Below are 144,179 nucleotides of genomic sequence, written 5' to 3' on the forward strand. Positions count from 1 at the left end.
CTGTGTTTGAAACATACAGGGCAGAATGAAGAAAGATAAGAGACTGACAACCCAGCAAAGATGGTTTAATGCCACTCAGTAGCTTATTTGGCTTGTTTTTCCTTGGAACACAGACATCAGACAGTAAGGAATAGAGCATGCAATGGGAAACACAAACCAAGAGAAATACAGAGCTAGCAAAGCTGTGCTAATGTAGTTTAAATGAGTCATTTCTCACTCTGGTGTACTGAGAGAAGTTCCAGGTTGAAGAGCTTCTAAGCTATCACTATTAGATCTTCTCACTATTCAAAAAGGATCTGAATAAATTTTATTTATAAAATAAAACAAAGGCTTGGGAGCTTGAAGTGGGCTTATCTGAAAAAATATATAAGAAACAATCTAAAAAATGCTTAGTAGTTCTTAAAAAGAAGCCAGTGTGCATGCGTGTGTGGTGTGCACACATGCACACATGTAGAATGTGCCTGGGGCTCACTCGATATGGAGTGGAGAGGAGGTTGGAACTCACACGGCAGAGAGGATCAGTGTGAGGATGGAGGCTGTGTTAGTTTCTACCTCTGTAAAAACAGCAGAGAGGGTTCTGAAGGAGGAAAGTTTTCCTTGCCTCACAGTTTTAGAGGTTCGATTCCATTGTGTTTTGATCTGTGGCAAGGCAGCGTATCTTGGTGGGAGTTTGAGGCACAGGAAAAATGCTAGTGGCAGTCACACAATGAGGGCCGGGCAGGGTCACTACACACCCTTCAAAGGCACACTCCAGCTTGATGATTATAGTCTTTGCTGTCAACTTGAGGAAACTTAGAGTCACCTAGGAGACAAACTCCTGGGTTTGTCTATGAGGGTGTTTCCATAGAGCTCCGTCTGAAGTGAGGGTGACACTATTGTCTGATCTGGTGGTGGACTGAGTTCGAATCAGGAAGCAGATGAGTCATCAGTGTTCATCTCGCTGCTCCATGACTACAGAAGCAATGTGAACACCCGCATCCATTTTTGCTGCTAAGCCTTCACCCTGATGGGCTGTGTTTCTTCAAACTGTGAGCCCAAGTAAATCTTTCCTTTAAGTTCCTCTTTGTCACCCTGGGCTTCAGAAGTGAGCAATGTAATCAATACGCCCAACGGCCTAACCTCCTCCCTCTATGTCTCCTCCAAACATTCCACCACATCCTGATAGTGCCCAAATCTTCAACACATGGACCTCTGGCTGATGTCCCAGACTCAAGCAATAGCTCAGTGCTAGAATGCTACCTAGCATGCTGCAGGCCCTAGGTCCAATCTTTGGTACTACAAACAAGCGTGTCTACAAATTATTTGACAAAGGTCAACAGACTAAAGAAGACAGAAGAGGATAGACTGGGCCCCATGTTCAGGAAGAAGACAGAGGGGCATCTGGGAAACCAGGCCAAGTACAGAGAGTTCTGCTAAGATGTGCTTAAGAGTGAGGCAATGGAGGAGTCAAAGAATCTTCAGAAGGATTGAAGTTGGGGTTACATTTAAGCCAGAACTGTGGCCTCACCCTGGGCAGACACTCAGAGGCCAACTAATTTGTCAGCACACACACACACACACACACACACACACACACACACAAAAACACACACCATAAACACTGCCTCATACCACAACTAACTCCTCCCTGATAATGGAGCTTGCAAATGACATGGGGAAATTTACTGGCTCAATAACCAGCAGTTGACAATGCTTTACAGAGCACTGAGTTGAACTAATTTTACATCTCTTTACTGTGGTGTTTTTAAACTGAAGACACAGGTTTGTCATAGTACAGATTGAGTTCAAAATGCTTCTTATGGGTGAGAAAGAAAAAGAAGGTACAATGAATTTTCATCTGGTTAGTTATGGGATCAGTTGTTTCAAAGAATCTAACCTGGAAGACAGAACAAGGGCTTACGAGATGGTTCAGCTGGTAAAGTGTTTGCCTTGTAAGCATGAGATTCTGGATTGGTTCCCCAGAATCCATCTGAAAATGCCAAGGGTTGTTGGTGTTGGTGTGTGCTTGTCATTCCAGTGCTGGGAGAGGAGAGGTAAGACGGTCTCTGGGACTCCATGTCCAGAGGGAGTCAAGCCTAATTGGTGGGCTTCAGGCCAACTATAGACTGTCTCCAAGGAAATGGACCCTGTTCTCGAGGATGACATTGAAGACTGGTGGAACAGAGATTTCAAAACTGCATTGTGAGCATATAATCTGAACACACAGTTCAAAAAGGTGAAGCTGGAGAGGATTTGGCAGCCATTCAAGTATGAATCCAGAGAGAAGGTTGTTATGGAGTTATTATCCTACAGAGACTCCATGTGAGGAAGGAGGAACAGAGTCTAAATTCAGGGAGAGAAATCAAAGGTTGGAGGAAGCCGGGCAGATGGCCAGTCTCCGCTGCAGAAAGATGAGCAGGGGTAGGCTTGCTCTGAGAAGGCCAGGGCAGACAGAGTTCAAATGGATAAAACCTGGCCCTTCTGTAGCTCACCCCAGGAACACTGAGCATCTGCCAGATGTTCCTTTGAGGTGCAATTTGGCAGCATTCGCTGGCCTAAGACAGGTCGGTACCAGGAATGCTTCGGCTTCCTTCTGCTGCATCATTTAAGCAAGTTAATAAGTATCTTGAGCCTGTACGTTTACAGGGTTCATTTGGAGGTTCTTTGGCTCTGTGTGCTGTTGTGTGGGCCTGTAGTCAAGCAGAGACTCCTCTAGGTTATAGTATCCTGGACTTCACTAGGGGCTGGAAGACCAGCATCTGAATTCTCATCTCCATAGAATCACCACGTGACACACACAGCAAGTTGGGTCTCAAGATGGGCATTCTGAATACTCAATAGTGTAATCTGCAGACCTCTAAGTTGCAGCCTTGGATTCCATAGGTCTGTAGTGTTTAATTGGGCAAACCAAGTCTGAGGGACAGCCCTGATTCAAAGGGAAAGGAAATAATCCCCAACTCCAGTATGAAGAATGAAAAAGAATTTGGGGACCACCTTTAGGCTAGGTGATATTCTATCACGGAACTATATCCCAAGCCCATTGGGGATGTCTTTAATAACAAGGAGAAGTGGATGATGAAGAAGGTGTAAGAAAACAGATTTCCAGAGACTTGCTGCCAAGTGGAAATGGATGCTTAATAAAAGGTGCTCCAGAGGTAATTTAAAGGCTACTGTGAGGAGCTTTGCAATAAATGGGACACAGCCAAGTCTCACTGAACAGTGTTTGCTCTGGATGGTGCCACTGTGACTATCAATGCTGTGCCTGTCGTCAAAATGTCTGAACTTTACACAGAGGCCACTAGCCATGTTTCAGGAAGGGCCAGCAGGAATTCTAGCATCAGGATGGTAAACGGCTGAAAGACAAACTCCAAGGAAATACAAAGGCACTGTAGGGAACTAGGAAACGGCTTTCTTCTGTTTTTCAGTTGCTTTAGAGCAACTCATCTGAGATATAAATAGAGCAGGATAGCCCAACTGAGATGTAAATAGAGGAGGCTAACCCAACTAGATATGAACAGAGGTGGATAGCCCAACTGAGATGTGAATAGAGGAGGCTAGCCCAACTGAGATATGAATAGAGATGGAGAGCCTGTCTGAGATATTAATAGAGGAGGCTAGCCCAACTGAGGTATGAATAGAGGTGGAGAGCCTGTCTGAGATATTAATAGAGGAGGCTAGCCCAGTTGAGATATGAATAGTGGGCAGCCTAAGAACACAGATCCAAAAGAGAAATATTTTGGATCAGTGTTGTTACACAATATTCTTACAGCTGGATCAATTAATCAGTTTTTAAAAATTCTCTCTATTTTACTTTGTTTAAAAATATACTTTTATTAATTCTTTGACTCATATGCTACCTCCACAAGCTCACAGCTCCTCCAGACTGGAAACCAAAGAAAATGAGGAAGATGAAATGTCAGAAAGCGCTTTCAGGTCAGACTTTTCACCAAGAAACAACTGGATGGGGTCAAGGTGAGGAAATCAGTCAAGAGCTAGACCAGGAAGTAGCAAAGTAGAGGAAGCAGACAGCAGTTCAGAGGAGAAACCAAACACCATGGAGGGAAAAGTCCAGCTTCCAAGTGAGGACTGGTGCCTTCAAACAGCAGTCGTGTGGTTAGCAAGGCCGAGCGAAGTTAACCGGGAAGAGCACCTGTCCATCACACCTTCATTCCCCATCACAGCCTCCGCCCCTTTCCCTCAGCGCCTAGATAGCAACATAGGCTAGCAGGAGCCGCTTCCTCACAGCGTGAAGCAAACACGCTTTTGTTATCAACGGGTCAGCTACAGGAAGTAACAGGAAGTGATGAGTAAGAAACGGTAGGGAGGATGTTTTATCTTATTGCGTATTTGTGGGAAAATTCTCATTTTCTCTGAAATTTCCATTGCTTGTACTCTGTGGGTTTTGCATAGTATGGGCAGCCCAAGTCATTTGCTATACTTTCTAGAATGTCTCCACTAGGTGGCAGACAGTGGTCACCACTGCAGGACTCATGTACAGGACTTGTACTAAACCGAAGAGGAGGAACTCGCCAATAAAATAGGGCCTCACGCTGGGGGCTGATGGTCAGTCTGGTCGTTACTGGGACAATAATGCCATCAGGGCTTTACTGCCATGTCATTAAATGACTACCCAAATACTATCATGGGAGCAATTTATAAGAAATTAAGCCTTTTCTCTCCAAAATATTCACATGAAATATTCACATCTTAAAACTATTACAGATCGACTCTGACTATATACACATGCAGTGTATGTGTGTGTATGTGTGCATGTGTGTGTGTTATAAATATATAAGGATATATAAAGGTTCGTATACTAGCATAGATACAGCAACTATATAGAGATATTGTGATAATTAGTTTAACTGTCAACTTGACACAGCCTAGGATCACCTGGGAGGAAGGTCTCAATAAAGGACCGTCTAGATCAGGTTGGCATTCTAGATGGTTTGTGGGGAACTGACTTCATTGTCTAATTGAGTAGGAAGACCCAGCCTAAGAGTGGGTGCCACCACTCTAGGCTTTGAGACCCTGGGCCATAGAAGAGGGAAGCTAGCTGAGCATTAAACATGCATGCATTCACTTCTCTCTGCTCTTGACTATGGATGCAGTTGACTTGCTACTTCAAGATCTTGCCAGTGTGACTTTCCTACCTAGGATAGTAAGCCAAAAATAAACCTTTCTCCCCATAGTTGATTTTTTGTCTGTCTATTTGACCACAGCAACAGAAATGAAGCTAGGGCAGGTATGTGGGAACAAATATTTAGAAACAGTGTTCAGAAACTGGGCACGTAAGTCAGAAAGTGTGGAGGTAGAGTAAATTCTTGAGCCAATCAGCTAACTGATATCCACTGCACTGGAAAGTGTGGGTGTAAATGAATTTAGTACATTTAAAAGTATTAAATGTCTCTGAAGATTTTGTCAAGGAGCCTTCTTCTTCTGAAGAATTTCTAGACACGGCATCAAAAGTCACTGCTAACTATTACAGCCCATAATAGGCTGTCACTCAGGAGCCCAACCATCAAAATGTCTCGCACAAAAAATTTTTTTTGGAATTACTGGTTTTCTCTACAACTTCAACCAAAATAGTGTACTTGTTAAAATTTTATTGATGTGGGGGTGAGGGTGGTGGGAGGCTGCTATGGAGACCAGAGGAAGATAGATGTTGGGTGTCTTGCTTTGTCACTCTGCCTTATTCTCGAAGACAGGGTCTTTCACTGAATCTGTTGCTGTGTTGGTGGCAACCACCAGTAAACCCCAGTGACCCAGGTGTAGGTGCAGCCATACCTGGCTTTTCTCATAGGTACTGAGCTCCAAACTCACTTCTGCAAGCTTTTATAGTGCCTGCTCTCACTCGCTGGACCGCTGGACCGTCTCTCCAGCTCTTCCCTGTCCTGTATCCTGAGACAAGATCTCTCAGCTGACCTGTAACTCACAAAGAGGCCAGATGGCTGGCCAGGGAGCCTCCTATCTCTGTCTGCCTGCGCTGGGGTTGTAAGCACACCCTGCCATCCCTAGTTCTCTCTCTGTCTCTGTCTCTCTGTCTCTGTCTTTCTCGTCTCTAAATTCAGGTCCTCATGATTGTAAGGCACGTACTTTATTGACATAGTCATCTTCCCAGCCCCGTGAGGACCGTTTTGATCTTGGGATGTGTAGAGACACATCCCTATGTAAGATGCTTCTCTCTCTTCAGAAGTACAAAGTGCAGGCTTCAAGGTGTGACACGAAGTGAATGTTCTGATGGTAGGAGGCCGGATGAGAGATGCTCCTGTCCTCAGTTCCAGAACCTGTATGTTCTTTACTTGATGAAAGGGACTTTGTAGGTGTCTAGGTTTAGTCAAAGATCTTGAGAGATGAGATCTGAGTGACCAGGGTTACTCCAATGGTCACAGGGTCAGAGAGAGAGAGAGAGAGAGAGAGAAAGAGAGGGAGGGAGGGAGGGAGGGAGGGAGGGAGGGAGGGAGGGAGGGAGAGAGAGAAAGAGCAGGAAGATAAAGGAGGTGTGAGATGAGAAGGGAAAACAGAGTGTGGAGACAGAGTGTGGAGGGATGTTGGGTGTTGGGGCTGCGGTAGCTGGAGAAGTAGGTGAAGGATTCTGCCCTACAGCTTACAGGGGCAGTGGAAGGCAATACATTTGTGCTGTATAAATAACTAAGTGTGTGCTTTGTTGTATCAATAATAACACAGGGAAATTCTTTGTCTTCTGCCACTAATAAGTGCATCATTGCACATAAAATCGATCACACCTACTTCCCTGCTGTGACTACAAGATCATCTTTGCAAGACCTTCCTTTCTGTCTGTATGCTGGAGGTTAAAAACAGGGTCTGAGGTATGCCAAGTATGTGCTCTCCTACTGAGCTGTGTGCTACTGAGCCTAGCCATGAACGGTTTTTGGACTGTTTTTTTGTTTTGTTTTATGTGTGTGTGTGTGTGTGTGTGTGTGTGTGTGTGCTTGTTGCCCAGTGATATGCCCAGTGGCATTTTCTTTGCTACTCTCGGTGGCTGTGAGAATTTAGTGACTCTGAAAGATTTGGAATCTACTAGAACAGAGATCAAATATGCAATAAAAGTACAGCAGCCTCATGAGGAAACGAAAGTTCTGCAGCTGTTCTTCAGACAATCTTGGATTTATTAAATCCCAGCTCTACTGTTTATAGCTTTGTCCTTTTGGGGAAGTTGCTGCATTTCTCTGAAGCTGTATTTTTTCTGTGCTATGCAGATTATCTTCAGGAGCAAATAAGGTAAGGCATGGAAAACACTTCGCATTATGCTGGCGTGTGGTCCATAAGTTGTCTTTCCCTTTTGTGGTCATGAAATCACATTAGACACGCTCCCGATGGAAAGGAGATATGTGCTGGTATTCCTGTTGAAATGGTGGCAAAACCTTGAAAAACATTTAAATAAGAGAGACTGATGAGGCCTAGTGGCACATACATGTAATTCTACCATAGGGTAGGCTATGGCAGGAAGGTCGTAAGTTTGAGACCAGCCTAGGATACATAGCAATAATTTGTGTCAAAGGATACAATAGAGTTGAGATAGACGATAGATAGATAGATAGATAGATAGAATTACAAGGTTAAATCAGGAATCAATTAGCAGAATAGAGAAAAAACCATGTGTAATAGGACCTCAGAGGCTAGCATTCTCCTTTGATATACCTGTCATGTACAGTTGATAGAAGAAGCTAAGAAATGCTATCGTTATTCTTCATTTCTGACAGTACTGGGGAATCAAACGCAAGACCAAACAAACACTAGGCAAACATTTGACCACTCAGCTAAATCTCTAGCTCTTTACTTGCTGTTTCTGATAAGATCATTAAAAGTAAACAATATATTATGGTACAGAAAAATGTAGAAAGAGGCCACCACACACACACACACACACACAATTTGTATAACCACTTTTCTGCTGCTGTGATAAAATACCACAATGAAAGACAGCTCAAGGAAGACAGAGCTACTTTGGTTTAGAATTCCAGATGGATTAGAATCTGTCATGGCCGCAAGTAGCAGGCACAGAAGCAGGAGCAAGGAATGGAGACATCATATCATTGGCCCCAAGCATGAAACAGGGGACAAACTGGAAGTGGGATAAGGCTATAAAATCTCAAAGCCTGCTTCCAGTGCTCTATTTCTTCCAGCAAGGTCAACTTCCATAAAGTGTTACCAAGTGGGAAAAATATTCAAATACCTGAGCCTATAGGGGACATTTATCATTCAAACCACCGCAACATCCAAACGCATACATGCACATACATACATACGTACTCAGACACACACTATCACACAAACACACAGAGCCCCTGGAAAATATCAGGTGTATCAGGAAGACATCTTTCTTTTCCCTCCAGGCTTCATTTCCTAAGAACATTCTAGAATTTAGAATTTAGAACTAACCCAAATGATAGGTGGGAAGAAAATGAATTCTAAGTTGAGGAAGAAAATAATGCTTTACTTCTTTGAAAAATGAAACATATATATATATATATGTAATAGAATTATTTTCCATCATAAAAAGGAATCAAGTTATGTTATTTTCCAGAAATCATGTTAGGAGAATTAAGTTGTCCTAAAAAAAGATTACATTTTCTCTCATTTGTGGATCTTAGATGTTTATTTTGTTTTATGTATGTGTGCCTGTGTGTGCATCACAGGCCTGTGACCATCAGAAGAGGGCACTGAGTGTCCTGGATCACAGGTGTGCCACCACCACGAAAGTGCAGGGAACAAAGCCTGGGTCTCCTGGACGATTAGTAAGTGCTCTTAACCACTGAACCATCTCTGCATGTCCTGGATTTTATACAGATAAAATCAAGAATGTGCAGGTAGCAGGGAGATAGAATTAAAACTGGTCTACAGGAACAAGGGGACTAACCTAGCACAGGTAAAATGGGAAAGAGTGGTGGGGCGTGGGAGATATGTACTTGAAGTTTATTATATCCTTGTATGAATGTGGCCTTAGGCAATCCTGTGTAATACCAGAAAAAACATAGGAGAAGTATTCAACAGTTTTCACAAACTGGCAAAAGTCAAGGTTGTTCTGATCAGACATCCTGGAGATTCAGGAAGAGAAAGGATGGCATTATTTGCCCAGCAAGTCTGTACTCATGTGTTTGGTACCTGTTGCACATGTTGCATGCCACAGAGGCCCCCTTTCTGCCAGCCAGGCAGCCTGCTGGCTGCCCATCAACATTTCCAGAGAACCCAACAATGCTGCCAAGTCAGGTCCTGGATAGAGCTGGTGTGATATATCGCTCAGCACCACCCACAAAACCCACACTCTATGGGAGCCAGAACACTTCCAGAGACAGGTCTGTGTTGGCAGGGGAAACTCTCTGGAGTTCTCCCAACATCTGCTTGAGACACATCTGGCAGCCCTTCAGGTTGAAAACACTCTCTGGGGATTACCTTCAGGTGTTGCTGGGTTCTCTGACTTCAGGCTTTAGTGTCACAGAAAGTACCAAGTGGGTGACAGGAGGCAAGGGAGAGAGGCCATGTGTCTTGTCCATCTGTGTTCGAAAACCCCTCTGTGCTATGCCAAATGATAATTCCATGTCAAAGCTGAGAGCTCTCCTCTGGAGCACCAGTGTTGCTCTGGACATCTGTATCAGTTACTTTTGTCATTGTTGTGACCAAATACCAGAAAAGAAACAACTGAAGGAAGAAGGGTTTATTTTGGTTATGGTTCAAGGGACATAGTCCATTAGGGTAGGGGAGGGAAGTGAGGTAGCTGGCCACATGGCCTCCACAGTTAGGTAGCACACACAGAGAGACAAACATCAATGTTCAGCTTTCTTTTTTATTCAGCCCAGGATCCCAGGCAGCCCATAAGATGGTGCTACACACAGTCAGGATGCCTCTTTCCACCGTGATTTACCTAGAATATTAATCTAGAAAATGCCTACAGATATACTCAGAGATTTGTCCTATTGGCAATCCCAGATCTTGTAAAGATGAAATACTATCACTATATCATTTCAAAAGAAAATTAGAATGACTCTCTTTTTGATTACAAGATTTTTGATCAATGTGTGTTTCTGTAGAGATGAATGGTTACTCACCTGCAAATGTTTCTGCAGAATTACTAGCCTGGCTTTGAATTCCTTATGAACACAGATCTGAGCAGATATGGTAGCTGGTTCTTTTCAGCTAGTGCCAGACGTGGAACTCCAGCTCTGATTTTTGTTGTTGTTGCTGCTGTTCACTTCTGGAAAACAAGGCAAAATGGAAATCAGCTGAGCCTTCTTTTTTTTTTAAAATTTTTTATTAATGATTTCTGCCTTCTCCCCGCCACCACCTCCCATTTCCCTCCCCCTCCCCCATCAAGTCCCCCTCCCTCATCATCCCTAAGAGTAATCCGGGTTCCCTGCCCTGTGGGAAGTCCAAGGACCACCCACCTCCATCCAGGTCTAGTAAGGTGAGCATCCAAACTGCCTAGGCTCCCACAAAGCCAGTACGTGCAGTAGGATCAAAAACCCATTGCCATTGTTCTTGAGTTCTCAGTAGTCCTCATTGTCCATTATGTTCAGCAAGTTCGGTTTTATCCCATGCTTTTTCAGACCCAGGCCAGCTGGCCTTGGTGAGTTCCTGATAGAACATCCCCATTGTCTCAGTGTGTGGGTGCACCCCTTGCGGTCCTGAGTTCCTTGCTCGTGCTCTGTCTCCTGCTCTTGATTTGTTCATAGCAGCATTGTTTGTAATAGCCAGAACCTGGAAACAACCTAGATGCCCTTCAATGGAAGAATGGATGAAGAAAGTATGGAATATATACATATTAGAGTACTACTCAGCAGTAAAAAACAATGACTTCCTGAATTTTGCAGGCAAATGGACGGAAATAGAAAACACTATCCTGAGTGAGGTGAGCCAGACCCAAAAAGAGGAACATGGGATGTACTCACTCATATTTGGTTTCTAGCCATGAATAGGGGACATTGAGCCTATTATGTGTGATCCTAGAGAAGCTAATTAAGAAGGTGAACCCAAAGAAAAACAATTAGGCGATGAAAGGAGACAGAGACAAAGACCCACATTGGAGCACCGGACTGAAATCTCAAGGTCCAAATCATGAGCAGGAGACAGCTGAGCCTTCTGATGTCTTCAGGAATCTATTAAAATGTACTGCTACAATCCAGACATGGGAGCACACTTCTGTCCATCTGGCATTGGGGGAAGTTAAGGTAGAAAGGTCAAGAGTTCAAGATCAGTCTGTCTCAAAAAGCCAAAACCTGGGATGTTAGCTTAGTGGTTGAGAGCTGGTGGCCATGTTAGAGGAGCAGCAGATGGTAACTGAATTCCAGGTGTCAGCCCACCAGAAAATCCCTGATGGGTGAATCTTGGCTAGGAAAGATCCCAAGCCCACAGACTACAGAATGTCTTTTCCTTCTGCTGTGTCTTCACATGTTTGCTGCTGCCGCCTTGCTCTAGTATCTGGCACGGTGTCAATGGGTGTGGGGAGAAACACTGCCTGTGATGTGGTGTGTTTATCTCATGGAAACATCCCGTTCTACTGGGCATTTTTACCTATGGGCTTTGATGAAGATGATTTCTTCCTAAGCTGTGTTGTCCAATTGTTAATGATAATGTTAGTTTAAATAGAGTTTATTTATTTATTTATTTAATATTTATTTATTTATTTATTATGTATACAATATTCTGTCTGTGTGTATGCCTGCAGGCCAGAAGAGGGCACCAGACCCCATTACAGATGGTTGTGAGCCACCATGTGGTTGCTGGGAATTGAACTCAGGACCTTTGGAAGAGCAGGCAATGCTCTTAACCTCTGAGCCATCTCTCCAGCCCCTTAAATAGAGTTTTGATGATTAAACACAAAGCAAGGCAGTGTCACACAGCTAGAACACAAGAGTTTCTATTGAGAAGCTACGTAGACTGTGACGTAAGTTAATGATTCAGGAAAACAATTGAAAATAATAGCCCAGCTAGCTTAAATTCTTTTAACTTTAACTCTGGGAGATGCATTTACAGATTTTGTGTGCATTATTAGCTGAAACAAAGCCTTATAATAACTGCAGGTTAGATCAGATGTTTTGCTAATAGCTTTGAGGTGAAAAACCCAAGAAGACAATCTGAAGTTTTAGAAAGGTACATAAGTGAGTGAGGAATTCTTTAAGGTCAGGAAACAAGAACAAAGGAGCCCAACTATTACTCAGGGACACGCTTTTCCTACTAGGGTTTGTTGATGATCAAAGGTGATGATTTATTCCTTATACCCATTTCTGCCCACATTCTCCTGATTAAAAACTATTGATGAGTGGGTATGCACTATAAAGATTTAAAATAGAACTGACTGATTCTTTTTCATATATAAAAGTTTAGATTTGTGATTCCTTTAAGATTTCTTTTAAGATTACCTTTCAAGATAAGTGATAAAGTGATTGGTCCTTTCTTTGTAACTGCAAAATGCAGCCTTCTAGTAAAAGACTTGATGGAGAACAATATCTTGCTTGCCTTCATGGTTAATCTATAACAAGTTGCTTGGATATGAATGTATGTAGGTTCGTGGATTAATTTGTTTCTTACCTGTAATATGTAAAATGTTTAATCATGTAAAGGATATGGAAAACATGCTGTTTTTGCTTTTTTATTGATTTTTATTGAGTTCTACATTTTTCTCTGCTTCCCTCCCTGCCTCTCCCTCCCCTTCAAGCCTCTCTTAAGGTCCCCACAACATGCTGTTTTTTACTCGTGTTCATCGTAATCATTACTTGAAAAACAGAATGTGACCACATTTTTTTATTGTCTGGAAGATTTTGCTGGGATATGTAAGCTGTAAGGGAAAGAATAAAGATAGAGTTAAAATGGGTTAGAAGGAAACCATCAAGAATGAGAGGGTTAGAAGGGGAACATCAAGAATGAGAAAATTAGGAGGAGAACATCAAGAGAGTTAGAAGGAGAAGGAAAGCATCAAGAGAGGCAGAAGGAACAGTTCTGGATAGAGATAAGAAAAGAGAATATAGAACACAGAATAAAGAATAGAGAATAAAGAATGAAATCATCAAGACAGTGTGTCTTTTCCCCGAACCCTCTCAGATAAAAACATCTAGTACACAGGACTTTCCCTTGGAGCCTTGTGCTTCAGGAGGCTGGCCCCCAGGCAGTGGTAACAGTTGAGTACACATCTCTAACAAGCACAAAGACCTAGATTCAATCCCTACAATATGGCCTGAGCCCTGCATCTTATAAACCTTTCTCAAGGGAGAGAAACTTGTGAGTACTGCTGAAGTAGGTGGGGGTTATTTTCAAGTAGAATTTCGGTAGAGGCTCCTTGAAGAAATAAGAGTTGGGAGTGAAAGAAAGAAAAAGGTGTAATGGGAGGAAAATGGGCGAAAACAGGGCTCTCCACACCTGGAGTGATGCTGGCAGCCACTAAGCCTCCAGTGATTCTCCACCTTTGCCTCCAAAAGCACCGAGACTACAAGTGGCCACGTGATCAGGCCTGGATTTTATATGGGTTCTGGGTATTTGAACTTGACAGAAAGATCTTTTACCCACTGAGGCATCTCTATAGCTCCTAATTTAGATTTCATTTATTTTTGATTGGTGTATATTGGTTTTTATTTAATGTAGATTTACTATATTTTTATTGGTGTATATTGCACATGGTGATGGGCTTGACAAAGAGTTTGTTTCAAGTATATCACATAGTTTCCCCATTTCCCCTCTCGTACTTTATCTCCTTTGCCCCTTTCCCCCTTCCATTGGCCCCTCTCCTTCTCCTTGTCTCCTTTTTTCTTCCATAGTATTAGAGAACATATCCAGCCCTTACTAAAGTATGTCTCATTTGAGGGGCAGTTAAATCCCCTCATTTTTAGGCATGGATCCAATATCTATTAACTGTCTTGGAAAATTTCACTGGGTCTTATTTTTATTATAGCTATAAACATCCCACAGAGGCCCGGGTGTGATATAGAGCAATAAAATACTACAAATTGCAAACATGCGTGATTCTTTTTAAATGAGATTATCTCCTGATATACCTACCATGGGTTGAAAACATCATCCACATGAGAGTGTATTTAGTATGCCTAATGTTGACCATCACGGTCTACCCTATCACACACCTGCTTAGAACACTTCCACTAGCCTGCAGTTTGCTAAACCATCCAACCCAGCATCTATTTAATAAGGAAGCACTGAGTATCTCTCACACACATAGAGATGGGTATTTTGTTGACACAATGCCATGCTAAATGTAAGCTACAATATCCCCAAATGCTTGCAGTGAACCATATTCAGGCAGGTGTGTCCAGCGTTTTCCACTGCAGCACAGTCATCTTCAAAATTCATGCTCATGAGCTATTCGTGTGCGTTTTTAAAATCACAAAGGTATTTCATAATGTTTTAATTAAGCTTTCGCTTTTATGTTGGGCTATATTCCTAGCCATCCTCAGCTACAGGCTGGACACACCTGCTAGAGTGTTGGTTGTATGTGCACATGGCTGATCTGAAGCTACAGATGGTAGTGGCTGTCCTATATTATGGGATAGAGAGCAACTAATATTGCTGGTCTGGGGGAAAAAGAAAACAAATCCCCAAAGTCCAAGTATGGTCTCTCTTTAGTGTGTATTGCGTTGTATGGACCCTTGTGAGTTGAGGCCCTGTAACAGACAGCTCAGAACTTCTACCAAGGCATGGAGCTAGCTAGTGGGCAAATGTGGACTGCAGCCCAGCCATTTTCCTCCTCAGCACCCTGCCCCACCCGTCTGCCGCCGCGTGCATCCCACCCATCCGGCGCATGCGTCCCACCCATCATCTGCCGCACGTGTCTTACGTCTCATTCCACTCATAGATTGTTTCAGTGGTAGCTGCATTTAGCGCAAAGCTAGAAGTTGTAAAACATGCTTGTCTTCAAAGAACTTCTGATCACCCGTCCAGAGACTGACTAAAATGTAAACCAGGCACTGTGTCAAGTACCCTGATTCAGGGAAGAGGGAGGAACCTCAATCTACAGGAAGCAAAACACAGTTCTTCATGTTGCAGTTGTGAAACTCAGCTAGTGAACATTTGATGAAAGGTGAAATGCAAGGGGAGGAGTTGTGTATGATCCTGTCTAGCATGGCAGGATACCAGGAATGTGAGAGAGGAAGACGATGGAGGCCCGTTCACGCCCTCAAATAAAGGCATCCATTACTCTCCCCTTTCCAATAGCCTGATGTCCATTGCAATGCGAACTCTCCGTTTGCAGTCAGCCCTCCCTGGTGGGAGGGCGGGGGGTGGGGGGATGGTGGAACAGATTGCAGGGGGTCTGGCTTTCTTCCTTAGCGAGAACAGCGGAGGCATACACAACTTGTTTGATGCCAGGTTTCTATGTGGGTTCTGTGTAGAAACCTTGCTGGAGTGGCTGCTTTCTTCCTGTCGACTGTGCACTTCTCAAATCTCTGGGCGATTAGACTAATTAAACGATTAACGTTAACAACAAGGGTCTTCCTTTTCTTATTTCACTGCAGCAGCAAGTTTGCTTGTTTGAACTTCTCTTAATTTCTCTGCTGAGCAAGCAACATGGATCTAAGAGTAAGTGGGTGTTTTAAGAAGGAGTAACAACTTAAACCAGAATACCCACCATTGCCATTTCTTTTTGCAGTCAAGTGTATTCCTGTGTGTTTTCACCTAGCTACAATGTGTTGTGTTGATGCAGTTCTGTGATCTGATCTTCCCCACCCCACCCCTGTGCCGTGATACTGCCAACACTCTCCATTTTTCTATAGATTCCACGATTATCATTGACGGTCCAACGTTCCATAGGACATATACTGCCAGGGGTGGGGGCAGCCACTTCCCTGGTTTTGGCCACAGCCCACTTCTCACCTTATCTGTCCAGATGGAATAGGCAGAAACACAGAATAAGTCTTTGAAGCAACCGCCTTTTGCAAGATGGCCTAAGCACACTATCCCAGCTGCATGAGACAGTACAGGGTGGAAAGACTTCCCTCAGGTTCTAGAAGGCCAGGCATGGGAGGGCCATAGGCAATGATCCTTCCTGTGTCAAGACAAGAACAGAGCAACCATTTATAATCAAAAGACAGAACATTTATTTCCAGGCCAACATCCACACAGGTATAATTCTGCCTCTCTTTTCGGTCCCCCAGTACTAGAATGGGCAAAGCGAAGGGAAGTAGGGAAGGAAGACTTGGGGGTGATGGTGCAGGTAGCTGCAGGCAGAGGGAAAGACCTAAGAGAAGTCTATTCACTGCATGCAGCATGGGAGGCACGACGACATTCAAGCGGGGCAAAAAAAGAGTTTGCCTTGGCTGTGCACACAGCTGGGGCAGCTCTGGAGTTTTTTCCTTCTGGGACCCTGGGGACCCATTAGCTACTCAAGGGCTGGAGGTGGGACTTGGAGGTGGTGCCTGCAGGAAGCGGGCCTGCGGAAAATTGTGGAACCTCGGGGAGGCAAAATTAGGAGGCAGGAATCACAAGGTGAGCAGCGGGCGGAACCCGGGATGGGGGGCTTCGAAGAGCAAGGAGGCGTGGCCAAGGTAGCGGCGTTGCTGGAGACCGACTCAGGCACGCCTGGAGGGCACGAAGGGGGCGGGGACCTTGACGGGCGGGGCTTTGGTGGAGGCGGGGCTGGATGGAGCGCGTGTGTCTGAGGCAGCAGCTCCTTCAGCACCCTGAAAGCTCCCTCCCTGTTCCAGAGCTGTAGCGCGCACAGGCCTCACCATGCTTCTGCTGCTGGGATTGTGCCTGGGGCTGCCCCTCTTCTCGAAGTCCCAGGAAGAGGCTCGGAGCTGGGATGACGCCGCGGTGCAAGTAAGTAGGAGAGCTGTGGCAGTCCGCGGCTCTGTCCCCTCCCTCTGTCTCCCTGGGCCGTGCAACTTCTGGACAGGCGGGAACTGACCCGTGGGATGCAAGGAAGGGAGGCATCATCTGCCTCTCGGTCTACACCATCCCTTTTTCCAGGCTTTTCCAGGGAAGCTTTCCCATCTGTTGGTCACTTTCGCCTCTTCTGAGGGCTCGTTAGCGCTTGCCCCTTACCAGTTTGCCTCAGAGTTGTGCATGGAACTTCAAAGTCCTGCAGAATCAAGTGTTTTTGTTGGCTGCCGCTGTCTACCAGATTCCTATCCGTCCCTGCAAATTTCTTTCTTTTTTTTTTTTTTTGGTTTTTTGAGACAGGGTTTCTCTGTGGTTTTGGAGCCTGTCCTGGAACTAGCTCTTGTAGACCAGGCTGGTCGGGCGGTGGTGGCGCACGCCTTTAATCCCAGCACTCGGGAGGCAGAGACAGGCGGATCTCTGTGAGTTCGAGACCGTCCCTGCAAATTTCTAAGACGGATTCCCACCCAGAAGTTCATTGCAAGTTTTCACCTTAGACGTCTGAGGTGGTTAGCTGCTAGTTCGCATCCAGGGAGAAAAGAGCTGATTAAAAGCCGTGAACTCCCGGAAACCTCAACTCTTTCCATCTAAACGTGGGAGAACTCAATTTCCCCTCCGGTTCTTATCAATTGTGAGCAGTTTACAGGCGGTCCCATGATTAAGTCAGTATCAAGAACTGAAGCAGACCTGGTACTCTCTGCACGCCTCAGCGTTTGTGTTTTAATCAGTTTAAACTCACAGGTGACCACAGCCTTGATAATGAAAAGGTTCAATCCAGTCCTGACCACTGGGAAGGTTCTATAAAATTTATTAAACAAGATTCGCCCTAACATCCCTGTGAGGATCCTGTAGATCTCAGATGAAGTGAATCTTGGTGCCGACACAATCATTTAAAGGATGAACTGTTTAGTTCAAAGTGTGTTTTCACGGGATGAGGAAGACATAAGCAGGCATATTTCTTCCCAGCCTTTGTTTGGAAATTAGACTTGGGAGACAGACTCCACCCCCTTAGCAGTGGTTATGTTCGTGAGGGGTCCACTTTAAGAAGGCGTTTTTCTGTAAGTTAGGAAATGTGGGGTTCCCTTTAGGAGCTGGCAAGATAGCCAGCAAAGCCCCAAGAGCTTTGGTGGTGGCATAAGGAAAAATGTAGGCTTTTCACCCAGAGAGAGGCTGCTCCTTACTCTGCCAGCTGTGTGACCTGGGCAACCTCTAGTTTTGAATGCAACAGTTTTTATCTCCAAGGCAAGCTGTTCTAATGGAGCTAGGGCTGGCCTGGCACTTCCTATTAGCCCAGGCTGGCTTTGAATTCACAGTTTTCCAGCCTGAATCTTCCAAACGCTGGAATTACAGGTGTGTACCATGTCTGGTTGGCAATTTCTGTTGCGCATACTATTAAGGATTTAACTAGCTTGTGTTAAGGACCTGGCATCCAGCAGGCACTCCATAAATGGGAGGTATTTTAGTGGTTAACACTTGGCTGCCTAGATTTGAATCCTAGACTGCCAGCAGGGTTGACACTTGACACAGCGTCTGCTGAGCGGCTCGTACAGCTGAATTGCTAAGGGAAGGAATTCAGGGTAAAGATCTTGGTGCCTGGAGAGGGTGTAAGGGGACAGGAATGTGGGAAGACCTGAAACAAAGGATCATTTTGAGGACTAGAGATGGATTCAAGCCATGCCGTCTCCACAACTGCAAGTGAGCCTAACACTTTCTAAAGTTCCCTTCTTAGAAAAACATGGATTTGGCTCATTTTGGTGATTTCCTGTTGTCTTCGGTTCATGGCAATATTTTGCTTGATTAAATCAGACAAAAATAAAGTAAAATAAAATAAAAAAAAGTCTGCAGTGGAAATTTGGATTTCTACATTCTTTTCACACTGTATTTTAAATTTAGCTCTTGTGTGTGTGTGTGTGTGTGCATGTCCACGCATGTTGCTGAGTGGAAGTGACCTGCATAGGCTGAGAATGTGGCCTAGTGGTAGCATGCTAGCCTGGGACCAATGAGGCCTCTGGGTTCCATTCCAAGAACTGAAAGATTCTGAAGAACTGATGCAGTAAAATCTTAGACTAGAATCTGAGACTGTAGTCATTGTTCTAGTCTTAATAATTGTAACCTTTGAAGCTATGTGTGAACTTAGTCTGTAAAATGTAATGAGGGATCTAGGGGAGACAACTGGGTCAGAGAAAAAGCTTACGTATAAGCATGAAGACCCACCTGAGTTCAATCCCCAAACCCCACATAACAAACAACAAACAAACAAAAGGAGACAGGCGTGGAAGCCAATTTGTAATCCTAGTGCTAGGGAGGTGGAAACAGGCAGATCCCTCGGACTTGTGACCAGATAGCCTAACTTGCTCAGCAAGTTCCAGGCCAGGGTAGTGCCTGAGGAATGACACCCTTTCACGCACATACGATGAGTTTTACACACACACACACACACACGTATGTAAATTTGATAGAAGTTGTAATGCAATTGGACATGCTTATCAACTTTCATACCAGGTCTGCTCATTTACCTGCAACTAGAAAAAGTACTGCTTGCACCTTAGATTCACTTTCCTTCCCCCCTACCACCCCCTACTGAATCTGTAAGTTATATGACCCTTAGTGGAGTGACCTCTAGTGTCTGGGATTCCCAACCTCCTCTGTGTACTTGGGAAATTAATTTGAATAGCGGAAATGTGGCTTCCCTCCCATCCGTGTTGCTCTATGGGAAGGGATGGGGCAGGTGAAGGGAGGACCGTAGTTTGAGTGATGCTGCCTTAAAAGAAGCTTCCAGGGCCGGGGAGATGGCTTAGTGAGTAAAAGTGCTTGTCACCAAGCTTGATGACCTGAGTTAAATCTCCAGGACCCACATGGCAGAAAGAGAGAACTGGTTCCCACAGTGTGTCCTTTACAAGTCTGGCATGCCCCTACCCAGAGTAAATAGATAACTGTAATAAAATATTAAAAGAGGACTATTGCAGGGAATTAGTATCGGAAGGGAAGTGACGTGAAATCTATTTGTTTCTATCTTCTGATTTATTCACTTTATGTCTTCAATTCATATGGTCTTTGGAAATAAGGAGTTATTACAAAGGCAGTTTTAAGTAAAAAATAAGATCAGTTATTGAGTCTATGAATGCTCTCCAAATGCCAGGAGCTTTATTGAAAGCAAAAAGAGGCAATGGAATATTATGGTTAAAAATATTCCAGGTGGAAGCAGGCTATGTGGGGTTCAAATCTGGGCCCCACTGTCTCCTGACTGTATTCTCGGGCAATGACCTTAACCTCTTTAAATTTCATTTTCATCATGTCAGTGTAGGGCTCTTATTAGCTCCTAGCTCACAGACACAGACGGGTCTGTGTTTGGGGAAGGAAGATAATGCTGAAGAACTCCTTTAAGAGAAGGAATATGAAATTATGACTACAAATGAGATGCTAAAGTAGTCTTTCATTTGATAAATGTGTAACAAATCACACATTTTTTTGTCAACAAGACAATCACCCTAAATGTCCAGCTTCAGGGGCTTGTTACAAGCCAAGGCTATAATATGATATAAAACAGTGCTTACCTCATATTCCCAAGGCGGTGTTTGATAGCTATAACATCAACAATAAACATTTTATTTATTAGTTTCACATTTATTTGTGCATCCCTGTGTGTGTGTATCAGAAGAAAACTTGCAGATATCAGTTTTCTTCCAGGGATCAAATTCTGCGGAGCCATTTCATCAGCCTAGTAATAAATATTTTAAACAGTAACAAATATATTCATTCTATGCTGCTGAGGGTTTTGTGAATATGGAGCCAGTCCAGGCAAAGCATTTGCACAGAGTAAGCAGTAAGAGATTGTGTGTGTGTGTGTGTGTCTGTGTGTGTAGTCTAGTTAAACTCACAAATGCCACACCAAGGTCTCAAAGAATCTGATCTACAAAGAACAGCCACCCAGCATAGGCCATCAGGAGGAGCTGGGCTCTCAGGCTTGTATACACAGATCACAGAGCCCAGGAGGGCTGAGTCCCAAAGTTAGGGCTCCTCATGAAACTCCCAGACTGATATTTTGTCCAGTGCTTCTGACTCAGATTCTGATCGGAACATGCTGGTCCAAAATGTCCATCCTGGTTATCCATTTCCAAACTTCCCAAAGAGTAAATGCCTCATAAAGTTGTACACATTTGAACACAGACAGCTATTTCTTTTAGCTTTAGTGAAGCCAGTCTAAGAGCTACAGGCTGCGGGCCTCTCCATAATGCCTCCCTTATGCACGGGGTGTGGTTTCTGGGATGGAACGGCAGGACTGAATGGGGAAAGAGATGCTGTGGGAGGCATTCCAGAAATGTGCTCACTCCCAAATCAGCCATATCTCACGTCTTGAGGGAGGAAAGGAAGGGTGGGGGCTGGCTGAGACTGGACGATGAATTGTATGCGACTTTGTGTTCCTAACTAGTATTTTCTCAAATTGTGGGTGCTCAGACGTAAAGAACTTTTGTTCAACGTGCAGTGTGAACTTAGCAGGGCCAGCAAAGCTGCTGCATGAAAGGCTGGTTCAGCAGAAAGAAGCACAGGATAGCCTGAGAGTTCTAGGGAGCTGGGAAGTAAAGATGGGCGTGTCCTAAACCACTCATTCTTTTGCTTTCCTTTCTCTTTTTTGTCTTTTCTCTTCTGTGTGTGTGCAAGTGTGTGTAGGTGCACAAGCTGCTGTTTGCACATGCGTATGGAGGCCAAAGAAAATTGTGGGTATTGTTCCTCGGTGTGCAATGTCTTACTTTTTTATTTTTTTAAGATTTAATTATTTTTACTTTGTCTATGTGATTGTGTGCTTAAGTGTATATATGTACACCAGGTACCCTTGGAAAACAGAAATGTAAACTCTCTCTCTCTCTTTCTCTCCTTTTCTTCCCCTTTTCACTCCCCAACCCTTCCAGAGTCAGACTCACTGCACTCAACCAGGGGTAAAAGTCACATCAAGTGACTTTCCAATACCCAGCTTCAATTTTGTTCTGGATTCTATGGCAGATCTCTAAGGCAGTGATTGCTCTGCTGATAGGTCTGGCTTTCAGTGTTCTGGAGACACTCAGAAGATGGAGCTGGTGGGTGGATCAGTTTCTTGTCCTTGCCCAACTAGGAAGGTGACTTTAGTGTATGCTCAAGATGCTTGCTGAAGTTGGCCTTAATGACTGACTCATCTCTCACGTGTCTAGGTCATGGGACCTAGACTCAGGGACTTTGGGATAGAACTCAAAAAGGCGAGTAGAGAATATGATCTTCAGGTTGAAGCCCAATTTCTGACCCCAAGTTTTTATTAATCGTGCTTAATTTGATGCCCAACATGGGGTTGTAGTCACATTAGTATGTTTTCAAGGTCAAAGATATAATTTAGATAGATAGGCCATCTTCAAACACTTCAGAGATCTACCCAATATGGCATTTAAGATGTTTTAATATCCTAGGTTCTTCTTTTTATGACAATGAGACATGTATGTCCTGGCAACACCAATCTACTTCAGAGAAGATAATGGGCAAAAGTAAGCCACTGGGACAAAAAAAATGCCCCAGCCTTGACTGCTGACAGTGTGCTGCCCTAATTAGACAAGCAGGACACAAAATATGCTGCACAAAATATGCTGCTTCACTGAAAAGTCTCTCGAATATGCTAGGCGTGTAGGCTGAAGATGGATGCCCCAACGTTACAGAGGAACTTTGGGTGACTGCCCAGGCAGCCAGCTGTTTCTGTCATTACTCACATTTTTTGGAAGTCACTTGCTTAAACTTCCTGCTTACCCAGTTAATATTATTTCCTTCTTGGGTCTCTGAGGGAGTTGAAGATTAGATAGCTATAGTTATTGTTTACCAGATGCAGAAAGCAAGTTATGATAGAAAGTAAATTAGGTATAAGACTTTGGACTCACCAAGATAAGATAGATATGAAATATTTTCTCTGAATTTGTCAAATGCAAATGATATATTTATTGCCTGTATATATTGTATATAATCATTGGACTTATTGTATATAGTTTTCTTATATTAGTTATAGCCTTTTTTATTTTAGACAAAAAGGGGAAATCTAATGGCATTTCAATTGTATTTTTAAAATTTATTTTTTTTTTGTTCAAAAATTTCTGCCTCCTCCCCGCCTCCCATTTCCCTCCCCCTCCTCCCACTCCTCTCCCCCTCCCCCCACTCCTCTCCTCCTCTTCCCACTCCTTTCCCCCTCCCCCCACTCCATTCCCCCTCCCTCTCGAGTCTGAAGAGCAGTCCAGATTCCCTGCCCTGTGGGAAGTCCAAGGTCCTCCCCCCTCCATCAAGGTCCAGGAAGGTGAGCATCCAAACAGGCTATGCTCCCACAAAGCCAGTTCATGCAGTAGGATCGAAACCTAATGCCATTGTCCTTGGCTTCTCATCAGCCTTCATTGTCCGCCATGTTCAGAGAGTCCAGTTTTATCCCATGCTTATTCAGTCCCAGTCCAGCTGGCCTTGGTGAGCTCCCAATAGATCAGCTCCACTGTCACAGTGGGTGGGTGCACCCCTTGCGGTCCTGACTTCCTTGCTCATGTTCTCCCTCCTTCTGCTCCTCCTTTGGACCTTGGGAGCTCAGTCTGGTGCTCCAATGTGGGTCTCTGTCTCTATCTCCATCCATCGTCAGATGAAGGTTCCGTCCAGATGGAACTCCTCAGCCTTCAACTGTATTTTAATAAAGAAGACTGCCTGAAGATCTGAGAGTAAAGCAGTCCCACTGGTCAGCCTAACAGACCAGGTTATGGTAACACAGACTAATCGCAGCTCTAGAGAGGAATATAAGACAGGGTGAGACAGTTCTCAGACACACTCTCAGTCTGAGGTTCTTGGAGGCAGGATCACCATTTTCAGACTGAGGTTGAGATAAGAGCCAGTGGCTGGCTGTTTTGCTTTTCAGATCTTCAGATTGAACCCCAGTTTCTGACCCTGAGTTTTTATTAATCGTGCCTCATATAGCTAGTTCTAGCCATACTCTGATACCCCAAAGCCTGCCACTACTCAAGGATGTGGTGAACTTGATTTGTTTCAGTTTTCTTTGCAACTTATACCATGTAATTGTACTGTTTGTTATTATGTGTTCATGAGTTCCTTCCTTCCTTCCTTCCTTCCTTCCTTCCTTCCTTCCTTCCTTCCTTCCTTCCTTCCTGCCTGCCTGCCTGCCTTCCTTCCTGCCTTCCTGCCTTCCTCCCTCCCTCCCTCCCTTCCTTCCTTTTCCCTTCCCTCCACTTTCACTTGCACACTATATAATATGTCTTTGATGGCAGAGTTCCTAAGAGCTTTTAAAAACCTACATTTGGCCGTTCATCCATCTATCTATCTATCTATCTATCTATCTATCTATCTATCTATCATCTATCTATCTATCTATCTATCTATCTATCTATCTATCTATCGTGTAAGTGCGTGATTGCAAGAGAACAACAGTGGGAATCTGCTCTTCCTTCCACTGTGTCAGTACCAGGGAGAAAGCTCATGTCTTCAGACTCACCGGCAGGTAACTAACTTTACCCAATGAGCCATCTCATTGGCCGTGACTTAACATTCCTTAATAAAAACTGTAGTTTGGACATTTTGTGTTCTGATGTTGAGGAGAAATACTCTACTTGCTAGATCTGACTAATCACACTTGAGCCATCTCTTAAGTCTCTGGTTTGGAGTTAAAAGGAAGTCATTGGAAGTTCCTAGGCTATGATTTATGGTCATTGCCTTAGCTTTGGGAGCCCCTTACTTTTCTCTCCACATTTCTCACTCCCAGTTTCTTTGAAAATAATGGAGGAAAAAATCCTCAAACGACAAAAAGAATCAAAATCCCCAACCGCAAACAATGATGGTGACATTAATGTCATTTCCACTTCCTGTCCTGACTGGCACCAGTAGTCAGCCTGTACCAGTAAGAGTCAGTACTGGGTCAGTTTGAATTTAAACTTGGACTGAAGTGTTGCCATGACGATCCCCTGAGATGCTAGATAGGCATCTCAGAAATGAAAAAGCAGCTTCTCTAGTTTTCCTTCAAGTTGTTTGTTTTGTTGGAAAACCTATTTTGCAAAGGAGACTTCAAAGAACGTCCTTTAGATCAAGCAAAGAACTTAATACCTGAGAGAGGCTGGGCTGTCTTCTGGCAACAGCTGTCTTAAGTGCTCCCCAGCCTATTCTTCAATTCGAGGGAGGGAAAGGCCCAGGGTGAACCCGGAACTGCTAAAGAACTTGCCCTGGGCTCTTACCGGGACTGTGCTTTTGTCTTTTGTTCATCTCCCTTCTCTTTAGAAACCAGAGCAGATTTCTCCTAAAGGAGACCTTGTCCCCACATGGAGGTGGCTGGCACTTTCCCTAGTCCCAGCTTCTCTCTCATGTTTTATTGAACAGGAGGTTGTACAGTGGTCACGTGATCAGGGCTAAAAGAGAGGATGGGGATAAAGCAGCTTCCATTATACTTTTGGTTAAAAATTTTAAATGTTTATTTGTGTGTGTGTGTGTGTGTGTGTGTGTGTGTGTATGTGCATGCCATGGTGCATGTATGTAGAAGACAGCTTGTGGGAGTTGGTTCTCTGTGATTGTGTGGGTCCTAGAGCTCAAACTCAGGTCCTGGGCTCAGCAGCAAGTGCCTTTACGCCACTCAGCAATCTTGAGAGATCTGCTTTTAGTTTTTAGAATAAAAATATATTTATTGTTTTTCTAATATGGAAGTAGTATTTGCTAATTTGTTAAAAACCAAAGAAACAAAGAAAAATGTTAATATAAAGAATTCAGCCACCCTAAAGGAAGGCAGAGAGGCAGGCAGATCTCGGGGTTTGAGGCCAGTCTTGTCTACAGAGTTCCAGGACAGCCAGTGCTACACAGAGAAACCCTGCCTCAAAACATCAAAAACCAAAAGCCAACCAAAACAACAACAACAAAACTCCAGACACCCCAAACTTTGATGAGTATGGCAGTCAAAATATAGCAGGTTATGATTGATAACGACCTCATATATGAATGTCTTAAGTAACACATATTTCATTCTTGCTTATACAACTCATCCATTGTGAGATGCCAGTGGAACAGGTATGCACATGTGGTCTCTTGTGAACTTGGGAGAATGACCTCCACCCCAACGTGAATAATTACTGTACCAGAGGGAGCAGGCAGTGATGAAAGATTAAATATCTGTGATTTATACTTGTCCCAGAAGTGGTAAATGTTACTTACATCTGTAACATATTGGTCAGAGCTTATTCTATGGGCCCTTCTGTCCAGAGCAGGTGATCTTTCTGGCAGAGAACAGCTGGAAACATGTAATGAGCAATATTGAGGCCAAGTAATATGTCTGCTGGTCAATAAATATAGATCTACTTTGTTATTTTCAGTATTTGTTTATCGTTGTGTATGGGGTTGTTTGTGTGCATGTTTGTGTGTGTGTGGTGGGTATGTGTGTATGTTTGTGTGTTTAGGGGTATGAGTGCTTGTTTGTGGTGGTATATGTGTGTAGGTTTGTGTAGGTGGGCCGTATATGTACATGTTTATATGTGGGTGTATGTGCTCTTGTGTGCATGTGGAGGTCAGAGGTCCACCTAAGGTGGCATTCATCTGTCTTGGATCTTGGGACAGGGTCTCTCACTGAAATCTGGAATTCTTAAGGCTGAGCTGGCTAGCTAGTGAGTTCTGTGATCCTCCTATTTCTGTCTCCCCACGGCCAGTGAACCCCTGGATCCTCCTATCTGTCTTCCACAGCCAGCAAATTGCAGATTGCTGAGTCTGGGTTTCCCAGCACCACAATCACAAGGAAACCACCACACCTGGGTTCTTCTGAGGTTCTGGGAGTAAGCTCAGGTCCTTGTGCTTATGTGGTTCTGGGAGTAAGCTCAGGTCCTTGTTCTTCTGTGGTTCTGGGAGTAAGCTCATGCCCTTGTGCTTATGTGGCCCATGTTTGCCAACAGCCATCTCTCTGGTCCCCAGGTTATCGTGGTGTATTCAACCAAACTACATTTTGGTGGCTCCTTTAGACCAGTGGCTCTCAACCTTCCTAATGCTACGATCCTTTAATACATGCTGTGTATTAGAAACCTCATGGTGTGGTGATGAGCCATAAAATTATTTCCATTGCCATGTTATAACCAGAATTTTCCTTCTGTTATGAATTGTAATATAAATATTTTTCCAATGGTCTTGGGCAACGCCTGTGAAAGGTTCATTTGAACCCCCAAAGGTTCATGACCCTCATATTGAGAACCTGTGCTTTAAGCTGTCTCCAACTCTGAACATCTATTTTAAAATTATACATTCTGTTTTTCTAACTACTCTATTCTCTTATTTACTTTTCTGCAAGTCAAGTGTACCTGAAGAACATACAAACAGGTGGGAATATAAAAGTATACTATGTATGCTCTCTTTAAAAAAGTTTTCAATATTTGTTTATCATTGTGTGTGGGGTCTCATGTGTGCAAGTTTGTGTGTGTGTGTGGTGTGTGTATGTTTTGTGTATAGGGGTATGAGTGCATGTTTGTGTGTGTGTGGTGTGTGTGTATAGGGGTATGAGTACATGTTCATGGTGTGATATGTGTGTAGGTTTGTGTGAGCAGACAGTTTTACACTTTCTTAAATTTAAAATTTACTGCATAAATGTATCTCTGCATCCTCAGGAAAGATTGTCTGTATATGAAAATTAAATTTTCATTCAAGTTATGAATCATTCATACTAGCCAAAGGGAAACAATAATGCTAATGTCCATCAGGTGATGAACAGATAAACAAAATGTGGTATACCTACACAATTATTCAGCAATAAAGGGGAATAAAGTAGCGTTTGCTACAGTATAGATGACTTGAAACCATTATTCAAAATACAAAATTCAAAAAAATATACATGGTATATAATTCCACTTATATAAACTGATCAGAATGGGGAATACCATATAAAATAGTTTAGTGTTTGCCAAGGCATGGGGATGAGTGATTGTGAGGTGTTGACCAGGGTGTGCAAAGTGTGTGAGAGTATCGCTGTATGTGTCTGTCTGTGTATGTGTCTCTGTGTCTGTGTATACATGCATCTCTCTGTGTATGTGTCTCTGTGTGTCTGTGTATGTATGTATCTCTCTTTCTGTGTAGGTGTCTTTGTGTGTGTGACTGTGTGTATGTGTCTCTGAGTCTCTCTCTCTGTATGTGTGTATGTTTGTGTGTATAGTTCACATAAGATTTCCTTCCACATCACCCTCTGTCTTATTTTCTGAGGCAGAGTCTCTCACTGAAGCTGGTCTTGCTGTTTCTACTGACTGGCTAGCCCCCAAGCTCCAGGAATCCTCTTGTGCCCTCCACCCCACTCTGCACCAGTCCTGGGACTCCATGTGTGTGCTGCTGCACCTGGCTTCCTATGTGGTACTTGGAATTAAACTCAAGGCCTCATGCTTGAGCAACCACTTTACCCCCCAAAGCATCTACCCTGGCTCCAGAGTTTCTTTTTAGGAAGTTAATAAGAACTGCTCTGACTGTGGTGATGGCTGCCCATTCCTTATAGAGAAAGACACTTTTACTTGTGCACAAAATGAGTGAATTTTGTGGTATAAAAACTATACCACAAAAAGCTATTTTAAAATGTGTAAAACTGAGGACTGAGCCAGCAACCTGGGCCAGAGCAGACCTGAGACAGCGAACTCCACAAGAACAGGTACAGTGAAGCAATTGCTGAGCAAGTGGGCCAGAGACAGAGACTGCTGTGGGTCTGGGTGTGAATCTGGGACCTTTGAGGGAGTAGACCTGAGCCGGTACCTCTGCAGGTCTGGGTGTGAGTCTAGGACCTCTGTGGGAGTAGGCATGAGGCAGGTCCTCTGCTGTCTGGGTACACCTTAGTCTGGGACCTCTGAGGGAGAAGATCAGAGCCAGAGAACTTTGCAGGACCAACCCCAAGCCAGGGACCTCTGAAGGAGCAGATTCAGACCAGGGACATTTACAGAAACAGGTCTGAGCCTGCAACCTAGACCAGAGCAGTCCTGAGACAGCAAACCCCCCAGGAGTGGAGCAAACCCCCAGGGAAGACTGGGTGGCCTCCAGGAACACTGAGTGACCAATGGGTTAACTAGAACTGTGGCAATGACTGTACCATGAAGATCCATCTGAGCCTTGGATCCACTGGCACCTAGAAGATTAATCACCAGAGTTACAGACAGCCCCAACCACACCAATTAGAGAAAAAGATGAGTAGACAAGTTATGAAAACATACACCACCACAAAGAACAACACAGAACCAGTAAAATCTAGAGACCCTACAACAACAAGACTTGAGCAACCAAACAACAAGCATAAGGAAACAACCTAAAAAATAACTTCAGGAGAATGTTTGAGACTCTTAAAGAGGAAATAAGAAATTACCGCAAAGAAATGGAGAAAAAGGCAAACAAAAAATTGGAAGACATCAGGAAATCCCTTAAAGAAAACCAAGAAGAAGCATCAAACATATGAAAGAAATTATTCAAGACTTGAAAACTGAAGAAATAGAGACAGTAAAGAAAACACAAACCGAGGAAATTATAGAAATAGAAATCATGAGAAAATGATCAGGAACCACAAATTCAAACATAAACAGCAGAATACAAAGAATGGAAGAGAGAATCTCAAGCACTGAAGATACAATAGAGGAAATAGACTCATCACTCAAAGAAAACATTAAATCTAACAAAAGCTTGACACAAAATATCCAGGAAATATGGGACACCATAAGAAGACCAAACCTAAGAATAATAGGTGTAGAAGAAGGAGAAGTTCAACTCAAAAGCACAGAAAATATATTTAACAAAATCATAAAAGAAAACTTTCCCAACCTAAAGAAAGATATACCTATGTAGATACAAGAAGCTTACAGAACACCAAATAGACTGGATAAAAAAAAAGTCCTCTCATCACAAAATAATCAAAACACTAAACATACAGAATAATAAAAGAATATTAAGAGCTGCGAAGGAAAAAGGCCAAGTAACATATAAAGGCAGACCTATCATAATTACACCTGACTTCTCACTGGAGACAATAAAAGCCAGAAGGTTATGGTCAAGCATTATGCAGACATTAAGAGACCACGGATGTCAGCCCAGACTACTATACCCAGCAAAACTTTCAATCACCATAGAAGAAACAAGATATTCCATGACAGAACCAGATTTAACAAATACCTAGCCACATGATTCACCCATGATCAAGTCGGCTTCATTCCAGAGATGCAGGGATTGTTCAACATATGAAAATCTGTCAATGTAATCCATATGAACAAACTGAAAAATAAAAATCATATAATCATCTCATTAGATGCTGAAAAAGCTTTTGACAAAATACAACAACCCTTCATGATAAAGGTCTTGGAGAGAGCAGGGATACAAGGAACATACCTAAATATAATAAACACAATATACAGCAAGACAACAGCCAACGTCAAACTAAATGGAGAGAAACTCACAGTGATCTCACTGAAACTAGGAACAAGACAAGATTGTCCACTCTCTCTATATCTATTCAATTTAGTTCTTGAGGTTCTAGCTCAATAAAACACCAAAAGGAGATCAAGAGGATACAAATTGGAAAAGAAGAAGTCAAACTCTCAGTAATTGCTGATGATATAATAGTTTACATAAGCAACCCCAAAAATTCTACCAAGGTACTTCTACAACTCATAAACACTTTCAGCAATGTAGCAGGATACAAGGTTAACTCAAAAGAATCAGTAGCCTTCCTTTACACAGACGATAAATGGGCTGAGAAAGAAAACAGAGAAACATCACCTTTCACAATAGTCACAAATAACATAAAATATTTTGGAGTAATTCTAACAAAACTGGTGGAAGACCTGTATGGCAAGAACTTTAAATCTTTGAAGAAAGAAATTGAAGAAGATAGCAGAAAATGGAAAAATCTCCTATGCTCTTGGATAGGTAGAATTAACATGGTAAAAATACCAAAAACAATCTACAGATTCAATGCAATGCCCATCAAAATCCCAGCAAAATTCTTCACAGACCTCTAAAGAACAAAACTCAACTTCATATAGAAAAATCAAAAAACCAAGGATAGCAAAAACAATCCTAGAATTTCTGCAGGCATCACAATCTCTGACTTCAAACTCTACTACAGAGTTACGGTACTGAAAACAGCCTGGTATTGGCATAAAAATAGACAAGAGGACCAATGGAACCGAATCGAAGTCCGGATATTAATCAACAGACTTTCGAAAACCTGATTTTTGACAAAGAAGCAAAAAATATTAAATGGAAAAAAGAAAGCATATTTAACAAATGGTGCTGGCATAACTGGATATCAACATGTAGAAGAATGAAAATACATCTGTATCTATCAGCATGTACAAAACTCAAGTCCAAATGGATCAAAGACCTCAACATAAAGCCAGCCTCATAGAAGAAAAAGTGGGAAGGACCCTTGAACGCATTGGCACAGGAGACCACTTCCTAAATATAACTCCAGTAGCACAGACACTGAGGGAAACAATAAATGGGACCTCCTGAAACTGAAAAGCTTCTGTAAAGCAAAGGACATGGTCAACAAGACAAAATGACAGCCTACAGAATGGGAAAAGATCTTTACCAAACCCACATCAGGCAGAGGGCTGATCTCCCATATATACAAAGAACTCAAGAAATTGATCATCAAAAGAGCACATAATCCAATTTTAAAAAGGGGAGTACAGTCCTAAACAGAGAACTCTCAACAGAGGAATCCAAAATGGCTGAAAGACACTTAAGGAAATGTTCAACATCCTTAGTCATCAGAGAAATGCAAATCAAAACAACTCTGAGATTCCATCTTATGCCTGTAAGAATGGCCAAAATCAAAAACACTGATGATAACTTATACTGGAGAGGTTGTGGGATAAAAGGAACACTCCTGCATTGCTGGTAGAAGTGCAAATTGGTACAGCCCCTTTGGATATCAATGTGGTGATTTCTCAGAAAATTAGAAAACAACCTTCCTCAAGACCCAGCAATACCACTTTTGGGTAAATATCCAAAGGATGCTCAAGCATGTCACAAGGACATGTGTTCAACTATGTTCATAGCAGCATTGTTCATCATATCCAGAAACTGCAAACAACCTAAATGCCCCTTGACTTGAAGAATGGTTAAAGAAAATGTAGTACATTTACACAACGGAGTACTAAACAGCAGAAAAAATAATGGCATCTTGAAATTTGCAGGCAAATGGATAGAGTTAGAAAGCATCATATTGAGTGAGATAACCCAGACCCAGAAAGACAATTATCACATGTACTCACTCATAAGTGGTTTTTAAACATAACCCAGCCTACAAATCACAATCCCAAGAACCTAGACAACAATGAGAACTTTAAGAGAGACATACATGGATCTAGTCTACATGGGAAGTAGAAATAGACAAGATCTCCTGAGTAAATTGGGAGCATGGTGACCTTGGGAGAGTTAAAGGGGAGGGGAGAGAAAGGAAGGGGAACAGAGAAAAATGTAGAGCTCAATAAAAATCAATAAAAAATGTTCTCTTGAAAAAAAAGTGTAAACCAAATAAACCCTTTACTCCTCAAAAATAAATAAATAAATAAATGTAAAGCTGGGGGCTGGAGAGATAGCTCAAAGGTCAAGTGTGCTTCCTGCTGTCACTGAGTTCTGCTCTCTGGCTCCAGGGGAGCCCAAGGCTCCTGGCGTGGGTACAGCACCTCACACAGATAGATGCAGGCACACAGTTAAACACAAAATGGATTTGTAAATGTGCAAAGCCTGGGCATCCTTTTCAAATGTCTGTTCTATATTTTCCAAAGGAAAATTTGTTACTCCTAGGACTAACTGTTAAGTTTCTGCTGTTTAAACAGAGGTTTGCTATGTATAAAACTCAAAGATCTGCTAGAATTTTTAAATAACCCAGAGGGACTGAGTAATTATTACTGTGATTTTAATATTTAATTATTTACTTATCTAAGATTTATTTATTTTCATGTTTATGGGTGTTTTGCCTGTTTGTATGTGTGTATACCACTTGTATACCTGGTGCCTGTGGATGCCAGAGAGGGTATTTGATCTGTAGGAACTGTAGTGATAGATTATTGAGAGTCACCATGTGGGTGCTGGGAATTGAACTTGGTTCCTTTGAATAACCCTTTACTGTTAAAACATCTCTCCAGCCCCTGTGATTTTTTTTTTTTTTAGGAAATTTTTATTATTTTTCTGCACTCATCTCTTACCTATGAGAAAATAGAAATCTTTAAGGCAATTCAGGGTACCTTCAGTGTTGTGCTGGGTTTCCTAGAGTTTTGCATTAAGTAGGAACTTACTAGAAGAAGGCCAAATGTCTGTATTACAATGATGTAATGGACACAATAGCAAGGAATTTAATGGCAATCCTAAGACTGAATGAAGCAGGATGCAAGGGTTCTATGGGTGTCTCTGCTCTCGTCACTGTTATAGATGTCGGCATACCCAGGTGATGAGGTAGTTTGACTTCATGGGTTCTGAGTCAAGTAGAGTAAGAAAGATAGATTCGAATTCCAGCCTAGAAAACACTTCCTAATCAAAACAAACAAACAAGCAAACAAACAAACACCTCAGAACGGCTTTTCATGCCAGATACCCTTAGTGGGGAATTTGAATGGGTTTTAACGCCTTCACAGGAATCAGTTATGAATATTTCCCAGTCCTATTTAACATTTCTTCTGTCTTTCCAGGTCTCACTCAGGGTCCCCAGGCAACTCAGGCTGCTGCAAAGGCTGGTATGTATATGGAGTTCCATTCCTCCCCCTTCTGCTTCCTTTGAACCAGGACCTAGATGAGTGCTTCCCAAAGCTCCTGGAGCTCCTGAGAGAAGAAGTCTAGCATAAAACATTATAGCTATTCCCTTATAAATTTTCTCAAAGGGGATGTGTCTTTCTTAAAGGAGGAACTAGAGAGGCAGCTTGGTGGGTAAGTGCTTACTGTGCAGGCATGGGGACCTGAGTTCAAATCCCCAGCACCCATGTAAAGAGCCTAATGTGGCTGCATGCAGCCTTGTTACAGCAGTGCTGTGCGATATGGAGACAGGAGGATCCCTAGGGCTTGCTGACTGTCTGTCTACCTCCAGTTCAGTGAGAGACCCTGCCTCAATGGAATAGAATAGAATTCCCAAGAGCTTCCTCTGGCCTTTGCCTGGGTGCTCATGAGTGCATGGCCGCCCCACAACACACACACAAAGACAACTCATGGAGCTTCAAGTACCTGTATTAAGTAATCGAAAATCTAAACATAGTTTGCATATTTATCCTTTTAATAATATCTTTATTAAGGAAACAAGACCTTGGTATGGAAGTGAACAGCATTTGTAGATTGAAGCTTAGCGTGATGAGAGCCGGATGGGCTCTCTATACGTGATGGAGCCTGTGAACACATTCCCAGACTATGAACAAATTTTGACATCTGAAAATAGGGTGTTGGTCATCTGGAGTAGCGAGTCTCTGAAATGCTCTTATTGCATCTCTGCCCTTCTTCTTACTATTAGTTTTAATCCCCCCAGTTGTGAACTCATCAGGGATCCTCACACAACTGGCATCGTCTGTTTTCAGAATTGGATGATTCCCTCAGAAACACACCACTGGTTTACTGATATTGTTTTTGATGTAGTTGCCATGGAAATATTTTAGGTTCCTATGTTTGTCCTTTCTTTCATAGCCTCTAAATTTTGTTACTGATTAAAAAGGTTTTTGTTTTTTTGTTTTTTTTTTTTTGATTTGTTTTGAGAAGTGGATCTCGTGTATACCAGGCTGGCCTCAACCTCTCTCTGCAGCCAAGACTTTCCTTTGAATCCTGATCCTCCTGCTTCTGCTTCCCAAACGCATGGAGGATTGCTGGCGTGTGCTACTGTGTCTAGCAGTTACAAAGATTTTCATGACCCCACTACCTGCACCGTTCGTAGGATCTCTTCCGTTTTCTTAGAAACCTCTTAAAGTTTCCAAGTTTTATTTTCTCATGCATTCCACATTTTGAACATGAGCTCTCTCCATGATGGGTCTTTTTAGGAGTAACGCATATCATGTCTTCAACAAGTCTATCTCCTAGAGGGTAAAAATCTATATATAGCCTATGTAGTTATTTATGTGAGAATGCATGATCTCGCTTCTGATTCTGCCTGGAGTCTCTCACCACCTCTCACCAACTGTGGTTCTCAGTATGTTCCAAATTATAATTAATTATAGAAAACAGACAGCTCAGAATGTTCCAGGTTTTAATTAATGAACAGAAACTAAGCAGCCACAGCTGGGATTTTCCCACCATTGTCAGGACCACAGAGATATGCTTGGTTATGTTTAGAGCTAATTAGATTTATCTTTTTATAGCAGTTCTTGGACACTTATGTATGCGTGCACATGTGCACACGCACACACACACACACACACACACACACTGCATCTGAACATCAGGGGAATCTTTGTATCTGAGCTTCTGCCATGGTTAAAAGACACTGACCAGCTTTCTTAAAGCAACTTACGGCTGTCATTTGCCCTCTGACATCTTGGTAGCCCTTAGGTAGGAGTTATTCTAAAGGTTGGGCCAGGAATTATTTTATTTCAATGTGGCATGACATACAGTGTGATTGAAGCAAAGGAAGAACTTCACACTCACCCGTCCCTGTTAACAGGACTTGTGCTTTGCTTATAAACCCCCACACAGAAGCACCAGGGCAAGTCAGGAAGCAGTGGGTGGGGTGGATGGTGGAGCGCAGCCCGGAGCATCTACTAGGATTTGCATGGGAAGGAGTGGGTGAACTGGCGGATGTGCCCAGTGAGTTTAGGACTGGATACTCGGAGTCATTTTGGCAGGCTCTGGGCTGTAACAGCTGTCCCTCATTGCCCAGTACCAGGTTCTGGGTGATTTGGGGCAAAGAGAAATTTAGTTTTCTGTGCGAGCGGTTGACAGAGGAAGTGGTCAGGAGTGTGGATAATAAAAACCTAGATAATATGGTTTTTGTATTAAAGATGTACTAGCAGGGCAACCACTGCTTTCTCTGGGGTGAGGGAAGGAGTCTCTCTAGGAACACAGCCTCAGATGCTAGGACATCAGGTTCTGTCAGCTGCAGGAAAATGGATATGAGTGGAGACAACCATATTAAGTGAACTAAGTCCGTCTCTGAAAGACAGGTAGTGTATGGTCTCTCACTGTGGATACTAGACCTTACAGATACATAAAATCATTTAGGAATTGACGACATGAAGGTAGAGGGGAAACTGGCTGGAGGAATGAAGGGGCTGATGGGAGGCCGGTAAAGAGGAGCATCACGGGGCCCAGAGGGGAGTATACTCAAAGTGCATTTTACCTGCGTGGAAGTGGCCTCATGTAACACTATATAAATTATAGTCAGGACAGCTGGTGGCTTGGTGCTGACCCTTCATCTCTGGTGGATGCTGCACATCCTGGTGTCTGTCTCCCTGTCCCCAAGTCTAACCATCACAGAGAGTCATTCTCAGAAGATCACAGAATGGCTCTTTCCCTCTGGATGGAGATAATTGCACTTAATGTTCCTTCTTATCTCTAAATGTAAGGAGGACATGCTGTGGAGACTGGATGAATGTGAACAGGTGAATCGGGGGCTGGTGTCACGCTCTGTCTGCAAATGGGGAGGGAGTGGTTTCCCCCAGGTGGTGAATGCATCCGAGGAAACTTCAGCAGGGGCAATGCACACTACACTACAGCTTTCCTAGAAGAGAAGCCTCAAGGTTGAGCAAAGGTCAATGGACCTCACATCCAGCCACCTGCTCCATTCCAATCTCTTCCATACAACAAAGGAGTCCGAGGTTAGCTGCTTTCTGGAGCTGCTCCCAGTGTATTTCTCCTAGTGACTTTAAATGCTGGTTAGGTCAGTGGGCTGCAGAGATAGCTCATTGCTTAGGAACACTGGCTACTTTCCCAGTGGACCTGGGTTCTGCTCCCAACACATACATGGCTGCTCACAGCCCTCTGTAATTCCAGTTCCAGAGGATCCAATGTCTTCTTCTGGCCTCTGTGAACACTAGACATGCTTATGGTTCACATTTCACATACATACATATGATTGCTCACCTGCAAATGTTTCTGCAGAATTACTAGCCTGGCTTTGAATTCCTTCTGAACACAGATCTGAGCAGACATGGTAGCTGGCTCTTTTCAGCTAGTGCCAAACAGTGAAACTCCAGCTCTGATTTTTGTTGTTGCTGCTGCTGTTCACCTCTGGAAAACAAGGCAAAATGGACATCAACTGAGCCTTCTGATGTCTTCAGGAATCTATTAAAATGTACTGCTACAAACCAGGCATGGGAGCACACTTCTGTACACCTGGCATTGGGGAAAACTAGGGTAGAGAGGTCAAGAGTTCAAGACTAGTCTGTCTCATAAAGCCAAAGTCTGGGATGTTAGCTTAGTGGTTGAGAGCCTATGTCACAGGAGCAGCAGATGGTAGTTAAGTCCAGGTGTCAGCTCACCAGAAGGAAAATCCCCGACTGGTAAATCTCAGATAAGAAAGATCTCAAGACCACAGACTCCAGAATGCCTTTTCCTTCTGCTGTGTCTTCACATGTTTGCTGCTACCATCTTTCGCTAGTACCTGGCACGGTGTGAATGGGTGTGGGGAGAAACACACTGTCTGTGATGTGGTGTGTTTATCTCATGGAAACATCCTGTTCTACTGGGCATTTTTAACCCATGGGCTATGATGAAGATGATTTCTCCCTAATCTGGACTGTCTAATTGTTAATAATAATGTTAGTTTAAATAGAATTTTAATGATTAAAAATAAGACAAGGAAATGTCACACGGCCAGAACACATCAGTTTCTATTGAGGGGCCACATGGACTGTGACTTAGGTTAATTATTAAGGAAAATAATTGAGTTCCAAGACAGACAAAATAAAAGTAACTAAATAAGTCTTTTAGAAAAAGTAAAGAAAAGAATGGTTAGTTAAGAACCAAGCACCAAAGTGTTAATAGTCTTCTAGGAAGAGGGGAGCTGGGCTGTGTCCCAAACATTCCATAGCGACATTTCCAGATGGCAACTTGGGTAATTCATGACATCCTCTGGGTGGCTTGATGTTAAGTGACTCCCGTGAGTCATACCCAAACCTCTGGTCCCTCGGGCAGCTAATTAAGACACGCCCTGCCTCAAACTACTTTTCCATCTGGGTTGGTTTTGCAGGAAAAAAATACTGAAGAAATTACATTATGTCACAGGACGATGTCTTTTGCTTTGTATTTTCCAGTTGACGTCTCCAAACAAAATAATTATTTATATATAAATGTGGTGACCATGTTGAGTTTCTAAGAACTATATTGGGAAAATCTGAGACAACTCTTTTACAGTCTCCCATTTATGACAGATTTCCATACACTTCTGCCCTTCAAAGTTCTGTGTTTGCTTTCTGCTGTCAGGTTCTGACTAACTCGCCTGCTTGTCGCCTGTGTCCCCCTGTGCCCTTTCCTAATTAGCTTGGTGTAGTCACCACTACCGGAACGGTCATGGTTTATTTCATGCCTTTTGTGCCTTTCCTTTTCTCCCTTATTGGTGGTTGAACGCAGGACTTCATGCCTGCTAGGTAAACAGTCCTATCACTACCCTCTATTCTCAGTCTAGAGCATCGTTTTTATTCATTCCATCATTTTGGAATTTATTTATTTATTTATTTATTTATTTATTTATTTATTTATTTTTTAAAAAGCTTCTTTCACACTTTGCTGACATCACTGAATTATCTTTCTCCTGTAGTTTTATTCCCTTTTCTGTTTGTTTGTGCGGCCTGAGTACTGAACCCAGGGCCCCGTACACGCGAGCAGCTCTCCCATTGAGCTGAATTCACCACCTTTCTTCTGCTCCGGGAGGTCTGATAGTCATGGTCCCTACGACATCCCATTTTTGTCAGTGTGCATCTCTCTACCTGCCCTTCTCAGATTCCATGTGTGTCCCTCCTGTATCTTTGTGCATCGTTCTGTATTTCCCCCTTTCTTCCAAATATTGTTGCAAATGTCTTGAGAGAAGTTGCCAACTGGAATATTTCTTCTCAACCCTCATGAAATATAGTCTGAAGGAGTGTTTAGGAAACACTAGCTTATTACATTTCATCTTTAGTGGGTAGATGCTTCTTTTTAATTGTTCAAGAGTCAGAAAATTCGCCGGGTGGTGGTGGTGCACGCCTTTAATCCCAACACTTGGGAGATGGTGACAGGTGGATCTCTGTGAGTTCGAGGCCAACCTGGTCAACAGAGCAAGTTCCAGAACAGGCTCCAAAGCAACAGAGATACCTGTCTCAAAAAAACCAAAAACCAAACCAAACAACAACAACAACAACAACAACAACAAAATCTAACCCTTAAACCCCCAAAACAAACAAAAAACAAAAGCAAGAATCAGAAAATTAATTTCAATTCTACAAATATTTTTACAGATGTTTTCCTTTTAGTGTGTCTGTATACATGTATATGTGTTTGTGGGTGCATGTGTATGTTGGGGACAGGGTGCCCATGCAATTTTCTGCATAGATGTGTGGAAGCCAGAGGTTGTTGCTTCTCAGGAGCTGCCCATCTTGTGTTTGGAGAAAGTCTCTCACTAGACTGGAGCTCACTGACTTCGCTACATGGGCTGCCAGCCAGCCTGGGGCTCCCCTTTTCTCTGCCTCCTCAGCATTGAGACTGCCAGCAGTCACCGCCACGCCAGGTTTTCTTTACATGGGTTCTAGGGACGGGAGTCAGGTTCTCATGTTGACGTGGCCAGCACTTTACTGACTGAGGCATTTCTCCAGCCCCGAGGTGGTTCTGTGCTGAAATCTGGGCAATGGAGAGGAGAAGAAAGGAAGGGAGAGAGGAACGAGGGAGAGAGGAAAGGAAGAAAAGGGAGAGGGACAGAGAAGTCATCATTGTGTGGTTTCCATTTACCATGTATTATGTATTTATCACACAGTAGGAGCAGGGCTAAGAGGCAGTAGCTGGGGTTGCTAAGAGTTGCACACGCACACGATTCTGACAGGTTCTAGACCAGAGCTGCTGCAGTAAGGAGGCAAAGTTGTGGGGTAGCTGCAGGGACTCCCGAGAAAGCAGTAACTGGGCAGATGCTGTAAAACTGAAATCGATGTAACTCTTTTCCAGCCCCTTTCCTTGGGCTCATAAACTATGGCTCATATTTCTTTTTTTTTTTTTTTGTTTTCGTTTTAGATTTTTTTGTGTGTTTTGTTTGTTTTTCGAGACAGGGTTTCTCTGTGTTACTTTGGAGCCTGTCCTGGAACTAGCACTTGTAGACCAAGCTTGCCTCGAACTCACAGAGATCTGCCTGTCTCTGCCTCCCAAGTGCTGGGATTAAAAGCGTGTGCCACCGCTGCCCAACTTGTTTGTTCTTCGAATGGCTCATATTCTTAAAGTAAAGCTATAGGAAATAAGCTGTACCCATAATCTTAATTTTCGGTCTAAATTACTGAAAATAAACTTAATATTGTACTGGGCATCTTCTGATTTTTCACTTTTATTGTGTTTCACTTATTTATTTGGTATATTGGGGGCACATAGGTGCCATGGCACACATACAGAGATCAGAGGACAGCTTGTAGGGGTCAGTTCTCTTTTTTCAACATTTTCGTCCCAGAGATTGAACTTGGACCACCAGGCTTGGTGACAGACTCTTATCCACTAAGCCATCTCTCTAGTCCTGATTTCCATGTTTCATTTACTTGTGCTTAAAAATCTACTTTCGTGTGTGTGTGTGTGTGTGTGACATGTGTGTGTGTGAGACACGTGTGTGTGGCTGCTCTTGGTGCCAGAAGAGGATGTGTCAGACCCCTAGCAGCTGGAGTTACGGGAGATGGTAAGCTGCCCTGTGATGGGTTCTGAGAACCAAACAAGTTTTGGAAAAGCTTGAGTGCTCTTAAGTGTTACGCCATATTTCTAGCCCCAATTTCATTTTTTAGTAATTAAGTCTTTTTCTTTGAGAATTTCATGCAGCATATTTTGGATCATATTTCTACTCCCTCCCCCAACTCCTCCCAGATCTCTACCACCCAAGTAAGTTTGTGACATTCTCTTCCTCCTCTTCTTCTTTTTCTTCCCCTCCTTCCCCTCCTCTTTCTCCTCCTTCTTCTAAATCCATCAAGTCGAATTTATGCTGCCCATACACTCTTATACATTGGCCTTCTACCACGGAAGACCTACCAATCGCTACACCAGTGAAGAAAGCTGACTCTCCCTGTCCTGGCAGCCGTCTGATGTCAATAACTTCTGAACATTGAAAATGCAAAATTGTTTATCTCAAAAGCAAGAATCAGACAACCACAATATTACACTACTAAAGGAAGAAAATTTTTAATTATTTAAAAATAGTACTGGGACCAGAAATTTCTACCAAAAGGAGATAAATTTTATTTAAAGAGCTATAAACCTGTTTAACTAAGTTGTAAACTTAATAATCCCTTGTCCTAGAGAAAGTACCAAGACTTTCAGGCAAAGGAGTTAGATGGAAAGTGGCCAGGAATTTTTGGATAGCGTGCAACTGCACCAAGAGCAAGGAACAGATTCAGTCAATGTCCTGTCTTCAGAGTTTGCAGTTTACTGCAGACTGGGGACTCTCACAACTAACCTCCGAGTCAGCAGCCAAGAGCTGGTTATAGATATTTCATTTGGGAGTTCTGTGTTTTCTTGGCTATCTAACAAATGTCACCGTGAAGTCTGTGAGCAGGAGAGATGTCTCTGGAATCCTTTACGGAGGGGGCCAGGATTGGGAACAGGGCTTCTAAAGGTCATCTTCTTGTGCTAATGACCTGGTAAAGTCATAGGGTAAATGACTTTAGCCTTCAATGGCAGAAAAGGACCCATCTGGAGAGCATCTTTCTTTTTATACCTGTCTTTATCATTTGTACCTTTAACTTCTTCTAGAAAGGTTTCAAGGGGATTATAGCGTGTGGAGGAGGGTATGATGGTAGAGTATGTATGTATACATGTAGGTGTAACAAGTGTACATGTGTGTCCATGTGCATGTGGAGGACAGATGTCAGTGTTAGCTGTCTTTTATGATTCTCAATTGTTCTATACCTTATTTTTGAGGCAGTATCTTCCAGTGAACATGGATCTCTTCAATCTGGATAGACTGGCGGGCCAGTGAGCTCGGGGTCCTCCTAAATTCACTTCCACAGAGCTGGGATTATAAATGTGTACCACCATTCTGTCTTTTTAAGTGGGTGTTAGGGAACCTGAACTTGGATCTTCAGACTTGTGTGGCTAACACTTTACTGACTGGACCATCTACATAGTCCCTCAAGTGCAGTTTTGATCTGTAAAAGCTTAGTTTACAGAACATGCCACCCTAAACCTCTCTAGAACAGTGGTTCTCAATCTTCCTAATGCTACACCCTTTTATTATGGTTGCTCATGTTGTGGTGAACTCAACCATAAAATTATTTTCATTGCTACTTCATAACTGTAATTATGCTACTGTTATGAATCATAATGTAAATAGCTGTGTTTTCTGATGGTCTCAAGCAATCCCTGTGAAAGCGTCACTTGACCCCCACAGGGATCAGGATCCGTGGGTTGAAGACCACTGCTATTGGTGTAAAATAGCACAGAGTTTGAAATAAGCAAGAAAATGTGACTGAGCTCAAGGTCAAGCTACACTGAACAGCAAGCTCACATACTAGGTGAGCTTAGGTGCTTCTGTCTTCTACCGTTGTGTAAAAACATTCGTGCAAAATTCAGTGGCTTAATGCAGTAGCCATCTAGACTGATGTTGGAGCAGGAATTTAGACAGAAATAACCTTACACTTTAGACAGAATAGATGAGCTGACGTAGAGAGTTCAAAACAGTTTACTCCATGCTGAGCTTGGCAATGATGGTTGAATGGTAGGCAAGTCTGAGAACTCTGATGTCTGTGTCTGGCCTCTGTAGCAGGATAATACTTGGTAACTTCAAACCTCTGAAGGAATGTTCCAGGACAGTTGTATAAAAGCTTCGGGATTTGCCATGACCTGGTCCTGGAGTTCTCACACACAATTTCCAGAGCGTTCTGTAGATGATGCACACCACTGGGGTCCAGATGTGATAGGAGAGGTAACTTCAGCTTGCAATGGGAGGAGAAACAAAGGCATTCCTGGTCTGCAGTAAAAGTGTAGTTCCATACAACATTGTGTATTGTTTGTGCCGAAGGAGGTCTTCTGTCTTTACTGATGAAGTGCAGAAGGTGGGACCCCTTATTGACTTTCCTGTCTAGTGGTAGAATACGTACGTACTGTTTTGGATTGCTACGCCGGTTGAATTTACTATTTGCTCTAGTGAATTTATGAACATGTGGTTTTGTTGGCAGAGGACTATCAGTCCTGCAGTGAAGCCGACGGTGCCATTCAGGAGGCACCATGCTTCCGTCCATCCACATTCCAGCACGTGTCTTCTCCCGTTATTTCAGTGGTTTATATAACCAGCCAGTGGACAATAAAACAAACCGCTTATTGTCCCTATAACACTTATTTTCCTATCTGTCTTTCCTATTATAGTACCAACATTTATATCATCTGCCTTGAAGAAAATCCATAAATAGCCAAGGAGACCATCATGGCTCAGGGGCTGCTCCAGCCTGCACTTCAGGATTGGTAGCAACTCCATTTCCCTTTTATTTTTTGTTGTGGTAACATAGGTTTACTGATGCCATCTTGGCCCCTTTTCAGACTATAGTTCAGTATCATTAGGTGTATCAACTAGCATTGCATCCATCTCCAGAAGGCTCGGCTAAATTGAAATGCTATACCACTAATAAATCCCAGTTCCTTTCTTTGACCACGTTAGCTACTTCCTGTAGGTGGCTTATATGGCTTCATATAGTACTTGTCTTTCTGTGTGTAGTATGTTCACTTAACATGCTGGGTTCAAGCGTTGCTCTTATGGAGGGTGTGACAGGTAGTCTTTCTTTTTCAAGGAGCATAGATTCCATTGTATCATATATCCCATATTGTTTATCAGTTCATCTGTTGATGGACCTTGGAATGCTTCTACTTTGTTACACAATATTTCTGCTGTGTTAGGACAATGCTCCTTTAAATATGGGGGGGAATAGACGGCAGCTGTTTTATTTTTTAAATCTAGAGACATATAGGACGGAAATGCGTGAAATACAATTGGAATACAATGACAATCTGAGACTGATAAGGCCTGCAGTGGACTAGAATGCAGATGTGAACTAGAAGCTGGATTGAGAGGGACAGCCTCCGTCACTGCTGGTAGACCACAGTGCTATACACAAGTGCCAGGCAGAGATCCTTCACATTTTGTTAGCTGTGGATTTTTGTGTGAAAATTTCTCAACTGTTAAATATCTTCTGAACTTGACCGTTTTAAAATATTATGAGTCAAATAATTGGAGACTTCCTCCTAAAACACATTGATCTGTAAAGGTATTTGGCTAACACCTTTAGCCAGGTTAAACTGTTTTGATGTTGGACGCTGGGCTAGCAAACTGTATGAGAACAGACAGTAAATATTTAGATTCTCTTTTACAGCAATGCAAGCCCTTCTCTACTCTGTAATATTAGCTCCGGAGCATCCCTAGATCTTACGTAAATGAATGGGTTTGTGGCTGTATTCCAATAAGCATTCATTTATAGGAGTGAGTGGTCTACCTACCACAGATTGCCCATCCCTGTAAATGAACCACAGGGCGGAGGGATCTGAAGGGAATTTGAAATACAAAGAATTAAACACACAGGCTTGATGGATGGTATGGAGCGGGCTGGTTAAGATGCAATGCACTCAGAGAATGTGACGCTCTGCAGCTCTCAAGAACAGGTAGATGGTTTTGTTCAGTAGCATTTTCCAACGATGCTGGCACTTTGACTCAGCATTTCTCCCACTGAGGTGGCACACGTGCTCTTTGCCATGGAAACTGAGGATGCTTTTGTCAACAGAATAAGCTAATAATAATACTATGTGTTTTTTGTTTCTAGAGTTCTAGCCTGTAGCCTCTCATGTGCTAGGCAAGGTTTTCTCACTGAGCCATATCGTATTCTTTGCACTTTTAAATTTTAAGATGGTATCTCACTTAATTGTCCCAGATGGCTTGGGACTCAAGGAAGCCCAGGCAGGCCTTGAAATTGCCACTCCCTTGCCTCAGCATTGCAAGTAACTGGACCAGGCCCAACTAGCTAATCAATTTTGGAAGCTAGAGCACACAGCAGAGGGTACCTTCCATCTCACTGTTGGGGAAACTATCACGCAGATAGTCTCTAGTTACCACAGGCTCAGATGAGGCTGTGATTAACCTAGACTTGAGCATGTCAAAGGCCGTCCTGGGTAGTCACTGGGTCAGCACAAAACAACAAGACAGCAGCCAGCTCTGAATTAGTTCTAGTTCCGTTCTCTGTTTGACAGTGAAGGAGCCAGACCCCTCTCAAGTTTGTCTGAACTGTTGGCCTACAAAACGCACGTGAAGAGACAGAGTTGTTAAGCTATCAAGCTCTAGACAGGTTTGTTCTTTGCACAAGATAATTAGAATTTATAGATAAATATGAGCAAATTACTACATCAATAGAAAAAAAATACAACAATTAAGCATATGAGTACTGCACCCATTTGTGGAAGGGTAACCCCCAAACCGTTAAATATCACATCTGGAGAGCAGAGCTGTGAACCCAGGGTGAGAGGGAGAGCCTTGCATTTGGTGTAATCTGAAGTTTTATTCATGTACACCAGACTCGATACAAATTGATACTTGATAAAAAAAATACATTTTTGGTATTTACATGTATGGATGCGTGCGTGTCTGTGTACATGCACATGCCTGGTGCCTGAAGTAGGAAGAAGAGGGTGTTGGATTCCCTGGGACTGGAGTTACAAATGGTTGTGAGCTGCATGTGGGTGCTGAGAACCAAACCTGGGCTTTCTGGAAGAGCAGGCAGTGCCCTTAATGGCTGAAATATGTTTCCAGTCCTGAGACTTGATCATTCAAAAAATTGCTTTTTTTAAAATTATGTGTATGTGTCTATGCAGGTGAGTGCTTGTGGAAGCCAGAGTGTCAGTTTCCCCTGGGGCTTGCATTACCAATGACTGATGCCTGAGATGGGTGCTGAGAGCTGAGCCTTGTGTCCTCCGGAGACTGCTAAGCACTCTTAGCCAAGGAGTCCCCTACTTGAAAGCGTTTTTGAGATACAGTTTCGATTTTAAGTAAAGCCATTTTTTAAAAAATCAGCTCCCTGTACTTGTTCTTTGGTTTCCACGGAATTTCTCTTTTCCTCCTAGCGCATTTGTGGGAGTCAGCGCAGAACTGTGTGCAGTAGCATCTTTTCACGAAGAGCACAGCTGTGAATAGTTTCTTACATGCCTTCAGATTTGGAGAGAAAAAGAATATAGTTAATCATGTTTAATTTAGTAAGAAAACCCGTTCCCAGCCGTAACAGATCAAAGGGAACGCTTCCTCTAGGTTCACGCTTCACGTTAGGGTTTTTGCTTTGAAAGATGATGGGATACAGATTTTTAACTTTCATACCCCTGGCAGGATGTCACGCTGCTGAGACCACCATTCTCGCCATCTCTCTCTGGCCTAATTCTTGTTTTTATAAAATGTACTAAAGATTTTTAATAACATCATTTGTCAGAAGCATTTTGTTAAACTGCATCTGGAATCTCTCTCGGAACCAAATCACCTCTGCGCAGAAAGACCAGATGGTCATAAAAGAGTGTTGTGCAATGCAATTGTTTCTGAATTGGGGTGTGATTTTTTGAACTTCAATTTTTAGCATCTTTTACTTTTAGCTCACTCTGCAGACCAGGCTGGCCTGGAACTCAGAGATCCGCCTGCCTCTGCCTCCCAAATTCTGGGATTAAAGGTGTTTGGGTTAAGGTTTCACCCCAGCCCCTGGCATCCATATATCCAAAGAGTCTGGAATGTTTGGGTGGAAGTTCCATCCCAAGCCCCCTCCCCTGTGAGTTGCCTCAGTTCAGACTCTACCTCCAAGAAAGCCCATCAAATGATGACCCCCTCCCCAGAGATGCTCAAGACCACTCCCACAGGGTATTTAAATTGTACCCCAGAGAACAAGCACATGGTTTTCTGGTCTTCCTTCCCCATCTCCTCTTTGGGGGGCTGGAAGGCCACCCGGGAGCATTGGCATCCATTAAACCCGGGCTTTGTAAAATTCAGTTTGATTTGGTCTGATTTGGATTACTGTATCAGTGGAGAGGTTTATCGGGATACAGAAACTTTTCAAAAGGCATTCACTCTTTTTCCCCACTATGGGATACATTCTTTTTATTGGCAAAATTGACTCTGAACAAGTTGAAATGAATATCATATAAATATTAATTTTCCTCAAACAATAAATATAATGAAATTCCAATAGGATTCTGCAAAAGTCTTACTGAATTTGATGAATTGTTTTATGCTGCAACTACAAAAATTCAAATTTTATTTGTTTTCAAGTGAGTATAATCACATTGTTCAGTTAGCAAAGAGCATGGAGTCCCTTTCGCCACTCAGTTATCTCCCACTAGGTCGTCATTTTTCTCTACACACATTCAGGGGCATGAGGACACACTTTTTATACAAGAGACAATCTAATATACACATGCGTCTGTACACTGCTTTGCCTTGTCAATGTAACATTCTGATGTACAAGCACAGCCCCTTTCTGTCTCTCTATCCCCTCCTCCCTTGCCCCCTCCCCATCTCTTTCGACCTTTAGCTTTAACATGTGGTCCTCCTAATCCCAGCTCCCAGCTTCCAGGAGCTTAGGTTGTAAGAAGGCACCCACAGAATCACTATTTAAAAATAACTCCTCCTTGGACCAAACCACAGAATTTCTTTTCTTCTTTAAGTAAAAATTATTTCAAATATGCTTCATCCCCCCTCGACACACTTAATGATTACTTAATAAAACTTCATACCAATCTTGTCTTTTACCTGGTTCAGAGAGACAGTAACCCTCTTATCCCCCCAGTAGTTGTCAGCTCCCCTCCCCACCAAGAGCTATAAGTCTGGAAGTCTTTTTATTCCTGTTATCAACTGACAAAAAGATGAGACTTGCTGACACCCTTGTGTGGGGCACACCTAAGTTTCCTGTTCCTGCTCACATGTTTGACTCGGATCATTGTTGCGTGCCCTCCTGAGGGTGTACGTTCCCTTTGTATTTACAACGTGTGACACATGCCCACTTCTCAAATACATTTTTTTCATGTTCTGTTGATTTGTAATAGAAGCCCATGAAAGAGATTCTAAGAAACAGGGCTCTACTCCCCTTCTCTATCAGAGGACCAATATGCTTGACATGAACTTGTCACAGCCTGATGTGTGTTTGGGAAATGCCTCTAGGTTTGTAAAGGAACTAAGTGGAGAGGTTTGAATGTCCAGATTCTGGTGGACATAAGCAAGTCCCGTCTCTGTGTCTGGGAGGTGATCACCAATGGGATCACTGCTGCATGTGATTGGCTGTCTCAGTCTATGGAGTGAGAATGAGATGCTTCTGACATCTGTTCCAAGACCAAACAGGGTGACTGACTTGTCTACTTGAATATTCGTAATAAAATGTCACACATTGGATGGTCTTGACAGATAAGAACAGTTAGACGAGATGGTGAGGATGGAGGATTTATGTCCTTGTAAGAAGAGTTATTAGAACTCTCTGTTTCTCTATCATTGCTCTCTCTCTCTCTCTTGCTCTCTCTCATTATACTGTTTTCTCTCTCTCTCTCTCTCTCTCTCTCTCTCTCTCTTTACATGCACATGTGCGTGCATGCACGCACGCTCACACGCGCACACACACAAATGCCATACATGCATACACACATCTGCACCTGGCTCTTTGCAAACTGGGATGGGAGCCCCAACACTGAGCCCTGACAAAACTCTGGTCTTGGACTTTCTGTTGTCATAGCCACCCAAATCCAGCTGAATATCATCACAAGGGGCAGTTAAGACTTCAACTGCCAGACTGAAAGGGGAGGGGCATACAATCAATCCATAATCCTGTCAGTTGCTCAGCCAGTTCCTGGAGTAAGGGTGAGGGAACCAAGGTTAGTAGTGCATTTCCTCATAAAGGTTTCCTTTCTTGGGAGACTTCTACTGCCAGCTGTCACCAGATGTAGTTACAAAAACCAAAAAAAGCAAGGAACAGTTTTATTGAGTTCTTAAATTTGCACTGCAGCTACTGCCCTTACAAGAAGTTTGCTCAGCCGATGAAGGGGCTTGCCTCCAAGCCTGCTGATATGAACTCAAACCCTGGGACCCACATGGTGGAAGGAGAGAACCAACTCTTAGAAGTTACCTCTGACCTCCACATGTATGACGTCAAGCATGCCAGCACATGTATACACATGAAAAAATGTTTTTTTGAAAGAAGCTTTTGTGGTAAATGCAGCTATCACAAACTTAGGTTTTCTTTTTTCTAGGTTCTAAATCTAGATAGTCTCTCGAGTTTGGTACTAATTTCTATAATAACTCATTTATAATTATGTAGCTGTAATCCAGGTGGGGAAGCCCATGGCTACAGTTTTCTCTGAGTGAATATGGAAATAAGCGTGAAAATCTGAGCACGCTGGTGGGCACACTCTGAAGCTGTGGTCAGCTAAGTGGTCCTGTATTGTAATCAAAAAGTTTGCAGCACATATTATGGATGCTACATTTAAAATTTCAACGATTTATTGAGCTATTTAAGCAACATGACTTTTTTTTGTTACACTGGAAATTGTGTCCTCTTATCAAATTTTTTTGTTTGGTTGCTTTTTGTTTTTGTTTTCAAAACAAGGTTTCTCTGACTCTCCTGAAACTTGTTCTTGTAGACCAGGCTGGCCTCAAACTCAGAGATGCGCCCACCTCTGCTTCCCAAGTACTGGGATTAAAGGTTTGTGCCACCACCGCTTGGCTAAAGTTAGTTTTGAACAGTTGGTTCTACATCATGAATCAATTTTTCAACAAGAGCTGGTTTTACAAGGGAAATGAATTAAAATGGAGAATTAAGGACAAGATACAGAAAGGGCAGAGGACTCATATTCCAAAGGTTCTCAAGTTGGAGATTATTTCTCATGTGGGAAAAGACTCACGCCTACTAACATCAAGTGTTCGAATCCATTTTCATGCATCCCTGAGAAGAGTGTGCATTTTAACTCCCCCAGAAAGCCAAGCCCTTGATGACGGAGTTCTCGGTGAAGTCGACCATCATTTCTCGCTATGCCTTCACCACAGTTTCCTGCAGAATGCTCAACAGGGCTTCTGAGGACCAGGATGTGGAGTTCCAGATGCAGATTCCAGAAACAGCGTTCATCACCAACTTCACCATGTAAGTGATGTAGACAGTTTTCCGCAGAAGGTCAAGGGGAACCTGAGAGAGTACGGGGTCCATAGCCCATCAAATTCTGAGGATTCATGTTCTGCAGGTGATCTAAGAATCAAAGGGATGCCTGAATGCTTTTCCTTCCGCTCTCTCTCCCCTTCCTTCCTTCTCACCCTTCCTCTCTATTCCTCCTCCTTCTCTGTTTTCTTTTATTTCATTCTTCATCCTCTACTTTCCTCATTCCTCTCTTTCTTTCCTTCTCTCCATCCTTCATGTCCACTCTAGGACAGGCACTCTGTGAGGGTATTGGCATAAGGAGGGAGAAATTGCTCTGCGCTAAAAATTCCAGTGAAGGAGAAATAACCAGTAATTAAACAAATGAATTAGTAAATGTGATCATTTTAGATGGCAGTGAACTCTTCAGTATAAAGATTGAGAGGGACTTTCATTTGTGTTTTCTGAGACACAAATGTGTAGCCCAGACTAGATTTGAACTCATTGCTCACTCCCCAGCCTCCTGAGGGCTGGTATTATAATTATTACCATCATGTCTGTCAAGAAGGGCTCCATTGGCATGGGAACTCGGGGAAGTAGATTAGAGGGGGCTATGATTAAATTGAGACCTGAACAATGAGATAGTATAAAACCTTAGAGCTATTAGATAAATATATTTCCTCTTATTCTGATCCAAGAAATAGAGTTATAACTATGGTAGATATTTTGTGTTTAATTTTTGATCTGGGAAAGTTAGAACCTGCTGGGCTCCTATGGGAGTTTGAGATCTCAGGGTTCTCCCTTATAGAATTATGAAGGTACCCTGGGTTGGGGTGCTGCCCTTTGGTCTTGATGAAAATTGCTCTTGAGTGGAATGAATGCTTCAAGGCTGGTGCTGCGTCTGAAACACATTCTATCTGCATACCCAGGAGGCACATACAAACATTTTCTGGGGTTGTCATGGCTCTGAGATATGTCCTGGAGTTTGTCTTGGAGCTGTTAACACACAGCTGTGTCTTGTGTTTTAGGCTTATCGGAGACAAAGTGTATCAGAGTGAAATTGTAGAGAAAGCAAAGAAAAGCCGTGATAGGATAGAAGAAAAAAGAAACAAAACCACAGACAATAATGAGTAAGTACCAGTTAATTAAGCAACTAGAATCCAATCAAACAAAGAGTTCCTTCCTTTACCTTCTTGTCTAGCTGTTCTCTTTCTCCAAATGCTTTTAATTTTAATCAAAATAATCAGTATACCTAATTAAAATGCAGCAACAAACACAATAATAAGGGAGGTTTACTGTGCCTGTGCCTCACCCTTGCTTTCTAGAATTTCTAAAAATTGTGTACAGTTGTCTTCTTGGTTACCTCCCTAACTCTATGATTTTTATTGATTTCTTCATTAAAACAAAATATTATCTACAAACTCTGCTATGAAGTTACAATACCATTTTTAAGGCTAAAATTTTATAATGTCATTTTCTTTCTCCATCTGTAGACTATGTTAGGCTATCTCCAACATCTTAAATGGTAATATCCTTTTCCACCCTTTTCCACTGTCCCTTCTCAATTGTTGTACCCATAGTTTGTTATATATAATTTATTTTTGCAATGTCAGAATTATTAACATATACATTCTGGTCTGAAATGATAATTGCATTCTTTGAAACCAACAAACTATCTATGCTCTTAAGTGTGTGCATGTGCACACTTTTATAGGTGACTGGTTTTTATGGGTGACTGGTGTGTGTGTGTGTGTGTGTGTGTGTGGTGTGTGTGTGTGGTGTGTGTGTGGTGTGTGTGGTGTGTGTGTGTGGTGTGTGTGTGGTGTGTGTGTGTGGTGTGTGTGTGTGGTGTGTGTGTGTGGTGTGTGTGTGTGTGTGGTGTGTATGTATGTGTGTGTGGTGTGTGTGTGGTGTGTGTGTGGTGTGTGTGTGTGTGTGTGGTGTGTGGTGTGTGTGTGGTGTGTGTGTGTGGTGTGTGTGTGTGTGTGGTGTGTATGCACTCACATATAACTGAGTGTGTGATAGTTGGATGAAGACTTCAGATATCCTAGTCTTTTGAGAAGGGATTTCTCACTGAAGTTTGCTGTTTTGGCTAGACCAGCTTGCCAGTGATCACTCAAGGAGACCTCTGTCTCCCCAACCCCATACCTGGATTACAGGTGAACACAGCCTTACCTGGCTTTTCTGTCCATGCTAAGGATCTGAATTCAGGTCCTCGTGTTTGTTCAGCAAGCACTTTACCCACTGAGCCGTTGTTTCAGTCCCTTGTAATGATGACTGATATCGACAGGTACTGTCTAGTACACAAAGACTTTGTCCCCCTCCCCCACTAGACCATTTGGAAGCTTCCCTTTTCCTTCACAGAAAAGCCATTTTAGTATCTAGACAAAAGGTTGCATATTTGTAAACCTGATTTTGTTCACTCATAAAGGGACATTGTTTGCTCAAAACGTTCTCAAAAGTCACAGGACTTGGTAGTCAGAAATGCCATCAGTGAGAACGGAGGAGCCACATTCTGTGTGAAAGACCCGAGTCTTGGCTTCACTCTGATTCTGAAAAGCAAAGCCAGCACAGACATAAAGATACGGATAGACGGCTCCACCTTTATCCTAACAGTACAGTTCCCAAGGACACAGAACGGTGAAGTATTCCAGTCAAGGTGACATTGATGACTTCACACATCCCTGCTTGCTTTGAGCCTGTTCAAACAATTACTGCCTGAACTTTGACCTACTCTCTCCCCTTCCCCCTTCCCACAATCCTATGCTCCGTCTCTTTGTTTGGTGGGAGGCTGCCCAATGCATCTGGATGCCATCTCCCTTGGCACAGCAAGTTATTGGAAGCTGGCTTTGCTGAGCTGCAGCTGCGTCCCGAGTTGTCTCTATCAGAATTGCTCAGGATGATGGCCCTGTTTAATTTAGTTGAACCATAAGTCCTGGAACTTCTAATTGCTTTTCTTTTTTTCCTTAGGAGATAGGATTTAATTTTGTCATGATTAGTATCTACAAAGACACGTAGTTTGTTTGAAATAATAACAAAATGAATAGTTATAACCGGGTTTCTGGATGCAATGGCATCCAGTCAGTCCACACCCTGGATGCCTGGCCAACATCAATTACAAGACAAATGAAAGATGAGGGCAAATTCTGGTTCCATAAACTGCTAAAACATGGCCAAATCCTGTCTCTGCAACATACTGCTTTTGCTTTGTGGATTTGCTGTAAAACATCTACTCTGGGATCTCCCTTTTGTTGTGTGATGGTTTTATTATTTCTTTAATTCTATATCATCCTCCTCTTTTATGGTTTTCATCTTTGTTGAAAGTTGTTGTCTGAAGTAACTTTCTCAGCATAGTGCATGACGGACAAACTTTCGGAGACCTGGCTCAATGTTTTGGCTGTGAGAGGAACTTAAGATGAAAGTAACTTCCTTCTGAACTTCGGGTTACTCTTCCAGTGTCTTGTGTAATCAAATCTGGTTTTACTAGTGATGGATTGAAGGTGATCTAATATCATTCCTTCACCACCTCCCTCCATCACATGTTCTGCCATTTTACTTTAACAGGATCTGCCATCATTTCTTTTCCATTTTATCTGCCTAGTGTGGGGTGAAACTTCTGTCTCAGTGTTTGTATCTCTTTCCACTTCCAGGGGGGGGGTACAGTGAGCCTTTCTTATGGGAACCGGAATGGTCTCTCCTGGCTGGTCCCTTTTTAAAAAATTCTTTTTCTGATATATTTCTTCCAAATTCAGAGCTTGTAGTTTTGCTAAGACTTCTCCAGACAGTTTGAGTCTCTTCTTTCTGCAGCTTCTTCCAGAATGTTCTGAGCTGTAGAATTCTTGTTTAAAGGTTTCTTCGCCCAACACACACATTTTCTTAGAATGTTCTTGAGTGTCTTAACCACAGTTGGTATTCTACCACCTTAATGCAGACAACCTGAACCCCAAGTCCTGAAAACATCTGCCATGGCTAGTACTGTCATAACTTCCATGGTCATTTATTTTATTTACTGACAAACACAATCACCAAGGTGCAAAACTGTGGTGTATTATGAACTTTACAATTATGTAAGATGTCTACATTTCTTGGTCACAGCTGTAACAGTGAGAACCCCGTTCACATCTTGTCCAAGCTCACTGTTCCAACAATTCACTCACTGGGTCTGTCTCAGGGAGAGTTAAGGGAGGTGGCCACATTTGAATTCTCCTCTACTCAGTATTCCTTGGCCCTTGGTAGGAGGCAAACAACTCTGATGGAAGCAGCTGAGGAGAGGAAGAATTTATTTGGCTCCTGGTTTCAGAGAGTCATATCCATCACAACAGGGAAGGCGCATGGTGGGAGCCACTGTCTGGGAAGTAGGAGTTTGTGGTGGGGCACCCCATGTGGCATCATCAGGACCAGAGAAAGCTAACCAGAAACTGAGCTGCGCTATTATCTTTCAGCGATCTTTCCTTATAACTTACTTCCTCTAGCTAAACTCAGAGGTTCCACAACTCCCCAAAACAGTGCCATTGATTGGTGACCAAGTGCCCAACACAAGACCCTATGGGGGATGGGCACTCTAGATCAAACCATGACAGTGGCCTTTTTCTAGTAAAGATCTAGACTTCTTCCAAAATTAAATTGATTTTCTTCTTTTTAAAATTTTTTTTAATGATACTTGGATTAAATTTAGGCCTTCCTGCTCGCTGGGCAAACACTGTACCCCTGAAGAACACCATAACTCTCGTTTCTCTTTTCTTAGGGCTTTCCTATGGCTCGGCCTAAGAGTCTCTTTGGCAAGTATGCCAGGTATCTTGAGGAGGGAAACAGACTTCCCATCCCCTGAGCTTATTTGTGGTCCATTTTTACTTCCTAACAGGGAGAAAGGGGCTGACATGTTCAGAGCTTCCTTAGTGATTCCCAGCAAGGACAAAGCTGCTTTCCTCCTCAGTTATGAGGAACTTCTGCAGAGGAGGCTTGGGAAATACGAGCATTCCATCAGCGTGCGCCCCCAGCAGCTGGTGGGGAGGCTGACTGTGGAGGTGAATGTTCTGGAGAGGTCGGGCATCTCGGCCTTGGAGGTGCTGCCTCTTCACAACAGCAGGAAGAAGGGCAGTGGGACAGCAGAAGGTAAGTTGTGCCTGACTGTGCTCAGGTCTTAGGGGACGTTCACTGGAACTGGGATTTCCTTAACTCTGTAAAAGAAATGGTGCCCCTTCCCCCAAAGGTTGCATGTTTATGGGAATTGGAAGGAAGTCAACAAAGACAAGGGTTTGTATAACTCTTTTTTGGTTTGTTTTTGTTTGTTTGTTTTTCGGGACAGGTTTTCTCTGTGTAGCTTTGGAGCGTGTCCTGGAGCTCACTCTGTAGACCAGGCTGGTCTCGAACTCACAGGGATTCACCTGCTTCTGACTCCCTAGTGCTGGGATTAACAGTGCATAATTATTTTTTAAAGACCCATCTTCCTTCAAGAGATGAATAAATGTTTAAGTATTTTGACATTGTAACCCCCTCTGAGGATCTGATTTTAGGTAAAATTTTTTAATATATTGAGGTTGTTACACCCAGAAAGCTAATAGTATTAAACAGACAAATTATCTTATCAGTCTAAATATTTAATGATACAGGAGCAATTAGGAATGAGCAAGGATCAAAAGTGACTCATCATGTAATGGGGAAAAGACAAAACATATCAGCATGCATGGCACTATCAAATATGTAGGACAGAGCACGCATGATGACGTTAAGTATGTCAGACAGAGATTAGAGAGTTCCATAGAACGATCATTTCATATTAAGGGAAAAGGGTTGTGGCTATGTTCTATAACAATTCATCTTTTTTTATGGTGAGTGGGCTGGAGGCTAAGGTTTTGAAAATGTTAGTCAAGAGCCCTACCATTGACCTATTCTCCTAGCCCCATCAATCTTCTTTGAAATATTTATCAATGCTATATTATATTCTTTCAAGGAAAAACATGTTTGGAGACAGCGGCACTCATCTGTAATCCCACCTGCTTGGGAGGCTGAAGGAGGAGATTTGAAAGTTCAGCCTGAACTATGGAATAAGATCAAGGCTAGACTGGACAGCACAGTAAAGCTTTCAAAGTGAAAAGTCAGAGGGCAGCTAGGCTAGAGCTCAGAGAACAAGACTTTACTAGGTTGAGTGAAGAACAAGACTCAGTACTCAGTACTGAAAATAATAGGTTCCAATCTATACGGGATATTAAGCAATCATTTTAACATAGAAGCTCAAATTTCAGGCTTTTCTTAAATTCTGATTTCTTTTAAAATATAGCATTCAACTTACTGAAGTAATTATGAAAGATTTAAGGTGATATATATACATGTATATTTTAAAAACTGAAGCCTATTATTACTGTAGAAGCTTTCATATGTATTATATATTTATACATATTACATATTTGTCTTTTATTGAAAATAATTTTTCCCACATAATATATTCTGATTATGGATTTCTCCCCGGTATGCCTCCCAGCTCTATCCCACCTTTTTATCCCATCCAGATTCACTCCCTTTCTGTTTCTCATTGGGAAGCAAACAGGCTTCTATGGGACAATAATAAAATATAATATAAGACCAAACAAAAACTGACACATTAGAACTGTATGAAACAAACATGCAGAGAGAAGAGTCCATAAAAAGGCACAAGAAACAGAGACTCACTCATTGTACCATTCAGAAATCATCATTAATTCCAAATAATAATTCGTATTAAGCACTTACTCATGTCTGTCTCTATGCTTGACACACAAGTACGGCTGAATGTCAAATCCAATCCAGTAATAAGATAACCGTATTCAAACATCACTCCAGGGTGGAGTACAAAGTTTCAGGTATCTGTGACCTTGGGAACAGGGGAACAGCCAATGAGACGTGAACAAGTGAAAGGGCAGACTCTGCGTTAAAAGCCTGTGGCTGCTAGCCGAGTCCAGAGCAGGCACATCTTAAAACAAAAGCTACACTTGACCCTTGCGAGCCACATCCAACTGTGAAAGCCAAACTGTTGTCAAGGAGTCTGACATTCAGAAAAGGCAGGAAGTCTGAGCCTTCATCCTCATGCCCTGTGGGGAGTGGTTACACGGCTCATGGATTTTGGTTCAGTTATTGGTATAAACTGGAAGGAAATCAGGAAATCAGGAAATCACTGCAGCTGTGTGAAACGGAGCTCCTGCAGCTGCAGCAGGGGCAGAGGCTGTCTCGGTGATTTGAAGCACACCGTACAGAAGCCTCTTGGCCCAGAGTAAGAGCTTAATAATTGCTGTGTTATTATTATCATTATTATGTTCCTTATAGTTACTTTTCCCTCTAGACATCTTAAAACATATTAAGTATCTGTCTCCCATCAACCATTGTCTCTTTGCAGGATCTAATCTAATGCCTGTTAAACAGTGCTTATCACTAATACGGCATCTTCAAAAGCAAATACTTTAAAATAATGGAGAATGCTCTCGAAACTACTGCCTCACTAATAGTAACTTTAGAGGGAATTTTTTCTAGCTTTAGCTGTTTGAAGAATTATTATTCAGTGGAAGACGCTTCCCAGTGGTGGTAGTGTTTCGTAGCAGTGAAATGCCTGTGTAGTGCGCCTTCCATGAACACACAGGGTTAGTGACTATATCCTCAGGATGAACTGAAGGCAACTGAAATGTATGCTTGCCTGATTTTCAGAGCCCCCATGACTCTTCAGAGATGAATATGTGCTGCGTGCCTCTGTTCATGTGGATTTTGGGCAGGGTATGAATTATGACTGTCAGTTGCTTATTGTTTATAGTTGGAGCTTCTTAGCATCTCCAAAAATTGTTTCTTGACCATTGATCTCTTCAGGCCTGTTTATTTTTAAGATTTCCCCCCACCTCTTTGTATCAAAGCAGATCTCCATCTTCCGGAACCTGGAGATGTTCACTGGGGTGTCCTTTAGCCCCACGCTGAGGGCAGACTTGCTCACTAACGTTCCTGTTGATCTTTCGAGCTCAGCTGTTGTTGTTCTGAGAATGGTGACCCCAGCAGCAAGGAACACAGGATGTTGTGGTTTTGTCTGGACACCCTTGTGTGTTTCCAAAATAAATCTAGGGTAGAGATCACACTAGAGTCAGGCTTGCCCCAGAACGTGAGCTGGAACAGAGAGAGCCTGACTCAAGGCTGGGTGTTCATTTCTCAGATAGTTCTGTGATTAAGAAATCAGATGTTTGCAATTTGTCTAAATGAGTCTCTGACCTATGGCTCCATTTCATCTTTTTAAAAAAATGATTTATTTATTTTTAGATTAGAAGACAAAGCCGTGTGTCTCATCATGGCATCTTCATGCACATGTCATTAGACTTCCTTCTTTTTTGTTCCTTCCTCCCCTCTCCTCACACCCCTCTCTCCTGCTGCCTGGCTCCCTTCCATCCGTCAAGCTAGTCTCCCTCTCTCCTTCCTCCCCACAAATATTCCATTACTCTCTGTATTTTCTGGCTATGTCAGGATGTCTTTCTTCTTCCTCAGGGTTCCTTCTCCAGTTCCATATCTTATATGCATAAACACACATGCAAACATGTATGATTTTAAATCTAGATTTTGCATGTAAGAAATGTCACATAGATTAATCTTGCTGAGTCGGGCTTATTTCGTTGAATAGATGAGTTTTGCTTGTATTGCTCTTGAAGGATGCATTTGGCCTAAGCATTATTTTGTTAGGTAGCACACAGAGAGTGTTGCCCATGGTGTAGTCTCATTCTGTTTTTATAACAACCTTGCTAGTCCATATCTTTTCATGCTTGTTTTCTTTATAAAGATGCAAGCCTTATGGATGCTGTCTGAAAAACTTTTTTTTCTGGGGGGTGTCAGCACACACATCTACTAACTCTAGATAGGGGACCCACGGCAATCCAAAGTATGGATACCACCAAGGTACAACTTGGTGAGTCAATGAGTTTTATTGGGGTTATGGTCTTAGAGTTTCTATTGCTGTGTGTAGACACCTTAACCACAGCAACTCTTATAAAGGAAAATATTTGAGATGGTGACTTACAGTTTCAGAGATTTAGTACATTATCATCTTAGGGGGACATGGTGCTGGAGAAGGAGTTGCTACATGTTGATATGCAGGTAACAGGAAGTAGACTGTCTCATTGGGTGCAGCTTGAGCATTTACAAGACCTCAAAGCCTGCCCCCCACAATGACACATTTCTTCCACAAGACCACACCTATTCAAACAACATGCATAATTGTGTATGCTCTACTTTTGTGCAGCTGGCTATGGTGTGTATGCGTGTGTGTGTGTGTGTGTGTGTGTGTAAGCATGAGTCATGAACTACACTGCACTTTTAAAATGATCGCAGACCACAGCATCCCTAAGTGGCAGGAGTCCCTCAGCTTTGTCACAGCATTTACAGAGCCACTGTCAAATAGGCACATGGTCTGTCACGTGCCTCACTATTAATTATGCAGCACATGCCAGCATTTGAAATGAAGCCTTTCCGGGGACATGGCTAGCTGGGATGAATGCTCTTTAGGTGTGCACTGAGGCATGTACTTCAAATGTGTGTGGGTTCAGGGGTCTCTATTCCATCCTTTCTGTGTGGCGGTTCATAGTTGTTTTCAGCTCGACTGCTTATTTCAGAGGTCACTATTCCATTCTCTCTGTGTGTCGGTTCATCGCTGTTTTCAGCTCGACTTGCTTTAGGATCACTTTGGAAGCAATCTCTGTCTTTATCTATGAGAATGTTCCCAGGAAAAGTTCAACAGAGTGGGGAAGATCCACTCTGAACGTGGCAGTACTATCCTGTGGGCTGGGGTCCTAGACTGAATGAAAAGGAGAAAGTCTGAGCGTGAGCATTCATCTCCCTCTGCTTCCTGAATCTGGATGATTACTTTTTTATTGTTGTGAAGAGACACCATGACCAAGGCAACTTATAAAAGAAAGTATTTATTGGGGCTTATGGTTCCAGAGGGCTTGGCAAGAGCATGACCGCAGACAGGCCGGTGGAGTGCTAGAGCAGGAACTAAGAGCTTACATCCCAATCCACAAATTAGAGGCAGGAAAGAGAAGCTACCTTGTAATGGCTTTTGAAACCTTAAAGGCACCCCTAATGGCACAGCTCTCAGATGAGGCTAACCTCCAAATCCTTTCCAAATAGTCCAAGTATTGAAATACAGAAGCCTGTGGGGGCCATTCTGCATCCACCACAGTGACCAACCACTTCATTCTCCTGACTCCCCAGCCGTGATTCACTGTACTCTCAAACTGTGAGATAAAGTAAAACCTTCTTCTCGTGAGTTGCTTTAGTGAAGTATTTTGTTACAGAAATAAGAGAAATAACTAACACAGCATGCTAACACGTTCATCTCATAAGCAGCCTTCTCCTTGGCTCATAGCACTTAACGTACTGTTCTTAGCAGGGTTCCTCCCCAGCCAGTTAACCTTTTTCTGTTTTGTTTGTTTCCTTGAGATAGATCTCACTTAGGAGCCAAAGTTGGTCTCAAACTCATGATCCTCCTTCATCAACCTCCTTAGTGTTGAGTTTATAGGCATGCACTGCTATGTCCATCTTATTTATTTTAATTGTGGTTTAATTTCATACTATAAAAATTACTTACCTTAAGGATGAAATTCATTGCATTTTAGTGTTTGCATAGTTGCACAACCATCATCACAAACTAATTTTAGAATACTTGTAGCACTCCCTAAGATATCAATATCTATATGCAGTCACCCGGTCACCACCCTAGCCCCAGGCACCCACTCATCTCTCTGTCTAGATATCAGGCAGATATCTTCATAACTATACTGTCATCCTCATGCTTAGCAAAGGCTTGGACTCATGACTTTGGGCTTCCCAACCGAATTTAGGGGCATCAACTAGGTCAGGATTTTGATCAAAAGAAGCAGCTTTTAAATGAAGCAGCATTGTTTTGGGATGTCATGAAACCCTCACAATAATCTTGACTTTAGATCTTTAAAAAAAAATAAACACGTCTGTTCACAATTTTGTGAATGCATACTCTAACTCTCATCCCTTCCTTCTCTCTTTCTCGCATCCTGCTCAATCCCTTGTTTCCCCAACCTGCTGTTAGATCTTTTTAAAAAGTATCTGTTGTTCACCTTCTTACCAGTAAGGTTTTTACTATTGGAATCAGGTCAGCTCAAAATTGCTTACATAACCTGCAGAAGGTGCCTCTTGTCATCCCAGCTTTGACTCAGCATCACAGGCACTAGAGACAGAGAAGCTAAAGGTCTGAGCTGAGCCTGTGTTCAGTTGTCTCAACCCCTCCGCCTCAAAACTTCCTATACTCCTTTGACTTCAATCATCCTGGAAACGGAGTAGCTTAACTAGAAAGAAGAGAATTGCTAAATCACAACTCCACTCCCCTCTGCACTGGAAGGAGAAGCTGTGGACACATCTATCGAGAGTCAGAGACTCGCTGTGGTGCAAGGTCTATGCTCTTTGACTTGAGACCAATACAGTGCCATATGTTCAGGAAGGCTGAATCAAACCTATTCCTCAACTTTTATGAATGTTCTCCTTTACAACTGACTTTATCTTTGGTTGTCAGGGCTCTTGAGAGTATATTTTCAGTCCTCTGCGGTAGTGCCTGGCATGGAATGGATGCCTATGAAGTTTTTGTTCAATGAATTAAGAAAGAAAGGACTTTGTAATAAAGAGCTGTTAAGTTTCCAACAGTTTACTGCTTTAGTTTTGCCAGGTCTTGGGCCTATCTCTCCTTTTGCTATCATGGAGGGTTAGAGGGCAGACACATTAATTACCCATTTTCATTGTAGAAGAAATTGGTTCAAAAAATTCTAAATTAAATTTCTCTTTGCTAGGGCTGCTGGGTGAAATCTTGACGCCTACTTACACTTTATTTGTGGGGAAGCCACAGATGCCATGCAACACTCTGGACATACTGAAAGCTATTGACGATTTGTCCAAAACTCAAGTAGAAGCGGACATCCTGTATTTTTATTTTCTAAATCCGGCAAGTGTCCGAAACTAAAGGATAGTATTGTGACTCACCACAAAACCCCCAGTTCTATGTTATTCCTCGGATCCGGCTGCTTTTCAACAGCTGAAGGGCATAGCCCGATTTGGCTTTGGTGAGATCTCTGAACTTTTGCCAGGAAAGCAACTAATTGTTATGTGAAGCGTTTCAGTGTTGTTTAGCTCAGGGGTGACTCAGGTGTGAATCATTTGGCTCCAGAGTGAGCTTTGTTTTCCTTCTTCATCCTGGCATGGAAGCCCATGTCACCTTCCTTGTTCTGACTGGATTTCGGTTGGGGCCATCTGTGGATAGCATGCTAAGAGATGAATGTGTCACCAAAGCCTGGCGTTTCCTCTTTAGGTAAGGAGTGGGAACAGCGTGTTCTTCCTGTAGGACTTCACTTTGGTTTTTTGATTTTTTTTGATTCTTCTAGTGTGTTAGGTGGATGCCATTGTGTGAAGGAAGCCATCAGTCACAGCTGTGGCTAAAGTCAGGCTGGCCTCGGCTGTGTCTGCCCACAGAGTTCCATAATCAGTGTCTTCAGTTGTCTCATGGAAACCACTTATGGATATGGCAATCTCCTTCATATTAAATGGTCAACATGTATGAGCTTTCTTCATACTCAATTATGGAAACTGAGAGTCAGTAATATATTATTTAAGGGAGAAAGAAACTTAAAGAAGTAGCGAAGAATGCAAACTTGTTAAGAAATTTGGACAAACACCACTTAACTATAAAAAAGACCTCTTGAGTTCTAAAATGTAAATTTTCATTATTCTTCTCTGCTGTGCTATATGATGCTATTGTGCTTATATAATGCTTTCTCCAAAAAGAAAAAAAAAAACCACACCAAGTATGTAAGTTACTTTTATCTAATTGCTGAGGCTAATCAAGAAGCAGTGTAGGATGAAGGGCTTGTTCCAGCTTCCCGTTCAAGGGGCTCGGTTCATTGTGTGGGGAAGCCATGGAGATGGGAGGGTGAGGAGGATGGTCACATTGTATTTGCAGTCAGAACCAGAGAGCAGATCTTGGCTCTCTTCATCCTTTGTATTCAGTCTGAGCCTCCAGTTTGTTGGATGGTGCTTCCCACGTACAGGATGGGTCTTCTCACATCGCTTAGCTCACTGTAGATGAGTCTCACGGACAGGCCCAGAAGTGTGTCTCCTAGGGAACTCGAGATCCTGGGAGGCTGACAATCGATAGTAACCATCACATCAAACACGTGAGAAGAATCCTTTCCAATAAGAAAACTTTATTTAATGAGAGATTTGTAAAAAGTAACCAGTTTCTTCTCATTGCCTCTGCTTTATTTTTATTACAATACTCAGCTGATCTGCATGACTTTTGTCTTTACTGGAACCATCAAATTGTAGCTGCCCAATAAGTCACAGTATTTTTGACTGCCAGAAATTTAACTGAGTAGCTCAGCTGATGAATTTTTATAAACACACCTAGGCCATCTAGCCTCTTTTCAGGGGAAATGAGCAGGCAGTGTTTGTTTGGAAATCCTTTTGTAGAAGGCCCAGATATTGGCAGCTTTGGGGTTGACAGTAGCCAAGCCCAGAGCCCACAGGAAACAGAATCCAGGAAATCCCTCTGCTCATCAGCTCTTGGGGCTGTAGCTTCCAGCCAGTGTCCTTGAACACGGTTCTTTGGCCCCTGTGTATTTTCACCTTTAGACACTTTATGTAGTAACTGGCTTCCTTCCCCCAGCGTTTGTGGTTGTCTAAAAGAATATCTGTTGTGACTAGCATCCGTGGTTTAGCATAAAGCCAAGACTGGAAGTTTGTGTCCTCTGAACCTCTGAACCTCTCTCTAGATATGAAACAATATATAATAGATTATATATACCAACCAAATGCGTGTTTTGTTTTTAAAGGGTAGAATCAAACAGAGAAAATGAAATAGCATTTATAAACTTGAATTTCTTTAGCAGAAGTTATGAATCTTCATTTCAGAAAAGCATATGCATGCATTCATATGAGAATTCTGCACACCCTCTCAGGGGGCTCTCTAAGAAGCAGCTACCTTCATTGCACTTTATAAAATTATTCTTTATGTAGACACTCTTAAATTCCAGATCAATAATGTTCATAAGGACTTACCAGGCCTTTCCAAGTTATTGTTTTCATCAAACTGTCATGGGTAAACAAACTGTGATTCCAAATGATGACTAGCTGTTATAGAAAGATAATAGGAGCCGGGCGGTGGTGGCGCACGCCTTTAATCCCAGCACTCGGGAGGCAGAGGCAGGCGGATCTCTGTGAGTTCGAGACCAGCCTGGTCTACAAGAGCTAGTTCCAGGACAGGCTCCAAAACCACAGAGAAACCCTGCCTCGAAAAAACCAAAAAAAAAAAAAAAGGTTTTTTTTTCTTCCTTTTATTTGTATAGGAAATGACTCCAAAAGAGAAGGTCTGTGATGGTTAAGCTTCATCACCCTCTTGACTGAATTTAGAGTCACCAAGAGACTCGCCCCTGGGCATGTCTGTGAGGGGCTTCCAGAGTCGTTCCCCTGAGGACCAAAGGCTAAGCCTGCAGGGGGCGGGCAGCAGCACCATCCAATGGGCTGGGGTTGTTGAATTAAAAGGAGAAAAGCAGAAAGCCAGTGATACAATGTGACCAGCTGCTTGGCCTCCTCTGCTGTGATTCCTCTACGGTGATGGACTGTACCCTAGCACTGAGTCAAAGTGAAGCCTCTCTGCCCTAAGTTGCTGTACCAGGCATTTTTTTTCACACTATACTAGAAAACTAATGAGTACACAGGTGATTATGTATTGAACAACTATTATGTACCGGGAACCATGATCAACATGGTCCTAGCAATGATGCACCCTGGTGGGGCTCCAGTTTGCCAGATGTAAAACTGAACCATTGAGCCAGTCACGTAGGGTCTGTGAAACACAAGCGCTGACTTTCTTTGCTATTACATGGCTTCCACAGACAATAGTGTTTCTTGCATTTGAAGTCCAAGCTGTACACAGGAGGACAGCCTCATGGGAAGGCTGGTGGCCTGAGAGGAGTTCCGGGTACAGGGAGAAGCTAGTACATTTTCTTGATGGCAGTTGACAAGATACAGTGCCCTTAACTGTGGCAGCTGCCACACTTCACTCCTTCCTCTTTAACCAAGTGGGCAGAAAACAAAGAGGAGGAAAACAAGCAAGGCCTCTTATTAGACAGGTGTGACAGCGGTTTCCTTCTTCCAGTCAGCTTGTGAAGCCTTCCTTTCCGGGATTCATTGTCTTTAGAACACGGGGAAGGGCCCTGCGAACTCAGCTCACTGTGCTTATGAAGTACTTTGTGACAGTCAGCAGTGTGAGCCCTAGTTCAGAGCAAGGAAATGTCAATAGTATTAAATAGGATTATTTTGCTTTGGGGTTTAGATGAGTAGCTGGAAGTCTATATTAATAGAATTATCAGATTTCCCTTTCTCTAATGAACAGAGGATTTTGTTTTCCCCTTTCTTTTGTGTTTGCGTGTGTAGGTGTGCACACCTGCGTTTGTGCACATGTTTGTGCAGGTGAAGGTCAGAGGTCAACTCCTCTGTTGCTATACACCTTTTTTTTTTCTTTTAAAGATAGAATTGCTCAGCAAACCTGGAACTCACTGATCGACTAGATTGGTTGGTCAGCGACCCCAGGATCCCCATCTCCACACCTCAGCACTGGAATTACAGACACTCATTATCATGCCCGTCTTTCTACACGGGTGTTGAAGATGGGCACGCGGGCCTTCATGCTGTGTCACCTTCCTTGTCCAGAGCACTGTCATATTCTAGAGATATGGGCAAGTGGCTCAGGCCAGACTGTGAAAGAGCGTGCCCTGCAGTCCTGACAACCTGAGTTTGATCCCTGGAGTCAAAGAGGGAAGGAGAGAGCTAGCTCTTGAAAGTTGTCCTCTGACCTCTGCACGTGTGTCCTGGCACCCCTGTGCACCCCTGTACAATAATAGTTTTTAAAAGGTACTGCTTGTTTGGATGCTCACCTTACTAGACCTGGATGGAGGTGGGTGGTCCTTGGACTTCTCACAGGGCAGGGAACCCTGATTGCTCTTTGGGCTGATGAGGGAGGGAACTTGATTGGGGGAGGGGGAGGGAAATGGGAGGCGGTGGTGGGGAGGAGGCAGAAATCTTTAAAAAAGAAATAAAAAAATAAGGTACTGCTTTCGAGTTGCTCCCTATAGTGGTAGAAACTATGCTGGTAGAAAACCTTAGCTGTATGGCACTGAGTGGGCGGGGGCCAGCCTCAGGAATTTGCCTTCTTGGTGAAGAACCAAACAGAGCATTCACCCACTCTTTAGGCCTGTGAAATAAAGCATTTATATGAAACTCATGAATTTTCATCATGAATGAACCCCAGAGGTCAACAGGCAACAAAAATAATACACATCCTTTCTCGTGGTCTGTATCAAAGAACCTAGTCAAATAAATCAGAAGAAAGAAGTGATAGTCTTTAAATTCCCAGGACTTTCATTTTGTTATGAACGGGAACTTGTCAAAAGACATTTTTATGAGAGAGATTTGGAGCAAGATAAAGTGGGTGCATGCTGGTAATTTAAAGATAATACATTGGATTATTGCAGAATATTAGAATTACTTACATACTACAAAGGCCTTGGCTATGATCTGCATATATGGTATGAGGTCTGGGTGAAAGAATATCCCTTATTTTCCATTGTCAGAAACCAGAGTCACATACAGGACTTGTTAAATTTCTCTCGAGAGTTTCTGTGAAGGGCCTGAGAACTGATATTTCTAGAAGGTTCTGAGGCGTTGCTAATGCTACTCTTCTGAGGCTGAGGCCTGCTTGATGCACTGTAGGTGACTCTTCAGCCTTTGCTTGGACCCTAGTAAAGTGAGGGGTGACCACTGATGGTCTTCGATGTAACTGATAAGACAATGAGGGGTGACAGCTGATGGTCTCTGATGTAACTGATAAGGCATGGCAAGTACTTTCCAGTAACTCTTAGCCCCATCTCAATTCTGCTGGTTGTAACATCTGTGGATCCCTCCCCCTAGTTCCCATATAAGAGGCTCCACAAGCACATTTACTTTAAGGAAAAGAACAGAAGGGTTCACTTGGCAAACTATGCTGGTTATGTTCCTTGCCACAGAGTGTCTGTTCAATTCATTCTGATCTCCAACTCCCATGTTTAAATTAAAACAAGAGAATAAAGGACATAAAACTTATGCATAAGTATTGATGAGTTATATACACACATACATACACTTTCACACATTCACACTAAGTACACCCATATTGCTATGTTGTACATCAAACAGGATACTTCCCATTGAAAGTTCTTTTGTATTCTTTCTAACTTAGCACCTGTCCTCCCAAAGGAGCACTCACCCTACTTCACTTGTCTCTGGATAAGTTGTATTTGACTTTGAACTCTATGTAAGTGAAGAATAGAGAATATATTCTCCACCCTCTGATGCTCTCCCTCAACAAGACTGTCAGCATCACTTGTAGATTCTTTCATTGTGACAGTCATGTGTCATCCTAAGTGTGACATGTCCATGATGCCATATTGAATTCCTCCTACTTTGCAGATGCTTAAGTTTGGTAATAACATTGCTCGGTGTGATGCTTAGCACAAACTAGGGTGGTGATATGTACATCACATCACTGGATCTTCTCAAGAGCATGACATCGGTACTCCTATTAACGTATTTTACAGTTGGCTTGGTAACCTATGCAAGGACTCACACCCAGTGCAAAGGAAATCAGTATCCTAACACAAGTTCTTCTGTAATGCTAATATTGTTGATCTGACAGGAGCCAGAATCACCCAAGAGACAAACCAATCCTACGTGCCTGTGAAGGACTATCTAGATTAGCTTTATTAGGGTAGAAAAGATGACCCTCACTATGGGTGGCACTGTTTTATGGGGTAGGGTCCTGGACTGGATTAAAAAGGAGCAAGTGGAATGAACAGGTATTCATCTCTCGGCTTTCTGATCTTGGTTGCAATGTGACCAGTTTCCACTCCATTATCTATCTGCTCAAACGATGGGCCCAAACAAACCCTTTCTGCCTTGAGAAATTGACAGACGTTCTTAGAAGATACCAGAACTTCAAGCGTCCAATAGATTGAAGTCTAACATCCTGTGTCTATGCAAAAAGGTAATTCTCTTCATGAAAAGGCTTTAGAATTTCAGCTGTTTGTTGTGTTTATATCTTACTTACAGGCAACTCGGGTCCTCCCCCTTCTACAGTCATCAACCAAAATGAAACTTTTGCCAAAGTTATTTTTAAGCCGACTGTGGTCCAACAAGCTAAGATTGCCCAGAATGGAATTTTGGGAGATTTCATCATTCGATATGATGTCAAGAGAGAGCAGAGCGTTGGTGACATCCAGGTAATGGCTTCCATGATGCCACTGTGTGTGGAGCATGATCCTATCTGTTCAGTTCAGAACTATGGATTCCAATACTTACCTGAAGGTGAAAGATCTTTCTGCTTCTCAGTAAAACGGTTTAAACCCCAAATATGTCTTCAAAGAGACCAGAGGTGCTCCCTTGCTGGCTGCCAAGGGTACCTATTTCGTGCTTCAGTAACCTGGACAGCAAATGAAATCTATAATATAATTTTCCCTGTGGTGTTTTAGATGAGGTTAGAAATTTAGCACCTCTTCAGCTTTAATTAAAAGAGACTGTTCCGGAGCTTATTTCCCTTCAGGTTGTATTGCTGCAGAGACAAGGTGAGAATATTAAACTATGTAGATGTGCGCAGAGAATGCAGACAACCTTGACACCTCCCTGTGTAGGACGCTTAGTAAAACAGATAATGAAAGAAGCAGGCTTCTCAAGAAGCAAGGTCAGAAGAAGATGCATAATTAAAGTCAGTGGTTTGTCATGGTCTGTGTATATATACCCGTGTATACATTTATATTATTTTCAAGGTAATGCAGATTCAGCCCAGGGTCCACATATCCTGGGCAAGCGCTCTGTCACTGAGTTTCACCCCAGTCCATGATGAATAAATTTAAAAGAGTTGATTCTACTTTATTATATTAGTTAACACTAGTTCTCTTGGAGGAATCAAGACTGTAGGTAATTTTGTTCTTGGTGTAGAAGCCTAGACTCTCTACCTCATGTAATATTTGGGTTTCATGACATCTTTGTGTTCTAGAAGTTCTAACGACTGTTCTCATAATCTCCTTCCTTATTCTGAATTCCTCCACCAGGTTCTGAATGGTTACTTTGTGCACTACTTTGCTCCCAAAGACCTCCCTCCTCTACCCAAGAATGTGGTCTTCGTGCTTGACATCAGTGCCTCCATGGTGGGAGCTAAACTCCAGCAGGTGAGTGAGTGCTGCCCATTGCTTTCTCAAGCTTCTGACTGGGACGGTGATCTGCCTTGAGAATGACATTCAGTTGATGCCAAATGTCTGTTTACCATCCAGCTGTTCTTACTTACAGACATCCTTAAACTGCTTCCTGTGAGTCGTTGATAGATTCTATGGAAGAAAGCAGAAGGACAGGCTAGAGGGAACGAGAGAGGACAATGTGAGTGATATAGAAACACAGTGAGAGGGCAGCCACTCAACAGTATTGTCAGCTGACCATGGTGCTGTACACTGGAATGCAAATACTTAGGAGACTGAGGCAGAAGGAACACAAAGTTGAGACTAGCCTGGGGTACACAGCAAGGACAGTCTGGGCTACACAGCGACACCTGGCTCAAAACTAGGCAAAATGAAACAACAAAACAGAACAGTACCGTAGCAACAAAAATGTGTCCAGTGGGGATTCCTTTGCAAACAGTGGAGCAGAACCCCTAGCAGTCCCTTTGGCATACCCACAGGACAAAGAATCCAGATCTCAATAATTCAGAAGTGGTTCTGACAAAATCTGCAGCCCGTTCCCACAACTCCAGGTTCAGAGGGGTCACCAGAGGGCATTTGCATTGTTAGCTGACTTCAATTGTTGCTGTTGAAAGACACTAAAATTTTAACTTTTGTTCTCTTCGGAGGCATTATTTATTGGTGTCTGATTTTGTGATTTTCTCTTTCATATTTGTTTCTGTAATTTTAGAATGATGGTTTCTTATTTATTCTTCCTGAGAGGTTTTCTCTTCATACTTTATGAAACTGTGGATTCATGGATGTGATGTTAGCTTTTATTGACAACTGGTCTCTATCTAGACTTGCCTGGGAAGGGAGCCATGGTCAGCGGTCAGCGCTGATCTAGAAGGATGAAGTTGCCCTGTAGGCATCTCTCATGGGGTCTTTATTATGCTAACCGAGGTGAGAAGACTCCCGACTATGGGCAGCATCATTTCCTAGGGGAGTCTGAACCATCTCAGAGTGAAGAAAGGAATTTGAACACTTAATGTGCATTCATTCCTAGAAAGACTATATTGAATAATAATAATATTAATAATAATAATGGTAAACCTGTTCCAGATACACTAAAGGGCTAAGTAAAGATAATAAATGAACCACATTCAAAGCTATAAAAAAGAGTCATTATTAACTAGTTTTATGGCAAAGAACAAGATTTTAAAGATTAAAAATAGAAGATAAAAATGACTACAAAAACAGTTATTTCAGGTAAAAGAAAATTGTAAACTTCTGTTGTAAATTAAAAACAAAAACAATAAATGACTGGAAAGCTGTACGCAGGAAAAAGGCAAGTGTTTATCATTCATAGACAATGCACTATTCAGATCAATAAGAAATAAACCTTCATAAGGAAGTGAAGAAATGATGTGAGGTGATCCCTGAAAAAAATCATGAAGAATCTGGAAAAGGGAGGCAACCATATTAGCAATTAAAGAAAAGCTATTGACGGGGTCTTGGGTGCTTGAAGCTTAGTGTTCATTAAGTCCTGCTTCAACTTCCATCACGGCATAAATAGGATGGGTGCCACACTCCTGTGATCCCAGCATTCAGGAGGTGGAGGCAGGAGGATCGAAAGTTCAAGGCTACATAGCAGTTTCAAGTCAGTCAGGGATACATAGGAGCTTATTTAAAAACAAAAGAAAACAACATAAAAAGAAATACTATTTTTATCTCCACAGTTTTAAACTATAAATATTATTTATAAGGACACTTTGAATAATGTACATTTTAGTGTACCACACAAGTACCATTTTTACATTATTTCTTAATAAAGTATTAAGAAGTACCAAAGTGGGAAAATGCTCAGCCAGTCTACCGCCACCATCCCATTCACTCTAAGACCATCTGTCCCCAAGGCTGAAGCTGTTCAGAGGGCTCATTTTTGAGCGCCCGAGCTACTTCACAGCCTGAGTCCAAGACCGGTTGTTTTTTGAACCCGTGATTTTTCACAGCTGACGGGGTGGTGGTCAAGGATATACCTATCTATAAGCATGGTTGTTGTCGACATGTGGTCCCAGTACTTTAGACTGAGTGAGGCTGGAGGATTGTGAGTTCAAGGCCAGCCAGTGTTATGTAGCACAGCCCTATCTAAAATAATAAAAGAGGAGAAAGAAATCTTGCCAAAAAACTTCCAGAAAAGTAAACATAAATCCTGCTCAAGCCACATAGAGAAATCAGCCAAACAAACAAAAGGACGAATCAAGGCTCTTCCGAATTTTCCTTTATTTATAAAATAAGCAGGGGCCTCTCATGTGGATGTCTATATACCTGTGTGCGTCTGCACTTACGGTGTCCTCCTTAATCGCTCCACACCTGATTCTTTTTGAGGCAGTGTCTCTCATTGAGCATGGAGTTCTCTGAATGCCTAGACTGACTGCCAGGATCCTCTTGTCTCTGCCTCCCCCGGGGTGTGATTACACACATGTGCTGCCGTGTGCAGATTTTATGTTGGAGCTGAGGATGAACTTTAGGTTCTTATGCATGCATGGTAAGCACTTTACAGACTCAAACATCTCTCCAGACATTTGAAGACCTCTTTTTTTTTTTTTAAACAGCATTTTTTTTTAAATTTATTTATTATGTATATTGTGCTCTGGGCACCAGATCTCATTATAGATGGATGTGAGCCATCATGTGGTTGCTGGAACTTGAACTCAGGACCTCTGGAACAGTAGTCAGTTCTCTTAACCTCTGAGCTATTTCTCTAGTCCTTGAAGATCTCTTAAAAACATAATAGGGCACATATTCAACATGATATTCATTACATGAATTATGTTTTATGGAAGTAGTCTACCATCCCACTTTATTGATGGAAAGCCGAGGGTTTGTACAGATACATAGCCTGTCCTGTAAGTGGATTAAGGTTCAGGCTTTGGTTCCAGGTCTGCCCTGAAGCCCATAAACCAAACCATGAAACTATCACACCATTATGCGAGCAATAGCGTGCAGCTAAGAGAGGTGTGGATGGATGCAAGGTCAGTGCTATTTCTTAGTTTAAGACTTCATTGAGAAGGCGGCACTCTGGAAGCGTGAGCTTCCTCCTTATGCAAGAACAATCCAATGACTGATGTGAGACCATGGCCATGCTCCTTTCTTCTGTCATTTCTGGACATTGAAACCCTATTCCTTGCTAGTCACTGTCAGTTTGGCACGCTTCTTTCTCCTGGCTTCTCAGCAGCAGCATGGCCTCTTTCCAGGAGAACCACCCTGGAACAGCCAAACACATGTCTGAGCAATTTGCAAAGCCCCTCGCTGCCTTGAGTGGTTTTGCAAGTCCTATTTTAGCAATGCATAATTTCTCCAAAGCCACAACACTGGGTGAAAAGCTCAGCTGGCTTGTGGGAGAGTCTCATAGACGATGTTGTATAACTGATGAAAAAGACAATTGCCCCAAGCACAGGCCTTTCGCATTCGGTCAATAGGCTTGGCAACATGAGACATTTGACACGGGTCCACTTGGGTCCTGTTAGGATTATTCTCCATGCTTTTGGCTTCTCAAAACTTTGACAGACTTGAACAGTTTTGCTGTTCTTATGATGGGGTTAAGAGTATAGTTGGTATTAAATAATTTCTCAAGGGCTGCAGGGATGGTTCAGTGATTCAAGGCAGTGGCCATGCAGGCCTGCCTGATGACCTGAGTTTGTCTCGCAAGGGTTGTCTTCTGACTTCTACACAGGAACAATGACAAATGAAGGTGCGTATGCACATACATACACATACAAAAATTAATTTGAAAAATAACTACTCAAACAATTGGCTTTTAAAGAACTGTAAAGATTGAGTTGGGGTAGGGGAGGCTTGGTAAGCCAAGTGCCTACCATGCAAGGATGAGGACCTGGGTTTTGATTCCCAGCATCTATGTAAAAGAAGCTGGATATGGTGGCACTTAATTATACTATCAGTACTAGGGATGCAGAGACAGGAAAGTCTCTGTTGGATTTTGGCAAGGCAGTTTAGCAGGGTTGGTGAGCTCCAGGCTCAGTAAAAGGCTATCAAGAAAAAAAATATATAATAAGGTGGAGAATGACTGAGGGAGATGCGTGCTGCTGACCCCTGGCCTCCACACTTATGAATAAACACATGAATACTTATGCATGCATACACACCCTCCCCACACAAACAGTGAAAACAGTGAAGTTTATTTGACCTGAAAAAAAAAACATACCCCGTAGGAGGTTGATCTGTACCTGGGAGCCCCTAAATCTGTATGCGTCCAGAGTTTTCTGGTTCTTTTCCTAGTGCAGTGGAAATGTGCATCTGGATGCTAAGGCTTCCCCAGTGTAAGGGCAGAGAGAGGGCCTCCCACTGGCCGCAGCACACACATGACTTTTTGTCTCTCATGTATATGTGTTGAGAGATGACTGACATTGGGTCAGACAGACTTCTGCTATTCAGTTCAAAAGCTCAATGAGGTGGGAGCTGGGTGAAGGAACGTGCTGTCTTTTCTAATGAACTGAGTTCGATTCCCTGAGACCTACATGGAGGGAGAAAACTGACTCATGAGAGCTGTCCTCTGACCCCCTAAACCCCCTCCCTCCCATAATTAAATACATGTAAGCATGTTTTCAAAAATTACATTTTTCCTTGACCAAAGCGCACACTTTTCCTTCTAATTTGTACAATTATTATTATTACTATTGTTATTGTTGTTGTTATTATTGGTGCATATGTGTGTGTATGAGGGAGAGAGAGAGAGAGAGAGAGAGAGAGAGAGAGAGAGAGAGAGAGAGAGAGAGAGAAAGCACACAAGTGCAGGTGCCAGGGGCATGAGTGGAAATCCGAGCACAGCCTTGAATGTTGGCCCCTCTCTTCTACTTTCTTTGAGAAACGGCCTTATTGTCCCCCACCCCATGTACCAGACTACCTTGAGCTTCTGGTGACTCTCTGTCTATGCCTCACACCTCACCATAGGAACACTGGTGTGATGGTTGCTCACTACTTCATCTGGCTTTGTATAGGTTCTGGGTATCTGAGCTCAGGTCTCCACACTCCTGTGACAGGAACCTTACCCACTGAGCCATCTCTCTAACCTTCCCATCTGTATGACTGGATTCGTTGCTCTTCATCACGAGGCCTGGCTCTGGGATCTCGGTAACAAATACGGTGATGAACGGATCATTTCACAGATGTTGGGATCCCCTTGTGACTCTGAACCACTCTGAGACAGTCCTGGGTTCCCAGGTAGCTTGGATAGTTGTCTTCGTTCTCTCATTAATTTGGTAGACAGTATCAGAGGATAAGGAACATGTATAGCATCCATGCCTTGAAGTTAGGGAAAGTATGGATTAGCAGGGGGAGGGCTTGTTCTAGTGTCCTGTATAACAGCTTATGCTCCATTCATGGACACGCGCTATGCTTCACTGTATCAGTTTCTCCTATAGTGTTCGAAATCGAGCTCCCAGGAACTAGTTGTATTATTTTCGATGTTACCTTCCAGGTGAACAGTCTGTGAGCTCTCTGGACTTGGGGGCATCTTGGTTTTCATCATCATAGAATGAATTCCCAGAGTTTATGACCCAAGCATTAGATTTACTTTGTGTGGTTTTTAAAATTGTTTTTATTGAACTATATATTTCTCTCCACTCCCCTCCCTTCATCTCCTCTCCCCTTTTACCCTCTCCCATGATCACCACGCTCCCAATTTACTCAGGAGATCTTGTCTTTTTCTATCTCCCATGTAGATTAGATCCATGTATGTCTCTCTTAGGGTCCTCTTTGTTGTCTAAGTTCTCCGGGATTGTGAACTGTAGGCTGGTTTTTCTTTGCATTATGTCTAAAAGCCACTGGTGAGTGAGAACATATTATATTTGTCTTTCTGTGTCTATATGATGTTTTATAGATCTATCCATTTGCTCACAAATTTTAAAATGTCATTATTTTCTTCTGCTGTGTAAGTACTCCATTGTGTAAATGCACCACATTTTCCTTATCCATTATTCTGTTGAGGGGCATTTAGGTTGTTTCCAGGTTCTGACTATGACAAATAATGCTGCTGTGAACATAGTTGAGCACATGTCCATGTGGTATGATTGAGCATCCTTTGGGTATATGCCCAAAAGTGGTATTGCTGGGTCTTGAGGTAGATTGTTTCAACTTCATATGGAAAAGCAAAAAACTCAGGATAGCCAAAAGAATTCTGTACAATAAAGGAATTTCTAGAGGTTTCACAATCCCTGACTTCAAGACTTTAAACTTTACTACAAAACTACAGTTCTGGGCTGGAGAGATGGCTCAGTGGTTAAGAGCATTGCCTGTTCTTCCAAAGGTCCTGAGTTCAATTCCTAGCAACCACATGGTGGCCCACAACCATCTGTAAAGAGGTCTGGCGCCCTCTTCTGGCCTTCAGTCATACAGACAGAATATTGTATACATAATAAATAAATAAATATTTTTTTAAAAAAACTACAGTTCTGAAAACAGCTTGATATTGGCATAAAAACAGGCAGGAGAACCATGGAACTGAAGTGAAGACCTGGATATTAATCCACACGCCTATGAACACCTGATTTTTGGCAAGGAAGCAAAAAATATAAAATGGAAAAAAGAAAGCATATTCAACAAATGGTGCTGGCATAACTGGATATCAACAGTAGAAGAATGAAAATACATCCATATATATCGGTATCGCCATGTGCAAAACTCAGGTCCAAATGGACCAAAGACCTCAACATAAAGCCAGCCACACTGAACCTCATAGACAAAAAGTGGGAAGTATACTTGAACACATTGGCACAGGAGACCACTTCCTAAATATAACCCCAGTATCACAGACACTGAGAGAAACAATTAATAAATGGGACCTCCTGAAACTGAGAAGCTTCTGTATAGGACATGGTCAACAAGACAAAACAGCAGCCTACAGAATGGGAGAATCTTTACCAACCTCACATCGGGCAGAGGACTGATTTCTAAAATATACAAAGAACTCAAGAAATTGATTATCAAAAGAACATATAATTCAATTTTAAAAAATGGAGTACATACCTAAACAGAGAACTCTCAACAGAGGAATCTAAAATGGCTGAAAGCCACTTAAGGAAATGTTCAACATCTATAGTTATCAGAGAAATGCAAATCAAAACAATTCTGATATTCCATCTTACACCTGTAAGAATGGCCAAAATCAAACACACTGATAACAACTTATGCTGGAGAGGTTGTGGGGTAAAGGGAACACTCCTCCATTGCTGGTGGGGGTGCAAGCTGGTACAACCCCTTTGGATGTCAGTGTGATGATTTCTCAGAAAATTAGGAAACAACCTTCCTCAAGACCCAGCAATACTTTGTGTGTTTTTAAAGGTACAATGTGTATAACTGAGTGATAAGTACTTATTAACCGAGCACACTTTTCATGTATATGCATGTGTATATGTGCATATGTGTATTTGGGCTTATGGAGGCCAGAAGCTGATGGTGGATGTCTTCCTCAACCATTCTCTATCATACTTTCTGAGATAGAATTTCTCTCTGAGTCTGGTACTTGCTATAAGACGGGACTGGCTAGACAGCAAGCTCTGGAGGCCCTCCCTCTTTGCAGGCATAGACAGTTGTGTGTTTATGTGAGTATTAGGGTCTGTAACACAAGTTCTCATGCTTATATGCCGAGCCCATACTGACTGAGTGATCTCCCCAGCATCACTTTTTATACATCTCATGTAGGTGGGGTCCCCCTCCCCATCGGGACCAACGATCAGCTCTGTCCCACCAGCCATTCCCAAATAACCACAAAAACTTAGTATTAACCATAAATGCTTGGTCAATAGATTAGACTTGCTTTTATGTAGCTCTTATAACTTAAATGAACCCATTTATATTAATCTGTGTGCTGCCCCAAGGCTCATTTACCTCATCTATGGACTTTCCATGCCGCTTCTTCTGCATCTGACTGGCAGCTCCTGAGACTCCGTCCTTCTTCTCCCCAGAGTTCTCCTAGTCTGGCTTTCCAGCCCAGTCTCCTCCTGCTCAGCTCCAGGTCATTCAGCTCTTTATTAACCAATAAGAGTAATACATATTTACCGTGTACAAAGATTGTTCCACAGTGACTTCACCATCTACTATTTCAGCAAGCCAAAGAAGAAATTGATTTTGTCACCTTGTTTACATCTTTGATATGGTGATGGGCAGGAACATGATGTCACTAGGCTGCAATACACAAAGTTAAAAGAAGAGAGCCAGGATTCAAATCTACCCCAAGCCCACTCTTAAGCCCCCGCAGGTAACATTAGTCATGGAACACCTCTCAAACTCTGAACCCCCATCTGTTCTTGTTGGCACATAGTAATGGAGAATGCTGCACGGTGCAGGTGGATGCACACAGAAATCACTTTCTCAGGGTTCCAGCCAGCAGCTGGGTGCTACGAAGAACTAATGATGCGATTCTGCTTTGATGCACAGAATAAATGAGCAACTTATTTTTATTTAACATGAAATACACCTGGGTAAAAACAGGGTGCATATTTCTTTCTCCTCTGTGATTTGTTTGGCTAGGTTGTAGCTGAGCATGAAGACCATGCAGATGCTAAGAGAGAGCATGACTATGGAGTCCAGAAATGTCCAGAACTCTAGCACACAGGTCTTCACGAACCTGTGAGCCTGCCACATTCTGAAAGGGAGGATTCTGAAAGCTACCAGGGTATAAATGAAGTAGCTTTTAGGTGATGGGGATCAAGGGAGGGAGTGTGCAACAACCTAACATCTGGGGATCAAGGGAGGGAGTGTGCTGTAACCTAACATCTGGGGATCAAGGGAGGGACTGTGCAGTAACCTAACATCTGGGGATCAAGGGAGGGACTGTGCAGTAACCTAACATCTGGGGATCAAGGGAGGGACTGTGCAGTAACCTAACATCTGGGAGGTGTGAGAAGGGCATTAGCAGTGGAATTCAAAGGGCCTCCCCAGACTTGTGGTTTGCTCAGGAAGATGAAGCTTCCAGAATGTGTGACTCAGAAAGAAGGCACGTTGCAAGTGTATCAAATGAGAGTTTGCCTTAAAACCTGCGAGGGGGCTGGAGAGATGGCTAAGAGGTTAGGGACTTCCAGAGATCCTGAGTTCAGTTCCCAGCAACCACATGGTGGCTCACAGTCATCTATTGCCATGAGAAGTGGTTTCCTCTTCTAGTGTGCAGGCATATATTTATTTATTTGTACAATAAATTAATATATAAATCTTTTAAAAAAATTTAAAAATTAAAAAAAACCTGGGAAGGATTAGAAGACAAAGACTGTGGCATCATACAAAAGAAGATTAGTATGAAGTACCAGGTATCCTAAGTGCCTGTTTAGATCTTAGATGTCATTGGAAGTATCTACATTGGAAACAGTCCTGTGGCCGTAGGCAATAACAAAGGAGCCTAGCCTCCTTGGTTTTGGTTTCTGGGGATTTGTGAACTTTCTAGAAAGGAGTAATAATACCTTCAGGCAGGTTATTACATTGTAACTACTTTTGAAAGTGAATTATCTTTATTTCATATGTATGAGTGGTTGCCTGAATATACGTGTATGTGCATGACATGGATGTCGGGTGCCTGAAGACACCAGAAGAGGAAGTCAAGTTTCCTGGGACTGAGTTTCATGTGGTTGTGAGCTGGTGTGAGTGCTGGGAACAAGCCCGAGGTCTGCAAGAGCAGCCAGAACCCTGGATCTCTGAGCCCTGCCTGCAGCCCCAGAAATCTTTGTAACTACTTACCACCACTGTTTATGCTTGCTTGGTTATTTTGGGTGGTACTGAGGATTGAACCCCAGACTTCACACATGCTAGGCAATCACTCTACCACTGAGCTGTGATTCCAGCCTAGCAAGTCTGCTACTGCCCTGCAATCATAGACAGCATGCGGAGATGGTAGTGTTATATTCTAGTAACACTTTATTTCCCAGCACAAGCTGAGATCCGGGTTCTGCTGTGGGCTGCAGTTCGCTGACCTCTCACCTAGAGCAATGACTGTACGGGATTAGTCATTTCAGTTCGATGCTCTGATTTAGCTGCCCTTGCCACTAGGGGATGGATATTTCAGGAATATATTTCAAAATAGAGATCTGGGACATAGGACAAGGTACAGAGGACAGTGAGGAAAACATGTGAGTGAGTGTGTGTGTGTGTGTGTGTGTGTGTGTGAGAGAGAGAGAGAGAGAGAGAGAGAGAGAAGATATGAAGTAATTAATATATGAAGAGAGGGCAAAATACTTTCCTTGGGTCATTTGTAAGCCCTGAGATCTGTAGTTCCAAGAAAAACTTGTTCCCCCACATTGATAATATAGATTTTTTTTTTACCTTAATTATTTAGTGGGTGTGTGTTTGTCTGCAAGTGTGGACAACACTGCAGCGGAGGTCAGAGAGCTGGAGAAGGTTCTCTCCCTCTCCTACCATAGGGGGTTCCTGAATTAGAACTCCAGTCACGCGGCTTGGCAGCAAGCGCCTTTACCCACCAACCGATCTTGCAATAGTGCAACTAACTTTAAACAACTGGGAGCTCCCCACTTAAAACTTTGGTTTCGAGGCAATTGAAAATTTCCCTAAATGAGCGCTAGATTACAAACGCGGAGCGTCTCTGAGCACAGACCCTCGGACTGCGGTACAAAGAGAGCTTGTGGAGAGGCGCCCAAAACCACTCAGGTTGCAGTTTGTCAGTGTCTGAAATCATGGCACCAGCTGGTAATGGAAAGCCTGGACCTAGAGCTCGGCTTCCTGAAAAGTCTGCCCCCTGCTCTCTAGCTGGGATCAGCAGGGTTTTATACAAAAGGGCTACAGAGGGGCTGAAAGGAAACCACTTCAGGTAACAGAAAGATAAACACTGCGAGTTGGAGAGAATTAAAGGAGATAACCAGGCTGGAAGTGCTTATCTGGGTGTCAGAAGTCTTCGCCAATCCAGGGACTTCACAGCCTTGGCTGGGTGATTAGAATTGCAGCTGGGTAAATTCCTCAGGGCTGCCAGAGTGCGGCCACCCCCTTTTCTTGTTCAGGACACCCAATTCTCCCCTAAGTTTCATCTTGGCTTTGACTCCAGATTCAGATTCTTCGAGAATGAAACAAACATGTGATTGTGTTCTGTGAGACATGGGGAAATTCGCAGATAAGAAGGAGCCTTTTCTCATAAGAAGCCAAAAGAAACCAAGAATCACACAAAACCGACATGGCAAGTGTAGCACAAATAACAACCCAGAGACAGATATAAGGGTGCAAGCTGAAGGTCAGAAAAACAAAGCAGCCAGCCACTGGCTCTTACCTCTACCTCAGACTGAAGTGAGCCATCCTACCTCCACCAAACCACAGACTCCACACTCCATTGAGTTCCTGTCTCTTCCCCTTTATATTCCTCTCGCCACCCGCATAGTGCTGGGTGGGTCCTGTCTCCACCTCCCTAGTGCTGGGATTAAAGGTGTGTGACTCCCAAATCCTGGGATTAAAGGTATGAACCACCACCACCACCTGGATCTGTTTCTGGATCAACCTTGTGTAGCCCAGGGTAGCCTTGAACTCACAGAGATCTGTCTGCCTGTTTCCCTGAGTCCTGGCAGTAAAAGTGTGTGACACCACTGCCTGGCCCGCAGTGGCTTAGTTTTGCATTCTGATCTTCAGTCAAGCTTTATTTATTAAAATACAAATAAAATATCACTACAGCCAAGTGGTCCGCAGAATAGAGATGGAAGCTCTGGTTATTGCGCCATAAGGTGGGCACCAGTTCTTAAGGATAAAACTGGTGTGTATGTGTGCTGGGAGGTGGAGAGGAGGCTTAGGGGATGGCATAGGTGAGTCTAGAAGGCTCTTGGAAGTTAGTTGAGTGAGTGAGGTAAGGATGGGGGAGGAAGATCTGTGCTGACAAACAGGTAGCATGCACGAGAATATGGGAGGGAGATGCCAGTGTTAATCATCAACATCCCAGAATCTAAACTTATCTGAGAGATGGGCCTCTGGGCATGTCTGTGGGAGATCATCTTGATTACATGTTAATCAATGTGGGAAGACCCATCTTAATTGTGGGTGGGGCTGTTCCTTACACAGGGGACCCTGCATGAAACAGAGAAAGCGAGCCATGCACTATGCCTAGATTCATTACTTTCTGTTGTCTGTGGCTGCTTTGGTGAACTCTGAGACATAATGCACATTTTCTACCTGAAGTTGCTTTTGCCAGCGTGCTTCATCATAGCAGCGGGAAAAGCAACTGATCCACAGAGATCCAGAAAGAATATCCAACTGTAAGCCACTTTAAGGCAGGACATTAGCATTTTGCTGGAGAAGAGAAATGCCGAACATTTGTACATTATTCAAATTCATTCTGCCAAGTAGACAGTGAAAGAATTCTAGGGATGAGAAAGAGCTGAGCAGCAACAACAACAACAAAACAGCAACAACAAAAGAACGACGGGAGAGTAAGAAGGGGCTGTCGTTGGGTGCAGTTTTCTTGGCAGCACGGGGATGACTTTGAAAAGAGGCAGAAAACAAGAATGAGCATGCTATAGTCAGAAGGCTTGGGTGATAGTTTTGGCATAGGTCATATGAAAGCTTTCTTGACATGAACATTTGTAAAGAAAGTGAAATCAGAACAAGACCTCAAGTGTATAGCTGGGCTGTTAGACAAGCAAACAACGCCATAGAGTCTAACACTGAAGAGGTGGCTTATGCCTCTAATTCCAGCACATTGGAGGCTGAGGCAGGAGGAGGGCCATGAGTTAGAGGCAAGCCTGAGTTACATAGCAAGTTGGAGGCTAGTTTCCGAGTGAGATCCTGTTTCAAAATGAGAGAGAGGGAAGGCAAAGGGAGAAAAGCAGGAAGGAAGGATCACTGAAAAGCAGTTGGTGAGTGTCTACATTAAGTGATAGCCCTCTCTAGGGTATTAGTCTCAGGAGTTCAAGGTTTAAGCATCACCATGGAAACAGCAGATGAGACCTTGCACCCTCTGAGATGGAGAGTTTAGCCTGATGAGACCTTGCACAGACCCGATTCCTTTGAAGGATCACACCCCTCCATATAACATGAAAAACTTCTAGTCACTTTGCCTGTCTAGTCTGTGGACCTGCTTGGATGGGGGAGGGAGCTTTACTCATAACCATGAGTTTTGAGTAAAATAGACCTGTAGCTGGTGATAAAACTCTATAGTCATATGGTCAAGGAACTCTCTGATAACATATATAAAGGCTTCTGAGCCATGATAAACCAGAAGTTCTTAGTAGAAGCTTATGGGAAACATATGTTCATGCTGCAGGTTCCTGTCTAGTGAAATCCTCTCAGAAGGTATTAAACCCCAGATGTCCCTCCTCGCTCCCCTAAAACTGGCTACAGCAGAACAGGAGAGTGAAAGGGGCTGCCGCAGACTTTGGAACCATGTTTAAAGTATGGAAGCCGGTAGCAGGGCAATGCTTTGGGTTTAGGAATATCCTGGATTATGTCTCCAGCAGACTAAGATAAAGGTGATATGATTATCCAGAAAGGAGAACAAGAGAAATCAAGCCAGGAGTGTGGACGTGGGAAATCTCCAAGCAGAAGTAGTAGCTGAAGAATGAATGAGATCCCTTTAGGGAGGGAGAGAGTTTAGGCCTTATGGAGGGGGTCTAGAGAGAGGAGAAAAGGTAGGAGAAGGAAATGGATGTTGTCTGTATAATGAATAATTCTAGAATGGATGAAGAGATATTTTGGCAATGAAATTTAGTATGACGACAAAAGCCTTTCTTCTCATGGCACTGCTGTCCAGTGGTGGCGATCCAATTGTTGAACTCCCTTCTCCATTGTGGCACTGGTCATGTACATTCATGTTGCCACTCCCCAGTAGTACCAGAGCCTGCTTCTGTATCTCTCAATTTGTAGCATGGAACCTGGTTAGTGTCTGATGCACACAGTGTTGTGTAGATACACCAGAGAGAAGTCTGGGGCTTCTATAGTCATGTGTCTTGAGGCTAATGAACCAGGAATGGGTCTGGGGAGATGGCTTAGCTGGTAGAGTACTTATCATGCCAGCACAGGGACCTGAACTTGGCTCCCAGTACCCATGAGAAAAGCTGAGTGTGACTCTACAGGTCTGTTGCTCAGTGCCGGGGAGGCAGAGCCAGGCGGGTCCACTGGTCAGCCAGCCTAGATGAACTATTGAGCTTCGGAGTCAATGTGTGACCCTGTCTCAAAAAAATAAGGCTCCTGCATGCATGAACACACTCGCATGCATGGCTGCACATACATGTGCACACACTCACACAGGCATATGTATGTAACACACAAGCCACAAAGATCCAAGACAAAATCATGCCTCCCCTGGATGAACATTTAGCATTTGGCTTTCAAAACACCACTACTGAACTGGCCCTTAGGCTGAACTGGGATTAAAGGAGAGATGAGTTATATAATCCCTGAGCTAGACACTGTGTTTTTGATCATCTGAAATCTCCTTCTTGCTTGAGCGTGGTTATAATGTAAGTAAGTATGAGGAGCAGATACACAAAAATTGAGCCCATCCCAATTCCCTCAGGCTACAGCAAATGCTTTACTCACACATGTAGGACTTGACCACCAAATAGAAGCCAGCTGATCACCAGGCACCTCTCCTTGTCTGCAAAACCATGAGAACAAGGCAGGTACCTAGAAGGCAAGCCCAGGGGCATTAGTTTCCTTTGGATCACAGTGACAGAGTTCTCCGGCTGAGCAATGTGAAGGAGGAAGGGTTGATCTGGGCTCACAGTTTCATAGCAGAGAAGACATGGTGGGGATCAAGATGTGGGGAGCACATGGCCAAAGCTTGCTCACATAGCAGCAGATCAGGAAGCCAAAAATCAGGCCAGATGAGGCTGTAGCCTTCAGGGGTCTGCCCCTGTTACCTGTGCTCACCTTCCTGGCCCTAGCTCTTAAAGTCTCCTTCAAATAATGCTGCACACTGGAAGCGAAGTTACGATGCTTGGCTTGGTGCTGCTGTGCTCTGACTGGGATGGAGGCCGCAGCTCGAAAGACTGAGGAGTCTGGAGTGTTTGTAAGAATGCTAGGGTAGCTTAGAGATGGTGTTAGACTGAGGAAAATCCCCAGAGAACAGAACAAGGTTCAGTGGGCTATGTGATAATGAAGTTTAAGAGTCCAGATTAAGGGGCTGGAGAGATGGCTCAGAGGTTAAGAGCATTGCCTGTTCCTCCAAAGGTCCTGAGTTCAATTCCCAGCAACCACATGGTGGCTCACAACCATCTGTAATGGGGTATGGTGCCCTCTTCTGGCCTGCAGGTATACACACAGACAGACTATTATACACATAATAAACAAATAAATATTAAAAAAAAAAAGAGTCCAGATTAAGTCAAAGACTACGAGATATTCAACCATTTTCTTCTTGTCCACCGCTCAGATTTCTGTGTGTGGTGTGTTTTGGTATGCTTTATGAAACTCATGCCAGCAGGTAGCCTGTGCTCTTGGTTTCCTCTTGTCATGGTCAGTCTTCATTGTCCACTTGACTGGGATCAGAGGCACCTAGGAAACACACCTCTGAGCTTGTCTGTGCGAAGATTTTCAGAGAAGCTTATCTCTAACTAAAAGACCCATTCTGAATGTTTGTTTGTTTATTCTTTTATTTATTCTTTCGTTATTTTAATTTCATGAGTGTGGGTGAGTTGCCTGCATGTATGTTTACATATCATGTGCATACCCCATGTCCAAGAAGACAGAAGACCGTTCTGAGTGTGGGTCCCACTCTGAATAAAAAGAGAAGGCAAGCTGAGCACCAGCGTCCATCTCTGTTTCCTGGCTGTGGGTACAACGAGACCAGCCGCCTCCTGTTCCCGTGGCCACAGCTGCAGCTTCTCTGCTTTCTCTACCACTTCTTTCCTGCCACAGTGGACGAGACCCTCCAACTGTGAGCTAAAAGAAATCTTGAATGGAGTCGCCATGATTCTCCCACTCCAAACAGACGCAGGCTAAGATCTCCCTGGTAAGCCACCTCGTGGGGCTACACAGAATATTAGAAATGGGTTAGATCAATGTGTAAGAACTAGCCAATAAGAGGTTAAAACTAATGGGCCAAGCAGTGTTTAAAAGAATACAGTTTCCGTGTAATTATTTCGGGTGTAAAGCTAACCATGCAGGTGGCTGGGCGCTGGGAACGCAGCCCACCGCAGATTCATACGCCAGAGTGGCGCTCAAGGTGATTAACTAATGCCACGTAAAACCTGAGAGGGCTTAAAAAAGAGAGAGAGAGAATTTAAGACAGCTTTTTGCTGTTTCTGGGTTGCGTGCCGCAAAGAAATTGTCCTGACTCAGCAGCAGGAAAAAAACTGTTTTAAAATGTGGGCGGTGGTGGCGCACGCCTTTAATCCCAGCACTTGGGAGGCAGAGGCAGGCGGATCTCTGTGAGTTCGAGACCAGCCTGGTCTACAAGAGCTAGTTCCAGGACAGGCTCCAAAACCACAGAGAAACCCTGTCTCGAAAAACCAAAATAAATAAATAAATAAATAAAATAAAATAAAAAAATAAAATGCCGGCTTTCTGGACTGTGCCGCCATCGCGATCTCTGTCTGGCTCCTGCGGGAGACAGAGCTTTTGAATGGAGCATTTGGAGTAAAGTGCTACGGCTTGCTTGATGGCAATGTGGACTGCTGTGTGCCTGGAACTGTGACTGGCTCAGGGACACCAAATGGCTCTGAGGCAGGAGAGGCTCAGCTCCACCAAGCTGAACTGTGCTGGTCTCAGGCAGGAACTACCGTAATTACCATAGCAACAGCGCAGTTAAGGTTTAGACAGGCAGTAAACAGGCAGTACCCTATTACCCCTACATGGTGCAACTTAAGTTTTAAAAAATTCACAGAGAGTTTGGATTATGTACATTGTGTTTTCTTTAAAATTTTTGACTGTGAAGGAGCTAAGTACAGAGAGACATTTCATTATATGGGCTGCCAAGTGGAACCAGAATGGATATCATAAGGGTATTATGATTTCACAATTTGGGTCTAAGGATATGATGCTTTGGAGAGGGTCTTCTTTTGTTTTCACAGAAGATGAGACCCTGGGAATTGCTTTTATCCCAATATGGTATTATAGACCACACCCTACTGAAAGGTTGCTGTGAACACCCTCAAAAAATTGCTTCAGTCAACTGCCCACTGAGATGAACCTGGCACACAGGTTATACCATAAAAGACCTAAATAACAGCGCCCCCATTCAGCAGGAAGCAGTTTGGAGACAAAAAACTGCACCCATGTTCCCAAATATGGTTTATAAATGTTCTTTTACACTTAAAGGGGGATATGATATAGATATGAATAATTTACATTGGTGTGGATTTTAAGGTCAATTTTGTTGTATGTATATGTATTTCTGATCTTGATTAAGGTATTGCGATTGTGTAGTTCGTTTAAAATGTAATGTATAATTAGAAAATATAGGTTGCTAATGGATAATCATCAATAATAGTCAAGCTTGTAGTCATGTTAGTTAGATTTTCAAGATGTACATAGATATATTTTAGATAGGCATTCTTCATATCTTTCAAAGACTACAAAATATGACATTTAAAATATTTTAATAACTTAGGGCTTTTCATGACAATGAGACACATCTGCTCCTGACAGCACCAATATACTTCAAGAGGAAGATGGGCATCAAAGAGGCTCCTTATGGAGTTTGATAGCCATTTGGGCAAGAAACTGCTCTTGCCTGCACTGTTGCATAAACTGGACACAGAGAACCCACAGAGAGAGGACTGCTGAACTTGCCTAAAGATGAGATGATCTTTTGGGGTTCCTGATTCATAAAAGAGTCTGCGAGACATTCTGCAGGACACAGCAAAAAGTGACTGAACTGTCTTTGGAATTTCCTGCTTCATGGAAATGTCTGCTGGATACTATGGGCCTGTAGGCTGAAGATGGATGCCCCAACTGTACAAAAGAACTTTGGGTGACTGTCCAGGCAGTGAGATGTCTCTGTCATTTCTAGAGTTTGAAGTTTCTTATTTCTTGTTTACTTAGGTAATATTATATCCTTCTGGAGTCTTTGATGGAGTTGAAGAATGGATAGATAGTTATAGTTTTCCTTAGTTATGATAAGAGATAAAATAGATAGAAATATTGTAACTGTAATTCTTGCTCTATAACTGTTTTGCTAAATGTAATTGTACTATGTTAAAATGAAAGGCTTCTTTTTTGTTTAAACAGAAAAAGGGGAAATGATGGAGGAGGGTCATCTTTCTATCTGTTGCTTTCATTGGTTAATTAATAAAGAAACTGCTTGGCCTCTGGTAAGGTAGAATTTAGATAGGTGGAGTAAACAAAACAGAATGCTGGGAGAAAGAAGCCGAGTCAGTGAGTCGCCATGATTCTCCCACTCCAGACAGACGCAGGTTAAGATCTTTCCTGGTAAGCCAGCTCGTGGTGCTACACAAAATATTAGAAATGGGTTAGATCAATATGTAAGAGCTGGCCAATAAGAGGCTGGAACTAATGGGCCAAGCAGTGTTTAAAAGAAAAAAAAAAAAGAAATCTTGAATGTTCTTCCATCAGGTATTTTGACACAGCAACAAGAAAATAACCAATACGCTTCCCTTAGGCAGCTGAGTCAGGGGGCTCACATCTGTAAGGATTGTTTTGCCCCCCTCTATACATGTGAGAAAACCCTTGCCTCCCCTAGAACAAATATGGAAGATGGAAAACAATTAACTCTCTATTAACGATTAAAATGGCCTTATGATCTCTTCCCTCCAATAACAAAAGTCGTACTTGTCCAACTTTTGTGGCGGCCTTAAGAGCAGAGAGAGATGGATGGAGACTCAGAGATTGCATCACTCTCCCTGCCTGACAGACGAGAGCTCCACTTCCTCTATTTCCTGAATATACAGTCTAAATCTTTGGTAAACTGTGTTTATTTCTTACATAATAGTCCAACAATTTCATATTGAATGTGGCTTTTTCTCAGCCTTTGTGTTCCCCTCTTTTACGGTTCCAGCATTCCACATCCTGGGACTCTAGAGTGAGAACCCAAGTGTGGACACAAGCCAGAGAAACAGGAACCATGAGAACGCAAGACCTAAGGGGAAGTTGAGTGGGGCATAGGCCAGTCGAATGGCTCAGATGCAGCTGCAGAGTTAGACATCAAACATCTGCAGAATGAAAGAGGCAGGGGTCCACAGCCCAAGCCTGCAGCTAGGCAGTATAGCCTTCAGGGGTTAGGACAGACACTAGGGACCAGGTATTTTATAATTTCAGTCAGTAAGCTTGTCAGATCGATACCAGGGAGGTTTGTACATCATGGAAACCATGTGTGTGTTTCTTTGTGTGTATGTGTGTGTATAGATATATGTAGGTAATATGAAGTGTCTTTTTTAGTCACTCTCTACCTTATATTTTTGAGACAGTATCTCTCACTAAGCCTTGCGCTCACCAGTTCTGCCTCACGGATCCTCCTGTCTCTGTCTGCCCTGCAATGGGGATACAGGCATATGATGCCTCGCCCAGATTATTTTCATCGATATTGTGAAATCTAAAGTCGTATGCCCATGCTTTCACAACAAATACCTTACAGGCCAAGCCATCTGCTCATCCCTAAGCAAATTTCTCTTGATAGCACTCTTCTGAAGAAAGACGCCATACCCAGGGATGGCTACCCACAGCCTTGAGTGAATTACTTTTGCAAGCTTGAGAGAAGAAACAGAAGGTGGAAAGCTTCATAATTCAGACAGTTCAGTTCCCAGTGGCTATGCTGATCCTAAGCCTCTGCTGAGGTGGTGTCAAAGCAGCCAGGTGCATTTGGAGGAGGAGAAAGTAAAAGAGACTAGGAATAGGCCTGACCTTTAAATGTATGCCCACACTCACCTGTGGCCAATTTCTCTGTCTAGGGCCCACCTCATAAAGCTCCCATAATCTCCCCAAATAGTGTCACTAGCTGGAGACCAACCATCTAATAAAGAAGCTTGTGGAGGATATCTAATATTCAAACTGTAACAAGTCTATAGATAAAGATGGGCTGTATTTTTGATAGGGCAAACAAGACCATGTGGTCAGGCTGGAATCTGGCTAGGGCGAGAGCTATGAAATTGACCATGAGAATAAGTTATCATAAGCATTGACCTTCCACAAAAGGGAACAAGAGAAAGAAACCTATTTTGAGTGCTAGGGAATACACACACACACACTCACACACACACACACACACACACTCTCAGTTGGTAGAGTGCTTGCCAATGTGACAAAGCCCTAGCTTTGATACCCAGCGCTGCATAAAACCAAGTATGGTGGTGTACCTCTCTAATGCCAGCACTCTGGAGGTAGAAACAACAAGATCAAGAGTTCAAGGTCATCCTCCTCAGCTACATAGGTTTGAGGACAGCCCTGGATCCATGAGACCTTATCCCCAAAGCAGGACTGTTAGGATGTTTGAATATTTGACATATCCAATATGAAAACCATGGATATTCTCAGCATGTTGTGAAGATGTAAAGAAATATTACTGGCAAAGTGCTTTCTAAAAATATGTACCATGACATCATTAGGTTAATGTTTGACACATTTGTTGAAGCAAAGTCAAAGCACTAGAAGCTTGTCTTAATGAGAGCCAGAAGGGTGTGATGAGACAATCTGTCCCTCACATTAAGATGATGTCATTCAAACACAAAGACTAAAAAGATCAAGTTGCGCTTATTTTGCAGAAATTATTCTAGGATCTAAATATTTTCAGTCTTTAACAAATGTTAAGGCAGAAATTTTTTTTAATATGGAAATTCTTTTTTTATTTATTTTTTATTTTTTATTTACTTATTTATGTATTAAAGATTTCTGCCTCTTCCCTGCCACCGCCTCCCATTTCCCTCCCCCTCCTCCTATCAAGTCCCCCTCCCTCGTCAGCCCTAAAAGCAATCAGGGTTCCCTGCCCTGTGGGAAGTCCCAGGACCACCCACCTCCATCCAGGTCTAGTAAGGTGAGCATCCAAACTGCCTAGGCTCCCACAAAGCCAGTATGTGCAGTAGGATCAAAAACCCATTGCCATTGTTCTTGAGTTCTCAGTAGTCCTCATTGTCTGCTATTTTCAGCGAGTCCGGTTTTATCCCATGCTTTTTCAGACCCAGGCCAGCTGGCCTTGGTGAGTTCCTGATAGAACATCCCCATTGTCTCAGTGTGTGGGTGCACCCCTCGCGGTCCTGAGTTCCTTGCTCGTGCTCTCTCTCCTTCTGCTCCTGATTTGGACCTTGAGATTTCAGTCCGGTGCTCCAATGTGGGTCTCTGTCTCTGTCTCCTTTCATCGCCTGATGAAGGTTAATATTCAGGAAGATGCCTATATGTTTTTCTTTGGGTTCACCTTCTTATTTAGCTTCTCTAGGATCATGAATTATAGGCTCAATGTCCTTTATTTATGGCTAGAAACCAAATATGAGTGAGTACATCCCCTGTTCCTCTTTTTGGGTCTGGCTTACCTCACTCAGGATAGTGTTTTCTATTTCCATCCATTTGCATGCAAAATTCAAGAAGTCATTGTTTTTTACTGCTGAGTAGTACTCTAATATGTATATATTCCATACTTTCTTCATCCATTCTTCCATTGAAGGGCATCTAGGTTGTTTCCAGGTTCTGGCTATTACAAACAATGCTTCTATGAACATAGTTGAGCATATACTTTTGTTGTATGATAAGGCATCTCTTGGGTATATTCCCAAGAGTGGTATTGCTGGGTCCAGGGGTAGGTTGATCCCAAATTTCCTGAGAAACCACCACACTGTTTTCCAAAGTGGTTGCACAAGTTTGCATTCCCACCAGCAATGGATGAGTGTACCCCTTTCTCCACAACCTCTCCAGCAAAAGCTATCATTGGTGTTTTTTATTTTAGTCATTCTGACGGGTGTAAGATGGTATCTTAAAGTTGTCTTGATTTGCATTTTCCTGATCACTAAGGAAGTTCAGCATGACCTTAAATGTCTTTTGGCCATTCGAACTTCTTCTGTTGAGAATTCTCTGTTCAGCTCAGTGCCCCATTTTTTAATTGGGTTGGTTAGCCCTTTACGGTCTAGTTTCTTGAGTTCTTTATATATTTTGGAGATCAGACCTTTGTCAGTTGCGGGGTTGGTGAAGATCTTCTCCCAGTCAGTGGGTTGCCTTTTTGTCTTAGTGGCAGTGTCCTTTGCTTTACAGAAGCTTCTCAGTCTCAGGAGGTCCCATTTATTTAATGATGCCCTTAATGTCTGTGCTGCTGGGGTTGTACGTAGGAAGTGGTCTCCTGTGCCCATGTGTTGTAGAGTACTTCCCACTTTCTCTTCTATCAGGTTCAGTGTGTTCGGACTGATATTGACGTCTTTAATCCATTTGGACTTGAGTTTTGAGCATGGTGATAGATATGGATCTATTTTCATTCTTCTACAGATTGACATCCAGTTTTGCCAGCACCATTTGTTGAAGATGCTCTCTTTTTTCCATTGTATACTTTTAGCTCATTAAGGCAGAATTTTATGTCTAACTGTCATTCTAGCTGAGGCTCGGTCCTGAACCGATTTTGACATTCAGACCTGGGCAGAGGAGATGGCTCAGTGCTTAAGAGAGAGACTGCTTTCTGGGTCGTAAATAAAATGTTCTCCACTTCAGGAGATGCTCACAGTGGAGGGAGGCTGAAAAGGAAATCAGTACAGTGATGGCATCACATCCCCGTAATCCCCACACTCAGTGAGTAGAGGCAGAAGAACCACACTGTTCTCAAACGCTTGGAGACTGAGGCTTTTAGTCCACGCTATCCATTTCAAATGTGTTTAAAATGCATCTGGATCTGCAGTCCAGTGCATCTTGAGGGCATCCATTTCCTACACTGCTTCTCAGACATGGAGGTGTATGTTTTTTTTGATTACCATTCCTTTCTATGGTTCTAATCAGACTTCCACAAAGTCTTTGACCTCTTTGTGGGATTACTTTAAACTACGCACTTTAATTTTTTTTTCTCTTGAGTTGGTTCAAAAAGGGCCATAGGGAACCAATTAAATATAAAGTGTCAGCTCCTTGGTAAACATTTTAGAATGAGGTGTGTGGGGGTGACTAACTGGGGGGGGGGACAACACGGTCATTGTATGAAAACACATTGTGCCTAATAACTCATTCCCTTGAACTTGGGTTCATCTATGATGTCACGGGTTTTCCTTGCCCTTGCCCAGCAAACTAGGACTTGTGGTACAAAAGGCTTCTGTGTCAATTCCTATGTGCTTTGACACAGATGCAGAGTTATCTGAGGAGAGCTGTGTCAGTGGGTACCCTGATGGAAGTATTGGGGAGGAGTGGGCAGCAGCTGGCCTTGGCATGGGTTCCACTGACCTCTCCTTGAGGGTCTTATTGGACACTGATGTCATTCACTACACAATAGTGATCATAGGGAATTGCTTCCGCCTTTGAGGACTGTGCCAAGGGTCTGCAGCTGCATGGATGCAGTTTTGCTGGAAAGAGTAAGATGAAGAGAAATGCAAGTTCTAACGCTTGTGTCTAAGTGTAGCTTAATGCAAGACCTACGGTGTGCAAGACAGAGCTGCCTCTAAATGCTGCCTTCCCCGAATGAACAGGAAAGAATGAACGGGGGTGGGGTGGGTGCTGATGTATAGGAGCCCAGCGATTGTCCATGGGCACCATTGAGAAGACTAAGGGATGTTCTTCATCTCCATCCATTGAAACAAGAAGGACCCCTGCCACCCACAGGAACGGGGGGAAGATTTGAAGCCGAGAGTGTGCTTTGGTTTATCTAGATCCTGGCTAGTGCCTGCATGAGTTTCATGGAGTGTGAAAGATTTACGTCATGGTCAGCCTACGGCAGACCTGGAACGGACTTCTACGGCGTTGTTTTTAAAGAAAATGCTCCATTCTTCTTTTAATCCAAGGAAAGTTCACACAGGACGAGGAGTTTGTCAGAATAAAATACTGTTAAATAGAGAATACTCTTTAACCATTGAGATCTTAAATAGTGATGGGATTTCTGGGGTATTCCCTCTGAGATTCCCCCAGACAACTCTAGTGGGACTGGAAATGGAGTGACTATGGGCCGCTGGCCCTCCTTCCCTGGGTTCACATGAGGGTAAGTCATAGCTGAGGCCTTACAAGGTCATGAGGAATGAGTAGTAACTGAGCCAAGAGGAAGGTAGGGAGCCCGAATGACTACAGAGAACATTCGGCACGATGGGGAAAATACCCACGAAGGAGACAGGCTGATTGCTCCCAAGGTTTTTAGGATACTGCTTAAGAGTCCCTAGAGATACCAGCAGCTAAACAAACAGCTATTTTTGACAAGGGCCCATGAGTCACAGCCTAGCCAGCTCCACGTCCCTCAGAGCTGTGGATTTGAGCTCCCAGAGACACAGCCTAAATAACGAGAATACCTGATTATTGACATTCTCCGCCAGGGCCTCTCAGACCTTCCAGGGGTCTAGATGCTTGGATAGGGAAGGACACCCGATGTCTTATGTTCATGCCTGGTGAGCGAGGTGTCAATCAAAATGAAATCAGTGATCAAACAAACAAAAGAAAGCAATGAGAACAAAAGCTGGATGATCCGTTTTCTGTACGAGGCCACCATGTGCGTGCTGGGGCTCCCCATTCACAGGGGCAGAGTATAGACATCTAACTACGTATTCTTATTGAAGCTTGTGCCTCAACCACCATGAGCCTACTGCTCACATCTCAGTGACTTGTGATATCGCTCAGTGATCTCTGATCGTGGTCCCTGAATTAGTTTCTTTTCCTGTTGCTGTCTGGATCAAACACTCTGACAAAACCAGCCAGAGACAGAACGGTTTCTTCTGGCTTATTCATAGCTCATGAGTTGCCCAAGGGTCCTGCCTGGAGAACTGATTGGCAGGTTGTCCTGAATTTAGAGAGAAACACATTCCAAAAGGGAATCTGGAAATCTGGGAGGTGAGGATTGGTGGTTATACCCTGGATATGGATAAATCTGCTGGGGCCGGGAAGCTAAGAGTGAGGGATGAGCGCCTAGTTGGAGATTTGGCTTAAAAAGTCATTCTGTGGCTCTTCCATTGAAGGGACAAGAGGACGTGCTGGGGGAAGACCATGGAATCACCAGTGTAGGAGGGACCTCCAGAAACAAGAGCACCCTGATGGCAGAGCATCTCACAGATGCCTCCAAGGCAGTGCTGGCCGGTTGGAGTTTGGATTCTGTGTATTGACTAGGACACTCAGCCATATTTTTTGGGGATGGGATTCAGGACTGAGAAGGGGAATGTAAACCCTCTGCATGGAGAAAATGCCTTGAACTAGGAGAAGCCAGAACAGAGAAGAGGCAGAACAGGGGCTGTCCTAGCTTTATGAGGGACAATTAGTGTTTCTTTGCTTCCCTTTTTTTTCTGAAAGATCTGGGAGTGGGAGGCAGCCCTGGGAAGGATGAGGAGATGGATGGTGGGAGGCAGCCCTGGGAAGGATGAAGGGATGGATGGTGGGAGGCAGCCCTGGGAAGGATGAGGAGATGGATGGTGGGAGGCAGCCCTGGGAAGGATGAGGAGATGGATGGTGGGAGGCAGCCCTGGGAAGGATGAGGAGATGGATGGTGGGAGGCAGCCCTGGGAAGGATGAGGAGATGGATGGTGGGAGGCAGCCCTGGGAAGGATGAAGGGATGGGCTATGAGAGGCAGTCCTGGGAAGGATGAGGACATAGACTGTGGGAGGCAGCCCTGGGAAGGATAACGAGATGGACCGAAGGAACTGTGCCATTGTTCTCATTCCTGGGTAGATACGAAATTCCTGCGGTGCTTTCTGCAGGGATGCTATAGAGGATGAGTTCATTAGTTGCTGCCAAAAACTGAACTGAAAGAAACAGCCTGGCAGGAGAACTGGAAGGGCTCCCGAAACAAGCTGCACGCTGGAAAGGTTCTCACTCAGGATACTTGGCTTCCAGCGGTTTGGGAGCTGCAGATGCCACTGTCTTGGATACCAGTGTGGGCCCTGGCATGAGACTTCCTGCATTTTAATCCGCCATCCTGTGGGATGTGATTCTTAATCCCTCCACACCTCAGCTGCATCGTTTGTAAAGTGGGAATACTGATAGTGGCCTTGCCACAGGTGACCGTGGGGGTTGAGCTGGCCGATCATCTTGCCCTCAGCATGCTAGCTAGTGGGTATTGATACTAGCTGCTAGTATCGCCACCATCACTGTCTTCTCCCTACTTCTAGTGATATCTTTAGACTCGGCTGTTTTTCCCATCTTTCCGAATGAAGAAATGGTGTGAAGGTAAGGAGCACTAATTCAGCAGGGATCTCCAGGGAGCTGAGCAGACATACGCTTGGGTAGAAGCTCTCCACTCATAAGCTCTGTGGGAGAGGGTGTAATGGAGAGTTTTAACGCAGACACACCCAGCATCGTTTTCTAAAGTGGACTTTGGGGATTCCTTTGGGGTACCTACAAGAGTTAGACTGTGAGATCTTAGAGTAGGCACTTCTGGGAATGGAAAGATGACAGGGGAGTGAGGAAGAGGAAAACACACAGAAGGGACAGTTTGAAAGTGGTGGGGTTTCCCAGGGGTTGAAAGAACAGTTCTGTCTGGATCCAGGCTATGCAGGAAGTCCCACAAAACCCAGGGAAAGGCCGGCAGGATGCTAGAGCAAACATGCATTCCGTACCATGCATTATTCTGTAAACATCCCCCTACACACACACACACACACACACACACACACACACACACACACACATCCTAGAAGCCACTCTTTCTCTGGATTCTCCTTGCATTTCCTGGAGGAACCAAATAATAGCAAACCTGATATAACATTGACCATCTTCCCGGCTCCCTTCCAAGCACCTTTCATCGTGTCCCTGATTTAACCTTCATGATGGATGGGGCAGGCACTGTTATCCTGACTCTGCTGACAGTTTAGGAGCTGATAGTTTAGGAACAGCAATGTATGGCATGGAATGTCCCGCACAGGGCTGAACCGAGGGTAAATAATGTGCCCAGAGCCATTGCTATGGTGACTGTGTAATGCGGGTCCTTAACTGGTATGAAACCCAGCCTCTTTAATGTCTAATGACAGTGCTCACGAGTCCTGGATTTTTCTCCTCTCTTCCCCTCCCCTCTCTTCCCCTCTCCCCTTCTTTTCTCCCCATCCTCTTATCCTTCCTCTTCTTCCTGCTCTCTCTCAGCTCTTAGAGACAAAGCCTCTCCATGTAGCTCAAACTGGCCTTAGTCTCAGTTCTGACACAAGCCCTAAATGCTGGGGTTGCAAGTGCACCACTGTGTCCAGCTTCAAATTTGTTTCTTTATAGAACATCCCCATGTCACTCTATTTTAAAGATTTTATAATATTTTAAAATCCCGTGATAGTGGCTCAAGAAATGACTCAGAGGATAAAGGCTCTTGCCACCAAACCCAATGACCTGAGTTTGATCCCTGCCATCTATATGGTGGGTAGAGGGACCTGACTCTCGAAAATTGTACTTTGATCTCTACACATGATACTGCACAAGCACACACAGCTTATCTGCCCACAAAAATAAATAAATGTAATAAAAAGTTTGAAAAATAATATTGTCTTAGTCAAAGTTCTATTGCCATGAAGAGACGCCATGACCATGGCAACTCAAATAAAAGAAAATATTTAACTGGGCCTGGGTTACAGTTCAGAGGTTTAGATTGTTGACATCATGGAAATTAGCATGATGTCATGGTGCTGGAAAGTAGCTAAGAGTTCTACACCATGATACATAGACAGCAAGAAGAGAGAGAGAGAGAGAGAGAGAGAGAGAGAGAGAGAGAGAGAGAGAGAGAGCACTCACTCCACTGAGCCTAGCTTTAACTTCTGAAACCTCAAAGCCCACCCCCTAGTGACATACTTTCTCCAATAAGGCCACACGTACTACAACAAGGCCACATCACAAATATTTTCGAATAATACCACTCCCTGTGAGCCTATGGCAACCATTTTCATTCAAATTGCTACAAATATATTTATTATTATCTTTAATTTATAATTTGTTACTTATTATATAATTCATTCATCACTACACCTGCATCTGCCACTTCCTGAATATTACTGGGCAATAGGGTAATGAGTGAATCCCACCTGCAGAAGCCTTAACATCTGTTCCAGGAAAAAGACATAAAACAAGCCATCATTACTCTGAAATGTGCTTTATAACAGCAGTATGGCAAATTGAGAACCAGTTTAGAGGAAGGAACGACAGGTCTCTTTGGAGCAGTGAGGACAGTTTTCATAGTGAGAATTTGGCCCACCTTTCTGGGTACTGAACAATGGTGAGTGGCTTCTTAGGTGAAATATAGGGAAAAAATAATGTGCAAGAACATTCTAGCTCAGGAGAATGGTGGTCAGGACCTGTGCATGGCTCAGAAGGTAAAGATGTTTGTTATTAAACTTAATAACTTGAGTTCAACCCTCAGGACTCGTATGGTGTGCTGTGGGACAATAGTCTGTACCCTGTCACTTGTATTTTAAATAAACGCTGATTGGCCAGTAGCCAGGCAGGAAGTATAGGTGGGGTGACCAGGCAAGAAGTAGAGATGGAGCAACAAGAATTCTGGGAAGAAGGAAGTTTTAGTCTGCAGTCATCACCCAGACAGAGAGGAAGCCAGATACAGAGCAAGCAAGATGTGACTGCCTCACCGAAAAAGGTACCAAGCCACATGGCTAACACAGACAAAAATTATGAGCTAATATAAGTTATAAGAGTTAATAAGAAGCCTGAGATACTAGGCCAATCAGTTTATAATTAATGTAGACCTCTGTGTGATTTCTTTGGGACTTAACGACTGCAGGAACTGGACAGGACAGAAACCTCAGTCAACAATGGTGCAAAGAGATAACTTCCACAAAGTGTCTTCTGACACCCACTCGTGTGATATGTCAAGTGTGCATTCACACACACACACATATATACATACACACACAGACACACAGACACACACTCACTCATATACAAAATCAAACCTCAGTTTGAAAGGTTTAGAAAAGAATGTGAAGATGCATTGATCTGACACACCATGCCTGGTAGCAGCATGAGATCTAGGATTGAGTAAAACATTCATTCATGTCTTCTGTTCAGTTGTCACACATGTATGCCATGTTCCAGCCAGTGACAAATGTCCTTTGCATAGCAGACTTTAAATACGAATCCCAAGACTGCTCCTGGTTGTCAGTTTCTTAGTCAGTGAACATGTGGACTAATGAGCCCAGATGTGACCAAGTTGAGTTTTGTCTTTTCCTAGACCAGGGAAGCTCTCGTCACAATTCTCAATGACCTCCGACCCCAGGACCATTTCAATATCATTGGGTTTTCCAACCGGATTAAAGCGTGGAAGGACCACCTGCTGCCAGTGACTCCCGAAAACATCAGGAGTGGCAAACTCTATATCTACCACCTGTCACCCACTGGAGGTAAGAGCCATTTCTCCCTCCTGTCTCCCACTCCCACTGGAGGTAAGATCCATTTCTCCCTCCTGTCTCCCACTGGAGGTAAGAGCCTTTTCTCCCAGCCTTTCCACCCAGCCTTGACAGGATCAGAGGTTCGCTTTCTGCAAAGAAACAAGGCTTTGAGAGTTGAAGCTGATACTAACAAAGAAAGCAGTGATAACAATATTCTCAGGTGCCTATATTTCTTCAAGTTTGTAAATTCTCAACCCCTAGACCTTCAGTCAGGTTATAATTGGAAAAATCCATCCCCAATTTGGATCCTGAACAAGGAAGCTGGTCTTGGTAAATTGTTCTTAGTTGGAGAATATTTTTAGGTTTATTTCTAATCTACTTGCATGTGCCTGTTTCTATAAATTGATGACACCTATGTGGGAGTGTCCTGCAAACCAGAAGAGGGCATCAGATCCCCTGGAGCTGACATTACAGATTGTGAGCCACTTGATGTGAGTTCTGGGAACTGAACTTGAATCTTCTGGAAGAACAGGAAGTGATCTTAACTGCTGAGTCATCTCTCCCTAGGATGGAGAATTGAAGCCAAGCGCACGACCCAGTGTTTTCTATGTACTCGAGCAGTGGCAGATGGAACTGCCCTGTAAAACAAGCTATGCTCTTGCCCAAGCTGCAGCATGGTGAGAGAACCTTAGATGCCCTGGGCCGTGCTGTGGATCTAGAGTGGAAGGAAGAGAGGGCTGGTCTCCAGGTCACTGCATACACATCTTGAGTGTGGTGCCTGCTGTGTGTGTAGAAGGTTAGGACAGGGGCATGGAGACAGCGAACTTTCGAAGACTCCAGAACCAGGCACTCTGGTGCGCACTGTGCTGTATGTGATTCCTTTCTTTAAAAGAAAAACATCTTAAATTTATTATTATTGGGGGCAGAGCATGTGTAACATGGCGGTCACACAGCAGTCAGAGGATGTCTTTGATGTTGACTCTCTCCTTCAGCTTGTATGTGGGTTCTGGGACCTGAACTCATCTTGTCAGCCTTGCTCAGCAGATGCCATTACTTGATGAGCCTTCTCACCAGCCCCCATCTAACCCTTTCTCAAAGGCAGATGCACTATCTTGTGGAGTTCTCACATCTGTTAATTCTACTTTCTGTATGTGGAAACAGTATGCAAAACACTCAGGCCAGCCTTCCTCCATCTGAAGATTTCCATTTCCTTGTAGTCATTTTCCATCCCGTTATTGGAACTGTTTTATCATTGGACAGGGGAAATTAAATATTAGATTTAATATCATAGTTATTATCTATGGCAGAAATTGACAAGACTGTGAAGTCCTTCCTCTTTGTAGCCCCTAAGTCCTAACATGCTTCTTAGCACACGATGCATGCTCAGTGATTATCTGCTAATGGTGTGTTTCACCGAGAGGCAATAAACATCTTTAGAAATAAGCTAATATGTATTATATTCATTTAGAACCCAAACCTAAGAATCCATATTTGTTTTCTCTCTTCTTTCTTTCTTTCTTTCTTTCTTTCTTTCTTTCTTTCTTTCTTTCTTTCTTTCTCTCTCTCTCTCTCTCTCTCTCTCTCTCTCTCTCTCTCTCTCTTTCTCTCTCTTTCTTTCTTTTCTTTGTTTCTTTTTGTTTCTTTTTCTTTCTTCCTTTTTCTTTCTTTCTTTCTCTTTCTTTCTTCTTTCTTTCTTTCTTTCTTTCTTTCTTTCTTTCTTTCTTTCTATTTCTTTCTTCTTTCTTTCTTTCTTTCTTTCTTTCTTTCTTTCTTTCTTTCTTATTTCTTTATTCCTCCCTCCCCTTTCTCTCTTATATGTATTTGTGTATAACTATGAATTTATGCGCACCTCATGTGTGCAGGTGCCCATGTGGTCCAGAGGAGGGCAATGTTCCCTGGATCAGTTGTGAGCTTCCTGATTCTGGGTCCTCCGCAAAAGCAGTAAGAGCTCTTAACCACTAAGCTATCTCTCATTTATTTTTTTTCTTGACACTTGCCCAGTCCTTTGCTGGAGCACATCAGAGGACTCTGCATTCTCTATGAAATGTACTTTCAAGGTTGGAGCACAGCTCCTGAAGCTTGATTTTCTGTCTTTGAATTCAGCTCCACCGTCTGTTAGCCATTTGCCTCCTTCCTCTTCATAAAATGAGAGGGTGGAAAGCACCTGGCTCTCAGAGTGAAATAGTTTATTTCACGTGTGTTGAAGGACCCTAGCAGATAAGGGGTCTGTTCTCCTTAAGTGTCAGGTGTGGTCTTGATTTTCATCTGACTTGATTTTTATCTGACTGGTCCCTGGGCATCCAGTGAGCTCTCAGAGGAATGGTTGGGCAACTCTGCTTGTTGAGAGGACCCAACGCTGGTGAGTGGACAGAGATGCCATGCCTCAGAACAGCCTTGATTCTGAGCCCTGATAGGCCTTTGCTGCATGCATGTGACAGTACATTCAGAGGTAGAAGGTGACTGCAAAGTCATGAGCTGTCCTGTGTGGTGTTCTCCAGGTACAGACATCAATGGGGCCCTGCAGAAGGCCATCAAACTGCTCAACAATTATGTAGCCCAGAATGACATTGAAGATCGGAGTGTGTCCCTCATCGTCTTCCTCACGGATGGGAAACCCACCTTCGGGGAGACCAATACCCTGAAGATTCTGAGCAACACCAAAGAAGCCACTGGAGGTCAGATCTGCATCTTCACCATCGGCATCGGCAATGACGTGGACTTCAAACTGTTAGAGAAACTGTCGCTGGAGAACTGTGGTCTTACACGACGCGTTCATGAGGAGGAGAAGGCAGGAGAACAACTCATTGGGTCTGTTGTCTGTCTTCTCATAACCAGAGGCCGGGGCGGGGCCTGAGGATAGATGCAGTAAGAATCCAGAGCTGAGGATAACGCTGTAATCAGAGGCTGAGAAGATCTTTGTCTGGGCCTTATCCTCACATTTGCTGGAAATGAAGCCAGCTCGCTGCATTGAAGAATTATTGCAGTGTGTTTTAGTCCTATTTAAAAAAAAAAATTATTTACTTTGTGGCACTAGTAATTGGACCTAGGGTCTTGTGTATGCTAAGTAAAAGATTCACCCACTGGTGAGCTAACCTTTCTGTTATTTTAGTTTGAGACATAGGTTTTGATAAATTCCTCATATGGCCTTGAACTTGTGACCCTCCTATCTCAGCCCCTACAGGTTTACCTGGGTGTACCACCCTGCCTGCCTCAGAACGTTCTTTGAAACCAATCTGATTTGAGTTTAATTTGTGACTTTAGGTAGGCTTTTAAGACTGCCATTGCCTCAGTTTCTTCTTCTGCAACATGACGGTTATAACTGATGGTTGTTTAATGGGAAAAGTTAAGTTTTGGCACAGTGACTATTGCACATTAATGGTCATGTGGGGTTATAATTGATAGCATGATAGTTTAAATAAATGGTGAAATGATGTTATAATTTGAAGTAAAATAATCAATTAAAACTGATGAAAACTCAAAAAATTTTTTTTTGTGGAAAAAATAGTGGTAGAAAAATCTAGAACTTAGATTTCTGATGACAGATAACATGTTATTGATCATGGCATATGATTTTTTTTTGTTGGTTGAATTAAGTGCTGTCTCCAGGTTCAGCACAACGTAACTCAAGCTTCAGTGTGCAAATATGGGGTCTATTTCAAAGGAAGAGCCTGCTTTATCTAGATTTTGTTAGCCACAATCAAAGAAATTTATGAATCATAAGCCTGACTGACAGTCTCTGAGCTATGCAATCAACACAGGCGGTTGCTAAGGGACTGGCCACCATTTTTCTCCTAGGATTTCAATGAAAGAGTTAAGTGAGCACATAGATCTACTTCCTACATCATAAAAAATTACTCAAAACCAGATTCAAAGAGAGAAAACTTACTGCACCATAGAACAAAAATCAGGAGGTCACAAGGAAAAGCAATTCCATTGAAACCATTAGCTACACGGCCGTTCTGCTGGAAATGCCTTCTATACCTTGCATTTCTTGAGAACTTAAAACAAACCCAATTTATATATCTATCCATCCCCATCATTTCCTATGATCCTCACAGATTTCTACAAGATAAGTAGATAAGGTAGACGTTACGATGCCGTACAGACACCTCTGGCTGTAAAGGCTTACTAAGTGGTTTATTTAACGCTCCTTTGATAGCTGATGCAGGTTAGCCTCTACTCCAGATAGTCATTCTGGGGCCCAGGACTTCATCGCTCTGTGCCTCACTTCCTTAGGAGTTAGCCTTATCTGCAATGTTGTAATTAAGTCTATGTCCTTTCTGATTTTTAGTCCCAGCAAGAATAAAAGCCACAAAAGTGAGCACAAGCTATCTTCCTGGATGCCAGTGTCTTGGAAGATGTACATACAATTCCTAGCTCTTGTTCATGGGCGAAAGTGTGACCTCATGGCCATGACCGTCCACAACAAAATCTGCCTACTTAGAAAACTACCATTTGAAAAGGAGAGGATAGACTTAGGGAGACAGCTAGTAGTTGTGAAAGGGATACTGTTAACGTCCCAAGACAGGGTGGGGGAGAGAGACCCCACAGCCTTCACTGTCTAGGTCGTTGAAAAGCGAGTGCCCATCGTGTCATTTCAGGCCCACAGGAAATGCTAATGGAAACATGCTGTGTCCCTCAAAAGTTCTTAGAGTCAAGACAAGAGTGCCAAAGACTAACCTGCTGCTTCAAGCACCTTCGTAACATGCGTTCGAATTCAAGAAACAAATTACGCGTAAACCTTGGAGAAACTTAGGTGTGTAGAAAGGAAATATAGCAAATGTTTTGAGGAATTTTGAAGTTGTACCCCATGAAGACTATTTCAAGAAACCAAAGGTTGATGTAGGCAGTGGGAGATTTTGATTAATTCCAAGAAGGCTGCTGTCCCAGGAAGCTTTGTGAAGGAGCGAAGGCTCACTCATTAGAGAGGCTCCAGTGACTGCTACGCCATCTGCTATCAGAATCCTGCGCTAAGTGTAGTGCAGCGGACGATCCTGCGTGTCGTCAGACCCACACCCTCTGTAAGCCTGATTTCCTCCTGGACTGACCGCCTGTAGCCCAGCCAGCTCCTGATTCTCTCTGTCCTTCCTCTGCAGGTTCTATGATGAGATTCGGACCCCGCTTCTCTCTGACATTCGCATCGATTATCCCCCGGATGTAGTGGAGCATGCCACCAGAACCCTGTTTCCCAACTACTTTAATGGCTCCGAGATCATCATTGCTGGGAAGATGGTAGACAGGAAGTTTGATCAGTTCCACGTGGAGGTCACTGCAAGCAACAGTAAGAAATTTGTCATCCTGAAAAAAGACATCCCCGTGGAGTCTCAAAAGCTGGGGAATGACGTCACAGTGACCCCTGGGCCTACCAGTGACGGTGGGAAGGACCCCAACCACATCGAGCGCCTTTGGAGCTACCTCACTGTGAAGGAACTGCTGAGCTCCTGGGTGCAGAGCAGCAGCGAGCAAGAGAAGGAGCAGCTGAGGCAGAAGGCCCAGGCTTTAGCCTTGAATTACCACTTCCTGACCCCCTTCACCTCCATGAAGCTGAAGAAGCCAGGCCTCCACACAGGGGGGCTGGAGGAGAGCCGTGGCATGTCTGCAGTCACAGGCCCTGAGACGGTGGTGCAGAGCCTGCGAGGAGCCGACGTGCAGCCAGGTAGCAAAGCCTCAGGAGTGGCCTGTGTGTGAGCACAAAGCAAATTCCTTGTAAGGCCAAGGAAACCTCAGCAGAAGACTGTTTTGTGTTCGCATCTTGCACTTCTATAAACAATGCCGTATATGAAGTGTACAGTCACCAGACGCCCTCTCAAATAGCTAAACTCGTCATAAAAGCGTAGCTCATAAGAGCCGTGAAAAGAATGGCAGGAGGCTGAGAAATGTTGCCCACTGACTTCAGCGCCTCAGGCTCAGACAGAAGGACAGCGAGTTCGAGCTCAGCCTGGGCTATGTAGTCAGATTCTGTCTCAACAAAATAGAAACAAATACTATATATGTGTTAAAAAAAAAAAAAGTGTGGACACTTGCCATTTGATGTCAGTTGACAGAGTCCTTAGTGGCAGGAGGAAGTTTAAACAAAGCCAAGGGTTGCAACGTTACTACCACCAGAGTGTGGAAAGCAACCTGGCTTTTCATGTATAACGCTTTTTATTGTTCCTGTCAAATGTTCATCTCTTAGAGAGGAGACAGAAGTTAACCAGGCCCTCCCAGAATCCCACAAATGTTGGCTAATTTATTTCTCACGTTAAGCTCTGACAAACATTCAATGGCAGAGAGAACATGAAGTTAGGATCCCTGGGCCCTCCCGCGCAGCTGTGAAATCCGGAACACTTGTGGACCTCCCCACGAGTACAGTTGCTTGCCTAGAAGTGGGGATAATAATAAGTTCCATGAAGGTCCATTGGCAGGACTGACTATTCAGCCCGAGTCCTTTGGCATAGAATGAGTGTTCTAGTACTTTTAGCAGTCTCTCTCCCCTGGGGTGTGTAGTTCTCGAAATGAACTGAGGGTTTTATGTCTGCATGTGCAAGCTTTTTCCTGTCTCAGATGCTTCTGCTGGCAAAGTTAGTGATTCTTCATTCGGATATACTTAGTTGAAATGTTATTTTGTTTATTTATTTTATCGCATTCATTTATTGCATGTGTGTGCTCCTGTGGGATGGTGGTTCACGGAACACAAGGAGAGGTCAGAGGACAGCATGAGGGAGTTGGGCTTTTTCCCCTCTATTCTGTACGTCTCAGGGATTGAACTTAGGTTGTCAGGCTCGGTGTCAACACGAGTGCCTTTACCTGATGAGTCATCTTGCGGGCCCTAGATTATGTGCAGAGAGTCTTTTTAATTCTTTTATTTTTGTCTCATTGTTTGATATAGGGTCTCGCTATATAGCCCAGGCTAGCTTGGAATTTGTGATCTTTGCCTTTTTTGATTCTTACAGTTATTACAAACGTATCTGAAACCTGTTACGGGCTTCTCATCTCCAGCTGCTGTTCTCTGTGCCTCTCCACACATCTCTAGCACATAACAACTATTCTTTTCTGTGTTTTTTTCAGGACCTGCTCTCAAGAAATCATATAGCCCAAGAATTAAAATCACTAAAACATCAGGTAAGATGAGTAAGGAATTTTTGGAATTCTCTGAAGCCAGTAAAAACAGGAGCTCACAGAATGTGTTCCCATAACCCGTTTCATTCAGCAGCATGAGACACATGAACTAGAACCATCACAAGTCATTTTATGAACACCACAGAGATGACCCAAGAGAGGAGGTGGAGAGCGGAGGCTTCTTTTGCTCATTGTCGGCTTTAAAGGACCCTGGGTTTTAGAGAGCTGAACTACGCATCCAACCACTTCTGTCCCAAATATAAAAATGGTGTTAGAAAAATAAAGATATCTGGCTGTATAGGCAGAGTTTTTCTTTTTAAAATTTTTGCCGTTTTTGAATCCTTGGGTTTGAAGGGAAGCAGAGACTGAAGACATAGTAAAATTTCTTTTTTGGCAGCATCTTCCAAGAGTATAATACAGTAAGAATCTGGATGGAAGAATGTCCGGGCTTTATTCTCCCAATGGCCAGATGTCTGTGTTCACAAAGCCAGGGACACTGCAGTAATTAGTCGTGGGGCTAGAAGCACAAAGAGTCCCACGGAGAGAATGCACTTTCTAAAGCGCAGATGGGCTGTGGAATGCAGGTCAACCTTTTTCTGGGATGCTGCCTGTGGCGATGATTGCTGGACTCCTCCACATACTGGGGGAACAAGTAACAACGTCCCTTGTACTGGATCAGGGTGGAAATGATGTTTTCAGCATGGTAGACACTGCCAGACAAAGTTCAGGCGAGCTATGTCCCACACACCTGTGCCAAAGGCGGCAAGAAACGGTGTCTCCTTTAGATATTTTGTCTCTATCATCACGGCAAAGACCTTGTGTTCTCCAACACCCCCCCCATATGTTTGTATGTGTGTGGGGGTGCACATGTGTGTGGCTTTCAGAGAAAGTCTCAGGTACCTTCCACCTTTCATATGAGACAGGATCTCCCCTGATTCAGGACTTCAGGTAGAGAGAGTAGCTGATGCCCAGCTTACAGGGATCCACCTCTCTCACCGTCACCCAGACTGAAAAGCACAGGCTACCACACCTGGCTTTTTACATGCTCTCTAGGGATTGGACTCAGGCCCCGCTACTTGGGAGGCAACGGCCTGTACTAACTGAGCTCCAGCCTCACCTTGTATTTCTTTACGTTCCATTCACGTGGGGCTTGAAGCTCGTCACAGTGAGAGATATGGGATTCTCTCTGTTTTTCCTGAGAGACAGTCTTGAAGGAAAGGGGGATTCAGCAGTGACACGCAAGACAGGAATTTCCGTGCAGCTTGAAAAGACTGAACTCCTCCAGACACACAGTTCCAAGCCACACCTCCCTGCTTCGTGTCCACGTATTCACACCGAGCAGAGAGGTATTCCCAATCACATGGTCTTATGTATAAACCAGAGAGAAACTGAATTTCATACGAAATAAGAGAAGATTATGGGTGTTGACTCCTAGGAGGGTCTGCTGAGGAAGAGGTAACACTGCGTATTTCTAGCAGAGATGGAAACTGGAGGGCTGAGGCTTACACCATCAGTGTGACCCAAAAGAGAGAATTTTGCCATCATCACTGACTGTACTGCTTGGCCTTCTAGTGATTTTCACTCTGCCTGGCACTGCCTTGGGCTCCACTGTGAGTGCCAAGTGTTACCAGCAGCCTACACGATATGGTTAATGAGATTGTGTAGTGGGAGTGTCCAACCTGTTGACATTGTGACATGATGTGCAGTCTACAGAATTTACAGAATCACAGTCTAGAACTAACAAGTGGGTTACCAAAAGGGAAGAAAAATCCATAATGAGGTTGAGGAGATGGCTTAGTGGGGAGAGCACTTACTGCACAAGTCTAAGGAGCCGAGTTTGAATCCTAGCAGCTGTGTCAAAATCCAGATGTGGCCACAGTATACCTGCGATGTCCAGTGCCATAGGCACAGAAACAGGAGAATTTGGGTATACTCAAAAACTCCATAATAATTTCAGTAAGTTTAAACTTTGTGTTGGCCTGATTCATACCTATCCTCAGGGTGAGGACTGGATATTCCAGACTTCCTTGGTGAAGGATTATTCCCCATGGCACTCTTGGCATAGATGAGAAAGAATCTCTACTCTTTCATTCTTTTAAGATGTATTTATTCTTATTTTATGAGTTTGAGCGTTCTGCCTGCATGTCTGTCTGTGTACTACTAGCATGCCGGGCCCACGGAGACCAGGGGAGGGTGTCTGGTTCCCTGGAACAGGAGTTGTCGGTGGCTGTGAACCTCCATGTGGGTGCTGGGAACTGGCCTGAATCAATCTTCCGCATGCCAGCCACTGCTCTGAGCCACCGAGCCGTCTCTTCAGCTCTGATGCGTCATTCCTCACGGAGGCAGTTAAGGGACAAGGGAAATGATAGGCATATACCCGTGGGAAGTCAAACTCGGCAGTAGTCGGAAATGTGTAAAACATCTCCCTTCTTGTTTCTTGTCATCGTTCATCTCAAGGCTTAGCTGTCTCAGATATGATGGAAACACTGTTACATCCGAATTCAAGAGACCAGGAGTCAGTGTACCCTTACCATGTACAAGCTGCATAACTTTGGGGCATTGTTACACTTCTGCATATTTTCCTTCTTTAGAACTGAGAACACTATTCTTTCAGCCTTCTGATTATGATTAAAGAAACAATCCATCTGATAACATAAAGTAATATTTACCCAATACACATTTTTTTTCTTGTCTTTTTCTCTTGCTCCCGGTAGTGGATGGTGATCCCCATTTTGTTGTGGATTTCCCCTTAAGCAAACTCACTGTCTGCTTTAACATTGACGGAGAGCCTGGGGACATCCTGCGGTTGGTCTCTGATCACCTGGACTCTGGTAAGTACTACCTTCTCTGTGGTACCTAGGTAAAGCCTGGGGATGGGGCATTTCGTTCTCTGTGCTGAAGGTGAATGGCCAATTATAGAAGAAAGACATCCTGGATGCTCAGCATGTACCGATTGATAAGGGCACTGTACGAAGTTTCTGGACACAGAAGCAATCCCTTACTTTATACCCCAGTGTGGCCTTGGGCCTGCACCTTAGCAGCTGTAGTGGCCATCATGTGAAATGGAGGTTGTAATGTTCTGTCTCATGGACTATTACATACATGATTGAATCATGGGTAGGAACACTCAAGTGCTATAGTAATTTATCACATCTTACTGTTGTTATATCTGTCCACTCAGAAGCTGTGGTGGTAGGCAGGTCATAGTCCCTGGAGACTTCTGTTGAAAACCCAAACAGTAAATACACAGCTCATGAATTTATGTGAACAGGGATTTGGCTACCTTAGGTCTCTTGAGAGACGAAGTATAAGAAATGAGCATAGGAAGTGCTTTTTGAGCACACTGCAGGTGACTCATTGCTTGGGGACAGCCATGTGGCCAGCAATACAGCACAGCAAGTGAGGACTGGCTTTGGCACGCTCCTTCCATTATTGCTAGGTACTCAGCAGTAAGTGTCCTGGCAAGGCAGGTTATGACCCACAGGTGGCATTTGTGATGGAATTACATGAAGTTTGCTTCCCCGATCTCCTTTATCAGATGGTTTTCTTGCAGGCTGTCCTCACTTTATTTCAGTGTCTGGGCTGAAACACCCTGAACAAAGTAACCTGGGGAGAAAGGGCTTGTTTTATCTCATAATCCCGGGTTATACTTCATTACTGTGAGGAACGAAAAGAGGCAGGAACTTAAAGAAGCTTGCCATAGCACATCCATAGTCAAGAACAGAAAGCAATGTCTCCACTCTTAAACAGTTCAGGACCCTCTGCCTAGGGGATAGTGCTGCCCACAGTAGACCCTTCATCAATCAACTGAAGACAACATCCTGCAGACACGCCCCCCCCCCTTCCCCCGGGACAACCCAATGTAGACAATCTGTCCTGGAGAGTCTCTTCCTAGGAGATTCCAGGTTGTGTCTGCTTGCCAAGGCTCTCTATCACATAGCTCTTTCTAGCCTCAAAGTTAAATCTCTTTTTTCTAGAAAGGCAGCTGGCATTGAGTCAGTGATCTAACCATATCCCTCCATGGAGACACTCCTTCTAAAGAGCTTAATAAGATTTGACTGTGTAACATCCTTTGTGTTTTGAATGCTTTGTCTTCAAATGATGGCAGTGTTTGGGGAAGCTATAGAACTCAGGAGATAGGGCTTATTTAGAGGAAGAAAGTCACTGTTACTATTGTGTCCCTGGGAAGGGACACATATGTTTTACGTGGCTCCTTGCTGTTATGCTATCTGCTTCCTGGTCCCAACCCTCATTGAGATTCTCTGCCACATTGTGCCTTTTGTACCATAAAGAACTGAAATCCCTCTGAAGCTGTGAACCAAAATAAACCACTCTTATTCCTTAGAAACCATTCTTATTTCACTCAGACGTTTGTCATAGCAGCAAAAGGAGAATTAATTATGTACCAGCCTTTTATTAGTGAAAGTTACTTTTCCTGAAATCAAAGCATACAACATGCATCAAACTCATTTCCAAATACCCCAATTGCAACTGCATCTGTTCACTGTGCAGTGCCACCGCACTGAACGCTGGGATCCAGCTCCTAGCTCTCACGGAGGCTGGAAAGGCACAGCTGTGCTTGTGATGTAGTAAACAGAAAGGAAGTTGCACTCAAGGGCAGTTAATGGCATTCACACAAGCCTCTTTCTGTGATGCCACCTCCCAATTCTCTTAGGTTTTATACTTCTCCCACATTTTATAAGACAAGAAACTTCAGATTCAAATTTTAGCTGACTTTTCCAAGGGCAAACTCATATTAGGTACAAGAAAGTGGCCTTCTGAATTAAAAAAGGCATCTGAACTTTGAATCCTGCTCAGCGACATCAAAGGATCTAAATTATGATTATTGACAGCTTGTAGACACAGTGTCCATCAGAATGACACCAGCAGACACTGGAATGTCACAAGAATGCAAGTGCATGAAGATATTCATCACTTTCTATGACAGTTTGACCCAAACCTACATCTCCCTTCCTATATTCCTATATTTAAGCATGGAAGGAAACGCATTCATGGCTTTTCTCATTCACTCACTCAGTCACCAACCACTTAGTGGCCGACAGGTATAGTCCAGACAATAGTCTTGGTGACAGATAGAAAAATAAGAAAGGTAGAAGGACATTCATTAGATACTGTCAATGCTTCTGTATCGATAACAAAATGTGTGACATTAAACTTAAGGGAGAAGGATTTATTCTGGGTCCCGGTTTCAGAGTTCATAACTTGGTTCCATCAATTCTGGGTCCACGGTGAGGCAAAAAATCATGGTAGTAGAGGAATGAGACAGAGGGGCTCACATCATGGTTGACAGGAAGTAGAGAGTCAGAGAAACAATAGGGTGTCAAAAGATACTCCCAACGATTCATCTCCCAAGTACCCTCTTCCCTCCAAGTAACCCTTACCTTCTAATTTCCCTGACCTCTTAAAATAGAAGCATGATTTGAGAGATTGGCCTTTGGCATGTGCCTCTGGAGAGGCAGTTCAAATGCAAACCATAACAGATGTCTTTAGCCAGGACATGGGCATGGCTTTTCTAACCACTGTGCTCTTCTTCGCCTTTGAGGTGTGACTGTGAATGGAGAGCTTATTGGGGCCCCAGCGCCTCCAAATGGTCACAAGAAACAGCGCACATACTTCCGGACCATCACCATCCTCATCAACCAGCCAGAGAGATCTTACCTTGAGATCACACCGAACAGGGTCATCCTGGATGGCGGAGAGAGGCTGGTCCTCCCCTGCAACCAGAGTGTGGTGGTAGGGAGTCGGGGACTGGAGGTGTCAGTGTCTGCCAACGCCAATGTCACTGTCACCATCCAGGGTACCATTGCCTTCGTCATCCTCATTCACCTCTACAAAAAGCCAGCACCCTTCCAGCGAAACCACCTGGGCTTCTATATTGCCAATAGCAAAGGACTTTCCAGCAATTGCCATGGCCTATTAGGTAGGTGACTGCATGTCTCAGTCTGTAATCGGAGGATGGAACTGGGTTTCCTGGAAGGGCATTCATGTGGCCAATATAATGATCTTGACAGAAGATTACAGTGGGAGTGTGGTCCTGTGTTAAGTTATCCTTCAGCATCTTATGAAGATGCTGGATCCAGGATCTCTCAAGAGAAAAAACTCTAAGGATGCTCGAAAGTCTCTTGTATAAAACATGCAGCATTTGCATCAAACCTACTAACATTCCTCTCTCCGTTTTAAATAACTTCCAGATTACTTACCATACCCAATGCACTGTGAGTCCGATGCAAGTAGTTGCTGGACTGTATTGTTTATGGGTAAATGACAAGAAGGAAGTCCACACGTTCACTACCAATGTATGTTCCCCCATGTATATTAAATCTGCATTGACAAAGATGCCAGAACTCCACATGCAGAAAGCCCGACTTCATATAGCATGGGAAAATTAGGTTACTCTTTTGTTATGCATGTGTTCATGTATGTGTGGGCTATGTGTGCATATGGGGGTCAGAGGACAAATCTGGGTATCGTTTCTCAGATGCCTTCTACTTTTTGTTTGAGGCAGGGCCTCTCACCAGCCTAGAACTTCCGTATAGCTATAGACTAGTTGGCTCGTGGTATTCCAGGGAGTCTCTTGTCTCCGCCCCACACCCAGCCATCTTTGGAATTTACAAACAGATGCCACCATGCCTGCCTTTATGATGCTCTCCAGAGACCAAACTAAGGTCCTGAAGCTTGTGGAGCCAGGACGTTGCTGACTGAGCCATCTCCCCAGCCCTGAAATGTGTATTTCTTATTTCATGGGCGGGTCTTATACACCAGTTCTCACTGGACTTCCGAGAACTCAAAGAGATGGGAGCAGTCATCCAAAGAGCTGGTTTCTTGCCATTCTGCAAGAAGAAGCAGATCCAGGGCACGAGAGGCGGATGCCTTTCCCAGGAGTCATCTGTGTTGTTGTGAGCAGCGGGCAGGGCATGCTGGCTGGCCTTCCTCAACGTGCAATCTCACGTGGGCCCTCTGCCCAAAACTAAAGACTGAGTCATTTTCAGAGCTTGGTTTAGAAGGCAGGATTTCCTGGCACTTGAGCTCGGTGTGTTTCATTGTGTTTGGCTGCCAAGCATAAGCACTGTCTCACAGATGCAGATCCATATTCCCTTGGCCAGAGCAATGCCCTCGCTTGACCTGGAAAATTCTGAGGCTGAGTGTCAGGGCCAAACTGAGTTGACTGCTTCCACTACTCTACCCCAGTACATAGCAGCGAGGGATGGTGTGAGGGGGATCTGTTACCAAGGAAAGGAGAGGAAAGACACGGCCCCGCGTCCTACTTAGCAGCTACCACGCTGTCCTCCCAATTTAGCCGAGATTGCGCTAACTCCATTTGTTGGCTCAGCCTTAGCAGCAGGGCAGTTTCCAGAAGGGGCAGATTGTGATGAGGAGAATCTCATTCTCTCCTCCCCACATAGTCTGGTACACAGGCTTTGTTACAGCCTGGGTAATAAATGAGTGCTGGGGAGGGGGGAGGGGGCGGCTAGCCTAGGACAGTGGTCCATGAAAAACCCTCCTGCCCCAGAGACCAACGCTAGGTAGCAGCTGCTGTCTGTATTCAACTTACATCCGTCTTTTCCCCTCTCTCAGGTCAGTTCCTGAACCAGGATGCCAAACTTATAGAAGCTCCTGCAGTGCCTGGCAAGAATCTCAGTAATCAACCATTTCCGGCAGAAGGGGTGCCTGAGGCTATCCTAAATGTGAAGGGGCGCCGAGTGCCAGTGGTCTGGAAACAAAGGAAGATTTACAATGGGCAAGAGCAGGTAGACTGCTGGTTTGACAGAAACAACGCTGCCAAGCTGATTGACGGGGTGTATAAGGACTACTTGGCGTCTCATCCATTTGACACGGAGAATACACTGGGCCTGAGAAAGTCCCGGAGAGCTGAGACTGGCAGTCTTCTTGAAGAGAGAGTCTAACAGGGAAGTGACTTTGGGTCTACTCTGGATGCAGCTTGCCTAGTTACCTGCACCTGCCTTAGCCCTTGCTATGAGCTGCACTCTGTAGCCTGCCCCCTGGTGGAGTGGAGGTCCAATGTCTGCTAGAGCAATGAGTCGGGACAGGAAGCCGGAGTGAAAATGCTACATTCTACCTCCCCTTCCTACCTTCCTCACCCCACCTCTAACAGACAACAATGATAGCACCAAGAGGAGAGGAGGTCTAATTAAGTAAAATTGTGTAGCACCTGGATTGACTACATTTTAGTCTACTGTAAAGTAAGACTTTCTGAGGGTTGCCGTGGAATTTCGTTTTTTTGAAACAGTGTCTGAGTTTGGACATTCTGCTTTTTGCCCTATATTCATGCTTAGGAATCTCTTCAGTTCCCTTTTTCAGATGGTGCTCTCAACTTCTCTCAAGGTCATTTACATTGAGGCCAGGCCACCAGTCTTGCAAATCAGTAATCCACATATTGGTTCTCTCTTTTCTTAGCAAAAGACTGTTTTTTTTCTGTTGTGAAATCTTACCTTTAAAAACTAGTCTCTATTGTAAAAATTTGGTTAAAAATAGGAAAATCAATATCTCAGATCCTAATCTCTTCCTGACTGGCTTTCCAGGTCTCTTGACCTGGCTGGTAGGTGCTTTCCATTTATTCTAATAAGCTAATTGCTTTTAATAAATAGGAAAACTCCCTGTGGGTGATTTTTACTGACCTGTCTTGATGCTGGGAAGCCCGCTAGTTGAAAGATAAATCTTTTGCTCAGAGCACTTCAGCTTTTTCTGTAAGTCCAACACCTTGTGGTTTTGCCTTTGGATATCCAGGAATTAGTAAATTTTATGAGAACAACGCTGGCAGCAGAGAGAGACCCAGCCTAGGGTGAGCACGTCAGCCTACCTGTGGGAAGAATCGACTTTACATTCTCGGAAAGAAAGTGGATCCATGCCGGCAAGCATGGCTGTTGCTCCATGAACTAGCAACAGCGCTGGATACCTGCACAAGACAGGGCCCCTCAATATTCCATCCACGATGGGCGGGGTCATGAGGCCCCACTCCTGCAGAAAGAGCTATGGGCAGTTAGTAATTGCTTGAGAAAGGGGTGTCGTGTTTCTCAGTTGTAATATCTGCTGGTAAGGTACCTTTGCTCAAGAAAATAACCACCAGTTTACAATAAGCAACTACCCTAATTGAATACAGTGACTCACATCCACGTAAGAGAAGGGAAAATAGGAGGGGATTCATGGGAACGAAGGAAGCCGGAAGAGAAGATCACAGGAAGTGGCTGAGTGGGATCAGAGTTCATTAGGGATATGGCTGAAATGGTGAATGAATACACTAAATAAAAGAAAATCTAAGAACAATTCCCAGTCTCAGGTGGGCACAAGCTAGGAGGTCAGTGTGAGCTTTAGTTGTCGGACTTAGATGGCTCTCAGTCCCCTAAGGAAAAGGTTGCAGTCGGGAGGCTTCAAAAGATGAGCAAGTGTAGCTTTATCACGACTCTCCTCCAACAAGCCTGCCCATTGCATCCAAGAGCAAGGAAGATGCAGGAGCACCCGGAGCCGCCATCCTTCCACGCCGTGCCGTTCTTTGCTGTGCTTGGGCTTCTCAGGGCTCATGTGTGAGGGGCCGGCATGGAAGAGGGTGAGCAAGCAGTGGTGGAAACGAACAATGGAGGAAGGCAAAGAACGTGCCTGGGGGAAATGGAGTTTTGATGTGGACCGGAATGAAGGGCTCTGTGCTGTCCCCCACAGAAGGTTTCTCCCATCAGGCACTGCGCCAAAGCGACCTCTGAAGTGAAACAGGAAGGCTGCTTGGCACTCGTAGGGAAATTCGCATCAAGAAAATTGTTCTCCTTCCTGTGGGAAGCATTTGGGGAGCACAATGGCATCCACATGTTCCTGTCTGACCCCACAGCAGCCGCAAGAGCCAGCTAGGGCTGCGTGAGTCTCTTTCTCTCTGGTCCATGAACCACCAGACCACAGCGGGTCAGCTGTGCTATTTATCTAACTCGCAGCGTTCCCAGGCTCATCTGTCCATTTTCAAGCCAGGAGAGCAAAGATGAGCAACCCGTGTGGCTGCCAGATGTTTCCATCTTTTCAGGCTTAGAGTAAGAGAGGATCTCAGGGACCAATGCTGGTCCCATTGCATGTTCCAGGGACTTTCTTATTACATAAATCCCAGCTGGAGAGACAGCTCTGGAGCCAGGGGTAGGCGGTAAGGGTAGGAATGGGAGGGGCAGCCCAGGGATGGGAGGGCCAGCCCACCAGCCCAGTGGGCTGCACTCAGAGCGATGATAGGGTGTGTCGTTCTCCATGTTGGCTTCACCGCTGACAGAAGGATATCATTAGGCAAGAGCAGTTTCTAGGCCTTTTGTCTAAGAGTAGAAGCGCACGGAAGATGCCAGGGAGACGCCCACCACTCACTGCCCATCACTCCCTCTCCTTTCTAGCAAAGAAATCAAATTAAAAGGTGATGGATTTCACATAGAAGTTACTTTTTTTAACTTTAGATAGATATTTCACAACAGTTTTCTCTCTCTCTCTCTCTCTCTCTCTCTCTCTCTCTCTCTCTCTCATTTACTACTCAATAATCTAAATTATCTGATAAAGCTAGGAACCACACAACAAGAGAGCTTTCATTTGACTAGGCGGGAGTGCGTGCTGTGGATAGAAAACTCAAGTGACAGCAAAGGAGAGGACGGTGCTTCCAAAGGGGACCCGAGGCAGCTGAGCTACTTCCTTCAAGCTATATAAGACATAAAACAGAGGTGGAGCTGAACCATGGAATTCACATGCTAGATTTGATATTTTTTTCATTTCGTCAACCATTTATTTTCCTTGAGTGTTTTGTAAAAGCTCGAGTGGAAGGTTACTAAACAAGCAATTGACTGGGCTGGAGGAAAATCTTCAAGTTAAATGAGATAAATCAAGCGGTTACTGCAGTGGCTAGCGCTAATGAACTGAATTGTTGGTTAAAGTCAGGCTCTGGCTTCCAGCCACCACCCCCTCCTTTTTTTAAATGAAGAAAGGCATAGAAATGGGTCATGTTGAAGAGTCGTCTCATTAAAATTTCATATGAAATGATCTGAATGCCCCTATCCACCCATCCCATGGAAGCTGAGGATGTTTGGCAGGATGAAGCATCGTGACATCCCTTGTGAGAGCCCAGAAGTCACTGTGATGATGCAGGAAGCTGGGAATGGGGACAAAAGCTCATGGTTCTTATTAGGAGTCAGAGTCAACATTTACCTAGCTCTCAAGAGGCAGAGTCAGGTAGAACTATGAGTTTGAGGCCAGCCAGGTCTACATAGTGAGTTATAGGACAGCCACAGAGAGGGCTATGTTGAGAACCTGTCTCAAAAAAATCACTGCATACGTGAGCGTGTGTGTGTGTGTGTGAGCGTGCGCGCACGCGCATGTGTGTTATAAGCTGAACTGTGTGTCCTCACAAATAGATCAGAGCAGGGTTCTTTGGAGGAATGAATGCTGTGGATTGAAAGCATCTTTCCAAAGTTCACATGCTTAAGTGTACATCCGCACTGTGATGGCCCCTGCAGGTGGAATATTTCAGCAGGAATCAGATCCCGGGAATAAAGGCCTTGTGAAGTGGCTTAGAGTGTTGGTGAGCAGAGGAGCAGAGACATACCACAGGAGGGCCTGGTGGGAGAGAGAGAGATGGGAATGACATAAATACAGTACTTATATATGAAATTCACACACAAAAAAATCATTGTTAAAAATAAGCAAGGGACTGATTTGGTCAAGTGTTCACCTTGCAAGCAGAAGAAACTAAGTTCAGTCACCAGAACTCAAAAGATGTCAGGCATGGGGATGTACATCCTTGATCTCATACTGGGGAGGCTGAGGTACGTGGATCCCTCTGGCTTGCTGGTCAGTCAGTCTAGTGGATTTGGAGAATTCCATGCCAGTGAGAGATCTGTTCTAAAAGAGAAAAAAAAAAAGGCATCTGCAGAATGGAAACCAAGGTTATCTCCTGCTCTCCACCTGTGCATGCACACTAGGACACATATGTGCACCTACACATATGAACACACAGACAAAAGACATGAAAGGCATGAAGCTGCTTCTCTTTGTTATGCAAAAATATAACACAAAGGTGTCCGTGGGGGAAGCCAGGAACCACAGCAGACACCAGATCAGTGCCTTGATTCGTGTCTTCTCAGTCTCCAGACCTGTAAGCAACAAATACTTTTGTTTAAAACAACCAATTTATAGTATTCTTCATATAGTAACCCAGGCTTGCTGAAACAATAAAGCATCAAAAGTACAAGTTTTCACCTCTATTTGGGCTACCCAGAATGTAAAAGCAATGCTGCTGTTAAGATCAGAAAGACTCCTGGAAGCATAAGGACACGATCCAGCTAAAATAAACAGCAATTACAATAACACAGCTAACCAAATACTTAGAGATGCAATGTTAAATATTTATTTTAGCCTGTTTTAAATAAGTAGGGTACAGATTGTCCACATCTCAAGGGGCTTTGTTTCTTAAGAGCTTGTAAGAAAATGATGTCTAAAAGCAAACAGCGTAGTATGTTTATTTTTTAAGGGAAAACACAACCAGGGCTACTGAGAATAAAACTTGATAATTCTAACCGCACTGCTTGTCTGTAGAAAGTTCTGAACTACAGTCCTGAACATAAGATTCTTGTGTCAGTGATGGACCATATATGTGACAGTGGTCATGTAAGATTATAAGAGAGTTAAAAATTCTATTGCCCAGTATTGCTACTGTATTTTAATATCTATATGTATTCATATGCACAGATATTTATCATTGCATTTTAGTTGTTTAAAGGATTCATATTCATAGTCGCAGCTATACATGTTTGTATTCCAGAAGCAATAAGATATGCCATGTAGCATTGGTGAATAATAAACAATTCCATCTAGGTGTGGATGTGTACATTATATGATGTTAACACAAGAAGAGTCACCTTCCAACGCATTTCTCAGAATGCAACTCGTCACTAAGTGGCCTGCAATTGTATAAGCAACGCATCAATCGAGACATTGGAAGAGCAATGTAGAGGTCAGAAAGTTTCCAGAAGCTATCCCTGTGATCTTTTATTTTTATTCATGTACATATGTGTCCCTGTGTGTATGCACAATTGTATGTTTGCCGATGCCAGCAGAGACCAGAGGAGAGTATTGGATCCTGTGGAGCTGGGGTTCAGAAAGTTGTGAGCAGATCAGTGTGGGTGTTGGAGGATTGATCCTGGGTCTTGTGGAAGAGCAGCAAGTTCCCTTAACGGCTAAATCTCTTCTCCAGTCCTCCCTGTGTTCATGTAAATCTGCCAAATACACGAGAGGGACCAATTCCTCGGACACGCTGGACTTTCATCCCTTTCTTATTGGGCCAGACAATCACGCACACTTTTCCCATCATCTTGCTTGGTGCTTCTTCCAAGCGAGTAATTTCTCTCCATGGACACTGTTGTGGTTTGAATATGAAAGTCCCTGTCATGTGCTAGCTCATGTGTTTGAACACTTGGTCTCCAGATGATGTTGCTGTTTGGGATGGTTCTAGAATCTTTAGGAGCTGGAGGTTGCTGTTTCTCTGTGCTTCCTGGGTTTGACTGGATGTGATCATCCAACTTCTGTTCTTGCTGCCATGCTTCGCTTGCCTGCTGTCTTTGTCATGTCTTCCCCGCCAGCATGGATTCAATCCCCCAGGAACTGCAAACCAAAATAAACAGTTCTCCTCCCAACATATTCCATCCAGGATATGTCCAGCTTTTGGTTCTGACACTGTTGCCTCCAGGTCTGAGTAGTCCAGCCCAATTTGGTTTAGATTTCATCAAAGCATATTAAATTCTGAATAAAGCAACACTAGGTTGGGATGAAAATCAACACCAAACACTAGAGTGACATCACCCATCGACTCTGTCAAAGAGAAAACCAGTGACTGATATCAAGTTGACTTCTCTGGACTTCAGCTATAAAATGAAGGACCTGGGTTAGATAAGCTCTGAGATCTTCTGATCCTTATCTTACAAGAAGACATTATTGGTGTGCATGTGTGTGCACGTGTGTGTGCATGCACAGTGTGTGTGTAAGTGTGTACCATGATGTCCTCATTTGTTTTTTCTGTACTGCTGTGATAAACAGCATGACCTAAGACAAATTGAGAAAAAAAGGCTTTATCTCATCTTGCAGCTGACACTAAATATTGCAAGAAAGACAGGGCAGAAACTCAAACAGGAACCAGGCAGCAGGAACTGAAGTTGAGGCCACAGACAAATGTCCCTTACTGGTTTTCTTGCAGTAGCTCGCTCACCTTGATTTTGAATACAGCCGAGGACCACCTGCCCGGTGGGTTCCACCCACACTGGACTGGGCCCTCCTACAGCATTATTAGTCAAAAAAATCCCTCCCCCAGAATTGCTTACAGGCAAATCTAATGGAGGCAATCTTTAAATTGGGGTTTCTCTCTTCCCAGGTGACTCTCCTTTGTGTCAAGCCACCAAACAATTGAACAACAAACAAAAAATGAACAAAAAAACCTAACCCAAACCACAGTGTGCACAGGGAGGTCGGAGAAATGCTTCCCCGCTTCCTCGAGTCAATTCTCTCCTCCACTTTGTTTCTGAGGCAGAATCTCTGTTTCTGAGGCAGGATCTCTGTTTCTGGCTGCATACTCCAGGCTAGTGGACTGTAGAACTTGAGGCAGATTCTCCTGTTTCCACTTGCTGTCTCCCAGTAGGAGTGCTGGGATTACAGATGTGGGCCACTGTATTTGGCTTTCTTACATGTGTTCTGGGGACCAAACACATCCTAGTCATCTCCCTGGCCCTGCTCGTTGTCTTTTGCTTTAGGTTTCCTCCCCCTGACTCTTTCTCCTTTCTGTATGGAGGGTTTAACTCAGGGGGCTGCATGAGCTAGGCAAGTACTTTATATGACTGATGGCATCATCTGCCTTCAAATGAAGCAAGTGGCTTCCCGAGCTGCTCGGTGGTAAGTAGTTCAGTCTTGTTCAGTGGCCCTGATACATTCGAGGTTCATTACGCCAGGCTCAGGGAAACACTAGAGAACCACGGTCCCTCCTGAGCATAATTTTCAGCTCGGAGAACAGGACATACACAGAGAGCAAAAGCTGAAACACAATATGAGCAATAACAGATGACAACTTTGCTGAGGGCTGAGCACAGAGAAGGGACAGCTAGGAGAACAGGACCAGAGAAATGGCCCAAGGGATAGAGAATTAAGTCGCAAGGGAGAGTGGCATATACTGACACGCTAGATTAAGATAGGCTCTCCAGGATGCTAGACAATCAAGGGCATCGCCTACACGAACCAATCTCCTTACTCCATTCAGCTTGAAGTGTAGCTATTTGGCAGTTTCCCTGAAGCCACCCTGTGTCTGATGAATCACAGTCCGTGTCCACATCACACCGTCTCCTGCTCCTGGGATTGGGAGAACACACAACTCCTCAGAAGATTGGCTCTGACAACAGGGCTCCTGCTAACGCACGTGAAAACGGCAACTACCCAAAATCCTTTAGTGCATCGGTCTTAAGGGCTCCTGTTTTCTCACTAGCTGTTCACAGCAATCCTGCCTTGGCTTTGCCAGGAAACTGAAGGAGTTCCCTTGTTTGCACCGTCCTGTCTTCCCTTGGCCCCAACCCTTCTCCGTCCCAGCGTGGCTGTCCACCTTCCTTCAGTCCCCACCTTATGAGGTGTTATCTTTGTTACTTTAAGGGGTTTTCTCAGTATCTCCCTCCGACTCTCGCTCCCTACTACGCACGGGGCCCCTGACTTCAAACACAGATGGATCATCTCTCATTCGCCTAGAAGTATCAGACTTCAAATGGATCTCATATTAGGGCTCAGATTTTCCAGCCAAGGATCCGTGCACCTACCATGACAGTTTTGTTCTGGACTGAGACTCTTGTTCCGGTCACTTTTGTTCTTCCTTTTACTTCTGCATCGCGGTTGTTCTGGGGGCTGCGTTTGAACCCTCCTCTTTTCCCACCTCCTAACCCATTGTTTACAGCTCAGGTTCAAGCTTCTCTCCTCATGTTCATGGAACCAAACCCCTGACAGCAAGTCCAACTCCAGCTGTGGGTGTAACTAGCCCCATTAGCAGGATTTGGGATCTCTTCTTTCCTGTGGTTCTGGGTCTCTCTCTCTCTCTCTCTCTCTCTCTCTCTCTCTCTCTCTCTCTCTCTCTCTCTCACACCAGTATCTCTTACACCTTTCCTAGTCTCCTTTGATAAATTTCTTTCCTCTTCCTGACACGCTTGCCCCGGGGCTCCTCCTGGGCCTCTTACCCAAACCCCTCAGTGATCTGATCCACTGTCTCTGCACAGTTGGCTCCTGAATTTACTCTGCTGTGTGGACTTCAGATACCACTTCCCAGTAGTTGCTGTCTTTTTCTCAAACCCAGGAACTGAAGCGAACTTTTCTTCTTCAAAGTGTTTGTAATTTAGTGAGACCTTGGATCTGGGAATCTGAGTCGAAAGGAAGGAAAAATCCCAGCATTATCCTTTGCTATTTTTGATATTACAATAAAGGTAAGTATGCATACCTATGGTCGGGTGCATTTCATAGGAAGCTGAATTCTCAGCTAATTGTATTATCTTATTTTTTTAATTTTTAGCATTTTTATCTTTTAATTAGTTTTCAGGTATCAGATTTCCTTACGGCTTCTTCATACAGAGTTAGTTTTGGCTGACACTCCCTCCTCCTGTTCCCCTTCCTAATCATTTTATTTTCTCCAGACAACAGCTGTGTTTGTCTGAGAGCAGACCCAGTATTCTGATAACATACTGGGAATTTCTGGTTATATAAGGTGAAAATCTCACTTAAAGTTTATTGACATGGCTACAAAATAACTTCATTGAACCATGAGTATAAACTTCATTTTGAAAACATTTTAATAAGATTTTTAAAATATTTTTTCAAACTTACAAAAGCAGTGCAGAAAATACAGTATTCAAAATAGCTTAGTGTAAATCAATGGTTCTCAACCTTCCTAGTGCTACGACCCTTTAATGCAGTTCCTCAAGCTGTAGGGACACCCGACTGTAAAATTATGTCATTGCTACTTAATAACTGTAATTTTGCTACTGCTATAAATTGTAATTTAAATATATTTTATACAGGACATCTGATATATGAACCCCCCAAGGGGCCATTGGCCCACAGGTTGAGAACCACTGGTGCAAATGAAGGCCCAAATGATAGACACATACTTGTTCATCCTATTAAGTTCCTGTTCCTGTTCCTGTCTGCCCTAGTTCCTGCGATCTTTCAGGCACGAAGCTAAGATGAGCTCAGAAAATGTTAAAAATAAATAAAGAAATGCTCAAACAATGAAGTCCAGCTTCTATGCTTTAGGTTCATATGGAAAGCCACAAGAGAAGCAAACCTCTCCACAGAGAAGCAAAAGCAGTTCAAGACTTAATTCAAAAGTAAAGTGTCACGCTAGGGAGGTGGCTTAGTTGGTAAGTGTTCGGCCAGGAAGTGTGAGGACCTAGATTTGCTGCCCAGAATAGACTTCCGGGTGAGCAAGCGTTGAGTGAAGGTGACAGACTTTGTCTCCAAAACCAAGGTGGAAAGTGATGAAAAAGACACATTGGGTTGACTTCTGACTTCTGATCTCTCTACACGTGTGCACACAGAATCAACAAAGGCACACACTTATGAAGTGAAATGTGTTTCTTTTTATTAAAAAAAAAACCTTGAAGCTTGGGCATGTTCTAGAAGCTGAATGTTCTAGAATTTGTAAACAATTACTTTTCTTTTGAATTCTTCATCTGCCTGGTTGGGACACTGTAGTATTCCTCCCTGAGAGCCTGAGGTGCTGAAGGAAACACAGAAGGAAAGCTTGTACACCATTCAGTGACACTAACATTCTGTTCTGTTGAGCATCTTTCTGCCACAGAAAGTGCCTCGGAACAGTCCTTCCTTACCATCCATTCAGAGGGATGTTTGGAGCACTCGGTGAGTGGAGGGTGTAAGCTGATCTTCCTGTGCGGCCCAGAGAAGAACTTAATTATTTGTAACAGGCAGCAGTCCAATTTACAGAGCGTCAAAAAAATAGGGGGCTAAATAAGAATTTAAAGTGGAGTGATTATTTATACCCTTAGGCAAAGAAGAACTGCCAATTCATCTATCACAGTGCTTCTCTACCTCCCTAATGCTGCAACCTGTTAATACAGTCCCTCACTGTGTTGTGACCCCAAACCATAATGTTATTTAGTTGCTACTTTGTAACTGTAATTTTGCTACTGTTACGAATTGCAATGTAAATATTTTTGGAGATGGAAGTTTGTCAAAGGGGTCAAGACCCACAGATTGAGAACCTCTGATCTAGCTCTTCCTGAACTGGTTTAGAAGGGACAATGCCCAGGGATGTTACAGATTCTTCATGGAACGCCAAGGAAAAGGGAAATAAATTGCTTAAAAGAGGAAAAACTGCAGAGAATGTGAAGAAGCGCCCTCACCTGAGACCCAGATCCTCTGCTGGGGCCAGCCTGGCTGCAGTGAGAGTCCTCTTTGGCGGGGGGGGGGGGGGGGGGGGGCGACACACGACACGGCGGGACCGACGGACGGATGGACGGACGGACGGACTGGGGGGGGGGGCGGACATGACACGACAATCACGGGCCAATCACAACAAACCAAGAGCTTCTCTGTGGCTTCCTTGGGTCCTGAAGCCTGAGAGCAAGTTGCCCCCAGTGCTTTCCACACCCATCACAGGGCTAGGAGAGTGAGGGAGGTGTGGTAGGTGTGTGTTCTTGTGTCCTGAGCCAGCGACCACTCTGTTGCCATGAGTTCTGGTAGGTAAATATCATGAAGAGTTGTTAGAAAGGATGGCCACTGGTTTCCAAGTGTTTGCTGTTGAATGAAGGAGGAAGCAGCTGGAAAAGGGGGAACGCTGTGAAGCCTGGGTAGAGAAGCCTCATCAAGGTAGCTAGACCTTTCTGCCCGGCCCCATGGTTAAGTGGCACTCTCTCAACTTAATTCCTCATGTCCCAGGAGACCTGGGTACCGCAGACCTTCTGGAAGCTCCTTGCTCTCAGTTTCCCACAGACACACCATCCGAGACATGAGGATTTTGGAAGAAAAGCATTGCGAGATGGAAGGACATGGAAACACAGGGAGGAGCTGGGAAGGAGGCCACAGAGAGCAAGCCAAGTGCTAGCTATGCAGATATAGGCAGACAGGCTAATATGCATATTGAGAGGCCTTTGAAATGTCACTTGTCATCCTGAGAGAAGCTTAAACAATGCCGCTATTGACATGATTAATGAGAGCACTGGGAAGGCACCTGGCAGAGAGGGCAGCAGGCTGAGAAGTAGAAGCAGGAGGAACTTCCTTTCTTGTCAGCCATGCAGCTATGCCGTGGGACATGCTGTGCCCTAGTTTTTATAGAAGAGATAAACAAGTCTCCGGTAGTCTTGCAGTAAGAGATGAAGGCAGTGCACATGTACTTGAGATGGGGTCCGATGCACGTGAGTTACGCTTCCAGTGTCTGGAAAGGCAGGAATGAGGAAGAGTGAGGCATGGCGTAAGAGTGTCACGGGCCAAGCGTGGTGGAGCACACCTTTAACCCCAGAACTTGGGAGGCAGAGATGGGAGGATCTTTGTGAGTTTGAGGCCAAACTGAGCTATATAGCAAGTTTCAGGACAGCCAGGACTGCATAGAGAGATCTTGTCTCAAAAAAAAATGTGTGTGTATGTACATGTATCTATGATACACACACACACACACACACACGTAACCCATATACATTCATGCACACCCCACAACCTTTTAAATAACTATAAAAAGAATGCCATGATCCAAAGGTAGAATTGTTAAGGAAAAGAGTTTCCTGTGTCAATCTCCCTTTGATCATCAAAGCTTCCTCAGGTAAATGCTACCAAATGAAATTGGGAAAGACCGAATTTGAAAAATGCAAGCAGTCTCTGAAGATCTACAGAGTTTGACTTCTGGTACAAGACTGATGCATGAGAGTTATTTCCCCCTTTCTTCCCGTACCCTAGTATGGGAATCAGTCCTGTCCAATGCCTTTGTTGAAGGCCTCACAGCAAATGGCTCCACAGGGAGAAACTGAGTCCTAGGGTCTGAGTGAAGCGATCACAGTGGGAGGGATAAGAAGTCAGTTTTCACTAGGCAACAGGCACGTTTGGATGACGATGTCATGTTCAGCCACCTTTGTGTTCTGGGCAGTTGTCTCAGTATCTGATGAAATCTGAAGTCTAGAGGGCAAGGACTTCAGTCAGTTAAGTCCCCGTCTTGTTAGCCTGAGTGCCTGGCTTTGCTCTTCCAGAATACATGTTAAAAATAATAAAAAGCTTGTTAGGGCAACGTGTGTTGGGGTATGAAGTCTAGAGATTCAAGATATACACAATAGCAAGTTGGCCAGGTAAAGGACTTTCAAGAGCATTCTGTTAAAGTTATCTGTAGCAGCGGGTTCTTTGCTGCTGTAGTCTGAGGACAACCAGATTTAACTCTCAGCCTTGCCTCCGTGTCCTATTTTAGGACTAATCCATTCAGCGTAGGTCCTCAGACAACCTCACCACTGCCTTCACCCCCCCCACTGCCCCCCCCCCCCCACACACATAACTCTTCGGTTACTTGCCTCCAGGGCAGTTTAGCATTTAGCGGCCTCAGTTCCAAAGGCCTCCCTGTGAGGTCAGGGGAGGCACGCCTACTCTTTCTAGGTCATAGGGTCACTAGGTCAAGGTTCAAGCCACACCTAGTGACCCACTGAGGACCACACAGCCAATGCAAAGGAGAGCTGAGTTATCAGCAGTGTCTCACCCCGTGAGGTTAATCCTTCCCAGAGGCAAATGCCTCAGTGCCCCCTCTGGCTGGGGTCTACTAGGATTACAGCTGCGTGAGCTGGGGGGCGGGGGGACTCAGCAGGTTAAGTAGAGCCAATTCCTATGCCCACAAGGTAGATCCCAGGCTACTGTGGCTCCTAGCTTTCTGGTAAAGAATGGAGTTTATTATGTAGGGGAGGCCTGGGAGGTGTTAAGCAGAGAAAAGGGGTTGAAATTGAAGTCAAGGGGATGCTGGCAGCCCGGCGCCTGCTCTTCAGCAGGCTGATGAACTTTGATAAACCCAGAAACACTTCACTGCCCCCCCCAATACAGTCGGAAACTTTAGCACCCTGGAGACACACTGCCCCCCCTCATACAGTCAGAAACTCTAGCACCCTGGAGACAGGAGAGGGCAATTGAGGGGTGGTGAGCGGAGACGTGGTGGGTGGGGGAACATTTGCCAGAAGGCAACTTTGCTCAGCCCAGCCCACCAGGCTCTAATGACTTAATTGAGGTAAGACCTACGTCTGAGATGCTGCAGACCTTGCCTTTCGTGGCCGTGACTGGAGCCATTTAGAGATGGTTCTGCCTGCCAAACTCACCTATGCTAACTAGAGGGAAACCTTCCTGTGGGAAGCCAGTCGGCCTGGCGAATGTCCCACTTCCCCTGGCCTGGTCTGGCTGTGACAGCAGCTATCTCTGTCAGTGGAACTCAGACATAAGTGACTAATCTCAGTCCACGCTAACAATGTGAATGTGCTTAATGTCCCTGAATTGCATGGCAAATGACAACTACCATGTATCTGTACATGTATGTCCTTAGCAGAGTCATTCTAATAACTAAGAGGTGGGAGACAAAGTCCACTGACCAGAGATAAGCTAGTGTGGAGTATACATGCAGCCTTAGAAAGGAGGGTGTTCTGAGGACTGACAACATGGATGAACCCTGAGGACATTGTGCTAAAACGGAAAGGAGCCAGCAAGAGAAAGACAAATCCTGCCTGAGTTCATGATAGGAAAGGTTCTTTTGGGAGTGACAGAGACAGAGAATAAAGTTGTGCCTGCTAGGGATTGGGAGAGGGGATGGGAGCTGTTGTTTCATGGATGCAGCTTCAGTTTTACGTGATGAAGAGAGTCTAGAAATCTGCCTCATGACAAGGATGATGCACTTCCCCTCCCTTCTCCTCCCCTCCCCTTCCCTTCTCTTCCCTTGCCTTCCCTTGTCTTCCCTTCCCTCCCCTCTCTTCTTCCTTTTTCTGAAAGCTAGAAAAGTTCCAAGTCCACATGGATAGTGAAATGAGACCCAATGCTACTCCTAAGGTTAGGCTGCAAACAGCCCCGCCCCCGCAGGCTTTCCGCTCTAATATTTCAGTGTCTAACTCGGCGTCGCTCTCTTCCCACGTGTAGCTGCCAGGCGATAATGAACGTGAGAAGCTGCTTTGTTCCTGTTGGGAAGACACTGCAGCAACGCTGCTGACCTCAGAGCACGGGCTGAAACAGGCACCTGAGAAGTGGAATCGGAGAATGGGTTTGAGGTGCGGCTCTGCTTCCATTACAAGGCAGCCTGATAGGCAGTCTTCCGTTTTCAATGAGAGACAAAGTGGAGTTTGTGCGTGCGAAGGCTGAACAATACATATTCATTGTTTAGGAAAGAATAATGCCTTGAAAAATACACATGATTGCAAAGAATTTGTTTCTTTTTGGATGTAATTTTTTTTAAATCTCTTTTAGGTACTTTTGTGGGGAGGGAGGGGAAAAGGCTTTCGATGGAGATCTGTTTCCAGACTATCCATGAGAAACAAAACACCTGGCCTTACAGTGGAATAAGGATACCCAGTAAGCAGCTATAAAAGTGGCAAGAAGTGAGATTCAGGCCTGGAGATAAAACACAGTGACTTGCCTAGCAGGTCCCTGGGTTCTCTTCCTAATGTTAAACAAACAAACAAACAAGCAAAAGGAGGTAAGATGCCGGACATTTAACCTAAATTGTGAAACAAAGGTTTGGGTCATAATAAGACCAATATTACTGGATTTTCTGTTTATCAAAATAAGCTGGAGCCTGCCCTCATGAAGCACACAAAGACAAAGAAATTGTGTTAGCAAGAGCATTCAAGAAGCAACTTAAGGAGCAGGCTTCCTATTCCTACCCAAGCAGTAACCAACCTGGGGAAGTCATTTAACAGTTGGAAAGTGTCCTCATGAATAACTTGAACATGTGGATGACTGTGCTCCAGTTGTGGATAAAAATCAATGAGTCAATGTAAGGAGAGAGCCTAATACAGATCAAGTATTAAAGAAAAAAAGAATGGTCACCAATCAGAACATGTTCGGCCAGCAGAATTTCCATTCAGGCAGACTGAGCGCACAACGCTGTGTCATCTGAGGTTTGTGGGTAATTAGGGCGCTCGCTAGTCATAGTTTAATTGATGAAAGCCTTGGTCATAGCCAAGGAATGACCGGCTCATTCCTGGATGGCTGTTATCATTGTTGTTGTTGACTTGGCTTTTGTTATCACACACTTGCCTCTTGGGAAACTGATTTGGGGGAGGCACAACAGTGTGAATTGTGAGAATGTGAGGGAAACCTCACTGTGTCTTTACCTTTCTGCTCTGCTGAATGAAGGGTGTGACTCGCTGGACCAAACACCAGAAAGAATTCTCACGTACCTCTGAGCAGATGGGAATGAATATTTCCCAGTCAGGTTGAGCTCATGGAAGATACTTTATCCCCCCGCATTGTTCCAAATGATACTGCTGCTGTCCTGAGAAACTCGCATCCGGTGATAGACTGAGAAGACCCTTTGTCTACTGATCAGCTGAGAAGAAAGCAATGCATAAGGCCCATTCTACCTGAAGAGTGTGGAGGTAGACGGGGAAGTATAACCCTACCCCACCTCTTGTGCCTGACCTAGGGGGTCCCCCTCACCTCACCTCATCATTTTCTACTGTATAAATGGAGATGCTCTGCCTTTGTTTTGTTTTAGCCTTGCAACTGAAGCATCTAGGAAGCCCCATTTCTCCTGGGTAAGACCGAGAGCCCCTGAGTAACTATTCTTGCATGGTTAAGACTCGGGCCTCTTTGCTGAATCTATAAATTTCATTGAGCAGTCAAGGAAGAGCCTTCTAGGCAACAAGTCACACACAGAAAGCATCCAGATAGGAACTAGGAGGGTTGGGGTCCTGTTCTGATCACCAACAGGAGGAATTCTTCAGCTTGTCCCATACTTCAGGGCCCTCCAGTTCTCTTCCAGTCTAGAAGGGAATACTAGCATAGTAACAAATGCTTTATGAGCCAACTGAACTTGAATATTCCTGCCAAGGCAGGAGCCCATCAGCTGAGAGGGAAGAAAGCCAGTCTTCAGACCCCGGAGAGTGTGTTATGACCGGGACACTGAAAACAGGTGTCATGGTGCCATCTACCCACAGTGGTGAGAGGACTCAGCAGCTCCCAAACACAGACTCTTCAGAACAGGGGGAAGTTTAACTTTGGGAAGTTTTATTGCCTGAGAGAAGCCATATATTTAATCAACTATCTCAATAAAGAGAAGACTGAAGAAACCAGGGAGACAGCTGAGTGAACGAAGCAGGTGTTGCAAAAGCATGAGAACTGGGGTTCTGATCCCAGAACCATGGAAGAGCTGGGGGTCAGGACTTGAGCGATGTCTCAGTGCTTAGGAGCACCACTTGCTCTTGCAGAAGACCTAGGTTTCATTTCCAGAACTCACATGGTGGCTCACAATCATCTGTAACTCCCGTTCCAGAGGACCTGATACCTTCTGGCCTTCTTGGACAACAGGCATGCATGTGGTGTCACACACATACACACACAGAAAAACACCCATACACACAGAAATATATATATATTAAATATATAATAAAATGCAAAGCTTATAAAATATTTTTATATTATATATTAAAATACATTAAAGCTGATATGTGTGGAGGACTGCCTACTCTCTTGGTGCTTGGAAGGCTGAGAAGGAGATCCCTGAGGCAAGCTGCCTGGCTAGACTAGCCAAATTCGTGAGCTCCCGCTTTGGTTAGAGACCCTGTTTCAATAATAAAAGGTCCTAGCAAAATTGCTCAGTGGACAAAATCTGGCAGTCTGAGCCTGACAAAGGACAGAAGTGGCTCCACTAAGTTGTCTTCTGACACCATATACATACTGCTCCCACACATCAATGTACACACACACACAATAACAATATATTTAAAACAATATAAAAGTAGAGAAGATGGTGGTTCACAACCATCTGCAACCCCAGGTGCAGGGGATCTGGTATCCTTTTCAGTTCTCTGCACACACATGATGCACACTCATACATGCAGGAAAAGCATCCATACTCACAAAATGATCATACACACACGTGTGCTTTCACCCACATACATGTATTTACACACAGGCAAACACATACACACAATATATATATGTATGTATACACACACACACACACACACACACACATATATATAAAATCACCCAACATGCATGCTTGAAAAAAGAGACTTGAAACTACAGAAAAATTAAGTTAACTGAAGCTTATCACACAACTTGTTGGCAAAGGCCTTGAACTCAGAACTTTTGGCTCCTACTCCAGTCTTCACATAAGTTTAGAATCTGCACACGTTTGTTTGGTCAGCTCTTCCTTCCTCATCACCACCCAGCCTCTCTAGCAACCATTACATGGAATCATACTGAATAGAGTGGACAGTCAGAGATTGTAATGATGAAAAGTAAAGCTGTTGCTATCTGTCCAAAAAGCAGCTTTGCAATAGCTGTCATCTCTAACACATGTCTGTTTCTTGACTTATGTCCTGTTTCAAGAAAAGTAGTCCGTAAAGGTCATCAGGACGTGGGCTAAAAATCCATCTTACGCTGCTACTCTGGCCAGAGTAGGGATAACTCCAGGACAAAATCTTACCAAAAGGCAACTGTGGTGTAGCTATATGACAGACTTCATTATTAGTATTCAAAGGCATGGGATGAGGTGCGTGTATATTGACTGGAAAAGAAAGCAATACACAAACCAACCAGCCAATGTACTATTCTTTTTAAGATGGGTAGCTTCTGAGGAACAACATCCAAGGCTGACCTCTGGCTTCTATATTCATTTGTACACATGTGTATCCTGCTTTCCAAACATGTACACGGACCACACATACACACAGAAAACAATCAACAAAGGCAGTGGTGTTCAAAACAGTTCATTGAAATCAAGCAGTTGAGGTCTCATTTCTCCGAAGACACGAGCGCTTAGGGAAGCCTTGAAGACTGCTAGTGTCTCCCAGCCTCAAGGGAACTCTGATTATGGCCCATTCCGCCCTAATATATAAAACTACTTCGTGATAAATAAAATGGAGTGTCTTCAGTCCATTTTAAGAACAGAATTGGTCTAAATATCAGCATCATACTGAATCCTTCTGACTTGTGATTAAATAGTCAAGAGCCTGCCAGATCCAGCCTTTTCTTGGTCCTGAAGCTCACCACCTTCTGAACAGAAAGCTGCAAAATTGGCAGAAATGCTACCCAATGTTCTTCCTGTGGCCTGGCCTGAGATGAGCCCAGCAAGCGGGTGGGTGTGTTCTCGAAGGCTACTGGACATGGTGCTCTTCCTGTGAGGAAGGCGACCTGGCGGGCACCACTGATTGACACCTGCACTGTAGCTCCCCGCAGGACGCTCAGGGGTGCGTTTACAGAAACTATCAGGAGTCCCGGAGTTCAGCCCAGAATTGAGAAATCACCCCACCTGGCTTTGGAACTTTAGTAACCAGACCTTCTGTGACAGTGTTTGTTGTCAATTTGACAGAATCTGAAGTCACCCAGGAAACAAGCCTCCAGGAATCCCTGTTATCTAGATTTGATTGGTTTCTGGTCCTGTTCCTGAGGGTTTATCTTGACAAAGTTACTGGAGATGGGATGACTCACCTTAAAGGTGAGAGAGGCATTATTCCTAGGCTTGAGTCCTGAATGGCCAGGAGGAGGAACCGGTTTCCTGGCTAGACCCAAGGCTCTCCATCTACTCTGTCTGTTTGTCTGTCTGTAGAAATGTACAAGGTCCTTGAGAACAATGCATCCTTATGACGCCAGCATATTGAACATAGCTGACAGTTATCACACACCAAGTGAATCTAATAACTGGACTGAAGGTTCAAGAGAATCAGCTAGGGACAACTTTATATCCTTTCTTTCCATCCTCCTTTCCTCCCTCCTTTCCTCCCTTCCTCCCTCTCTCCGTTTCTTCCTTCCTTCCTTCCTTCCTTCCTTCCTTCCTTCCTTCCTTCCTTCCTTCCTTCCCTCTCCCTTCCTTCCTTCCTCTCTCCCTCTCTTTCTTCTTTCTCCCACTCCCTTCCCTCCCTCCTTCCCTTTTTTCCCCTCTCCCTTCCCCCTTTGTTTATTGTTTGAGAAAGTCTCACTTAGTAAACCTGTTACCTTACTACCCCATCCTCCTGATTTCTAGGCTTATAAACAAGCACATTTTCCTTTTTTTTATTTGTATTTTATGTACGTTGGTGTTTTGCCTGCATATATGTCTGTGTGAAGGTGTTGGACCCCCTGGAACAAGAGTTATAGACAGTGAGCTGCCATGTGGGTGCAGGGAATTAAACCTGGGTCCTCTGAAAGAGCATCAGTGCTCTTAACCACTGAGCCACCTCTCTAGATCCTATCATTTTCTTTTAAGAACAGCATGTCTGGGCTAGAAATATGGCTTAGTCACTACAGCAGCCACATAGGCATAAGGACTTAAACTGAGAACTTCAGGATCCACATAAAAAGCCAAGCACAGTGGCATGAACAAGGTAGGTGGAGACAAGAGGATCTCTGGGGTCTGATGGTCAGTCAGCATAGTCCAATAGCCAGCTCAAAATTCAATAAGAGACTCGCAGATATGGTGGAAAGCCACTGGAAAGGCATCTGAGGTTTGCCTCTGTTTACACACACACACACACACACACACACACACACACACAATGATTGTTCTGTCATGCCCACTCCCTCCCCCATCTGCTGAGACAGGCTGATCTTCAGCTTCCAGCCTGAATTCTCTGTCTTTTCCATCTCCCTCTCAGTGAGTCAGCTTCCATCTCCCCGCCCCCTCTCTCCACTTCTCCCCTTCTCCCTTCCCCCTCCATAACTCCCTGAATAAATATCCAACTTCACTTTGTATGGCATGCCTATCCATGTCTGTGTTGCCCGCTGCCGCTGTGTGTCTCCACAGCTCAGGGGCCTGCAGCCGTCCCTGCCTGGGATTGACTGCTCTCAGGGTCCACTGCCTGCTGCCACTGACTGGGGACCTGTAGCATTTCTGCTGTCTGCTGCTGCTGGGGATCCTGCAGCATTTTTAATTTTTCCATTTCAACACACACACACCTGCACATACATGCATGTACATAAAAATGCACCCACATGCAGATGCATATACAAAGCAAAACTAATGTATGATTGAGAAAAGCTATGGTTTGATGCATGGGACCTGCTTTCTCTTCATCTTGTTATTGAAAGTCCACCTTCCCCAACTTCCTTTTATAGAGCTCTCCATCATGGTCCCTACACAATCATACACAGATTTTATTTCCCTCATACTGACACCCCCAGCATGATCTTGTTACATTACACACAGATACCAATAGCATGGGATCCCAGGGTAAATAAACTCTCCTTGAGATAAGTTTCAATCTTTCTAAATCTGGCAAGACAAAAAGAGAAATCCCAGGTCCCTTTTCCATGCCTCTCAAATATCCATGACCTTAAAGGAATCACTAAACCCATACTGCAAAAACGCAAGCTCTCAGCAACATCCCTATGCAGCTAAAAGATGCTGTGTCTTCAGACGTGTAAGGATGGACCTCCATAACGTCACAATTTAAATCGCCCTTGTAAGACAAAATTTAAAAGTTAGCCAAGCCACCCTTGAGGAAATATTAACCAAATAATTAGGAAAGTAGTATTACCTTTTGATCAAGAAAAGTAAATCAAGGACAGATGGAACAAAAGTGGTGAATTTAGAACACACTGGAATAGTCATGTATTTTTTTCTTTCCTTATGGTGTCTACGCACAGCTACCCTGGCCTGCCTCTTCAGGAACTACCCACCATTCCGGGCAAATTAAAAAGTTCTCACCTGTAATCCTAGCTACTTGGGAAGCCAAGGCAGGAGGCTCTGAAGTTTAAGAACAGCTTGAGCAATTTAACACGACATTAGCACAGACTCAGAAGAGCCAGGGCTAGAGGTCAATGGTAGAGTGCTAGCCCCAGGCCCCACGTTTGATCCTCCCCCCCACCCCCATCCCCCCACCCCAGCACTGCAAAAGCAAATAAGGATGCAGAGAAACACACACCACAAGGTCAGTTCAGCCGTGATTGTTTGGACACTCTTACTAACACATCATGTCTGCACTTTGCCCCTAGACTGACAAGAACAGCCTGCGGACCTCAGTGAAAACTCAACACCTCAGCAGTTTTCCCTAGGGCTTCCTCACCGTGCAATGAGACCCTCAGGCTGCGCTCAGCTTTATGGGCTCTCATTCATTAAAAACCACTTTCAGGCTGAGGGGGCCTCTGCCTAGGCTGCCTATGGGCAGATCAAATGTCTGGTGACGGTTGAGTTGGGGAGAATCATCAGCACAGAGACTTGTTACTGAAGGTCTCAGAAAAGACCCAGAACTTTCCATTATCCTCAGCTTCCTGGGTAATACAATCCAAAATCAATTCTCATTAAAAAGAAATGATAGGAATACCCCTGACAGGTTACATCTTAAGTAATAATTGAAAGCATATTTCCTGATGCTTAGATGCTATGAAATGCATCCCTGTTTATACCACAGAGGAGGTCACATGCTAAGCCCCAAAGGCTACCTTTAGCCCCCCAGGAGGCTTCCTACTTCCTGGATTGTCATTCATTGTTTCATGCTGGTTTGCTTTACTCTAGTGAAATAGAACTTGGCGTTGGCACTTTTTCTACCCAACTTCACCAATACTCTTTATAAAGCACATTGTTCTAAGCCAGGGAACTGAGACTTCATTTTCCCCCAACACAGCCTTCGGTTTTATCTGTGGTTTGAATTTATAAACTATCCTCTACACCTTAGCAGTTTTTACATGTTTCCACCAACTGGAGAGAGGCATGCCTTCTGGGGGCTCCAGGTTCTTCTTGGGTTGTGGCAGAGTCATTCCCGTGCCTGCCCTTATCTCTACCATAGCAGTCTTTCCTGTATGCCTCTGTCCTCTGTCTTTTTCTTTCTTGTAAAGAGACTAGTCTGATATTGGATAGGGGTCCAATTCTGTCCTTGTATGGCTTCATTTTAGTGATTCACCTCTTTAAGAACCCAATTTATAAATAAGGTCATAATTCACAATACTGGAGTTTAGGACATTGTGATGGTTCATTTCAACCTGTCAGCTTACACAGTCTAGAGTCACCTGAGAATAGACTCCCAATAAGGGGTGCCTTATGGGGTTGGCCAATGGGTGTGTCTACTGGGGTTGGTCTAGATTACATGAGTTGATGTGGGAAGACCTAGCCCACTGTTAGAGGCACCATTCCCTAGGTTTGCTTTTGAACAATGTAAGAGTGTAGACAGTGATCTGAGAACAGGCATGCATACATTCACTCTCTGCTCTTGGCTGTGGCTGTCATGTGACCAACTGTTTCAAATGCTGGCTGCCTTGACTTCCCTGCCTTGCAATGAAAGACTGTAGCACGGAATTGTGAGCCAAAACAAGCTTCCTTCCCTAAGCTGGTTTTGTCAAGCTGGTTTTGTCAAGATATTTTTCACAGCAATAGAAAGCTCCAGTACAAGGATCAGCATATTTGAGGGATGACATAAATCATGCATAAGACATGCGGAAAGATTAGCCAGTTAATGATGGTGGTAGAACTGACAAATCCTTAAACTAGAGGAAGAACAAATTCGTAACACCTTACTGTCGTTCTTACTTTGAAATACCACATGGATCAAAGTTTTCATTGTGAAAAAATCATTCAGCTACTAGAATAATAGCCAACCCAGGACCAGAATGTAAAAGAACTTTACATGCTTCGACTTGAATCATCTCAGCACCCCAGCTGTTAACTCTGCAGCTCAGGGAACTCTTGAAATCACACAGCTGATGAGTGCTTGCTCCCATGGTGCACGCTGGTTCCCGTGTGCAGCCTGAACTGCTTTTGTATGATTAGTTCAGTCTTGGAGGAAACAATTCTTCTGTCAAAGCTTCATACTACATATTTTCTTAGAGTTTGGAAAATGTACAATGCATATGAATTGCTTTAGAACCAATAAGAAAATTATCACATTCTTTTCCCTTTTCTCTTACTTAGCCACCCTTTCACAAGTTGCCCTGATTTGGCAGAGGTTAATCGAACTGTTGACTTGTCCAGCATTTGCAAGTAAAGGAGCCAGTAGTTTCTACAATGATGCTTTGTATTGGAACTACATCATTATTGCTAAATCCTTTTGGAATTTTTTGTCTTCTGTGAGGCTGTGCCAAGTGTCTGCGCCTGACTTAGTCAAGTAACCACTTCTTATTAGTCTGAAGGTTGCTGCCTGGGCTTTTCTCTCAGCCAGTCCTCTCAAATGTTAAGATGCCTATAATCACCCGGAAAAAAATGATAAAGCATAGATTATGGTTTGGGGTTGGAAAGGTGTCTTCATCAATGTTCTATTGCTTTGAAGAGACACCATGACCATGGCAACTCTTAATGACAGAAAGCATTTAATTGGGGCTGCCTTACAGTTTCAGCGATTTAGTCCATTGTCATCATGGCAGGAAGCATGATGGCACACAGGCAGACATGGTGCTGGAGAAGTAGCTGAGAGTCCTACAACTGGATCCATAGGCAGCAGGAAGAGAGTGAGAGAAAAAAGAGAGGATACTAGGCATGAGCTTTTGTAGCCTCAAAGACCACCCGAGTGATATACTTCCTCCACCAAGGTCACACCTATTCCCAGAAGACCACATCTCTTATTGCTCTGAAGTAGCGCCACTCCCTGATGACTAAGCATTCAAATACATGAGCCTATGGGGACCATTCTTATTCAAACCACTACATTCCACTACCTGGTCCTCAAAGACTTGTAGCCATACCATAATGCTAAATATGAATTCAGTCATACTTCAAAAGTTTCTATAGTTTTTCACAGTCTCAAAACTGTTTAAAAGTCCAAAGTTCAAAGTCTCTTCTGCCACACAAAGCAATTTCTTAGTTGTAATACCCTGTAAATAAAAAAAAAACAAAAAAAACAAAAAAAAACAAACCCACAAGATCACATACATCCAAGATGCACAGAATGTATATCCCAAATGCTGTCCCAAAATGGAGGAAAGGGAACACAGTGAGGAAGTACTGGATCATAAGCAAGAATGGAAACCAGCAGAGTAAATTCCAAATTCTGCCTCTCCATTTCTGGCGTATGCCAAAGCACACTTCAGATCTCCAACTCCTTTCAGCTGTAGTGACAGCAACACACTTCCCTCTTTCTGGCTTCTTTCACTCCCTGTCATCAGCTTTCCATGGCAGGTATTCCATGACTCTGGCATCTCCAACATCCTAAGGTATCCAAGAATATCCAGGCTTTACATAATGCATTCTCTGGGCAACCATGCAGGGATATCCTTGACACATGCTGGCCTCAGTGGCTTTCCTTAGCTTCAGAGGGAAATTCCATAAGCCTTTTTCTTGTACCCTTGACTTTAAAGCTAGAACCAAGTGGCCAGAGCTACCAAGTTCTGCTGCTTGCTTGGGATAGAACCTGGCTCCCTCTTTCAGTTACATCTGCCTCAGCTTTTGATTGTTGTTTTCCTTCACTGCTTAAACTTTTCTTTAATTCTTTCCCACAAGTAGGAAGCTTAGCTGGGTGGGGTATTGCCCCAAAGTCACTAATTCCTTTATTATATTTAGAGCATCAGGCTTTTCTTTATTTTTTTTTTAATCTCCTTGAGTATTGGATTTAGTTCCATTATACTTCCTGGTGATCTTTTTCTATTCAAAGTGTAAATTTTGCATTATTCCTCACTCAGTTTGCTCCTTTTCATTACAGGTCTGCGTAATACTAATAACCACATGACAAAGTCAATACCAGACTACCTTGAAATCTCCTCTGCCAACACCATTAATCCAAAACACTTCATTTAGCCTCAAGCAGATTTTTTTTTACACAATGTCAGAAAGCAGTCACATTCATTACCGATATATCACAAGAATTATCCTTAGGCCACAATGTTGCAGAGAGAGCAGGTTGCTTGTTCATCCTGGCCACCTGGATAGCTTAGCCCTGAAATAACCACACAGAAATTGTATTTATTAAATCACTGCTTGGCTCATTAGCTCTAACTTCTTATTGGCTACTCTTACATATTAATTTAACCCATTTCTCTTAATCTTTATATCACCATGAGGTTGTGCCTACCAGCAAAGTTTCAGCAGCGGGTTCATGGCTTCTCCTCACTCTGCTTTCTTCATCCCAGAATTCAGTTCTGTCTTCCTTTCCTACCTAAGTTCTGCCATATCAGGCCAAGGCAGTTTCTTTATTCATTAACCAATACATATCATCACTTATTAACAGTCTACTCTTCTGAACTCTCGTGAGCAAGGCTTCCACATTTCACAGGCCCCTCTGAACTACTGTCTTCCGTGCTCCTACTTGGATATCCCATTAAAACTTGCTTAAAGTGTTCAACCAATTTTCTAATCCTAAATTCCAAAGTCTTCCATATTTCTCCAACAAGCAGCCTGTCGAAGCAAAATCCTGCTCCCAGTATGAACTTCTATCTTAGACAGTTTCATTGCTTTGAATAGACACCATGATCATAGCAACTCTTAAGAAAGAAAACATTCTAGTAGGGCTTGCTTATACTGTTAGGAGTTTGGTTCATTATCATAATGGAAGGGAGTATGGTGGCATACAGGCAGACATGGTGCTGGAAAAGTAGCTAAAAGTTCCACATACAGATTCATGAGCAGAGAAAAGTGGAAAGAAAGTGATACTTGGCCTGCCTTAGACTTTTGAAACCTCATAGCCTATACCCCAATAGCACATTTCCTCCAATAAGGCCATATCTTCTAATCCTCAATAATGTCACTCCCTGAAGATTAAGTCTCCAAATATATGATCCTATGGGGTCATTCTTATTCAAACCACCACAGAAAAATAGATAAATTCAAGATCTCCCGAATTCCAAGAAGTTGTCAACTCTGCTTCCTGCTAATGAAAATCAAGATTGTAGAGCTCTAAAAACATTAAAAAGTGTCAAGATTAAAATTTTTTCATAAGAATCCATCCTTCTAGGACTAGGGAGGTGACTCAATTGTTAAAGTGTTGCCACATAAGCAGAAGGTCCTACTTTGATCCCTACAAAAAAAAATATAGGCATGGTGATAAGTGCTTGTAATCTCAGTGCTTGCTCGCAATGCAGAGACAGGAGGATTCCTGGAGCTTGCTGGACAAGTTGAGGCAAACCCATGGGCCCCAGTTCCAAATGCGAACCTCTAACTTGAGACACAAAGTAGGGGGCGCCCGAGGAACTAACCACATCTGATGTTGACTTTTGGCCTCTATACACGTGAACACATATGTGTAGATGTGCTTGTGTACTCACATCACATACATGGGCACACTCTGAGTTTGCAATCTTTCTTTTCAAGAAAGATTCCTGAGTAGCATACCCTGGGATATAGACAACTGAGGGAGAGAGCACAGAACTTTCAGACTCATCTTGTCTCCTAGAAATAACTTCCTCCAATGCTTCCACATGGGAGGCAGATCTTGCAAAGTGGGGAAGTCTCCCAAAGCTGCGTGTGTGCAGAAGGACCAGATGGCCAAAATATAAGGACACTCCACTCATGCTGCTAGTTTAAAAGTTTGATTTGTTCATTCTTTTAGACTCATTAATGGCCATTTACCAAGCCTACAAAATTGAACCAGACACAACTGACATTTATCATGTTGTTAGTAGAGAAGTGGCATTCCAGGACTCTTTTCTTCAGGATTCCCAAAGTCCTTTATAGATTGAATATTAATTGTATGGGGATAGAGAAAAGCCATCACTGCCTCCTAATGAATAAGTCAGCAATTGTTTTCCTAATGATCATATGAGCAAGATGGCAATGTTAGGGCCAATAACCAAGTATCCAGGTTCAAATCTCCACCAGTGCTTACTGCTAACTGTTTTTATTGATAAGATACTTTCCCAGATCTATGTATAGAATTGTAGTGTGATATTCCCCTCTGTGAATACCACTGGTTAATAAAAAATCTGATTTGGGCCTATTGCAGCCAGAATAGGGCAAAGCAGGAACTTCAAGCAGATAGAGGAGGAGAGAGTAGGCAGAGTCAAAGAGAAGCCATGTAGCTACCAAAGGAGAAAGATACCTGTGGGAGCATGCCAGAACCTTGCCAGTAGGCCATGATCTTGTGGTGATGCATAAATTAATAGAGATGGGTTAACTTAAGATATAAAAGCTAGCTAAAAATATGCATAAGCTAGTAGTTCAAGCAGTATTTTAATTAATGCAGTTTCTATGTGATTATTTCGGGTCTGGGTGGCAGGAAATGAACAAGCAGACTCTGCCAGCAGAATTGCATCAGAGTAACTAAGTAGTCAGAATCTATCAACCCAATCCATGGTCAAAGTAAATATTGATGACAGATTCATGAAATTATTTTTCCCAAATATATGAAAACAAATGTTTTGAGGGGAAAATACCATCTACACACTCATCAAGATGCTTCGGGTAGGTGGACTAAGACATCCTCCAGTAGCACTGTTACCTGGTGGGTGATTCTTTATAGTACATGTGCATTATTCAAATACTGGCTTATGCTACTGAAATAGATGCTCACCATATGCTTATTACTTAAACATAAAATCTATTTAGGGTATACAAACATGGACAAGAATGGTATCTGTGTTCAAGAAACTTGTTGCTAAATATAGGAAATAGAAAAGACTAATAAACAGTTATGTCATAACCTATTAACTGGGAGAGTTTGAGAAAACAGAGTCAAGCATGATGGCACATGTCTACAATCTCAGAACTCAGAAAGCTGATCAGCATACCTGTCATCCTAACACACAGAAAAAGGATGCTTGAGGGTCAGTAGTTCAAACCCAGTCTTAGTATACAGCAAAGTTGAGGTTATCCTAGGCAACATGAGACCCTGTCTCAAAAACAACAGTGAAAAAAAAGAATCTGAGGATAAAGCTCAGATAGTAGAATGCGTACATGGGATGAATGTACAAAGTCCTGAGTTCAATCCCAAGTACCATAGAAATCAGGTAAATGGTTCCTTCCTAATTCCTAATCCCAACACTCAGGAGGTAGAGTCAGGAGGATTGGAAGTCCAAAGTCATTCTTTGCTATGCAGCAAGTTTTAGGACAGCATGACATATATATGACTGTTTCATCAAAGAAGGGTGTGGTGTAATGGTAGGAGGGGGGGGGGAGAGAGAGAGAGAGAGAGAGAGAGAGAGAGAGAGAGAGAGAGAGAGAGATTCTTGTGGACTACACACTAGTTCTTTCAAAGCCAGCCTAGACTAAATATTGAAAGATAACAAATCATACTCAAAACACCTACTCCAAAAAAATTAGATATCTGCCCCATGTTAGTAACTAAGACAGTCTACAGAGTTAGTCAAGACTAAAGAAGCTCAAGGTGGAAATGAGATCTGCTGTGGGATAGTCTTTCTGTATGCTGTGAGTATGTGTTACTCTCATTGGTTGATAAATAAAGCTTCTTTGTTCTATGGCAAGGCAGCATAGAGCCAGGTGGGAAATCTAAACAGAGATACAGGAGAAGAAGGGCAGAGTCTGGGAGATACCAGTCAGCTGCAGAGGAAGCAAGACATGTAAAAAATGATGTAACAAGCCATGAACTACATGGCAAAGCATAGGTTAAAAAATGTAGATTAACTTAAATGTAAGAACTAGCTAATAATAAGCCTGAGTCATTGGCCAAGCATTTATAAGTAATATTAAACCTCTTAGTTGTTATTTGGGAACTGTCAGGTGGGAGAGAAACCTCCAAATACAAATGGCATACCAATGTTATACTCTTGAATTTCCATAGGGCTTGAGAAAGCTTAAAAAAAGAGGAGATGACTCTTTTAAAAGTTTCTGCAGGTCAGTGAGCCCATGAGTAACTAGTACATTTAAGTAGGAACAAAAAATTAAGTAAAAATGCCTGCCATAGTGCAAGCATTTGTATTCTAGAGCTCTAGGAATGGTTTAATGCAATTCTCTGTCATGAACCTCTGACTGGACTGTTAACTTTAGGCTAGACCTCCGAAACCTGAGAAGTGGGCAGAGCCAGCCACCAAAGCAGCAGACAGAGGTCCACACTACTTAGCAGTTTAAAGGTTTACTTATATGGTCAAAAAAAGGACTAAACTATGCATAGTAAAAGAGATCCAGACAGAAAAACCTCTAAACAGGTTTTACTGTGTTTTACAATGTTGGTAGGCTTAAGAAAGAAATAAAAGGGTATCAACAGTTATAGAAAGGATAAAATAGTTCAAAAATAATATAATAAAGTCTTATAAGAGAGAAATTAAATAATAAAATATAAGCCACATTGAGATGGAAAACACATAGAGAGTCTGGATTCTATATGTTATTGTGCTGATTTTGAATACTTGATGGCTGATAGGCAAGAGACAACTGCTGGGACACATGGGATTGAAAGGGAGACGGATACAATGCACCAATCTAAATGCCTTTAAAATGCCGTAACTTTAAAACAGAAGTCAAAAATATATTTGTAAAATGGAACTTAAATAATGCATTGCTTTGGAGAAACAACTTTGCTTTTGTTTCTACAGGAAACAAGAGGCTATGGATTCATTCCGGGTTTTGGAGCAGGTTTAATAAAGGGAGACCTCATGCACCTTGGTGACAATCAACAAAGGTTATAACTGGTTCCTCGGAGTTGGCCATTATCTCAGACTTTCTCATGGTCCCCATAAGATTACCAATGCCCACCAATCAGCAGGAAGTAGTCTATAAAACTATACCCAAATTACCAAAATATTGTTTATAAATGTTTGTTTTCATTTAAAGGGGGTTAATTATAAATTGTTATTGGTCATAGTCATTTTTTTCTGAAAGAAGATAGGGGATATAGGACATTTGGGAGAAAAGGATAAATTATTATGATGGATAAAAATATAGATTATTGAATCTACTTTAATCCAAAAGCAACTGTTAATCTCAAAATAATTTACATTGGTATGAATTTTAGTTTATTGATACAAATTTAAAGTCAATTGTGTTATACTTTATGTATTATTCTATAATTGTTTAAGGTATTATGTTTATACAGCTCAATTAAAATTATAATGAATAATTAAGAAATACATATTTACAAAGATACAGTAAGTCATCTATAATAGTCAAACTTATAATTATGTTGGTTAGGATTTTTTGGGTATACAAACATTTATTTTAATTATATAGGTAGTCTTCAGATACTTCAAAGACCTATATAGAATACAGCATTTAAAATGATTTAAGAACTTAGACTTTTCTCAAAAATGAGACACATTTGTTTCTGGCAACACCAATTACTTCAGAGAGACTGATGGGCATCAAAGAAACTTATTATAGAGTTTACTTTCAATGTGGCAAGGCTAGGCATTTGGGCAAGAAACTGCTCTTGCCTGGACCGATTGACAGTATGCTGTATAAACTGAACATACAGCACCCACAGGAAAATGACCTCTAAACTCTGTCAAA

General features: G+C 43.4%; 1 protein-coding gene across 1 annotated transcript; it reads left to right on the plus strand.

Annotated features, from left to right (window-relative positions):
- The first annotated feature begins 16,597 nt into the window (after window positions 1-16,597).
- On the plus strand, window positions 16,598-118,557 carry Itih5 (inter-alpha-trypsin inhibitor heavy chain 5). Its single transcript, XM_057787506.1, has 14 exons — window positions 16,598-16,755; window positions 33,474-33,518; window positions 49,867-50,030; window positions 51,047-51,148; window positions 54,880-55,130; window positions 68,175-68,344; window positions 69,173-69,289; window positions 98,455-98,623; window positions 101,110-101,419; window positions 103,708-104,267; window positions 105,659-105,712; window positions 108,424-108,540; window positions 111,273-111,650; window positions 113,306-118,557. The coding sequence occupies exons 1-14, from the start codon at window positions 16,666-16,668 to the stop codon at window positions 113,632-113,634; spliced, it is 2,856 nt and encodes a 951-aa protein (XP_057643489.1). The 5' UTR covers window positions 16,598-16,665; the 3' UTR covers window positions 113,635-118,557.
- The last annotated feature ends 25,622 nt before the right edge of the window (window positions 118,558-144,179 follow it).

This window comes from Chionomys nivalis, chromosome 13 (genome assembly GCF_950005125.1).
Source record: "Chionomys nivalis chromosome 13, mChiNiv1.1, whole genome shotgun sequence".
NCBI classification, from domain to species: domain Eukaryota; kingdom Metazoa; phylum Chordata; class Mammalia; order Rodentia; family Cricetidae; genus Chionomys; species Chionomys nivalis.

Bases quoted from the DNA above. Each gene is read 5' to 3' on its own strand.
- Itih5 (XM_057787506.1), top strand. From the start codon at position 16,666: ATGCTTCTGCTGCTGGGATTGTGCCTGGGGCTGCCCCTCTTCTCGAAG. The intron at 16,756-33,473 runs GTAAGTAGGAGA...CTGTCTTTCCAG, and splicing joins GGGATGACGCCGCGGTGCAA to GTCTCACTCAGGGTCCCCAG. The intron at 108,541-111,272 runs GTAAGTACTACC...TTCGCCTTTGAG, and splicing joins CTCTGATCACCTGGACTCTG to GTGTGACTGTGAATGGAGAG.